The sequence below is a fragment of the Thalassophryne amazonica genome, chromosome 7 (assembly GCF_902500255.1).
Source record: "Thalassophryne amazonica chromosome 7, fThaAma1.1, whole genome shotgun sequence".
Lineage (NCBI taxonomy): Eukaryota > Metazoa > Chordata > Actinopteri > Batrachoidiformes > Batrachoididae > Thalassophryne > Thalassophryne amazonica.
The window spans coordinates 52,473,907-52,618,085 of record NC_047109.1 but is presented as its reverse complement, the minus strand read 5'-3'; the positions used below and the strand labels follow the sequence as shown (position 1 = coordinate 52,618,085).

General features: G+C 41.9%; 2 protein-coding genes across 3 annotated transcripts; one reads left to right on the top strand and one right to left on the bottom strand.

Moving 5' to 3' along the window:
• Nucleotides 1-9,604: 9,604 nt before the first annotated feature.
• On the bottom strand, nt 9,605-26,962 carry zmp:0000000881 (serine/threonine-protein kinase Nek8). The gene is made up of 5 exons (XM_034174163.1): nt 26,928-26,962; nt 24,993-25,164; nt 14,693-14,831; nt 14,199-14,306; nt 9,605-10,981 (listed from the first exon to the last, which is right to left on the bottom strand). The coding sequence occupies exons 2-5, from the start codon at nt 25,136-25,138 to the stop codon at nt 9,890-9,892; spliced, it is 1,485 nt and encodes a 494-aa protein (XP_034030054.1). The 5' UTR covers nt 25,139-25,164; nt 26,928-26,962; the 3' UTR covers nt 9,605-9,889.
• A 37,014-nt stretch (nt 26,963-63,976) lies between these two features.
• On the top strand, nt 63,977-136,422 carry lsr (lipolysis stimulated lipoprotein receptor). 2 transcript variants are annotated; one of them, XM_034174161.1, is made up of 11 exons: nt 63,977-64,201; nt 79,252-79,581; nt 89,603-89,722; nt 90,049-90,105; nt 110,442-110,588; nt 110,721-110,921; nt 111,197-111,253; nt 124,435-124,551; nt 127,178-127,460; nt 132,582-133,044; nt 135,550-136,422. In XM_034174161.1, the coding sequence occupies exons 1-11, from the start codon at nt 64,153-64,155 to the stop codon at nt 135,583-135,585; spliced, it is 1,860 nt and encodes a 619-aa protein (XP_034030052.1). In that variant the 5' UTR covers nt 63,977-64,152; the 3' UTR covers nt 135,586-136,422. The 2 variants fall into 2 exon arrangements, with proteins under 2 accessions (XP_034030052.1, XP_034030053.1); XM_034174162.1 differs by lacking the exon at nt 90,049-90,105 and having other exon boundaries at nt 63,978-64,201.
• Nucleotides 136,423-144,179: the final 7,757 nt, after the last annotated feature.

Here is a 144,179-nt window from a genome sequence, read left to right as displayed (position 1 = left end):
CCTGCAGACTTCTTATTCATCCTAGGGACACAAGGTAGTCCTGCACCCCGAGAACGCAAAGCCCAGGCTGGTACATAAGGTTTAATTAGGTCAGCTAGGTAGGGAGGTGCCAGTCCATGAACAATTTTATAGACTAGTAGCAGAACCTTAAAATCTGATCTCCCTGGGACACAAAGCCAGTGAAGGGACGCCAAAATAGGTCTAATGTGGAGGACTTTCTGCTTCGTGTCAAAAGTCTCGCTTCAGCATTTTGAACCAATTGGAGAGCCCTAATGCTGGACTGCAGTAAACTAGAAAATAGAACCTTGCAGTAGTCCAATCTAGAAGAGATAAACGCATGGATCAGGGTCTCAGCATCAGCCATACACAGGATGGGATGAATCTTCACTATATTTTGCAGGTGGAAGAAAGCAGTCCACATAATATTTCTAATGTGGAGGTCAAAGGACAATGTAGGATCAAAAATTACCCCAAGGTTCCTTACTTTGTCAGTGTGATGTATGACACATGAGCCTAGGCTAAGTGTTAACTGGTCAAATTGATGCCGATATCTCACTGGACCAAGAACCATCATTTCAGTCTTATCAGAGTTTAAAAGTAGGAAGTTTCTAGACATCCAACTTCTCACTGATGCAAGGCAATCTTCTAAGGATTTTATGTGAACGAGATTTCCAGCAGTTATCGGCATGTATAACTGAGTATCATCAGCATAGCAGTGAAAGGTAATCCCAAAATGCCACAATATGTGCCCAAGGGGTGCTATATAAAGGGAGAAAAGCAGGGGACCTAAGATGGACCCCTGTGGAACCCCAAATTTCATGTCACTAAGGTTAGAGGTAGTGTTACTGTACAAAACACAGAACGACTGGTCAAGTATGACGTCAGCCATGCAAGGGCACTCCCAGTAATCCCAAAATGATTTTCCAACCTATCAAGTAGAATATGATGATCCACTGTATCAAATGCAGCACTGAGATCTAACAGCACCAGAACTGTAGTGGTGTCCGAATCCATTGTAAGCAGAAGATCATTCATCACTTTAGTGAGTGCCGTCTCTGTGGAATGATATTTTCTAAAAGCATACTGCAGTGGCTCAAACAGATTATTTTCAGTAAAATAGTCCATGAGCTGCCATGACACCACTTTTTCCAGAATTTGAAGAAAATGATAGAGTTGACATTGGCCGATAGTTTTTCAATACACTAGGTTCAAGATTAGGTTTCTTAAGTAATGCTTAATCACTGCAGATTTGAAACATTTAGGAACAGATCCAGAAGTTAAAGAAAGATTAATAATTTCCAGCACAGTCGGCCCAAGAGTGGGCCACAGGTCCTTAAACAGTTTTGTTGGTATAGGATCAAATAAACAGGTTGTGCTTTTTGTTGACGTTACGAGTTTTGTCAGCATCCCTAATGAGATACTATCAAATTCTGTAAATCTAGGTAATACCTCAGTAGTGGTGCCCGCCTCGATAGTAGGGTGTAGTGGCTGGATTAAGGCATGCTGGGATATGTTTAACCTAATGTCTTCAATTTTCTTCTCAAAGTAATCCAGGAAATCTTGTGCTGTAAAAGGAGAGTGAACTACAGGTGGTTGTCCATGAATAATTGTTGCCACTGTGTCAAACAAGAACTTTGAGTTATGCTTGTTTTTGTTGATCAAATCAGAGTAATAAGTCCGCTTTGTAGCCAGTAATTCATGCTTATAGTCTAAGATAGCATCATGCCACGCCAGGTGGAATACTTCTAATTTTGAACAACGCCATTTCCATTCTAGACCTCCAGCCTTATGCTTGAGGTCACGCAGGTAATCACTGAACCAAGGTGACTGTTTTGGGGAGCGCAGTTTTAACACAGGTGGCACAATCATGTCGAGTGTAGTTATGAGCACTGAGTTTAAACTATCCACAAGTCTCTCTACTGTTTGGGTATTTGTCAAATGTGAAGCTAAGACATCAGGCAGTCTAGCTTCAAACAAATTCAATCTTGGTTGAGGAGTTGATGCATCGCCATAGTGATATATAAGGTTGTTGTTCCACTAAACATAGCAGTGAAACTGTAAACTTAATAAGTGAGTGATCAGAGACCACTGATGTAAGAGGCATGATGTCAGTATTTGTGACAGCAATACCATGTGTGAGAACCAAATCCAGGGTATTTCCACTAATGTGCGTCAAGTCCCGAATGCATTGCCGAAATCCTAATGCATCCACAATTTCCATAAATAATTTTCAGAGGGGGTCAGAAGGCTTATTTATATGAACATTAAAGTCACCAATGATCAGAATGTTATCTGCACTAGTTGACAAGTTAGAGATGAACGCACCAAATTCATCTAAGAATTCAGAATATGGGCCAGGAGGCCTATATACAGTGACAAAGTAATACAGCTGATTTTTATTCTTCTGACCTTGGCAATGCGTAATATCCTGAGCAGAGTGGAGAATCAGATGCTCAAACGCGTTATATTTGTGACCCCCAACAGCTAATAAGCTAAACCTAGATTTATAAATAAGATCAACACCCTGCCTTGCTTCACATCATGAGGGACGTGACTAAATGTATATGCTGGTGGTCAGGCCTCATTTAAGGGGAGGACAGCTGTAAGTTTAAGCCAGGTTTCACATAACCCAACCATATCTAAGTGATGATCAATAATTAGATCATTAATCAACAATGATTTTGAGGATAATGATCTTATGTTAATGAGACCCAGACTAAGGACCTCAGTGGGGTTGACAGTTGAACTGTTTGGTTTTAGGGGTGGTTCCAGAGTAGTATATATAAGATGCCTAGAAGTAGGTTTAGGTTTGAGACATTCCACGCATGTTGTCAGTAGCAGACACAAAGTCTTTGCTATTGCTGGAACAACCACTGGGCCATCCTCAATTTCAACATCATCCATCATGTAGTAATGGGTATTAAGTTTGCAAAGCATATCCATCTGTGATTTTTATGGATACGTCTACGGAAGCAGGCCACAGTCTCAACTTGCTGAATTTCTCTCCCTGACAGATAAACTGCACTATCACCATAGTGGATTTTCTGCACTAATTTCCCTGCTAAGCTAATGGATTCCACACCCACATTTGTCATAAGCCTTACAGGGTCTCTAATCACCTGCTCTGTGGCCTGCTGTAAATTCCTAATGTTACCCTCCCTGTAGAGCTCTATCTATATTCGCAGACAAGATGGTAGTGCCTTCCCCAGTAGGGTGGAGGTTGTCCGGCATCAGCAAGCCACGGCAGCCCCAGAACGAAGGCCAGTTATCAATAAAGCTAAAGCCTTACTGTCTACAAAATTGCGCCAGCCACCTATTTAACGATGTCAGCCTGCTAAACGCCTCATCAGTACCCCGGGAGAGGAGGGGACCAGAGACTATTAATCAATGCCGACACATCTTTCTGGCAAGGTCACAAGTCCTCTCTATGTCCATTTTTGTGACCTCTGAGTGCTTCATCCTGACATCATTGATGCCGACGTGAATAACTATGTGACTATATCTCATGTCAAGATCCTTAGTCTGTCTTCCCTTCTGCAGCGTCAGCACCCTAAGATGGGATGCAATATCGGGAGCTCTGGCCCCAGGAATACATTTAACGTCAGCCGGTGTCTGTAACCTGACTTTGTGGGTGATAGAATCCCCTATCACTAAAGTCCGGCGTTTCGGCCTGGAGACAGGAGTGGAAGTCACTTCTGGGCTCAGAGAATTCACATCAGGCAAATCCAAGGGGGAGAACCAATTCGCAGTTCGCAGTGGCGAGTGTGATTGGGGTACCACAACTGAGCACCAAGCCCTAAGGGGCTCCCTCTGCCTAGCCACAGTCCGAAAGCCGTCCTCCACAGCTGGCATTTCTAGGCTAATGCTAATGGGCTTGCTAGCTGGCCCAACACTAAACTTATCTGGGGTGCCCGTAATATCTAACTTCACTGAGCTAAGAAGCTGCTCTAACTTATGGACATGGCTCTCTAAGAGAGCCACCCTATCTTCCAACATCACGCAGGATTTACGGAGGGTGTAAAGTAGGTAGTGTACTTTGTACACTAAGAAATTCAAGCGTATAGCCAAGCAAGCACAAGCTAACCAATAATGGATAAGCTAACCACTCCTATACAGGATTCACACAGATGTAAATAAATGAATTAAAATTCACAGCAGTTACACTGAAAAAGTTACACCTGTTTATCGACCAAATCTCACAGACAAAGTGACAAGAATAACCAAAACCACTTACTTATGGAAGGAAATGTCTCCTTTGTTCCTCCGTTTGTGGCTTTGCCAACATGGGCAGCGTTCGGGCATATTGCACCTGTTTCTTGATGAGACTAATTGAGCTTCTATGCATGCAAATCACTAACCTGCCTGGAATTAAAATGGCGACCAAGCCTCCTTGCCAGGACACGACTCAGTGCATGTGCGACCTCTAGTCCTCATATATAAGATCTTTGACCTTGCCCATGTCTTAAATAGCTGAGTGTGATGTGAAACTGCCTGTCTGGACACAGATCCAGCACAAAGACGGCTCCTGTTGCCTCATGAAATTTAATTGTTGAGCTGAATATTTTTCATATGGATTTTTTTTTTAAAAGAGGTTTAAAAATGTAGCTTCTTAATATGACATGTAGTAAATTGCACTGATGTCAATGAAACATGTCAGTCATACATCTTCCTGAAAATTTTCTGGTCCCAGCATAACATTTGACTAGGATGTGGCATTCTTCACCTTACTTGTACTTCCAATTCCTTATGTCAGTTTGACATGAAAGCTAAGCAGTGAGCTAAGGTGATGACTAGATGTTTTGGGTACTAGGTCTTTTTGCACGATCTGTGGGTACAGATGGAAGTGTACTGTGTATCAAATGAATGGTAAGTTGATTATGTTGAGGAGTGTCATTGCATTGCGAGCGAACATCAACTATGACATTTAGGACATGTGGGGTGTTTCTTGGGGAATGATCCAGTACACAGGTGCTTCAGTGCTGAGGACCCCAGTGGCTGGAGACAGCTAAGGGAATGCCCATGTTTCACATGGGATGGACCAATTGTCTCCCTGGGTGGTTGCCATCTGAGAACCAAGGTGGTTCTGTAGTGTGGTGAATGCAGCAAGGGTTTGGTGCAAGACCATACCGGACCATGTGGCAATTTGAAAGGGGATTAAAACCATAAGTATAGTTTAGTGCAGCAGTTCACTTTCACAAAAACCTGACATCACGACTCCTGCCATGTGTATGTGTCCAGTTAATATAAGACAAGAATCACAACTTAAGGGTTAACCAAATGTGATAAACTCTTTTACTGAACTTGAGATTTGTCAACAAGCACCAAACCAAACCAAAACCATTAACTTCCTTCTTTGCAGCATGACATATTATGAATAAAGAACATTCATCTGCATATATGACAAATATGATCTTACATCCTTCAGAGTAGCAATAAGCATTTCAGAAATTATGAATATATACATCACACACACATATATATAGTATATGCGCACATTATTCACACAATACAGTTCTGAGTGATTTTAAAATGTGTGGGTCCCCTCCTCAGTGTGTCATACCTAGATTAAGGGCCACTTCACACATAGTGCGAATTTGGTCGAAGTGCACACAAAGTGCGCATGAAGCAGGAATTGCATTCAAAACATATAAATTCATAGCTTCCTTGAATGCCTCATACCCCTGTTGCTACAACTATTTGCGCACACCACCGGCTGAAAGACAGAGTGTGCACTGTGCGAACCCATCAAACCCTCTTGCGGCAGGTGTTAGCCAAATTCCACCTGACATGCACGAACATCTAACACTGATTGTGTGGCACTTAGAAAATGTGTCACCATTCGCACTATCATCACAACAACAGCAGACAATCACTGTCGAGCTGGATGTGAAATTTGTCAAAGTGCCGGTGTCGGCTCCCCCCGCACACACATGGCATGCATGTGAATCACGTGTGTGGTGCGCTCCCCCATCTGTAAACATGTGGTGATGGGGGTTGGGGGGAGCGCACTTACATGAGCTAATGATACTGTATATGGATGTACAGATGGTGTGTTGGTGTGTGCGCTGAACTGACAGGGGGTGTGTCCACCCACAGCGCGCACATTGACAGACAGCCCCAGGTGACAATGGACCGTCAGATCATAACACGCAGTGGGTGATCTGACTGTCACGTCACCCACGTGAGCTCTGTTCCACATGTACACACGTGCAGGGTGGCTGGACACACCGGTCCAGTAGATGTGGACATGATAACAGCGCGCTGCTTCATTAATGTCATTTCATGACTGTACGTCTGTGACCGTGGGTCATCTACAGAAGAACAGACAGTTCATACTTGATAACAGGGTGTTTTTTTTATGGTGTGTGGTTTTATTTTTTTAAAATACGTCCATCTCTTTGTTGATTTCAGGTATTTTCCTGCACTGTTTACAGGCCAGTGATGTAGACTGACTAGTCATAATACTGTAGCGGGGGTTTTACAGGGTGACTGCTCTGCCTAGCCCCCAACACAGATCTACATGGCATCCACAGCATCCGCCAGTTCCCTCACTCAGGCCGTGTGCCCCACCAAAGTCCTCACCACACTGGGAGGCAGTCATATGCCACACCACAGTGGTTGCTGCACCAGGACACCAGTTTGTCAATGTATGCTGCAGCAAACCCTGCCACCCCAGATGTGGCAGCCCCATAACTCAGGGAGGACTCGTAACCCAGAGAGGCAAAACAGGTACTGTCCCTTGCCCAAGGGGAGCCCGGAGGCAACTGTGGTTAGGGGCAGCCTCAAGTTTCCCACACTCCGAAGAGCACCACAGCTAGATGCAGTTTTCAGTCATGCCCAGGACCAATCGACAGCCGCCCATTCACTGAAGTCGATGTGGACAGCACCATGCTGGACGCAGAGCCAAGCTTCTGCTACCTCTGCGACATGATATGCACAGGAGGAGCCAGTGAATTGGCCATCATTACCAGATGCAGATGTGCTTGGGGCAAGTTTAAGAAACTGCTCCCATCCTCACCTCCAAGCATGTCACACCCAAGACGCAAGGGAGGTTGTACACCGCCTGTGTGTGCTCAGCGCTGTTGTACACAAGCAAGACCTGGGCGCCAAATGCTGAGGAACTGCAGTGACTGCTGTGCAACGACTGAGTGATGGTGAGGTGGATGTGTGGGGTAAAGGCTTCAGATGATGTCCCCATCAACTCGCTCCTCTCCAGGCTGGGGCTAGCAGACATGACCACAGTACTACGCCTCCGCTGGTACGGTCATGTCATGCGTGCTGATTCGACCATCAACATCATGACGAGTATGGCTATGCCTGGTCAAAGAGGACGAGGTAGACCTAAGAAGACCTGGTCTGACTGTGTCAAGGCTGACATGAAAGTTGGCAACCTGGCCAGCACTGACCCACTGGATCGAGTTGCTTGGAGGGCCTCTGTACAAGGAGCTACTCACCTGCTGCCTACCCTGACCCCAGGGACTCGCTCTCCTCCAACAACCAGAAGTCGTGGGCGGGCATCCGCAGCAGTAAATAATCCCAGGATATGATGATGATGACGATGATGATGAGTGATGGTAGCTCAGGTGTAAAGTCCCAGGCTGGTAATCAGTAAAGTGTAGGTACGAATCCTGAGGGTGACATGTATTTTTTGTTTGTCTGTTTGTTTGTTTGTTTTCCACAGCAGCGACGTGTTGTGGTTCCACAGCTACCAGCTGGTTTTTATTTTTTATTTATTCCACAGCAGCGGTGGCTCCACATGCTCCACTTGCTTGCACTGTGCTTGTGCACGAGCGTGCACGACACCTTTGCAGCAGGATTGTACATGCCTGCCCGTTGGCGCAATGTTTTCGTGGTTTGCTAATTTGAACTGTTTCGTGCTGTTTCGTCGTAATTCAACCAAATTCGCACTATGTGTGAAGGGGCCCTGAGGGAAAAAAAAAATTCACAGTTAATCATTCTTACCTCCACCTATACAGGCTGGTAAATGAGCAGCTTAAAATTCATAACATGGCTGAATGAGTATAACATGCTACATGGCCAAAGACATTTTGAAATGTGTAACTCATTTGACTTTAAACTGCGATATATATATATATATATATATATATATATATATATATATATATACAGTGAGGAAAATAAGTATTTGAACACCCTGTGATTTCTCCCACTTAGAAATCACGGAGGGGTCTGAAATTTTCATCTTAGGTGCATGTCCATTGTGAGAGACATAATCTAAAAAAAAAAAAAATCCGGAAGTTACAATGTATAATTTTTTAATAATTTATTTGTATGTTACTGCTGCAAATAAGTATTTCAACATCAATGAAAATCAATGTTAATATTTGGTACAGTAGCCTTTGTTTGCAATTACAGAGGTCAAACGTTTCCTGTAGTTTTTCATGAGGTTTGCACACACTGCAGCAGGGATTTTGGTCCATTCCTCCACACAGATCTTCTCTAGATCTTTCAGGTTTGGAGTTTCAGCTCCCTCCAAAGATTTTCTATTGAGTTCAGGTCTGGAGACTGACCAGGCCACTCCAGGACCTTGAAATGCTTCTTACGGAGCCCCTCCTTAGTTGCCATGGCTGTGTGTTTGGGATCATTGTCATGCTGGAAGACCCATCCACGACCCATCTTCAATGCTCTTACTGAGGGAAGGAGGTTGTTTGCCAAAATCTCGCAATACATGACCCCATCCATCCTCCCTTCAATACGGTGCAGTCGTCCTGTCCCCTTTGCAGAAGAGCACCCCCGGAGTATGATGTTTCCACCCCCATGCTTCACGGTTGGGATGGTTTTCTTGGGGTTGTTCTCATCCTCTAAACATGGAAAGTGGAGATGATTCCAAAAAGCTCTATTCTGCTCTCATCTGACCACATGACCTTCTCCCATGCCTCCTCTGGATCATCCAGATGGTCACTGATGAACTTCAAACAGGCCTGAACATGTGCTGGCTTGAGCAGGGGGGCCTTGCTGCCCTGCAGGATTTTAAACCATGACAGCATCATGTGTTACTAATGTAATCTTTGTGACTGTGATCCCAGCTCTCTTCAGGTCATTGACCAGGTCCTCCTGTGTAGTTCTGAGCTTTCTCAGAATCATCCTTACCCCACAAAGTGAAATCTTGCATGGAATCCCAGACCGAGGGAGATTGACAGTCATCTTGTGTTTCTTCCACTTTCTAATAAATAATCATAACAGTCGTTGTCTTCTACCAAGCTGCTTGCCTGTTGTCCTGTAGTCCATCCCAGCCTTGTGCAGGTCTACAGTTTTGTCCCTGGTGTCCTCAGACAGCTCTTTGGGCTTGGCTATGGTGGACGAGTTGGAGTGTGATTGATTGAGTGTGTGAACAGGTGTCTTTTATACAGGTAACAAGTTCAAACAGGTGCAATTAATACAGATAAAGAGTACAGAATAAGAAGGTTTTTTAAAGAAAAATTAACAGGTCTGTAAGAGCCAGACTTCTTGCTGGTTGGTAGGGGTTCAAATACTTATTTGCAGCAGTAACATACAAATAAATTATAAAAAAAATCATACATTGTGATTTCTGGATTTTTTTTGTTTAGATTATGTCTCTCACAGTGGACATGCACCTAAGATGAAAAATTTGCAGACCCCTCCATGATTTGTAAGTGGGAGAACTTGCAAAATCACAGGGTGTTCAAATGCTTATTTTCCTCACTGTGTGTGAGGAATATATATATATAAAATTTTATATCACCCGGATGTCGAAACTTGGCAAGAATCATATGCATAGTCTCACGTAGTCAGCTTATTCTTTGGCAAACTGAAAATATAATTTAACACCTAAAAAGATAACAAAGCCTTCTAGTGAACCCTGAACAAAAGCAAATTTTTGTCTCTTCCATAATGATTTCTCTGTGTCTTATTTTGTGTCAAATCTCACATTGTCAAACTTGACAATTTTTCCATCTTGTGTCACCACTTCTTTTTGTTCCCATGCCCCAATCTCCCCATTTTTCTCCTCAAAGCGCTGCACCACCACCCTCCCTGTTGTGGGCAGGTTACAAAGAAGATCCTCAGTAGTTTCCTGATACAGCCTCATCTTTGCAAAGTCATGTGTGGGGTCTGATCCACCACACGGGATAGCTAACTGGTGTTTCTTCTTGGCCTGTGTCCTCTCAGAAGAAAGAGAGTGGAAAGGTGCAACTTCAGGACACAAAGTTGTGGAATATGATTTGGGCTTGGGCTCCCAATTCAGAGGTGATGGACACCTGTTCATTGGTGATGGATCTCTTTGAAGTAATGGAGATCTCATTGGGGATTGATCTCTCTGAAGTAATGAAGATCTCATTGGGGATTGATCTCTCTGAAGTAATGGAGATCTCATTAGGGATTGATCTATCTGAAGTAATGGAGATCTCATTGGGGATTGATCTCTCTGAAGTAATGGAGATCTCAATGGGGATGGATCTCTCTGAAATAATGGAGATCTCATTGGGGATGGATCTCTTTGAACTGGTGAAGCTCTCATTGGTGAAGCATCTCTGTTCTGTGACTTTAAACTTCTATTCACTGGTGAGGAAGATCGGTTTCTGGTGTTAAGGTTGGGAGAGGGTAGATGAAGTTGTCCGATTTGAAGGAATGTATTGATGACGATGCCTGCACCCCCGGCTCTTCGTATGTCACTCATGACAGCAGCCATGGACACTCTCAGAGAAGGGTCAGTCTGCACCATCCTACACACAATGTTGCAGTAAGGCTGACCCTGCAGGGTTTCCTTGATCTTCTCGGGACAGACGCTTGGCGTGTACAGCCGAATTCTGGCACAGAGCTCAGCAATGATTTTACCCATGGCCCACACATCTGAGCGCTGGTCACGCTGGCAGCCCATCATCAGAACCTCTGGTGGTGCATAGGCTGGGTTTCCCATGTCTATAGCAGAGTTAAGACCATGCCGAAAGAACTTAGCCAGTCCCAAGTCTATGATCACGGCTCTGTTTGTTTCATGCTCCACCTAAAAGACAAATGTTGATTACTCTTCACATGCTACATCAAGTTAGCAGAAAGTAGTTCCCAAAAACAGAAAACACTTACAATATATTAAAATAGGAAACACGTATGATAAATAATATGAAAAATTATGAAAAATATTATGCAGCCACCCATGTTCAAAACTGTTGAATCTCAGTGATCCAGCCATTAGGCAGGTTGTTTGTGATGGAAAAAACCCACCATTGCATCCCCACTCCACTACTTTCTGAGAGACAGTAGACATAACAAGAACGATCAGAGATTTCTGATGTCTGTCAATCTGGATCCAGATCACCTTCAAAATTCAGTGGAGTCTTCCATGACCTAGTATTTGTGTAGTGCAAATTTGGGGAGAATTGGTGAAGTAGTTTTGAAGTAATCCTTCAAACCCTATATAAAGTGAAATCTTAATCCAGAATCTGGATGTGGATCAGGATCGCTTCCAAAATTTAATGGAGTCTTCCATGGCCTAATATGTATTGGTGGTGAAAATTTGGTGAGAACTGTGAAGTAGTTTTGATGTAATCCTTCAAAGCGTGTATAAAGTGAAATTTGGTCCAGAATCCAGATCCGGATCACTTCCAAAATGTAATGAATTTTTCAATGGTCTAATATGCATTTGTGTTGAAGATTTTGTCAAAATCCGTGCAGCAGTTTTGATGTAATCCTGCTGACAGACAGACAGACAAATAAATAAATAACTAAACACTGATGATTTTATTACATCCTTGGCGGACGTAAAGTCCCTTCAGCTGCTCCCTTGTTTGCACAGCAAATCCAAGGTGGATCTGCATGTTGAATTGGCACAGGTTTTACGCCAGATGCCCTTCCTGACGCAACTCCACATTACATGGAGAAATGTGGCAGGGGTGGGATTTGAACCCGGAACCTTCTGCACTGAAACCAATTGCATTAACCACTTGGCCACCACCCGGCCATAAAATATACAATGAGAGTGAATTGAAAATAACCATTAAACAGCATAAGAGTAAACACTTGTGGAAAAAACAAAGCCTCACCTTGCTCTTTCACCTTGGGGAGCTTTGATGGCCACTGCCTGCTGTGTGCTCTGACAGGCTGGCACTAATCCATTAATGCACCAAAAATCCTGTCACTTGCACCTGCTTCCTCAATGCCACAGCGTTGTGCACTGGGCACACTCCAATTTAACGGAACAGAACGGGTGACACTCTGACTGGTTGATATTATGGTTGGTCTGCAGTGGTGGGCACAGCTAACCAAAAAGTTAGCTTTGATAACCATTAATCCGATCAGAAACACATAAAAACGCATGAAAAATGAATGAATAAAAAAAACCCCCAAACACTGTCATCATCTTTCAAAAGCAGTAAAACACAGTATTAGAAGTCACAGTTTATCTTGGTATTATAAAAACAAAACTACTGTTTTTTTTTCACTCGTTTTGAACCCTGCGGCTTTAACAACCAAAATACGTCCATTAATGCATTGATCTTACCTTGTGTGTGCTTTTTATATGTGTTCATGTACCAGGCCGGCTTATGTGTGTTGTTTGTGTGTGTCGTTTGTCGTCATGAGGCCGGTCATGGTTTGCTCAGCCCTGCTGTTGACCTAAGGCCGGACATACATCTGGAGCTGGTCCCCGGACACCTAAAGGCGACTTCTGCTCCTAACTGGCAATTAGGATGGGTTAAATGCAGTAAACACATTTCATTGTGCAGGGAACATGTTCCTTTGTGCATATGACAATAAAATTCTTTTGAATCCTTTGAATCCTTTGAATCCTTTGATTGGCAGAGTAAAAGACACGTTAGTAAACATAAATTCTTACCTTTTAGTTTCAGTGGGATTCATCTGAAGAAATAAAGCGTCCTTTTTTAAAATCCAAAACAATGTCTAAACAGTGAAGAAAAGTCCCTCTGTATACACAGCTGTGCCATGAGAGCTCCTTTCCCCCACTGAGACTTGGCGATTCAATTATTCCATCAGCCACAAAAACATAAGATAAAATAATGTTAATATTAGTCCGTTTTGTTTTTGTCAAGCGGACGGTAACAGTATAACGTCCAAAGTGAACCTGAACTACACTACCCATAATGCTCCCTGCATCGACCGGCCAATCATGTCTTGCACTTAACGATGACGTCATCAGCAAGCGACAGGCAGCCAGTCTGCCATAAATATACAACTGACAGACAAAAATGTTTGATTTTATGGTATACAAATGTTTTTGACCATTAAACTTTGCTCACTTTACCAGCAAAAAAAAAAAACATTACTGGATTGAAAGTTATCAGAACTAAATTTATCGAAAGATAATTGGTCCGATGATAGTTTTAAAACTTATCTAAAAAGCTAAAACATTAGCTTCGATAATTATCTGTTATCAGATTAGCTGAACTGTGCCCACCACTGTTGGTCTGTAATATGCCTGTGAATAATAAACATGGAAAACCCCAACTGTTTTGCACAGAGCACCCAGCTTTGCATTTGTGTTTCTGACTGCTCAAAAAGCAAACACACACCCCCAAAACATACCTCACAAGGGACAATTTTTAATATTTGAAACTGCAACTTCTTGAAGACCAGGTATCTCACTGGTATAAGGAGTTACCATGATGTATTCCTGGTTTGATTCCCAGTCATGCTATCTGTGACCTAAGAGACTCTATCTGCATTGTCTCAGTTAACCCAGCTATAAATGGGTACTGGTCTTGGCTGGGGAGTAACCTACAACACTGTCATCCTGTTCGTGGTGGAAGGGGTGGTGGGTGTCGAAGTGCCTCAACCTCTTCACCCTAAGGGGATATGCGCCGGCACCAATGTGCCTCAGGGCCAACATAGGACTTACCTCTTTCTTCATTACACTGTAACAGTTCACCAGATAACATGAGCAAGGTGTCAAAAACTCCATACTGTCAAAAGTGTTAAAATAATGCTACTGAATGTGGATATGTACACACTTTCTTAGTGTTAAAATTAACACTGTGGCTGTTAATTGCAAACTGCAAGTCCCAGAATCTAACTAATCCTGACTGGTTTCCTCTTTCATCATGTTGGCTTTATTCACCACTGGTGTCCTCCAGCAGATGTTTATGTTGCTGGCAGTACATGCATTGATGAAGTTGTCATATTTAGCATTTTGTAATGCTTTAATTCAGTCAAATTAATTCACAGCTATGATGCTTTTGAACATGGCCTCTTAAAAGGCATCTTCTCACCATGATGTTTTCGGGTTTAAGGTCCTGATGGACAATATCTTTAGAGTGAAGGTGAAGCAGCCCCTCACACATCCCGATGATGATGGTGGCTTTTGTACATGGAGTCAACTACAGAGACATGAAGAAAGAAGAGCTCAATATTCCACACTCATAACAATGAAATGAAGTTATCGTATTTTTCAGAGAATAAGTTGCGGGGTTTTTTTTTTGTTTTTTTTTGTTTTTTTACTAGTTTGGGACATCCTGCGACTTATTTCCCCGTGCAAATTATATACTGAAAAATCATGCATCCTTTTGTTAATAACAATAATAATTACAACTATTTATATAGGTTTTCCCCAGGAATCAAAGCATGTGCAACTTACACATCAGTGCAACTTATTCTCCAGAAAATACAATGCTTACGTATTTGCCCACAGGCTTAAATTTCAACAGGATGTTGCTGTGACATACTGAACACATCTGACATGCTGCCTTTTAAGGTGGTTCTCTACCTTTATCTTAGACTTTGATGTTTTGAAGATGGTGGTTTCTAAATTCTCTCCAAAGATAAACTCCAGAGGAATGATCCATTTTCGATCTTTCAGAGTTATATCCCCCAGAAGCTTTACAATGTTGGGGCTATTCACCTCACTGTAGGTCAAGAAAAGTCATGGAAACCATGAGAAAATGACAAATTAGCAGCACACACACACACACACACACACACACACACACACACACACACACACACACACACACACACACACACACACACACACACACACACACACACACACACACACACACACACACACACATATATGTTAGACGTAGCTGAACAGTATACTTATCTACAGTACATCACTCAACCAAGTGGCTCCTGTGGTCTAAAGTACGGTGCATCTGGAAAGTTTTCACAGCGCTATACTTTTCCTACATTTTGTTATGTTACAGCCTTATTCCAAAATGGAGTAAATTCATTTTTTACCTCAAAATTCTACTCACAACATCCCATAATGACAACATGAAAAAGTTTTATTTTATTATTCAAATTTGTTAAAAATCTAAAGCTAAAAAAAAAAACAAATCACATGGACATAATTATTCACACCCTTTACTCAATACTTTGTTGATGCACCTTTGGCAACAATTGCAGCCTTAGTCTTCTTAAATATGATGCCACAAACTTGGCACACCTATCTTTGGGCAGTTTTGTCCATTCCTCTTTGCAGCTCCTCTTAAGTGCCATCAGGTTGGATGGGGAGAGTTGTGTACAGCAATTTTCAAATCTCTCCAGAGATGTTCAAACATATTCAGGTCTTGGCTCTGGCTGGGCCACTCAAGGACATTCACAGAATTGTCCTGAAGCCACTCCTTTGATATCTTGGCTGTGTGTTTAGGGTCACTGTCCTGCGGAAAGATGAACCATTGCCCCAGTCTGAGTTCAAGAGCGCTCTGGAGCAGGTTTTCATCTCTGTACATTGCTGCATTCATCTTTCCCTCAATCCTGACTAGTCTCCCAGTTCCTGCTACTGAAAAACATCCCCACAGCATGATGCTGCCGCCAACATGCTTCACTGTAGGGATGCTGCCTGGTTTCCTCCAAACACGATGCCTGACATTCACACCAAAGAGTTCAATTTTGTCTCATCAAACCAAAAAATTTTGTTTCTCATGTTCTCAGAGTCCTTCCAGTGCCTTTTGGAAAACACCAGGCGGACTGCCATGTGCTTCTTACTTACTGGCCACTCTACCATACAGGCCTGATTGGTGGATTACTGCAGAGATGGTTGTTCTTCTGGAAGGTTCTCCTCTCTCCAGAGATGAATGCTGGAGCTCTGACAAAGTCACCATCCAGTTCTTGACCACCTCCCTGATTCAGGCTCTTCTCCCTCAATCTTGCAGTTTAGACAACCGGCCACCTCTAGGAAGAGTGCTGATGGATCCGAACTTCATCCATTTACAGATGATGGAGGCCACTGTGCTCATTGGGACCTTCAAAGCAGCAGAAATGTTTCTGTATCCTTCCCCAGATTTGTGCCTCGAGACAATCCTGTCTCAGCAGGTTTACAGGCAATTTCTTTGACTTCATGCTTGGTTTGTGCTCTGACGTGCTCTGTCAACTGTGGGACCTTATATGTAGACAGGTGTGTGAGTTTCCAAATCATGTCCAATCAACTGAATTTACCCCAGGTGGACTCCAATTAAGCTGTAAAAACATCTCAAAGATAATCAGTGGAAACAGGATGCACGTGAGCTCAATTTGAGCTTCATGGCAAAGACTGTGAATACATACAGTTGTATGCAAAAGTCTGGGCACCCTGATAATTTTCATGATTTTCCTTTATAAATCATTGGTTGTCTGAATCAGAAATTTCAGTTAAATATATCATATAGCAGATGAACACACTGATATTTGAGAAGTGAAATGAAGTTTCTAGTATTTACAGAAAGTGTGCAATAATTATTTAAACAAAATTAGGCAGGTGCATAAATTTGGGCACCCTTGTCATTTTATTGATTTGAATACATTTAGCACTAATCATTGGAACACAAAATTGGTTTGGTAAGCCCACTGATCCTTGACCTCCTTACACAGGTGAATCCAATCATGAGAAAGGGTATTTAAGGTGGCCATTTGCAAATGTTTCCCCTCATCTCTTCTAATGAGTGGCAACATTGGAGCCTCTTGTTTAAGTTCAACTATACGGCGCACTTTGAACAAAGAGATGCTGTATGACACTGTAATGCAGAGGAAGTCACCACAAACAGAGTCGCTTGAGGTATGCTAAAGCACATTTGGACAAGCCAACTTCATTTTGGAATAAGGTGCTGTGGACTGATAAAACTAAAATTGAGTTATTTGGACATAACAAGGGGCGGTATGCATGGCTGAAAAAGAACACAGCATTCCATGAAAAACACTTGCTACCTACAGTAAAATTTGGAGGTGGTTCCATCATGCTGTGTGGCTGTGTGGCCAGTGTAGGTACTGGGAATCTTGTTAAAGTTGAGGGTCACATGGATTCCAGTCAATATCGGCAGATTCTCTGGAACAATGTTCATGAATCAGTGACAAAGTTGAAGTCATCGACAAGACAATGACCCTAAACACTGCTCAAAATCTACTAAGGCATTCATGCAGAGGAACAAGTACAGCATTCTGGAATGGCCATCTCAGTCCCCAGACCTGAATATTATTGAAAATCTGTGGTGTGATTTTAAGTGGGCTGTCCATGCTCAGAAACCAACAAACCTGACTGAACTGGAGATGTTTTGTAAAGATGAATGGTCTAAAATACCTTCAACTAGAATCCAGACTCTCATTGGAAGCTATAGGAAGCGTTTAGAGGCTGTTATTTCTGCAAAAGGAGGATTTACTAAATATTGATGTATTTTTTTCTGTTTGGGTGCCCAAATTTATGCACCTGCCTAATTTTGTTTAAAGAATTATTGCACTTTCTGTAAATCCTATAAACTTCATTTCACTTCTCAAATATCAGTGTGTTTGTCTGCTATATGATATATTTAACTGAAGTTGCTGATCCCAACAACCAATGATTTATAAAAGAAAATCATGGAAATCATCAGGGGCACCCAAACTCTTACATACAACTGTATGTACATGTGATTTCTTAGTTTTTTAATTTTTAAGAAATTTGCTAATTTTTCACATTGTCATTATGGGGTATTATGTGTAGAATTTTGAGTAAAATACATTTCAGCCATTTTGGAATAAGGCTGTAACATAACCAAATGTGGAAAAAGTGAAGTGCTGTGAATACTTTCCTGCTGTGCTGTATAAAGATGCACGAACCCCAGTGGCACCCTTAGAATCTTGAGTCCAGAGTGTGAGTGGCTGGGAACAGACTTGTTCGTGTCAACAATGGAGATGATGTCAGTGTTATCCTAGAGAGTATGTAAGGTCACCATTGTCTCAAGAACATAGATTTTCAATGATTTCCTGGACTGGGCCATCAGAACTGTATCAGTATGCAGTGAAATATTTGAATGTATTAGAGACATTGATTTATGTCAGCAGTGACATTAAGATTGAGACACGCCTGGGAAAAGCTTTGGGAACACTGCATTTTTTTCTTTTTAATCTCACTGTTGTGACCACACACAAGCACCTCAATCTCCGTTTCATAAAACATTATTTTCTTTGCTTGTTTTTCCATTATTCCAGTGAAGGAACACAAACAACACATGGGTTTTATATGGTTGTTTTTTTTAAACAGTATATTTTTAACTGAGGTCATTTCTGAATGCAAAAGACCATAAATGTGCACCAGCATGGTGGTTTAGAACAAGGGAGATTTATCAAGAGTTGATGCTTCAATTAAATTCAGTCAGCTTTATTAGCATTACATCGGCATGTATTGCCAAAGCACAGTAACAATATTAAAAACATTTAATGAATGAAAGCAAAAATAACAATGTATGTATTATGTAATATACAATTATAGACTTTTGATGAGGTGCACCTGTGATTATGCGGACCTGGTCAGGATGGGGTTCACCGAGGCCTGAATGTTTTTTTATTTTCACTTCGAGCAATAATCTCTTTTTATGGAAGTCTCTAGATTTAGATGAGGTATAGCTTATTATATGACCACTCAAAAAAACCCTTAAAAGCTGTTGTTTGAGTCGTATTTTCTTGAAAATAGTTGTCTATTTCTTTCCCGATATATTCAACAAATTTATCATCTACAAGCCATTTTTGATTTAAACTCCATCTATATGGATCTCTCACCAGAGTCTCATCTGTATAAGTAAAGCCACAAGGGTCATGATCAGACAACAATATACTGTCATAGAAGCAATTCTTTATTTTGTATATTAATGAAGCTGAAATAAAAAAATAATCAATTCGAGAGACTGTCCTGTATGTACTAGAGTAGCAAGTGTATGCAATATCATTAGGTTTTAGATGTCTCCAGATATCTATTAAATTCAGCTCTTTAATGAAATGTTTGTAGTGGTTCTACTTTTATTGTGGGTTTGATCTGCACATGTAGATTGATCCTTAACTGTGTCTAATGTACAGTTCCAGTCACCTGCAATTATATACCCCCCAGGAAGAGAAGACAGAGTGAGGAAGAGGTCTGTGAAAAAATTAGGATCATCAACGTTTGGGCCATAAATATTTACTAGATTCAAGTGGGCTGTTAATAATGACCCCTGAATAATTAAATATCTCCCAAGTTTATCCTCAGTTACTTTAAATATTTGAAAAGGAATTGAATTGTGAATGAGAGTCATAACACCCCTTGCCTGTGAGTTAAATGATGCTGCATGGACAGTTCCTTGCCATCTCCTACGTATCCTTTTACATGGTCTTCTTTAACAGTATGTGTCTCCTGCAAAAATATAATTTGTGCATCCAAATCCTTTATCTTATTTATGACTTGCTTTATCTTTTTTAATTTTCTGCAAACCTCTACAATTCCAAGAGATAAATTTAAGTTCTACCCTTTGTGACATTCAATAAAATATATCATAGTTTTACTATTAAAAGTGATGTGTCTGAGGAGGTTAACGAATGAACTACAGAACAGAACACCATACACACTTAACATAAAAAAAACAACCCCATTCCCCACACTAAGTGGTCCCTCCTGAGTCTGTCGCTTCCCTTAACCTTCAGGGACAGATCTTCGATCAGTTCCCAGAGGCTTCTGATATGATTATTAAAAAATAAAGATGTAAAAAAAAGTCCAAAAAAACATAATACCCTTTCCCCCTGCTCTTTGTAAATATAAAACACCTGCTTTTGAAAATTATTAAGCACAGACCTGAAAATGATGGCGTGACATGAAAATACATATTATAGCAGGGAAGATGTGAAAAGCAAAAAGAAACATCTGGCCTGTGTTTAGCTCAAACCTCCCCAAAGAAACATCTGGTGCTTTCTTACAAAATAAAATATAAGTCAACTCTGACCACCTATAATACCCAACTATTTACTTATTTGTATACCAAAAGAGCCATAAGTAAACCAAACACCAGTAGCCCCTGGCAAAAATTATGGAATCCCTGGCCTCGGAGGATGTTCATTCAGTTGTTTAATTTTGTAGAAAAAAGCAGATCACAGACATGACACAAAACTAAAGTCATATCAAATGGCAACTTTCTGGCTTTAAGAAACACTATAAGAAATCAGGAAAAAAAAATTGTGGCAGTCAGTAACGGTTACTTTTTTAGACCAAGCAGAGGGAAAAAAATATGGAATCACTCAATTCTGAGGAAAAAACAATTATGGAATCATGAAAAACAAAAAAAACGCTCCAACACATCACTAGTATTTTGTTGCACCACCTCTGGCTTTTATAACAGCTTGCAGTCTCCGAGGCATGGACTTAATGAGTGACAAACAGTACTCTTCATCAATCTGGCTCCAACTTTCTCTGATTGCTGTTGCCAGATCAGCTTTGCAGGTTGGAGCCTTGTCATGGACCATTTTCTTCAACTTCCACCAAAGATTTTCAACTGGATTGAGATCTGGACTATTTGCAGGCCATGACATTGACCCTATGTGTCTTTTTGCAAGGAATGTTTTCACAGTTTTTGCTCTATGGCAAGATTCATTATCATCTTGAAAAATGATTTCATCATCCCCAAACATCCTTTCAATTGATGGGATAAGAAAAGTGTCCAAAATATCAACGTAAACTTGTGCATTTATTGATGATGTAATGACAGCCATCTCCCCAGTGCATTTACCTGACATGCAGCCCCATATCATCAATGACTGTGGAGATTTACATGTTCTCTTCAGGCAGTCATCTTAATAAATCTCATTGGAACGGCACCAAACAAAAGTTCCAGTATCATCACCTTGCCCAATGCAGATTCGAGATTCATCACTGAATATGACTTTCATCCAGTCATCCACAGTCCACGATTGCTTTTCCTTAGCCCACTGTAACCTTGTTTTTTCTGTTTAGGTGTTAATGATGGCTTTCGTTTAGCTTTTCTGTATGTAAATCCCATTTCCTTTAGGCGGTTTCTTACAGTTCGGTCACAGACATTGACTCCAGTTTCCTCCCATTCGTTCCTCATTTGTTTTGTTGTGCATTTTCGATTTTTGAGACATATTGAGAGTTTAGACACAGCTCACTGTGAACAACCAACATCTTTTGCAACATTGCGTGATGATTTACCCTCTTTTAAGAGTTTGATAATCCTCTCCTTTGTTTCAATTGACATCTCTCGTGTTGGAGCCATGATTCATGTCAGTCCACTTGGTGCAACAGCTCTCCAAGTGTGATCACTCCTTTTTAGATGCGGACTAACGAGCAGATCTGATTTGATGCAGGTGTTAGTTTTGGGGATGAAAGCTTACAGGGTGATTCCATAATTTATTCCTCAGAATTGAGTGAGTCCATTTTTTTTCCCTCTGCTTGGTCTAAAAAAGTAACCGTTACTGACTGCCACAATTTTTTTTCTTGATTTCTTATAGTGTTTCTTAAAGCCAGAAAGTTGCCATTTGAAATGACTTTAGTTTTGTGTCATGTCTGTGATCTGCTTTTTTTCTACAAAATTAAACAACTGAATGAACATCCTCCAAGGCTGGTGATTCCATAATTTTTGCCAGGGGTTGTATTAAACCGAGGTTGATTTAATGCAGTATTTATTGATTAGACCTTGATTGTAATAAAACATGTGATAGTCATAACCTAATGTTAATCACCCTCATTGGATGCTGCACCACCGTCTTCTTTGATCTTTATTTTTGAACTCCTGCACTTCTGATGACTTATCAAATATGTACATTTGTTCATTGAATGTTACTAGCAGTTTAGCCGGCGGTCTTATCCCGTGTCTTAGTCCCATGCCCCGAAGCTGCTGACGCACTGAATCCAACTGCCTCCTCTGTTTGTGAACTTCTGTGGCCAAGTCATTGTAAAGCCTCACGTGTAAATTCTTGTACAAAATGTCCCCCTTCATTCTTGCAGCGTTCATCACGGCCACCTTCTGCCTATAGTTCTGGAACCTCATTATTAGGGCTCTTGGCAGCTCCTCTGTGCTCCTCTTCAGCCCGATGTGGTGCACTCTCTCCAGGATTAATGGCGTCCTCACTGGAGCCATGTTTAGCACGTACGGCAGCCAGCTCTCCAGAAAGGAGCAGGGGTCCATGCTCTCCGCTCCCTCGGGCAGATTCACATTGTTTAAGGGGGATCTCGTTTCCATGTCAATAACCATCTTCTCCAGGGATTTATTTATTTTTTCCAACTTCAACCGTATCTGCGAGTGTGATGTAATCGTCCTCTACAGTAGAAAGACGTGTCTCCGCTGGTACGATTCTTTCAGCACAATCCTTTATCTGAGTTTTTGTTTCTTTCACCGCTTTCAAAATCCCATCACATCTGTCCGAGAACTCACCCTTTAGCTCGCCTTTTAAATCTTGTATTGCCATTATGATTTCCTTCTTGACTCGACTAAGTTCACTCTCATGTTGCGCGGATGGGTCCACAGACGCAGCGCCATCTTGTTGGCTAATGTTAGCTTCTTTGGCTGGATTAGCTTCTTTGCTAATTTTTTGCTCCAAATGCTTTCCGAAGTCCGATAACTTTGACTGTGTTGTCGTTTTCCCTTTTTCTTTGCTCATCTTCATATTTGGCATTTCCCCTCCACAAAAATGTCTGTCTGTGCTGTTAAAACACAAGTTTGCAAATTGCAACAGGATTTTGTAGTAAAAATATATCAGAGCAGGGTTAAGCGTGACTGTCTAGATGACAGCCATTACCGGAAGTCCGCCATGTGCCTTTTACTAAGGAGTGGCTTCTGTCTGGTCACTCTACCATACAGGACTGATTGGTGGATTGCTGCAGAGATGGGTGTCCATCTGGAAGGTTCTTCTCTCTGTGACTATCGGGTTCTTGGTCTGGTCACCTCCCTGACTAAGGCCCTTCTCTCCCGATCACTCAGGTGTGGTCAGTTCTAGGTAAAGTCCTAATAGATCTGAACTTCTTTCATTTACAGATGATGGAGGTCACTGTGCTCATTGGGACCTTCAAAGCAGCAGAAATGTTTCTGTACCCTTCCCCAGATTTGTGCTTCGAGACAATCCTGTCTCGTGCGTGCGTGCCACTGGACTCCTTTGCTGAACCTTCACACCATGCATCAGACGCAGCTTTTCCAGCAAACTTTAATTTCTTTTTTGATCACTTCAGGAGCACAACACAGCTCTGTACACCGTGATGTCGGTTGGATTATCACATGGGATTTATTTTTGCCGTGGTAATTTGGAGCACACAGCAGCTGGCTGAGAGGTTTTTCACCACAGGCTGTGATTTGGTTCCTGTGCACTCTACATGAAACGATCGTGGTTCCGTTTCTGGAGGTGAGTTTCGTGTTTAATAATGTTGTCACGGCCTGGTGATACAGTTCCACGTCACACCTCCTACAGAGTTTAGATGGTGATCAAGTAATAATATGTATATTACAGCGGTGAGATCCATTCAGCTCTCACATGAGACCATGGAAAGGCGCAGCGGCACATCATACTTTCGGTTTGGTTGGGCGCTGTTCACACCCCCTGTACATGATGAATGCGTGCTACATACATGTTATTACATATCAACATTTCCTTTGCCCTCCCTGGCCGGGGTCCAGTAGAGGTGGACATCCGTGGCACAATATGCTGGCAAGCTTTGCTGTGATCGATCGATCTCAGAGCTCAATCAACCACGATCAGATCATTTCAGATGCTGTTTTGATGCCATCAGAATATGTAGAGTGCAATCAGATGACGCAAAAACTGCATATAAACCACCGTCAGATGTGCGCTGCATCTCAATGGCTCCAAGAGTGTTTTGAACATGTGCAACACACTTGGAACAGCCGAGTGAATGGGACCAAATTTGTCAACTGCTCAGAGACTGCTGACTGTCGATCTTCGGAACGCACCTCAATACTTCCTGATTGTGGCCAGATGTGTCATTCTGACGCCATTCGGCCTCAATCAGCGTATGTGTGATGGGGGTATGACGGCATTTTTAGGGTCAAATTTCAAAGGCCTCTATTACACTATGTAACAAATTTTTAGTTTTGTTTTGTTCCTGGGTACACAGTGTGTTTTCCTAACCTGTTATGCCTTAAATAAATAGAAAATAGCTATTATTCCACAGAAACTTTGCTTCTGTGATCAGGACAATGATATTTTGAAATTTGTCTGTTTTCAAGAATCTTCTCGATTCGCCTTCACTACTACTGAGTAGTCTTCTAGAATATTCTTTAACTGCTAGAACTGTCCAGAATTTTCTAGAAGTTTCCAGAATTATCTAGAAGTTTCAAGAAACTTTTAGAACTTTCTAGAACATTAAAAAAAAAATAAAATCAAAGTTTGTGCTGAATGTAGTCATTTTTCTTTAGACTTTAGACGTAAGCAGTTGAAATATAACACTTAGAAGCCAGGAACAAAAATTGTGTTACATAGTGTTATCTAAACTAACAGGAATTGAAAGCTATTTTTTTTTTGCATGGTAAGTAATATCATACAGACCGGAGAAGGTGCAGGCTTTCTTTGCAACCACCCACTCTACCAGATGATTTCACTGATTAACATTACTTTGAACAGGTGGAATCAGTTAATCAGTGAAAGAAAGCCTCCACCCTCTCGGCCCTTTCTGGAATGAGTTTGAGACATCTGATGTAGCCATACATGCAATAATTTTCTCAGCAAAATCTGAGTTAGGTGAGTTGGCATGGAATGACCCTTTTGTAAATAAGATTTTCTCTTAGTGTAACTTTTAATTACCCACTTATTATAATAAGTCCAAATGCCAGCAGAACTTCACCACTTACTTGTACACTTCACACTCCCTCTCCAGGTCCTTCTGACTGATGAGGTGCTGGGAACCCTCTTTACCCGCTGCCCATTTATCATTGTACATCTCTTTGTACACCTTCCCAAAACAGCCCTCTGCAACCGTGCTGGTGGAGTACGCCATCGAGGACACGCTGTCAGAGCTGAAGACTGAGGGTGAGGTAGCACAGTTACTTGATGTTTAATCACATTGTGGCTTGGATCAAATAGTGTCAATATAGATGGTGGTTGGAATACCTGAAAAACAAGGTCGCTCCTTGATTCCACCCAGTTTGGAGAAGCTCCTAACGTTTGCTTAGTATCTCAAATGTTGATTCAACTCACTGTTCACTTTTTATAGTTTGTTTTGCATTGTTAAGTAAATATCTTCTGTGTATATCAGTTGATAATTAGAATGATCTCCTTCAGTAGCATGTTTAACATTTGAACTATCGTCCTTGCATAATTAGAAAATTCTGATGTGTTTGTGATTATGATCCACCAACATGTCAGCATGTAACATGCAGGTGTAGTTTTCAATATTCAAAACATATGTTGTTATCAAGGAAATGCAAACATGATGCACTTCTTTTCATTTTCTCTTGTTTTTTGGTGAAAATGCACCCAGCCATTAGAATATCAGGGCAGGAAAGCAACCATTGCATGGGTGGGTGGGGGCGCACAGGTGCTTAATCAGTTTCTCCAAAATCCCCTTCTTTTATTCAGCCTTCCTGAAATATAATACCACTGATTCTCATAGTGATATACAACATATATGACACACTTCTGAGAAAAAGAGTAAGTCCCACATGGGTTTGATGATAAAGGCTTAAAGGAAAGTAAATGTAGAGGCAGCTTCTAGGGTTATCTGCAAGAAGACCAACAAGACACACTGCAAAAACTGTCCCTTTCAAAATAAGCCAAATAATTCAAAATCTAGCCAAATTGTCTTGTATTAAGCAAAAACAACCTGCCAATGGGGTAAGAAAAATTTACTTGGTGGGAATTCTCAAAACTTGCAAACTGTCTAGGCACTGAGTAATCAAAATGTGCCTTAAATCTAGATAGAATTCCTATTTTAAGATTAGCCTCTGTCTTAAAATAAAGAAAAAAAATCTTGTTCCTTTGCTTGGATGATTTGAAATCCATTGCCTTGTTACTGGTTAAATACAGCTTGATATTAGCTGGAAAGACTTAAGAAAAAGTGAGATACGTTTTCCCAAAATAAGACATTTTTTCTTATTTAAAAAAAAAAAATGCTTGACAAGATTATTTTTCTATTTTGACAAAAATTAAGTCAAGTCTTTTCGTCTTTTTTTTTTTTTAACTTTCTTAGTTATCAGTTTGTGCAGTGCACATGAATTGATAGTTTAAACGGACTCTGTTCCCTGGTGACTATATCAACCCTAACTAAGGCATGTTGTGTAAATAACGGCTTTAGGTCGCATATCCAGCAGCCCTTTTCTCACCCTTTGCCCGGCTTTGAGCTGTGTATTGTACAACAGACAGTTTTGAAAGCTGACAAACTGGTAAGTTGACAAAAGAAGGGAGAAACATCTCTCTGCACTGAGAGACGTTGGCAACTCGACTTGTCATGGAGGCACAAAAACAACAGCCATACTGAACTCGGAGTGGCTTGCAGCATGATCGTTTAAGGTATTTCAAATTGCAAAGACATGCCGGTTTTAGCAGTTAACTTTCAAATTCAAGTAACTGGAAACTTTAAAGAAAACAACTCGTGAAGGACATATTAATGCACTCAGTATAGGTGAGGTCTTATTATTTTTGTAATTGCAAGAATAAAAAATGCACACTTGAATGTTATGACTGAGTGTTATAATCGAGTGGAACAAAGCAAATGTATTTGTAACAAGACACAAGCTAAGAAAAGGTTCAGTTGCTATATATCGATTCACAGAAATGGAGTTACCTACCTCTGTGTCGTTGAATGAAGGCTGCTGCATCAGATCTGAAAGTAGTTAAAACACTTGTATTATACAGGGTTAACTCTGTCCCGCCTTCTTCACACAGGGGGTGGATTCCAGAGATGGAATTTGCAGCCACGTTTCTGACACTTGCATCTTTTCCTTGCATTTTAGTCTCTCCTACTTGAGACACAAGGAGAATATGCAAGGACACACTGTGAGGAGAGAGGAATCGAGGAAACGTGTATAAAGGCTAATGAGATATCCTGTCCTCACCGGTGTCCTATGAAGTGATGATCATGGGTGGTTTTAGTTACAAAAACCCCAGACATTATTGGTTGAGCTAATAGTATTAATAAATGGAATAGTTTTGACCGTGTGGAATGTTTGGTGTCCACAGTAAAGGTCAAACAATGTCCAATGGATTCAATGGCATATACCCTGTAATTTGATAACTAAGAATGACAGATGTGCAAACTATTCCTTTTTACAACTCTATTTGCTCAACCAATAATTTGCATCACTTTTACCAAAACTGGAACAACTTTTTTGACCCCTGTACAAACTGAAATTGATCTTTTTCACCATTTCTTGCCATTTTTACCCCATAACTCCATAGAATTCAGTCACAGATGGTCCAAACTATACCTTTTTGAAATCTTTGTGATCAGACAAATAATATGGAATCTGTTTCAGTATGATTGGAGCATTTTAAAATTTTTACCCTGTGTAATTCTTCAATTAATCCCTACCTGCCTGCCTATTGAACATTAAAGTGGACACTCAAAATAATAATATCTAAGGAGTTTTGTGCCAAATTTGGTGTTTGCATCACCATTTGAAGGATTTGTCTGTAAATATTCTCTTATCTGCTGTGCTAGAATGCGTTCCACTGGGTATGAATCAGGGCAGGAAATGAATTTATGACCGACTGCCTTTGAGAGGGCATTTTGAATACCTGGTAAGGCCTTTTGCCCTGTCCAGTGCCACTACACACTCCAGTGTTTGGCAAGCAATGTTCTTTGTGACCTTTTAAATGTCTTTGTACTTATTTATTTGGATGACATTCTCTTCGCTACACCAGGTTCACCACTGTCCCCGTACTGACCATGCCGGATCCATCCTTCCAGTTCATTGTTGAGGTTGACGCCTCTGAAGTGAGAGAGAAAGCAGTTTTGTTAAAGCACTCTGCTGAGGACCACACGGTGCAACTTTGTGCATTCTTTTCCAAGAAGTTGTCCCCGGCAGAATGCAACTACGATGTGCGTAATCAGGAACTCCTAGCAGTCAAGCTACCATTGAAAGAGTGGAGAGACTGGCTGGAGGGTGCCAGCCAACCCTTCCTAGCCTGGAATGACCACAAAAATGAACAATAACTCATCAGCCCAAATGCATTACTCTCGCTAGGTAAGGTGAGCATTATTTTTTTCACCCAATTTAACTTTTCACTCTTATGTCTTCCAGGTGGCCACAACAACATAGCCAAAGCATCTCCCGCCAGTTTGCCCAAAGACGATTTGACCTCAGAGAATTCAACTATTCTGCCATCCACCTGCATCCTGGGAGCGGGTGGTGTGAGAGAAGGAGCAGCAGGTAAGAAGGGCCCTTCATGATGCTCAAGCGCCAGTGGAGTGTTCACCTCACCAGATGTTTGTTTCTGATGCGTAGCGTTCACAGGTCCTGCAGTGGGGGCAATCACCCAAGTTAATATGTCACTGTGGCAGCTCAAGGACTGAGAATTTTATTCAGCAGAGATTCAGGTGGCCCACCTTTGGCGGCAAAGCACATTTGAAGGTTTTCACCTTAAACTCACAGTTGACTGCACAGATACTAGGTCCAACATTTTGGCAGGGGAAGTGGCCAAGTGTTTAGTGCACTTGGTGCAGAAGGTTCCTGGTTCAAACCCTACCCTTGCCATATTTCTCCATGTAATGTGGCGTTTGTATCAGGAAGGGCATCCAGTGTAAAACTTGTGCAAAATAAACATGCAGATCCACCTTGGCATACATGTCAACCTATAGGGATTGTCCGTAAATTATATGGATTTTTCTGAGTTTCAGAGTTATACGGACGTACAAATAAAGTCTTATGTATATTCAGGGTTTGGTCTGCAGAGGCTCTGTAATCAACTGTTTCTGCAGCACGACTCCACTTTGATGTGTGAGTCAATGAAGCAATGCTTCGATCCACTAGTTCATGGTTCTTGATTCGATGCTCTTCAGAAACAGCAAGTCAGCTTCTTAACTCCTCTCAAAGCCATTAAAATATCGTGAGTCACTTTTGTGTGGATTAACCGTCACTAACTGGGACTTGTTGTGAAAGTGTCGTGACACGGACCCAACAGGGGGCGTTAATGAACGGACAATGGATAAGCCAAAAGTAACAATTTAACTGTTGTGAATCGCACCAACGACGTCAGACAATAACAATTATGGTGGGACTGTCAATCATACACCAGGTGACGTGTGGCAGGCTCGATGATAGAAGACGCCTGGCGAGAGAAGAGCCGGATCCCCACACAGCTTCCACCACCAACGGAGCTGAAGAACACCGGAGCGCCAAGCCCTGCGCCCCAGGTGGCCGGCTGTCTTCAGCAGTCAGACCCGGTACTGCTGGCAGAGACAGAGAACAGTCCTGATGAGTGTGAGTTCGCACACTCAGTAATCCCACAGTCAGTGTTTAGTTAGGAGGGAGCACCTCCACCTCCAATCACACACTCGTGCAGCTCCTGTTTCACCACTTATCTGGTTTGGGGTGTGAGGCGACAGCCGTCGCTGATCACACCAAATGCCAATCCACAGATAAGGACACACCAGGAAAACTGCTCTGCCAAAGAAGTTCGATTAATACTCAATGTTTTTGAGTCAGCAGAGAAAATTACCGAATGGTAGCTGATTTCTGGCGAGGAGGTGGAGTGCAGTCGGCCTTTAAGGGGTGGTGATGATGTGGATGAGTGACAGCTGATGCTGATGACGAGTAACAGCTGTCACTCCCGGTTGCTATGCGCGCCCTCTGTGCCTTGATTGCCGCACTTCAAAGCAGGGTGCCATCTGGTGGTGGTGGGCCAGCAGTAACCCTCCTCTTCAGCGGCCCACACAACAGGACCCCCTCGACCAGGATTGTCTGGGTGCCGCCGGGTAGAAGTCGGCCAGGAGGGCGGGTCCAGGATGAAGCTCCTCTTCACCCAGGAGTGTCTTCGGTCCATACCCCTCCAGTCCACCAAATACGGAACCCACCGGCCCTTCCGAAGGACGTCAGGAGCCGGCGCACGGTCCAAGCCGGCTCCACGTCGTTGATCCGGGCAGGAGGCGGAGCCGGTCCGGGGGTACAGAGGGGGTGAAACGGGGTTGATGCGTGACACATGGAAAACCGGGTGGATCCGCAGTGAAGCTGGCAGCTTCAGCTTCACTGCAGCTGGACTGAGATTCTTGAGCATGGGGAAAGGTCCAATGTATCTGTCCTTCAACTTCTGGGATCCACTTGCAGGGGAATGTCCTTGTGGAAGCCAAACCTCCTGCCCAGGTGATACGCAGGGGCCGGGGCACGCCGGCGGTCTGCATGGTTCTTGGCCCTCGTCCGGGCTTTGAGCAGGCAGAGCGGGCGGTACGCCCCACCGACGGCACCTTCTCAGATGGGCTGGACCAAGGGCACCCACGACCTCTCCTCCACTAGCGGGAACAATGGGGGCTGGTACCCCCAAACACACTTCAAACAGGGATGAGGCGGGTGGCAGGACGAGACTTGGCTGTTATGAGCGTACTCGATCCAGGCCAGATGGTCACTCCAGGCCGTCAGGTGCGCGGAGGTCACGCAGCGGAGGGCTGCTCCAGTTCCTGGTTAGTCCGCTCTGCATGCCTGTTCGTATGGGGGTGGTACCCGAGACGAGAGACTGACGGTGGCCCCAGTTTCCCTGCAGAAACTCCTCAGACCTGGAGGAGAACTGAGGACCACGATCTGAGACAATGTCTGCTGGAATCCAATGCAGATGCACGACGTGGTGGACCAGGAGGTCTGCGTCCCTGGGCCGTCGGGAGAGCTTCAGGAGGGCCACGAAGTGGGCCGCCTTGGGACAGCACGGCTCCTATCCCTGAGTCAGAGGCATCCACTTCAACAACAAACTGACGCTTGGGATCGGGCTGCACCAGAACCGGTGTAGTCGAGAACCGGCGTTTCAACTCCCTAAACGCGGCCTTCGCACGATCCGACAGGTGAAGGGGACTTTTGTGGAGGTCAGGGCTGTCAGGGGGCCAACTACCTAACTGTAGCCTGATGAACCTGCGGTAGAAAATTTGCAAAACCGAGGAACTGTTGTAGTTTCCTACGGTTCGTTGGTTGGGGCAATCTCTCACCGCCGCAACCTTGGCCGGATCAGGGGCGACGGAGTTGGAGGAGATTATGAACCCCAGGAAAGACAAGAAGTGCGGTGGAACTCACACTTCTCGCCCTTCACAGGACAGCGGTTCTCCAACAACCGCTGTAGGACCTGACGTACATGCTTGACCATGGGTATCAGGATCCGGAGAAAAGATGAGTATATTGTCTAGATATACAAAGACAAACCAATGCAGGAAGTCCCGCAAGACGTCATTAACCAATGCTTGGAACGTCGCGGGCGCATTGGTGAGGCCGAACGCATGACAGGTACTCAAAGTGACCTAACGGGGTTGTTAAATGCCGTCTTCCACTTGTCTCCCTCCCGGATCCAAACCAGGTGATAAGCATTCCTAAGATCCAAGTTCGTGAAAATTTGGGCTCCATGCAGGGGCTGTGAACACTGAATCCAACAGAGGTAACGGGTATCGGTTGTGAACCGTGATCTCGTTTCAGCCTCTGTAATCAATGCATGGACGGAGTCCGCCGTCCTTCTTGCCCACAAAAAGAAACCAGCACCCATCGGTGAGGTGGAGTTCCGGATCAACCCGGCAGCTAACGAGTCCCGGATGTAGGTCTCCATTGATTTGCGTTCCGGATGTGAGAGGTTGTATAGCCTGCTGGACGGGTTACTCAGCGCCTGGTATCAAATCAAGGCACAATCGTAAGGACGGTGCGGGGGCAGCGTGAGTGCCAGATCCTTGCTGAAGATGTCAGCAAGGTCATGGTACTCGGCTGGCACCGCCGCCAGATTGGGGGGGACTAAAACCTCCTCCTTAGCTTGTCACACCGGGTGGAACAGAGGATCCTAAACACTCCGGTGGCAGGTTTTCGCTCCACTGAACCACAACCCCAGACGGCCAATCAATCGGGGATTGTGTTTTAACACCCATGGAAAACCCAAAATCACTCGGGAGGTAGAAGGTGTTACATAAAACACAATCTCCTCCCTGTGATCCAGACACCACAGATGTCACTGGCTGTGTTTGTGTGTGATTAGTGGAAGAAGTGGTGCCATCTAGCGCCCCGCACCGACAATGGTGACGGTAAGGCCACTAGAGGGAGCCCAACCTCCTTTGCCCATCTGCTATCCAGCAGATTCCCCTCCGACCCGTGTCCACCAGTGCTGGGCGTGAAGGGTTAGATCCCACTCAGGATCGTGACTGGGATTCGTGCAGATCGTCGGGGTTTCCCCACGTGGGTGTTGTGACCCACCCTTAGCCCTGTCTCTAAGGACGAGTGCTGCTGTTTTGACCGTTTGGGGCATTCTCTCTGTGTGTCCTCGGTTAGAGCTGCAGAGAAAACATCTCCACGGATCAGCTCCTTTGTCTCTGATCTGATCGTTTTTTGGCCCTGCTCGTTTCCATAGCAACGTCAGCAGGGGGAGCTGTTGTCACGTGGAGAGCCCTGGCAGTGGAGCGTGGGGAAGTTGGCTTCCTTTCGGACCCGGGAGGAAGAGGGACGGCTTGTGCCTGACCACGCCCCTCGGCTCGCTCCCGTCGGTGTTCCGTTAATCGGTTGTCTAACCGTATAACCAGGTCGATAAGCCCGTCTAAATCCCGCGGCTCGTCCTTCGCCACCAGGTGCTCCTTAAGGACCAGAGACAGTCCGTTTACAAAGGCAGCACGGGAGCGCAACCAGCATTCCAGCCGGCTTGCTCTGCCGCGATGCGGAAGTCGACTGCATACTTCGCTGCGCTACGACGCCCCTGCCGTATCGACAGCAGCACACTTGAAGCGGTCTCACCTCTATGAGGGTGGTCGAACACCTGTCGGAACTCCCTCACAAACTCAGTATAAACCGTTAGGAGCCGTGAATTCTGCTCCCAGAGCGCCGTAGCCCAGGCGCGTGCCTCTCCTCGAAGCAGATTTATAACGTAAGCCACCCGGCTAGCGTCTGACGCGTACATGACGGGACTCTGTGAAAAGACGAGCGAGCACTGCATCAAGAAGTCCACGCACGTCTCCACACAGCCACCGTACGGCTCCGGAGGGCTTATGTATGCTTCAGGGGAAGGTGGGGGGGTTCGTTGAACGACCAGCGGAATGTCTGTTTCTGGCACACGGTCAGCAGGAGGAGGTGCTGCAGCAGCGCCCTGAGCACGCTTCCACCTGGGCGGTGAGAGCCTCCATCCTACGATTGAGAACACTGCTCTGCTCGGTAACTAAGTTCAACCGAGCGGTTAATGGCAGTTAAGATGTGCTGCAGCTCACCCAACACGCCTCCTGCTGGCGCCTGTGCACCTCACTCTTCCATTGGCTGTTCAAGCGATGGTTGACGCCCCTCGGGATCCATGACGCTGGCCGAGAAATCCTGTTGTGAAAGTGTCGTGACACGGACCCACAACAGCGGGCGTTAATGAACGGACAATGGATAAGCCAAAAGTAACAATTTAATGTTGTGAATCGCACAACGACGTACAGACAAAAACAATATGGTGGACTGTCAATCATACATCAGGTGACGTGTGGGCACTCTCGATGATAGAAGACGCCTGGCGAGAGAAGAGCCGGATCCCCACACAGCTTCCACCACCAACGGAGTGAAGAACACCGGAGCAGCCAAGCCCTGCGCCCCAGGTGGCCGCTGTCTTCAGCAGTCAGACCCGGGTACTGCTGGCAGAGAACAGAGACAGTCCTGATGAGTGTGAGTTCGCACACTCAGTAATCCCACAGTCAGTGTTTAGTTAGGAGGGAGCACCTCCACCTCCAATCACACACTCGTGCAGCTCCTGTTTCACCACTTATCTGGTTTGGGGTGTGAGGCGAAGCCGTCGCTGATCACACCAACGCCAATCCCACAGATAAGGACACACCAGGAAAACGGCTGCAAAGAAGTTCAGATTAATACTCAATGTTTTGAGTCAGCAGAGAAAATTACCTGAATGGTAGCTGATTTCTCGGCAAGGAGGTGGAGTTGCAGTCCGTCCTTTAAGGTGGTGGTGATGATGTGGATGAGTGACAGCTGATGCTGATGACGAGTAACAGCTGTCACTCCTGGTCGCTCCGACACCCTCTCGTGCTTGAAGCCCGCACTTCAAGCAGGGCGCCATCTGGTGGTGGTGGGCCAGCAGTACCTCCTCTTCAGCGGCCCACACAACAGGACTCTTGTCTTGTTGCAGTTAAGAAACAAGAATCGTCCTCCATTCCGTTCGCACAGCTCCAAACGCTGCGCGGCTCTCTGCTGAGACAGAGTCCGGTCGGAATTAATAACTTCAAAACGAATTGCCGCTTTAAATAAAATGACACTGCTTACAATTGTTGTAATACAGACAAGAAATTACAATCGACTAAAACGTTTTTTCCTCCCAAAATTAGGAATTCTTGAGGTATTCTTTATAAATTACATTCTGAAGTGCAGCACAGCCAGCTGAGCTCAGCTCAGATGTATGGAGTGACATTCATACCAATGTCTGAAAAGAAATGCTTTTGACAAAAACTACAGATTTTATTTATTTTATTTATATTTTTATAAATATATATATATATATATATATATATATATATATATATATATATATATATATATATAAATTTTATATTTTTTATATATTTATTTATATTTATATTTTATTTTTATTATGTCCAGAGATCAAGGATCCACCAGTAGAGTTTATTATGTCCAAGTTTAAGGATCCAGTGACCAATGTTATATTTATTTACTTTAAGACTCAATGAAATGCTGTTCAATTTCAATTTAATCAGCTTATAAAGCGCCAAATCACAACAAAAGCTGTCTCAAGGCGCCTCACATAGAACAGTTCAACATAAAAAATTAAAATAAATAAATAAAAATTAAAAATTTCAAATACATAATTAAAAACAGAAGTAAAAGACTAAAACAGATGTCGTCCATTTGGCTGCTCGCGTTTTGTGTTCGGGGTCGCCACAGCGGATACAACCAGATCCGCACTGATATTTACGCCGGATGCCCTTCCTGACGCAACTCCAGTGTTACCTGGAGAAACACACACAGCTGCTGGTGTTCCAAAGAGGTCTACCATCCAAGTACTAACCAGGTCCCGCACTGCTTAGCTTCTGACATCTGATGGGATCAGGCTGACACAGAGCAGATCGGCTGCAAAAGACTAAAACAGATAAAAATAAAAAAAACTATTCATAATAAAGAGAATAAAAATAGGCTTTAAGTCTTGACTTAAAAATGTCCATGGACTCCAGCTGTTATGTGTCGACGCGGGTTGAGGAGCGGACCTGCGTCTGACGGAACCCAGCGCTAAAATAACCAGAAAGCGGTTCCAATAACAAAACAATTTATTTCTTCCACCCTTTGGTGCATAACAACGTGTACAAACTAAAACAGCATCAGTCTGGTGGAGTGAAGGCTGGCACGCTCTCCAGCGCCTAAAAGGATCGAGGCCCGGCGCTTCTGGACTCACTTTTACCGCCAAACACCCCCCAGGTGGACACGACAAACCGACTCTCTGCGAAGGATAGAAGAGGTGAGGTAAGTCAGCAGTTACAAGCAATATCCTTCAAAAGGCACACACTATCAGCAACACATTCAGGTCTGTATTTAAGCTTTATGTAAATGAGCAGCTTATCACAACAGGTGGAGGATCAGTTGTCCGCACGCCACGGCAGTGAGAAGCGAGCTGCACAATTCTCATCACAATTCAAATATACTGCGTAACAAAATACCAAGTTACTATCAACAATTAGTCAAACAATTATTCACCTCTGATGTGTGCTGACAGCATGTGTCCCTCACCCTTCTTCCTTCACAGGCACGATGTCAAACCCAGGCGCGGTCCTCAGCGTCTCACAAACGAACACCACAAGGTCGAGTTCCCGGCAATTCTGCTTGAATCACACATGGCTTAAATGCAGAACGCCATCTAATTATCTGCTTCAGCTGAAAGTCTTTAAGGTTGCATGTGAGCACCATCCACAGGTGCTGCACATAACGTTGATGAGGGTGAAGGACTCTTCAGCCAGCACCTTCTCCACAGACAAATCAGTTTTCATACCACCTGGAGAGCAAAGAAAAGAAAAGAACACCAAAATGTCCAGCCACACCCCCCCCCCAACACACAACAGTACCCCCCCTTTAACGGGAAGCCTCCCGGCGACCGAACAGACCAGGTCCGAGAATAGCACCTCCCTCCGGGGTCCTCGTCAGGAAGCAGACAGCATAACGCTCCCAAGGTCCACCACAGACAGCAGGACAGGGCACCGCAGCTGGAAGGCGGCTGGCATCAACAAAAACCCCAAAACAGTCCCTAATACAATCCAACATACAAGAAAAAACATAAAACCCACCCAAAACCTCCCCAGGGGACCGTCCCATCCAACCCCGGGAAGAAAAGAAAAACTCCCAAATGCAAAAACCCAACACAGCCCCACAAACACAATACAACATAAATGCATAAAAGAAAAATAACAAACAACCCTCCCAGAACGACTTGCAGAGCCCAACACCCCCAGAAGGCCTTTACCGCCGGTTCCAGGAGGAATAGCCAGAACCGGAATCCCACAAAGGTCCCCAGGTACACATGGAGCAAACGGCGCCCCCCAGAGGAGCGTACCATCAAACCCCAGGAGGCACCCTCCCCACAACCCGGAACCCCAGACCCGGCCACACCTGGCTAGTCGGCCCCACAAACCAATTCCCCCCCAGAGGACCGTCCCATCAACCCTGGAGGTGGAACCCGGAAGGAAACCAAACAAAATCAAAGTCCAACCCCCGGAGGACTACCCTAAACAACCCCGGGGGCAAATAAAACAACCGTTAAACCCTGTTACCTTCCCCGGCACCCCGAAAGACCCCAGGTCCCTCCCAGAGCCCCTCGGCGGCTCAATTTTGGCGAACGGCACAAAACATCAAGCTGGGGAAGGGAACAGGAAAAACTAACCCAGCCCCAACCCCTAGGCGCAGCGGAAAACCGGAAATACGTCCGGTGCCCCAACTCGACCATACCCCAGCCTCTCGGGAGGGGTGGAACTACCGAAATGGCGAACGGCAACAGATCGGCCCACCCCTCCGACTGAGGTATGTCCCCGCTGCACCACACCCCGGCAACACCAATGACGAACGGTACAAAGGCCCACCGAGGCTGGAGTGGAACCGGGCCCTAACCAAACCAAGAAAAACGCCCCTAACAACCCCCCCCAGGTGCAGAGGTCTTCTGAGAACGCTCAGCGTGACCAACCTGCACCACCCCACAACCCACAAGACGAACGGTCTTGGGGCAAGTGAGGTTGGGGTTAGGGAATTAGGGAAATAAAAAACAACAAAACAAAACGACCCCAGACCCAAACAGAAAATACCTAAATACACATAAAAAAACAACGATCAAGTGAGTCCAGACGGGCTTCTAACCGCCTATCGTTCACTCCACCAGACACGCCTCTGACTCCCCAAACAAATTATAACCCCTATTCACAGAAACAAAACATTAACCCATACAAGTTTTTTTTTTGTGTGTGTGTGTATTATTTCGCCTGTCCCAGAACACCTGGAGATACGTCACCAGAGAACATTGCATCAAAAACGAAGCACAGGCTTCAACGTCTCCCGCATAAGGCTCCGGATGACAAATAATCAGTTCGGACGCCGAATCTCTGCGAGACGGAGTTATCTGCACCGGTATCGATGGTGCCGCAGCTGGAGCAGCAGGAAGCGGAACGGCTTGCGCTGCAAGCTCCGTAACACGGGCGTCTGTTGGTTTAATTTGGTTTGCGAGATGCAGTAATTGCTCCCATATTTTCTCCAAGTGTTCTTGAACTCTTTCGGTGAAAGGAACCGCCTCTGCCGCTGGGTCCATTATGGAATGGCCGGGAACTACTGTTATGTGTCGACACGGGTTGAGGAGCGGACCTGCGTCTGACGGAACCCAGCGCTAAAATAACCAGAAAGCGGTTCCAATAATAAAACAATTTATTTCTTCCACCCTTTGGTGCATAACAATGTGTACAAACTAAAACAGCGTCAGTCTGGTGGAGTGAAGGCTGGCACGCTCTCCAGCGCCCAAAAGGGTCGAGGCCCGGCGCTTCTGGACTCACTTTTACTGCCAAACACCCCCCAGGTGGACACGACAAACCGACTCTCTGCGAAGGATAGAAGAGGTGAGGTAAGTCAGCAGTTACAAGCAATATCCTTCAAAAGGCACACACTATCAGCAACACATTCAGGTCTGTATTTAAGCTTTATGTAAATGAGCAGCTTCTCACAACAGGTGGAGGATCAGTTGTCCGCACGCCACGGCAGTGAGAAGCGAGCTGCACAATTCTCATCACAATTCAAATATACTGCGTAACAAAATACCAAGTTACTATCAACAATTAGTCAAACAATTATTCACCTCTGATGTGTGCTGACAGCATGTGTCCCTCACCCTTCTTCCTTCACAGGCACGATGTCAAACCCAGGCGCGGTCCTCAGCGTCTCACAAACGAACACCACAAGGTCGAGTTCCCGGCAATTCTGCTTGAATCACACATGGCTTAAATGCAGAACGCCATCTAATTATCTGCTTCAGCTGAAAGTCTTTAAGGTTGCATGTGAGCACCATCCACAGGTGCTGCACATAACGTTGATGAGGGTGAAGGACTCTTCAGCCAGCACCTTCTCCACAAACAAATCAGTTTTCATACCACCTGGAGAGCAAAGAAAGAAAAGAACACCAAAATGTCCAGCCACACCCCCCAACACACAACACCAGCAGTCTCATGGTCGTAGGAAGACCGTTCCACAGAGCGGGTGCACGATAAGAAAAAGCTCTTTGACCCGCTGACATAGAAAACCTGTAAAACCTACTTTTAGTACACAAAAAATTCACAAGCGGTATCGATAAGGGAATTGATAAGGAATCGATCGATAAGTGGAATCGATAATGGTATCGATATCGATAAAGTCTTATCCCATCCCTAATAAACACAGGGGCGAAGTCAAGGATCATCGACATGCCCGCCTGTAACATCGGCACTGGCGAGACAATTTTCGATACACTTGATGAAGTTCTGAGGTATGTTTTATTTTGTTTATTATATTCAATTTATTTTTCATGATTTTATTAACGTACTTGTATTTCCATTAGTGACACACAGTTCTTGTTTCTGTAAAAAATAACTAAATTTGACACATTCAGTTCTATAAAATTCAGCTTGACACATGAATACTAGATCTCTATTGTTTGAAATTCAACTGTGGAGGAAATACTAATGATCCTGACTTTAATATCATTGTGGTAACTCATAATATGAGGACAAAAACCCAGTTATGTGATACCGCTATGCGGTTGTGTGTACTGTAATAAAACTGATTTTGGTGTGATTTGGAGGTTATAAGGATTTTGTGTTGATTTTATGGATTTTCTCACTTGGTTATACAGGTGGACCCTCAAAGGGGTTGACATGTATGCCTTGGATCTGCTGTGGTGACCCCGAGTGCAAACAAGGGAGCAGCCGAAGGGACTTACTTTTGCTGTATTTGTACAAAGTATGTTACTATGAGTATTCTGGAAAAATCATGTCAGTTTAGAACCGAGTAGGCTATATATCAATGAGAAACAAGTGGTTGTATGCTTGCTTTCCAAGTATAATATCCCTGGTTCAAGGCATTTTGCAAATTAAAAAATGTTTTGTGCCTTAAAATGTACAGTATTTTCTGTAAGGGGATTCACGTAGTTACACATAATTACTGTGGCAAGCACAACTGCTAGATTTTACTGTGAAAATCAACTGATTTATTATTTTTTTAATCAGTGTAGATGCTGATGATAAAGGTTATTATTACCATTGCAACCCTGCAGAATGTCATACCTCAAAAACTCATATAATTCACAACTTTTGTGAACCATTTCTTGCATCTACCTGAAATTCTGCCAACTCATACATATATAAAAATAGAAAATGAAAAAACTGAGTAAAGATGAGGTGTGTTCCATTACCCATATGTATTACAAAAAGTTATGTCGCCCTCTTGTGGACAAGGTGAAGCTCCTCAGTATATATCTGACCTGCTGAAACCTTCTTCATCCCGAGTTCTGAGATCGTCAGGTCAAAGGTTGCTGTTGGTTCCACGTACGAGGTTTAAAACTTGTGGGGATCGGGCCTTTCAGGTAGTGGCACCAAGGCTGTGGAATTCTCTTCCCCTGTCCCTACGCTGTATAGACTCCTTTGATTCTTTTAAAAAGCAGCTGAAGACATTTTTATTCAGACAAGCATTTAATTAATTTGTTGTTTTATGCTGCATTCTATTGTATTATAGTTGTGATATGTTATATTTTCATTGTGATGCACTTTATGTTTTTTATCTGTGAAAAGTGCTATATAAATAAAATTTATTTACTTAATGGGAACATGCATATGGTTGGGGTGCTGCTGAATCATGGATTTACCGTGTGTGAAGGAAGTAGTTATGGCATCAGATAAGTGACAAAACCCCACTCGCGTAAAAAATGCGTTCACACGTAGACATTTAACTGCGCGCGCAGTTAAATATGGCAAGCTGCAATGGAGCCCTTAATAACCTAAACAGCCACAGAAATTTTGGAAAGTTATTAAATCTCTGTCTGTGAGGAAAAGCTCTCAATGACATGTTATGTTTTCGTGTACTTCGTGTCTTCACAGAAGCAGGAAAAAATGCCTTAAATTTTTCAGTTTCCTCTGACTGGAATGTTCTCCAGTCTGAACTGAAACTGTCCAGAGTGACTTCCTTGAACTCCTTTCAGTTTATTTAATGAGAGCGCAAATGGGATTCTTTTGCGCAGTGCCTATGTTTCTGAAACTAAATCTGCCTGATACTTTACACCATGTGCAATGTTATTATGACCAAGTCGATAGTATTTATCACCATCGTTCTCCTGTTGATGTTAAACTGTACATGATGATGTGTGCTGCTGCCTTTCTTGGCCAGGTCTTCCTTGCAAAAGAGGCTTCAATCTCAGTGGAATTCTACCTGGTTAAATAAAGGTAATTATTATTTTTAAATCTGATGGTCTGTGTTCTGAATTTGTTACTGTCCACAAGGGGGTGCTGCAGGGTTCTGTTTTGGGTCCCCTTTTATTAATTAATCATATCAACTTTTTGGGTTCTAATGTGTCAGATGTTAATTTGCATTTTTATGCTGATGGCACAGTTATTTATTGCTGTGGTTCAACTCTGTTCCATGTGCCCGGACAGATGGCGGCTTTTGTCCACTCCGCAGCTTTTGCCTGGAATAAATTACAAGAGGAGTGGAAATTAAAAGTATTAATTGCACTGAGCGCTTTTAAATCCACATTGAGAGCACTTGAGACCAACTCCATAATATGCACTTGTTTTTTATAGTATGCTTGTAATTTAAATTTTTAATCATCTTTTTAATTGCCTTTTGTTTGTGTTTGTGTAAATGTGTAACTGTGCTTTGTATTTGCTGCTGTTTATCTTGGCCAGGATTCCCTTGGAAAAGATGTTTTTAATTTCAATGGTAGTTTTTCTGGTTAAATTTAAAAAACAAACAAACACGTCACTCGCGGGATTCGAACCTGAAAAGAACTAAATGGCAGATGGAAGTCTTACACTGCACTATAGCCACAGTTAGATAACAGAAGCATAAAAGTCCTAAAATAAATAACGAGGGAAATGCATTTGATTAAATAAATAAATGAAATGAAACGATGTATGAAAGAGGATGTTAATTCATGAGATATTTTCCTGCCTAACCCTCAAAATTTTAGCCGATGTTAAATGACACAACAGGTAAGTTGGAGCAAACTTTGCCGCAAACAGATCTGTGCTGGACTGATTCTGTCTGCTCGTCTTGATCAGCGATTGGGCACAAACACTTCAAGCTCAGTGGCTGAGAGAAAAGGAGGCTGGAGATAATTATCATACCGCACAAACGCTGTTTTTTACGCGCGTCGTGACGTGCACAGACGCGTGTATTTTACGCGCGTTGTGGGCATCTAAATGACGTATTTTACGGCGTTTTTTTTTTTTAAGGGCTCCATTGCGGAGCCCATGACACATGACGGCACATTTAACACGTCATCTTCAATTACGGTGTAAAAAGCGCCGTAATAAGTGACAAAACTGCGTTTTTTACGGCGCATTTTTGGCGATACGTGTCTGAAGGTGGTGTAATTGTGGCACTCTTGGCTTGCCATATTTAACTGCACGCGCACTTAAATGTCTACGTATGAACGCATTTTTTTTTTTTACGAGTGGGGTTTTGTCACTTATCTGATGCCATAACTACAGTTTACTTTCCTTCATACACGGTAAATCCATGATTCAGCAGCACCCCAACCATATGCATGTTCCCATTCTTGTAAGTAGGCAAGTAAGTAAATTTTATTTATATAGCACTTTTCACAGATAAAAAACATAAAGTGCATCACAATGAAAATATAACATAGCACAACTATATAAAACAATAGAATGCAGCATAAAACAACAAATTAATTAAATGCTTGTCTGAATAAAAATGTCTTCAGCTGCTTTTTAAAAGAATCAAAGGAGTCTATACAGCGTAGGGACAGGGGAAGAGAATTCCACAGCCTTGGTGCCACTACCTGAAAGGCCCGATCCCCACGAGTTTTAAACCTCGTACGTGGAACCAACAGCAACCTTTGACCTGATGATCTCAGAACTCGGGATGAAGAAGAAGGTTTCAGCAGGTCAGAGGGGTGGTTAGTGGGTTTCCTCCGGGTGCTCCGGTTTCCTCCCGCATCCGGAGACATGCGGGCTAGGTGGATTGGGGTCTTTGAATTGTCCGTGGATGTGTGTGTGGGTGTGTCTGTGCTTGTTTGTCTGTTTGTGGCCCTGCAACAGACCAGCGTCCTGCCCTGTGTGTACCCCGCCTCGCGCTCTATGACTGATAGGATAGTCTCCAGCCCCTCGCGACCCTTAATTGGACTAAGCGGTAGAAGATGAATGAAGGAATGAATGTTTTTAAATAGGACGATATTAAACAGCTGAAATTTTAAAATAGTTTGGTCAGTCTCTCATTGGAGTAAATGGTTTTAAACATTTTACTTATGAACTGGCATGTAGAATTTAATGCAGACATTTTTCTCTAGTTGTAATTTAGTTTTTCAGTTGTAGTGTTTTGTCAGTTTTAGTGCAAACGCACATGAACGTTGGGTCCCTCCTGTTTTTCAGGGAATGATTCTGAGGAAATAATATTAATAAAAAAAATAAAATCTGGGAGAATATTTGAAACTGAACTTTTGAATATGTGTGAGGAGGAATGAGAGACATTATTGTTAAGCGCTTTGAGCATCTGATGCAGATGGAAAAGCGTTATACTGTATAAATGCAGTCCATTTATGCAGAGATATACTGAGGAGCTTCACCTTGTCCACAAGAGGGCGACATAACTTTTTCTAATACATAATGGAACACACTTCTCATCTTTACTCAGTTTTTTTCATTTTCTATTTTTATATATGTATGAGTTGGCAGAATTTCAGGTAGATGCAAGAAATGGTTCACAAAAGTTGTGAATTATATGAGTTTTTGAGGTATGACATTCTGCAGGGTTGCAATGGTAATAATAATCTTTATCATCAGCATCTACACTGTTTAAAAAAAATAATAAATCTGTTGAATTTCACGGTAAAATCTAGTAGTTGTGCTTGCCACAGTAATTATGTGTAACTTCGTGAATACATTTACAGAAAATACTGTACATTTTAAGGCATAAAACATTTTTTAATTTGCAAAATGCCTTGAACCAGGGATATTATACTTGGAAAGCAAGCATACAACCACTTGTTTCTCATTGATATATAGCCTACTCGGTTCTAAACTGACATGATTTTTCCAGAATACTCATATTAGCATACTTTGTACAAATACAGCAAAAGTAAGTCCCTTCGGCTGCTCCCTTGTTTGCACTCGGGGTCACCACAGCAGATCCAAGGTGGATCTGCATGTTGATTTGGCACAAGTTTTACACCCGATGCCCTTCATGACGCAACTCCACATTATATGGAGAAATGTGGCAGGGGTGGGGTTTGAACCAGGAACCTTCCACACCGAACCCAACCCTAACCCACTTGGCCACCACCCTGCTTTGTACAAATACAGTGAAATATGATACACAATTCAGTTCAGTTTGCAGTGGCATAAACTGTGCTTGTCTCCTGTGCAAAAATATCCAAGGTTCAAGGTTGCCTGAGCCCCAGCTGGAGTTATGTCAGAGAAACATACAGATCCCACATCAACCCTTTGTGGTGGACTAGAGCAAATAAGATTCATTTGTTTGTGAGAACATTCATAAATTGAAGGAATAATGTGTGTGTGTGTGTGTGTGTGTGTATATATATATATATATATATATATATATATATATATATATATATATATATATATATATATATATATTATATATATATACACACACACACACAAGCAACTTCGTGTTGAAGTCTTACAGGACATACTGTGACATGCCCACCTCTTCCACAATTTCTCTGATAGTCACACGACTGAAAAGCCACCGAAAGCCGTCTCAATCTTCCAAATGGTTTCCACCTGGCTGTCGCCCAATTTCTGGCAAAATTTGATGCAGTAGCGCTGCTCCAGTCCATCCGCCATTTTCCTTGCAATGAAAATCCGACGAGAGCACTACACATGACCTCACACAAAGGCTGCTTGCCAGCAACTGACGCAATCGACAGGCATGAAAAAAATTCACGCATGAGCATGAAGGTTCAAGGTTCTTCTTCTTCTTCTTCTTCTTCTAATGGGTTTCCGGCAGGCTATACGCTGGTGTGTGCAATGCTGCCCTCCTCTGTTATAATGCCGATGTTACACTATATTCTTGAGTAAGCGCCAGTCAGGCGTCATCAGCCATGGTTAACCGATTATCACCTCTTTTCTGCTTCAAACTGCACACCAGTCATCATCTATCTCAGTGACAGATATCTGAAGCTTTTGTACAACAATCATTTCCACATAACTTCAGCATTATTTCATCATAAAAGACGGAGGAAGCGATCAGAGCGCGACGGCCACGCGAGCTGCTAGCTGTTGTGTTCAGTGTGCATCGGTCATTTCAAAGCGTCAAAGGTTATTCCCTCGTTTCTGCTTAAAACTGACTTTAGTGTTGTGGCTGGCGTGCCTGGCTGGCTTTTGTGTGTCTTCTGTTTCTGTCTTTTGGTTTTCCTCCCAGGTGGTGCGCATTTGGGACTGAGTGGCTGTGTAGCTGAGTTTATCAGGACCTCACCCTGATCACCTGAGGCTGATCACGTGCAGCTCGTCAGGACTCACAGCTGTGGTGCATCTACACGGATTGGAACATGGTGGCATTTAAGTCTGGAGTGCACAGTGTGTGTTTGCCAGAGACTCGACCTTGTGACCAGACGGGTGAGATCGTCGTCTCAAGAGCCATCTCATCATCAGTGGATGCAGAGAACGTCCAGGTTTGATGCATGGTCTGTGAAAGAGGGGGGGGGGTGAGGTCTCACGCTCGTCAGCACACTTCCTGAGACTCGGTTTGTCGCGGCCACCTGGGGGGTGTCGGCGGGGTCCTTGGGTCCGAACAGTTTTCTGGCTCCGGACCGTTAGCGCTGCTGGGAGCGCACCGCAATCCACCACGCCAGACCGCGCACTTTTATATTTTTCACATCACTGTTATGTTTATTAAACTCTGTTATCCTTTGTACCGTGCTCTGCTTATTTCATACTGGGTCCTTCAAACGCTGGTCGGTTCTCCGGGCTGCGTCCGACACATAACAGTAGTCTCTGGCCAAACATCACGGACCCAGCGGTAGCAGAGACGGTACCGCAAGCTTAAGCTTAAGTTTGGGTTTTTCTTTTCTCCCCTTCCCGGGGTTTGATGGAACGGTCCTCTGGGGAGGGGGGGGGGGGGGGGGTGTTAGCGTTTTTATTTGCAAGCTTAACGTTCCTGAGGTACGTTAGATTTTGTGACTAACATTTATACACTCAGTAAATGTGGTGTCCCTCACACCTTATTATATTGAGCTGTTATGTTAGTCATTTTAATTAGCTTCCACTGCAGTGAGTTTGTGAACAGGATGTTCCATGCCTGCAGGGTGGGAAGCTGATTAGTAATTAAGCCAGGAAGTGTTTGCTGTTTGTACACCTTTGAGCGTTCTCTCTGTGTGTTGAGTGTGGACTCACAAGATGATTTCTTCATTCACAGACTCGGTTTGTCGCGGCCATCTGGGGGGTGTCGACGGGGTCCTTGGGTCCGAACTGGTTCTGGCTCCGGACCGTTAGCGCTGCTGGGAGCGCACCGCAATCCACCACGCCAGACCGCGCACTTTTATATTTTTCACATCACTGTTATGTTTATTAAACTCTTCATACTGGGTCCTTCAAACGCTGGTCGGTTCTCCGGGCTGCGTCCGACACATAACATTTAGAATGATTTAAGAGGTTTTACTTTGTCATCTGAAGGTTAATAATCACATTAATCTCTTTGATCGCTTTGGGTGAAGGGAGTCCATCTCACAGAAACTGCTGTGGTCATAAATGATGCATGCGCAGCGGAAGCAGGGTGGGCCAATTTTAAGGGGGGGGACTGTTTGGTCTGCAACACCGGTAGAGCTGATTTCACTCTACAATAGAGTGTATTTTACTCTATTTAGACTGGAACCAAATGTTATCTCGGCAGAGTATACGAGTTTTAAAATACTCGTATTTTACTCAGCAAAATTTACTGTGTATGTGATGTGAGTTTTAATTTTTGCTAATGTAAGAAGACAGCCAACTCTGGCAAAGCATCAAGAAGTAAACATAAATCTTTATTTTAATAATTTTAAGTGCTTTTAAATGTTGACTCAAATGACCAAGGTGTCCCATGGGTGAAGATCATTTTTGGCTTAAGATTCTTTTGAGATACTGGAGTGCTGTTTTACTTCTGAAGACAATGATGCCTCTCTTTAACTAGTCTGTGTTTAACCGTTTCTTAATTTCAGTTACCTGTTTTGCTGCACCGAGAACTGCTCCAACCTCTTGAAGATATAGACCTCTGATGACCATCTTCTATGAGAGAGAATTCCATTCCATTCTATTTCCAGTCTGCAGTGACACCTGTCTACTGGAGCTCAAAGGATGCACTGTCTGCAGTGTTGAGCATCATTGTCATCATCTGGTCAGAGGATCTTTAGGAAGTTGAGGTGGAAGATGATGATGGATCACAAACATTTCTGCAATCACTAAGTAATAAACATTAGCCATCTTCTGTGTGTTTACACAAACAGATTAAATACATGTATCAAACCATCACATTACACAGTATTGAACATGGGCACTATCACCACTTAATTCCAGTTCTTTTTCATTTAGTATTCTCTATCTCATCAATTTCTGAGCTTTTCAAAGTAAAACCGGTTAATTGAAAATGTCAATCGCGAGTCAATTGTGTGTGGATTAAAGTCACTAACTGGAACTCTTGTCTTGCTGCAAGAAAGAAACGAGAATCGTCCTCCGTTCCGTTCACACAGCTCAAAACACTGCGCCACTCTCTGCTAAGTCAAGTTAGAGTCTGGCCGGAATAATAACTTCAAAGCGAATCACCATTTTAAATCAAATGACACCTCTTTCCAAACGCTGGAACACAGACAGCAAACTACAACAGACTAAAATGTTTTTTTTTCCTCCCAAAATGAGACGTCCTTCGTTCTTTATGAATTACAGCTATTCATTTGTTCTCTGAGGGGGGCTCACTCTCCCACACTTTGAAAACCCCTGATCTATGGTATCTTATTTCAAGGTCATTGGATTGGTTTCTTTATTCACAGACCGTTAAAGGCATCTAAAACTAAATATTGTCATCTTAAACACACACACGTATAAAAGTTAACTTTGCACCAAGTAGCCATGTATGTTTATGTCTGATTATAATTGAATTTAGCCCAATTTGTTCCACTCTTTAGTTTTTTTTTAAAGAATAACCAGGATTTTTGTTATGTGTCGGACGCAGCTCGGAGAACCGACCAGCGTTTGAAGGACCCAGTATGAAATAAGCAGAGCACGGTTCAAAGGCTAACTGAATTTAATACATAACAGTGATAATATAACAAAAGGGTGCGGCCTGGCGTGGTGCGCTCCCAGCAGCGCTAACGGTCCGGAGCCAGAAGCTGTTTCGGACCCAAGGACCCCGCCGACACCCCCCAGGTGGCCGCAACAACCGAGTCTGTGAAAGAAGGAACCATTATGTGAGTCCACACTCTACACACAGAACACTTAAAGGTGTACAAACAGCAAACACTTCCTGGCTTGATTACTGATCAGCTTCCCAACCTGCAGGCATGGAACATCCAGTTCACAAAACTCCACTGCAGTGGAAGCTGATACATGACTAACAAACAGCTCAATACAATAAGGTGTGAGGGACACCACATTTACTGACTGTATAACTATTAGTCACAAAATCTAACGTACCTCAGGAAGTGTGCTGACGAGCGTGAGACCTCACCCCCTCCTCTTTCACAGACTGTGCATCAAACCTGGACGTTCTCAGCATCCGCTGTTGATGAGATGGCTCCCGAGACGACGATCTCACCCGTCTGGTCACAAGGTCGAGTCTCTGGCAAATACACACTGTGCACTCCAGTCTCAAATGCCAACATGTTCCAATCCATCCAGATGCACCACAGCTGTGAGTCCTGACGAGTCGCAGGTGATCAGGGTGAGGTCCTGACAGCCTCAGCAACACAGCCACTCAGTCCCAAACGCAAGCCACCTGGGAGGAAAACCAAAAAACAGAAACAAACCGGCAGCCAGGCCCCCCCAGCCATATAACAGTACCCCACCCTCACGGGAAGCCTCCCGGCGACCACACACACCTGGCCCAGGAGAAACACCCCCCTCCAGGGACCATGGCTGGAAACCGCGTCTGCGTTCATCCTCCAACAGACTGGTTGAACTGGCTGCATCTTTGCCCTTGTTTCTGACAGTCTCTTAGCACAGGTGTGGCCAGGAGTTCTTACACCTGTGCGGTCAGCCTTTATCCAAACATGTGTGATTAGTCATAAAACAAAACAACCAAAACACCCCCCCCTCCCCAGGGGACCGTCCCATCAAACCCCAGGGAAGGGGAGAAAGGAAAAACAACCCAAACCCAAGCCTACAAACAAAAATACTAAAACACCCCCCCCCCCCAGAGGACCGTTCCATCAAACCCTAGGGAAGGGGAGAAAAGAAAAACAACCCAAACTTGAGCTCACAAACAAAAATGCCAAAATACCCCCCTCCCCCCCCAGAGGACCGTTCCATCAAACCCCAGGGAAGGGGAGAAAAGAAAAACCCAAACTTGAGCTCACAAACAAAAATGCCAAAATACCCCCCCTCCTCCCCCCAAACGACACGTAGGGACCAACACCCCCCAGAGGGCCACCCGCCAGCTCCAGGAGTAATAACCACGGCCGAGGTCCCTCTGGGATCCAACGTCACCCACGGGGACTACCAGCGCCTCCCAGAGGACCACTCGTCAACCCCAGGAGACGCCTCCCCTCATGACCAATGGACCCAGCCCCGGCCGTCCACGGCTAGATGGACCCAACGCTCTTTCCCCCCCAGAGGACACCACAGTCAAACCCTGAGGGCGGAAACTGGGGGGGGAAAACAAAAAGACACCCCAAACCCCCCCCCTCCCCTCCCGGGTGCAGAGGCTACCTGGGAAACGCCCAGCACAACCTAACTGCACCCCTCCAGCAATGCCGACACTACAGCACACCCGGCTGGAGTCAGAGGAGAAGAGAGGGCATAACAAAAAACAAAGAGAAAAAACAACCCAAGTACCACCCCATCACCCCCCAGGGGACCGTTCCATCTAACCCTGGGGATGTGAAACAAAAAGAAATAAAAGAAAAAACAAACAGACCAACACACAGTTGTTTGGGTCCCTTTTTTTTTTTTTTTTTTTTTTTTTCAAAGGCTACAGGGTCACAACCCCAGACAAATAGTGGACAACAAAAAATAAAATCCCACACAAAAACCAACTCAAAAGACACCCACACAAAATGAACACAAAACAAATCAGTGAGTTATACCGTCAAGCTCAACCAAATGGAACACACCTGTTCCTACTCAAGAGCTTGACGGTAATGTGATTCAGTCACCACAAGGGGGAACCAGAGTGCAAAAAATGAAAAAACCCCTTTGGCGACAGAAAAAACAAACGAGCTGCTCTTATGTGCGCAGCTGAGTGCAACACACAACCAAAATGTGCTCAACTAAATAACGCCGGAGCTGATACAACAGACGCAGTAGTTACCTTTGTCCGGGGAAACGGGGCTACGACTGTAACACAGGAAGCCCAGCGACCCGTGCTAACAGAGCTCCGCCGTGCGCGTGAACCCATTACAAACGCACTCTTGCAGCTCCCGTTTAAACCTCTTATCCGGTCGGAGTGTGACGCGAAGCCGTCGCCAGTCACACTCCACCACGACCCACGGATAAGGCACAACACAGGAACACGGCTGCAAGAGAGCACAAATCAGTATCCAGTAATGGGTCTCAAACACGCACCTTCCGGGCGGAGAGCCCCGCAACTGATCCGGATAACCACTGAACGTCTGCTGCCGCCTTCCCGGCGCGTTACCGTCTCTGCTACCGCTGGGTCCGTGATGTTTGGCCAGAGACTACTGTTATGTGTCGGACGCAGCTCGGAGAACCGACCAGCGTTTGAAGGACCCAGTATGAAATAAGCAGAGCACGGTTCAAAGGCTAACTGAATTTAATACATAACAGTGATAATATAACAAAAGGGTGCGGCCTGGCGTGGTGCGCTCCCAGCAGCGCTAACGGTCCGGAGCCAGAAGCTGTTTCGGACCCAAGGACCCCGCCGACACCCCCCAGGTGGCCGCAACAACCGAGTCTGTGAAAGAAGGAACCATTATGTGAGTCCACACTCTACACACAGAACACTTAAAGGTGTACAAACAGCAAACACTTCCTGGCTTGATTACTGATCAGCTTCCCAACCTGCAGGCATGGAACATCCAGTTCACAAAACTCCACTGCAGTGGAAGCTGATACATGACTAACAAACAGCTCAATACAATAAGGTGTGAGGGACACCACATTTACTGACTGTATAACTGTTAGTCACAAAATCTAACGTACCTCAGGAAGTGTGCTGACGAGCGTGAGACCTCACCCCCTCCTCTTTCACAGACTGTGCATCAAACCTGGACGTTCTCAGCATCCGCTGTTGATGAGATGGCTCCCGAGACGACGATCTCACCCGTCTGGTCACAAGGTCGAGTCTCTGGCAAATACACACTGTGCACTCCAGTCTCAAATGCCAACATGTTCCAATCCATCCAGATGCACCACAGCTGTGAGTCCTGACGAGTCGCAGGTGATCAGGGTGAGGTCCTGACAGCCTCAGCAACACAGCCACTCAGTCCCAAACGCAAGCCACCTGGGAGGAAAACCAAAAAACAGAAACAAACCGGCAGCCAGGCCCCCCCAGCCATATAACAATTTTCTTTTAACAGTATCTGGGTTAGGATGGGGCCTTTCAAAGGCAATTTAAATTTTCAATTTCAATTTATTTTCATTTGTATAGCGCCATATCACAACAGAGTTGCCTCAAGGCACTTAATAACCTTAATAATCCCCAGAGCAACAATGGTAAGGAAAAACTCCCTCTGAGGAAGAAACCTCAAGTAGACCAGACTCAAAGGGGTGACCCTCTGCTTGGGCCATGCTACAGACATAAATTACAGAATAATTCACAGAAACAATTCAGGTGGAAAAAAGCAGTCTTTGTAATATTTCTAATGTGGAGGTCAAAGGACAATGTAGGATCAAAAATCACCCCAAGGTTCCTCACTTTGTCAGTGTGATGGATGACACACGAGCCTAGGTTAAGCGTTAGCTGGTCAAATTGATGCCCATGTCTCACTGGACTAAGAACCATCATTTCAGTTTTATCAGAGTTTAAAAGTAGGAGGTTTCTCAGGCAGGGGTGGTGGCCAAGTGGTTAATGTGCTTGGTTTCAGTGCAGAAGGTTCCAGGTTCAAATCCCACCCCTGCCACATTTCTCCATGTAATGTGGAGTTGCGTCAGGAAGGGCATCCGGCATAAAACCTGTGCCAATTCAACATGCAGATCCACCTTGGATTTGCTGTGGTGACCGCGAGTGCAAACAAGGGAGCAGCCAAAGGGACTTACTAAAAGTAGAACGTTTCTAGACATCCAACTTCTCACTGATGCAAGGCAGTCTTCTAAGGAGTTCATGTGAACGAGATTATCGGCATGTTAACTGAGTATCATCAGCATAGCAGTGAAAGGTAATCCCAAAATTATGCAATATGTGCCCAAGGGGCGCTATATAAAGGGAGAAAAGCAGGGGGCCTAAGACGGACCCCTGTGGAACCCCAAATTTCATGTCACTAAGGTTAGAGGTAGTGTTATTGTACAAAACACAGTGAGAATGACTGGTCAAGTAGTGGTCATGCAAGGACACTCCCAGTAATCCCAAAATGATTTTCCAGCCTATCAAGTACAATATGATGATCCACGGTATCAAATGCAGCACTGAGATCTAACAGCACCAGAACGTAGTGGCGTCTGAATCCATCGTAAGCAGAAGATCATTCACCACTTTAGTGAGAGCCGTCTCTGTGGAATGATATTTTGTAAAAGCAGACTGCAGTGACGCTGTCTTAGACTATAAGCAACTTTAAGGCATCCAATATATCATTATATTCTTTGTGTGTGTGTTTTAACATTATATAGCTGTTTAGTCCTGTGACAGACTGGAATCCTATCCAGGGTGTATCCTGCCTCCTGCCCTATGACTGCTGGGATAGGCTCCAGCCTCCACGGTGACCCTTGACTGGAGTAAAGGTATAGAAAATGAGTGAATGTATGTAGCTGTTTAGCCTGTGATGGTGTTTGTGTTCTAAATCAACCCTGCACCAGTTAATATTGGGTTTTTTTTTTATCACAAGTGAAAAGATAACTCCAAAAACACCTATGGTCAACAATGCCAGAGTTACCCTTTAATCTGGATAGGAGAAAGCAACTTCAACTACAACACGATGTGTTTTTCTGAGGATGGTCTAGCCTCGGTACTGAGGACCACAACAACTGGAAATGGTTAAGGGTATACCCACATATCACCTGGCTGCATCAGAGTGATGGCTACCTTTGAGAGTTGGGAATAGTCTGGGTGCCTCCCTGGATGGTTGCCAACCAGAGCATAGGGCAGTGTTGTACTGTGGTGGATTTGGCGATGCGTGGCACCAGCACATGCTCCCAGACCTGACTTGGTCTGATAGGTATTTGTGTAAAGCAGCCACACCATTTGAAAATTGTTTCTCAGATAGTAGATCAAATTGTTCTTAAACAAAATGGGTCAATGCCTAATTAATTCTGCATGTCACTGTGTCCTCGGACAAAAGACTAAATCCCAAAATGGGCAGCGTTAGCATAAGAAACAGCATCTGGCTCGATAGACCTTGGTCAAAACTGTAGTAAGAACAAAGACCTTCCATAAAAGTTTATATATATAAAAAAGAGATTATGCAGTTAGGTTCTTTCATTTTTATCACATTAAATATTTCACATTCATTGAAGGGATGCTCATGAATGACTGTGAAATATTTCGTACTGTTACATTTTAAACTATGACATATTGAACGTAATTAACTCCACACTTAAGTAAACCAAGTTTACGAGGGTAGGCTGAAAAGTTCTAAGGCTCACTATAATGCAGTTAATGCATTACTCCTTCATGGGGAGCCTTAGAACTTTTCAGCCTACCCATTAGCTTATTAAAATAACTGTCTGTGCTTGAATTATATGAGTGATCGTAACTGAAATTAAGGCACTTAGTTTCCTTAGTTTCAGCTGAAATATCTAAAGTTTTACAGAGAAGAAAACTCAATTCTAATGCTGTTCAATAAGCCAAGTCAGTATCTCAGTCCACATGGTCCTGAGCCAGGTTAAAGTTCACAACTATGCAAAACACACAATAAGCACTGACAGCAATGCAAATATTGAATATGTTGAGTGCTGGAAAGTCGACGTTTTGAAATAATTTAGCAAAAAAAACGGGGCTACAAAGTAGGTGGGAAGCGGAAGAAAGAAGTTGTGGCCCCGTTTTATGAAGTCACAGCACATGCCCCCATACTACAAACTACAGAAGACTAATGGGAGGCTGTTAAGAAAACATTATGTCTTTACTGATGTTTGAAGTTGACGGGTGTCATTTGGCAAATCCCGGTGTGTTACAACTGTCAGATGTTTGGGAAAATGAGACATCAGCAACAAGCAATTTTTTCCCAGTATCTTAAACGGAAAGATGAGCAAAACTTGCATGGGCATATTTACCATGCATTGTACTTCACGCTATGACACGCTATGAATAATCAGATCTATGCGGTACTACCGTAATATAGACATTAGCAAATAATTATCTGGGTTTATTTGGATATATAACAGACAAAAGTAAATATAGTTATTATAACTTCCTAATTTAGTTCACTCAGCACATCCTTTGGGATCTTAGAATTCCATGGAAAAGCTGTAGCGATGATGTGATGTGCGGTTTCCACTCCTGTGCTGAGGAAATTTGCCATTTCCACTTTTGCAGTCCACGCGTATCATCCACGGAACAATGTGGACATGGCATGCTGCTTTAACACTGCTTAAAGCTGCTAATTTAACTAAGGGCCAAAGATAAATAGATCACACATTCCGGTGTATGCACCGGAATGCAGTATGCAGCTTCTTTGTTTAGTATAGTGGGTATGCATGACCTTTGACAGGACGTCACAGCGCATGTGTGTTGATAATGCTGGTTTGCCTTATTCTTTATCCAGTGCCTTTAGTAGATATGCCATTCATTTTATATACCTTCAATAAGTACTGTTTTTTTTGTGTGTGTGTTTTTTCATCTACAGCTTGCCCTGCCATATTGACTGCAGTGTATGTGTCCTCAGTTCCTAAATGCTTATTGAGTGTTGTTAGAAGGAAAGGTGATGTAACACAGTGGTAAACATACCACTGTCCCAGTCTTTTTGAAACGTGCTGCAGGCATCCATTTCAAAATGAGCAAATATTTGCAGGGAAAAAAAACAACAAAGTCTATCAGTTTGAACATTAAATATCTTGTCTTTGTGGTGTATCCAAATGAATATAGGTTGAAGAGGATTTGCAAATCATTGTATTCTGTTTTTATTGACATTTTACACAATGTCCCAACTTCATTGGAATTGGGGTTGTACAAGTGATGTCACATTTAAATGCCTGTTTCATGAATGAAAATAATAAGTTAATGTAGCCATAACAAATGTACGTGTAAATATATGATAATATTATACAGTAAAGCCTTGCGGTTCATTTAAGAGTTTTGCTTTCTTTTTATAGCCAAAAAACACCAGAACTGCAATCCTGATCATCTTGCCATTGGTAGATGTAATAAAATCATCGGTGTTTATTTATTTATTTATTTGTCTGTCTGTTAGCAGGATTACGTCAAAACTACTACATGGATTCTCACCAAATTTGCACCACAGATGGATATTAGGGCATAGAAGACTCCACTGAATTTTGGAGGTGATCTGGATCTGGATTGGCAGATGTCAGACATCTCGGTTTGCTCTTGACCTTTTTTTCTTTTGTTTAGTATTTTAAACCAAGCACTAAATAACAGTTTATCACTGATTAACCAGTAATGGTGGTTAGATTTTGGTCTCATTACTTGAATAACAGCAGTGTGCTTTATTTTACTGTTATTCGTGTAATTCTGGTGGCAGTGCTGGTGAGCTGTTATGTAAGTACAATCAACACCATGGTCAACCACCACATAAGAAGAATAAACTCATACTAAATATAGTCTGCTTTATGTGAATGATTGCTGTTACTGTATATTGTGAGGGCCGCATCTGCAGCCCGACATACAGCAGAACATTGTACCACCAAAGTAGTCAGCATGGTTTAATCACATGCTACAGACTCATTTAAATGACAGATAAACCTTGAGAATGTTTTATGAAATAACTAATAGTTGTTGGAAGCTACATTACTGCTATTTGGAGTGTGCACATTTAGCAAAGTATTGTAGACCCAACACAATGCTTGAATTTTATCTTGAGTGAATTTTATCTCAAGTGACTCACCTGTCTTTTCTATCATGCCTGTACCTTTTGGTTCCAAGAGTCAGCTGGTGAGGAGGGGACCGTGTGTGTGTGTTTGCGCACATATGCTTTCAGCCTCCCCCTTGGTGCCTCCAGTCACCATACCAAGTTTGGTATTGATTGCTTAACTGCTGTGGCTATGCATAGCAAACACACACACACACACACACACACACACACACACACATACAATCAGCCTTACATATTAGACTAGCTCAGTTACCCATTCTACGCACAGGTAATAGAGAAGAATTTAGCCATGTCATTGTATATTTCATGTCACTTTTGTTAAGGTGTAGTAAGTTGCATTGCATTGCGTGTATGTTGTCATTATTAATTTTCATTAAGCAATTGGTGACATTCGTGAGACTCAAGTGAATGATGATATAAAGGTGATAGCATGTCATATCACGGCAATGCTGTGGGATAAGTAATGTTCTTAGTGTCTCTGCAGATGTTTCCTCAGCTCTATTACATTTCATCTGTTTAGCACTTGGGGTTTTACGACCTAATGCCCCTCGCTTCTTGAGAGGCATATCGACAGTCTGCATGCTGTACTTAGCAGGTACAGTTTAAATAAAAAAACGCACACCTTAAATTGCATGCGGTGCACACTGGCCTATTCGGATTCTAAATAAAGTCCACCCTCACCAGCTACTACTATGTAGTAAGTGAAGTGTGATACTTGCTACCTGACCTGAGTACCATATGAACTGTGAAAATAAGGGCTCCAGTGTACGGGACGTGATCTAATATAAAAGGCTGACTGTGTGTGTGTGTGTGTGTGTGTGTGTGTGTGTATGTGTATGTGTATGTATGTTCGTGCACGTGCGCTTTCAATCTAAAGGCCCCAGTGACCTCCCCCTTGGTGCCCCCAGCCACCATACCAAGTTTGGTGTTGATTGCTTAATTACTGTGGCTGTGCATAGTGAACACACACCGTGCCACATACATACATAGATTGCCTTATATATATATATATATATATATATATATATATATATATATATATATATATATATATATATATATATATATATATATATATATATATATATTTTCACACAGAGGGGAAAATAAGTATTTGACCCCCTGTCAGTTTTGCAGGTTTTCCCACCTACAAAGAATGGAGAGGTCTGTAATTTCTATCGTAGGTACACTTCAACTGTGAGAGACAGAATCTAAAAAAATCACATTGTATGATTTTTAAATAATTAATTTGCATTTTAGTGCATAAAATAAGTATTTGACCCCCTACCAACCAGCAAGAATTCTGGCTCTCACAGACCTGTTAATTTTTCTGTAAGAAGCCTTCTTATTCTGCACTCTTTACCTGTATTAATTGCACCTGTTTGAACTTGTTACCTGTATAAAAGACACCTGTTCACACACTCAATCAATCACACTCCTCAGTAAGAGCATTGAAGATGGGTCATGGCTGGGTCTTCCAGCATGACAATGACCCCAAACACACAGCCAGAGCAACTAAGGAGGGGCTCCGTAAGAAGCATTTCAAGGTCCTGGAGTTGCCTGGCCAGTCTCCAGACCTGAACTCAATAGAAAATCTTTGGAGGGAGCTGAAACTCCAAACCTGAAAGATTTGGAGAAGATCTGTATGGAGGAGTGGACCAAAATCCCTGTTGCAGTGTGTGCAAACTTGGTCAAGAACTACAGGAAACGTCTGACCTCTGTAATGGCAGACAAATGTTTCTGTACCAGTAGTTAAGCTCTGTTTTTCTAGGGGGTCAAATACTTATTTTATGCAATAATTTACAAATTAATTATTTAAAAATCATACAATGTAATTTACTGGATTTTTTTTTTTTTTTTAGATTCTATCTCTCACAGTTGAAGTGTACCTACAATAAAAAGTACAGACCTCTCCATTCTTTGTAGGTGGGAAAACCTGTAAAACTGACAGGGGGTCAAATACTTATTTTCCCTACTGTAGATCACAACCGGCTCTGCTATGTTTATCTGCATGTTGCCTTATGCTGAAGAGGAAATGTCCTGGAAATGGGTGTTTCAACAAGACAATGACCCCAAAGCACACCAGCAAGCGACCAGTATCTTGGTTCCAGACCAACAAGATTAACGTTATGGAGACGCCAGCCCAATCCTAGGAAATTAATCCAATAGTGACATCAAGAATGTTGTTTCTGAGGCAAAACCAAGAAATGCAGAGGAACTGTGGAATGCTGTCCAGTCATTCTGGACTGGAATACCTGTTCACAGATGCCAGAAGTTGGTCGACTCCATGCAACACAGATGTGATGTAGTTCTCAGAAACAGTGATTATACAACTAAATATTAGTTCAGTGATTAATAGGAAAGATAAATCTTCAAGCATTTTTCATACAGTAAATATTTAATTTGTAGAGAAAAGCGCAGACACTGCTAACAACCTGTTTCTTTTTCCTCACTTTCTGTAAAGTGACAACAAATTTGACACATTTTTCTTTATGATTTGATTTTAAATAGAATGTGCAGTGTTCCAAATGTATTTGTGTGTATGGAAATAAAAACTGTTATAAGTATTTTGAGTTTTACTCACTTTTTAAACACACTGCTATTATTTTGAACACAATGGCAAATGTCCCCTTTTGTGTTGTTTGGGTAGGTGGTCAGGTTTTTTTTTTTTTTTTAGCATAGCAGTATGTTAAGTTTAGCTTATATTATTCTAGATTGAGTTCTGTTTATGGGCAGCAATAGTAGCTTAGCACTGTTGCCTCACAGCAAGAAGGTCATGGGATGGATTCCCACCTGGGGCCTTTCTGTGTGGAATTTGCATGTTCTCCCCATGTTTGCGTGGGTTCCCTCTGAGTGCTCCGGCTTCCTCCCACATCCAAAGACATGCAGGTTAGGTGGATTGGAGACTTTTAATTGAAGGTGTGCTTTCAGGTGTGAATGTGTTTGTTTGTCTATATTTGCCCATGTGACAGAGTGGCATCGTGTCCAGGGTGTACCCCACCTCATGCGCTATGACTGCTGGAATAGGCTCCAGTCTCCCGTGACCCTTAACTGGAGTAAGCGGTTGAAGATGAGTGACTACGTTCTGTTTATTTGACCTCTTTTTGTGCCCAGAAATCTATGGTTATTTTACGTCAATACTTTTTTGTATTATTACGTAAATTAAAACTGTTATTAATATATATATTTTTTGGTCTCTCCTCATGCTTGCCAGCTCGGCCCATGACATATATATTCAGTACTTATGAATTTAGTTATTGGAACTACAGTATTTCATACAGTCACATTTTACAATTAAATGTAATTTTCCTTCTTTCTTTTGGTGTTACTGTGTCAGCAGGTAGGTCCAATCTTTTTGTATTCATGGTTACATCATGGGCTTTTTCCACTGTATCTGTTGTGTGGGCCGCTGAAGAGGAGGTACTGCTGGCCCACCACCACCAGAGGGCGCCCTGCCTGGAGTGCGGGCTCCAGGCACCAGAGGGCGCTGCCGCCGACGAAGGCTGCCAGGGTGACAGCTGTCACCCATTACTGGACACAGCTGACTGCACTCAGGACGGAGGTATATCAGCAGGACAGCGTCTCCACCTCAGTGCCGAGATATCGCCTTGAGATTAAGGTAACCTTCTCTGCAAGCTCATATTGAAGACTCTGATAAACCTTGGTAAACCTTTTCAGGACAGCTGACTACAGAAAGCTACTTGCTTGGATAAGTACTCACCTTTCCTGCTTCATTGTAACAAGAGGTGGAGGCGGCTTCTCCCCTCTCTGTCTACTGGGTGCTGTCGCACCCATACCTGTGTGTTTGTGCTCTTTCCCGCCAGCAGTACCGGATCCGACGAGCGGAGGCAGTGGCCACCTGGGAATTCGGGACTTGGCGGTTCCAGTACTTCTGGGGTTCGGTGGCAGAGGAATCTGGGTGGTTCCGGTTCGACTAGGACGGACGCCTCCTACCTTCGAGCCTGCCCACACGACACCAGCAGATTTCGGCTTCAAACTCCAAATTATTAATTGTTGTATTGGTTGTGCTCTTTTCACAACAGTAAAACTTGTTATTCACCTTTCTCCATTGTCCGTTCATTGCGCCCCCTGTTGTGGGTCCGTGTACCTACACTTTCACAACAGGATATCTCGGCACTGAGGTGGAGACGCTGTCCTGCTGATATACCTCCGTCCTGAGTGCAGTCAGCTGTGTCCAGTAATGGGTGACAGCTGTCACCCTGGCAGCCTTCGTCGGCGGCAGCGCCCTCTGGTGCCTGGAGCCCGCACTCCAGGCAGGGCGCCCTCTGGTGGTGGTGGGCCAGCAGTACCTCCTCTTCAGCGGCCCACACAACAGTATCACTTCTATGAGGTCTATTAGAAAAGTATCCGACCTTATTATTTTTTTCAAAAACTATATGGATTTGAATCACGTGTGATTGCGTCAGACAAGCTTGAACCCTCGTGCGCATGCATGAGTTTTTTCACGCCTGTCGGTTATGTCATTCGCCTGTGGGCAGGCTTTGAGTGAGCACTGGTCCACCCCTCCCGTCGGAATTCCTTTGTCTGAGAACTTCCTGAGAGACTGGCGCTTTGCTTGATCAAAATTTTTTCAGAAACTGTGAGGCACATCCAAGTGGACACCATTCGAGAAATTCAGACGGTTGTCGGTGAAACTTTTAACGGCTGATGAGAGATTAAGGAGTGTTACTATCGCTTTAAGGACAGCCCACGGCACCGGATGGCACACCGCGCCCCCGAGTCGCCGTTGTCAGCCTGTTTCGAGCTGAAAACTTCCAAATTTAAGCTTCTGTTGACCCAGGACGTCGTGAGAGAGCAGAGAAGTTTCAGAAGAGGTCGGGATCAGCAGTTTATCTGGACATTCCACTGTTAAAGGAGATTTTGTAATGAAAGACGTGCGGACGGATTCGCGCGTCGGCACGCAGCCGCTCGGCCTCCGTGTTGATAACCATTCATAAGATTCAGGCGGTTTTCGATGGCTTTCAGTCGAGTGAGTATCCGAGAAATTGTTTAACAGCTGGGCATGTTCAAACTTGTCCTGTGAGACTTCCAACGGAGGTGTTTTGCTGTGGCACCGCGCCATGAGCGGCTGGGTGCCGACGCGCGAATCTGTCCGCACGTCTTTCATTACAAAATCTCCTTTAACAGTGGAATGTCCGGATAAACTGCTGATTCCGACCTCTTCTGAAACTTCTCTGCTCTCTCACGACATCCTGGGTCACCAGAGGCTTAAATTTGGAAGTTTTCAGCTCGAAACAGGCTGACGACGGCGGCTTGGGGCGCGGCGTGCCGTCCGGCGCCGTGGGCTGTCCTTAAAGCGATAGTAACACTCCTTAATCTCTCATCAGCCGTTAAAATTTTCACCGAAAACCGTCTGAATTTCTCGAATGGTGTTCACTTGGATGTGCCTCACAGTTTCTGAAAAAATTTTGATCAAGCAAAGCGCCAGTCTCTCAGGAAGTTCTCAGACAAAGGAATTCCGATGGGAGGGGTGGACCAGTGCTCACTCAAAGCCTGCCCACAGGCGAATGACACAACCGACAGGCGTGAAAAAACTCACGCATGCGCACGAGGGTTCAAGCTTGTCTGATGTAATCGCACGTGATTCAAATCCATATAGTTTTTGAAAAAAATAAAAAGGTCGGTTTCTTTTCTAATAGACCTCGTATTTATGTAAATGTCAGGAAAAACAGTAAAATGCTCTAAGATGAACTATAAATGCCTACTGCAAAATTACAAATACAGGGTGGTCCAAAAAATGCCCTATTTTCTTTTTGATCTCATTTTTTACTCAGATGAGATATTTTGAAAATTCTTTCACCAAACATTACCAGAATGATGGGAGATTATGTCCTTCAAATCTGATAGAAATTGAAACGTTTTTGGTGGTCTGTCCTTAATAGTTGATAATATGTTCTATCCAGGCTCCTCTTTGATGAATAACTGCAGCAACACGAACGTTGAAATTTTTGATGACTCGTCCAATCATGTCAGCTGGTATGTTGACCGCTGTGACCTTTATTGGCATTTGCTACACTTCCAGTCTCCCAAAATTTGGCCACCAAACGTTCACTTGTCCTTCTATCAGGTACTTTGTTCCTGCCAAAATCTCTCCTGCATTGTCTTTGTATCAGAAGCACCGATTTTGTGGCAAAGTAGGCATCAATGATTTTTATCCGCTGCTGCTTAGTATACTGTCCAGCTTGATCCATATTGGTGTCAAAAGAATCTCCCAGGCCCGCTGTCTACACCACCTGAAAAATACGGCAAAATGTTGTAAAACACAAATTTGGGAGGAAATACAAAATAGGGTGCTTTTTTTGGACCACCCCGTATATAAAAAATGTATAGCACAACAGAAAGCAGTGCAGTTCTTTTTAATTAAAACAAAGTTATATTCCACTGATGGCATGTCTTGTTTCGTTGCTTTAATAGGACTACAACTCCCAATGTGCTCTAATATAGTGTAGTACTAGATGCAAAGAGGGTTGGTATCAAATAAGTGAAAATGTCTTCAAGGTCCTTTTTGAACAGGTAATATTTAAATTGTTAACTTTGCTATTATAACTTTTATGTCTTCTGTTAAATTTTTTCATAAAATACTTTTTTTTTCCTTTTCCATTTTTGTGTTCAAAATAAATAAATTAATTTATTCATTTAATTTCAGTACCTCAAACAAGGACGTTTTGCGATTTATCCGTTTGTTTGCCTGGTTGACCAATTTAGTGTCTGAGGCAAGATTTTTATCTGGTGCCCTCATTTGGACATTTATACCTTAAAGACACGCACAAAATCACAGAGAGCAACGTTGAATATGTTTTTGTGTGTGTGTGTGTGTGTGTGTGTGTGTGTGTGTGTTAGTCACAACTGACAGCTTCTGTGATAATACAAGAAGCCTTATTCATCTGTATTTGCAGGTCATTTTTCGTAATAAAGAATACCATTTACATACGAATGAACAATAAAATCAAAGAGAACACCCTTGAAAAAAAAAAAAAAAAAAAAAAAAAAAAATATATATATATATATATATATATATATATATATATATATATATATATATATATATATATATATATATATCAAAGCATATATCAAATATATATAGTCAATGCTTTGACTCATAAATTATCAAAAGAAATAAGAGCTTAAAGACAATTTAATCGCAATCGCAAATTAATTTAACCGTTTGTCAGCCTGTTTGGGACTGCTGGGTGGTGGCAGGTACAGCCCCTCTCTCCCTTTTAATCTTTGTTTATTAGATGCAGATTTATCCTGTTTTGATTCAACTGCGGGCACTAGTCAGTTTAAAAAACAAAACAGTACAAAGCCCCAACTCCTACTCAGTCAGATAGTTCCCACATACAGGTTGAACTTTAACAAACAGCCCTTATCAGTAGATCATTCCAACTAGCTAGCAGGGGAAATGTGATGACATATTCGCCGAATGTGTATCTAAAAGAACGAAATATTCCAAACGACGAGGACACATCGTGTTAATATTATATTTTTGTTTCGCTACAATTCGCTGGTGTTCAAAAATATCCACAGAAAGCCAAACTATAATCTTAAACAAACATGAACACCCCTGTATTTCGCAATAGATCCGTGAGAGCGGCGCACCTGTTGGTCGCAGCACAGCCGTAGGGCGTTTCTTCAGGTATTCCTCCGACAACAACACACCGAGACACAAAATGGAGTTAACGTGACCTGGCTGAAGAACAGAAGTTTTTGGCTCAATATTATGCGTGTTCAGATGATTTCTCCTCGTCTCTGATAAAGTCCTACTATACAAGTCAAATAAGACTCGGACTAAAGATGATTAAAATGTTTTGGACTATAATCGCCACCGTGTTATTGGTGTCAGGTAAGTCAGGCCCTTCTGTTTTTTTGGCAAAGACTGAGGGGCGTTTTCCGCGAATAAGTGCGTCTTTTAAAAGTAGGGTTTCAAAAAGTACTGGGGCGTCTACCTTTGATTTGAGATCAGGAGTTTGTTTTTGTTTAATCTAGAACAATAGAAGCATAATGGAAAAGCCTGGTCACAACGAAAGCAGTCAACAAACTTGCAGTTTGATTTAAAAAATAAAATCATAGTCCTGTAGTCAGTTTTTTAATGTATTTTGTTGTTACTACTATGAATGATTTGAGTTGATTTGAGTTTTGGAAGTGCCAAATACAGTGTAAATGACATTTCCAGAAACCGAGTTTCACACTTAAAAGTACCCCCCCCCCCCCCCACACACACACACACACACACACACACACACACATACATACACATACATCTACTCTAAACCCAAACGTGATGAGGAATATGACATAACCTGCAAATCTTTTTATCTCTTTATTTATGTATTTATATTTCTTTTTTAGTTGGGGGGGTGGTGGTGGTGGAGGGCTTTGGCTTAATAAACGTAATTACAGATCAGAAACCAAAGGCTGAACCCTACAGTGACGTCACTAAGTGGTTTTGTGAAGCGTTTGAAGCTTAAATTGACTCCGGTGTCTCCATCTTGGCAGTGGTTGACTTGGAAAAGTATAACGCACGGGTGGACTGTGGGAGTTCCAACGGAAACCATTTTAAGCAAGTTCTGTCGAAGTGTCACCAATGTGGTTAGGATTAGGTAACCCGATTTTCCATGACGCTTAACCCCCCGCTGGAACACCCATACACACCCGCTTGACTTCCCCTAACTTGGGCCAAACCATTAAGGGGTGGAGCCATGAGCAAGACAGACATGATCTTGGCGAGATGAGTAAAGCCCCAAAACCTCCGTGTATCTCAAAATTTCCAAGCTAGTTAAGGTTAACAAGCCAGGTAACCTGTGTTTGGCTAATGTATATTTTGCACACTGGGTGGTGGCTTGGATCCAGGTATTTAAAAGCTACAAATTGGTTTTTGATGGCTCCATATTCTGCCACTTCATATGGGATTCAATAGCAAATGGCATGATTATCATGAGGTAAAGAGACCTCATGGTGTTAAAGCTGTACAGGAAACAGTTGAGAAATTTCAAGCTCAAAACTAGAGCCCGACCAATATATCGGCTGGCCGATATAAGCCCTTTTCAAAGTACTCACTATTGGCCGAAATTTTGCCGATAGAATGCCGATAATTTTTCATAAACAGAACAGTTACTGAAATAATGTTTGTGTCGGCAATGTAAAATGTCCTTGCACTGTTTGTCCAGTAGATGGAGCTCTGACTCCATTCAACTGAGAGCTGCTTACACCCCTGCTTAAATGTGTTCATCACCGGCCCCCGTAGTTCGCCGTCACACTGCAATGATCGGTTGACAAAAGCATACAAGTAAGTTTTTATAAGGATCAATATCCTTATCCTGAACCTGTATCTAAGTTGCAACAACAATAGGTACAAGATCAGATGTATTTCACAACTCTTTTTAAGGATATGTATTTGCTAATTTCACAAAGGTTTAATTCTTTATTGCATTTTTTGAACTTTAAAATTCTTCTTTGTTATAAAGTTAATCAATAAGAGGACAAAGCTTCAGCTTTTAGCTCATACCTTTTTTGTTAAGGGTCCATAAAAGAACATTTTATTCATTTAAAAAAATAATAATAATGATATCGGCTGATTTATCAGCTATCGGCAAATCAGCGGATTTATCGATTATCTGCATTTTTTTTCATACAGATATCGTTATCAGCATCGGGCTCTACTCAAAACACTGTTAGGGTTCTGCATTAATCGTGACCGTGGATACTTTAAATAACAATGAGTGCTGTATTAATGAAATTTGCGGATTGCATATGATATGATATCAATACCAATGGCCTAAAAACTACAACAGACATATAGCAGTAAATGTGGCACATAAAAAAGAACAAAACAACAACAACAAACATTGTTCATCCTTCACTGTCACTGTTTCGGTACTCTGGAAAAGTAATTTACTTCAGGATAAATAAAGTTGATCTTATTCTATCAGGGTAGCTAACATTACCTAGTTATCAGTGGCTGCCAGTTAGTGCTAACTTACAAATACTAAAATTTCACTTACCAAAAATATTGGAGCAGAGGCTTTGTAGATGCTCATTTCATGTCGTTAACTACACAGAAAACATCTCATATTTGTTTTAAAATGCCAATACAGTGTATCTGGAAAATATTCACAGTGCCTCAACTTTTCCACATTTTGTTATGTTACAGCCTTATTCCTTCACACAATACCCCATTATGACATGAATTTTTTCTTTTTGCAAATTTATTAAAAAAAAAAAAAACAACTAAGAAATCACATGTACACAAGTATTCACAGTCTTGTGCAATACTTTGTTGACACACCTTTGGTACCAATTAAAGCATCAGGTAGGGCTGCAGCGATCGATTATTTTAGTAATCGAGTATTCTATCGATTATTCTGGCGATTAATCAAGTAATCGGATAAAAAGTACTTTTGCGTTTTAAAACATTAACAGTCCAGGGCTCTCCCTAAGTAATGGCACAATGTCACTGCGTCATCATGGAGATTGTCAAATTTAGTGTATCCCTTTCTGTTTTCCTGGGTAATTATTTATTTTTCACATCTTTACAAGTTTTGGATCTTTCCTGGTGTTAGGAGCTCAGCCAAAGTCTTGCTGAAAGCTGAAATGGCGTTGGGTTGTGGCTTTCTGTTTGTAAAATTTAACCATTTTTATTTAATTATTAAGGTGGTGGACTGGGTCCCTGCATGAATTTCTTTTTAACACTCTCTCTGCGATTCAGCCAATGCATTTCATTTTCAGCTGGGGGCTTAACATGCAAGCCTCGCTGTCACTGTTTTTTTTATTATTATTGTTTTATTTGAGTTCCCGTGTTTGTGAAGCATTGTGTGTTGCCCAAAAAAGCGAAAATTAAAACCCATTGCGAGTCTAAGCAAAACACAGAAAAAAGAGTGGACTTCTTCCAGAGACTGTCTGTGGCCAGGACGGAGCTATGTGAGGGCAGTGCTGAGCCGCTCACACCGGGCAGTGAGAGGCAGCAGCCGGCTGCGGCACATAGAGCGGTCAGCGGACGAAACTGTGTTAAAAAAACAAACAAACAAACAAACAAACAAACACACTGTTTTGCTTTAAATGCACAGTAAGCTATTTCAGATGATCAGTGTGGACCGTCTTTTTCCTAAAAGGCTTTATTTCACTCTGTTTGTCGTGTTAGAAAGCTGTAGCTTTTGTGCTAAATTGATTAGCGCTTGCTCTGCTTCTTCTTCTGTTTGTTTTTCTGGGGACATTACAGCGCCACACGCAGGCCTGGCATATGTACTACAAAGCTTCGAGGCACAGAATTTGCCTTGAACATTTTTTGTAATCGAATTATTCAAATTACTCAACTAATCGTTTCAGCCCTATCCTCAAGTCTTCTTGAATTTGATGCCACAAGCTTGGTGCACATATCTTTGGGCAGTTTTGCCCATTCCTCTTTGCAGCAACTCTCAAGCTCCATCAGGTTGGATGGGTCGATGCACAGCCATTTTCAGATCTCTCCAGATATGTTCATTTGGATTCAGGTCTGGGTTCTGGCTGGGCCACTCAAGGACATTCACAGAGTTGTCCTGAAACTACTCCTTTGATATCTTGGCTGTGTGTTTAAGGTCATTGTCCTGCTGAAAGATGAACCGTCACCCCAGTCTGAGGTCAACAGCGCTCTGGAGCAGGTTTTCATCCAGGATGTACATTGCTGCATTCATCTTTTTCTCAATCCTGACTAGTCTCCCAGTTCCTGCCACTGAAAAACATCCCCACAGCATGATGCTGCCACCACTATGCTTCACTGTAGGGATGGTGCCTGGTTTCCTCCAAACACGATGGCTGGCATTCATGCCAAAGAGTTCAATCTTTGTCTCATGAGACCAGAGAATTTTGTTTCTCATGGTCTGAGAGTTCTTCAGGTGCCTTTTGGCAAACTCCAGGTGGGCTGCTATGTGCCTTTTACTAAGGACTGGCTTCCCTGTAGCCACTCTACGATACAGGCCTGATTGGTGGATTGCTGCAGAGATGGTTGTCCGTTTGTTATGCTTATGCATTTTTGGTCAAGAATGAATGCTGCGAAAACGGAAAGTTGACAGGACAAATGTTTTGGAAAATTGGCCTGGATCAGCACCTCCAAATCCGAGGCCATTGTTCTCGACCGGAAAAAGGTGCTTTGCCGTCTTCAGGTTGGTGGGGTGTCTTTGCCTCAAGTGGAGGAGTTTAAGTATCTCGGGGTCTTGTTCATGAGTGAGGGACGAATGGAGCGTGAGATTGACAGACAGATCCATGCAGCGTCTGAAGTGATGCGGTCGCCGTATCGGACCGTTGTGGTGAAGAGAGAGCTGAGCAGGGCGGCAAAGCTCTCGATTTACCGATCGATCTACGTTCCGACCCTCACCTGTTGTCATGAGATTTGGCTCATGACCGTAAGAACAAGATCGCGAGTACAACTGGCCGAGATGAGTTTCTTCCGCAGGGTGGCTGGGCGCTCCCTTAGAGATAGGGTGAGGAGCTCAGTCACTCGGGAGGGGCTTGGAGTCGAGTCGCTGCTTCTCCGCGTCAAAAGGAGCCAGCTGAAGTGGCTCAGACATCTTTTCCGGATGCCCCCTGGACGCCTCGCTGGAGACGTGTTCCGGGCATATCCCATTGGGAGGAGGCTCCGGGGAAGACCCAGGACACACTGTAGGGACTACGTCTCTCAGCTGGTTTGGGATCGCCTCAGGGTTCCCCCAGAGGAGCTGCGGGAGGTGTGTGCGGAGGGAGGTCTGGGCAGCTTTAGTTGAGCTGCTGCCCCTGCGACCCGACCTTGGATAAGCCGAAGAAAATGGATGGATGGATGGATGGATAGTTGTCCTTTTGGAGGGTTCTCCTCTCTCCACAAAGGAATGCTGGAGCTCTAACAGAGTGACCATCGGGTTCTTGGTCACCTACCCGACTAAGGCCCTTCTCTCCCGATCGCTCAATTTAGACGGTGTGGCCGGCTCTAGGAAGAGTCCTGGTGGATCTGAACTTCTTCCATTTACAGATGATGGAGGCCTCTGTGCTCATTGGGACACTCAAAGCAGCAGGAATGTGTCTGTACCCTTCCCCAGATTTGTGTCTTGAGAAAATCCCGTCTCAAAAGTCTACAGTCAATTCCTTGGTTTGTGCTCTGACATGGACTGTCAACTGTATAGACAGGTGTGCGTCTTTCCAAATCATGTCCAATCAACTCAATTTACCCCAGGTGGAATCCAGTTAAGCTGTAGAAACATCTCAAGGATGATCAGTGGAAACAGGACGCACCTGAGATCAATTTTGAGCTTCATGGCAAAGGCTGCGTATACTTAGGTATGTGTGATTGCTTAGGTTTTTTTTTTTTTTTTTGATAAATCTGCACAAATCTCAACTTTTTTCACATTGTCATTATGGGGTAGGTGATTGTGTGTTGAATTCTGAGGGGGGGTGGGATTTCATCCATTTTGGAATAAAGCTGTAACATAAAATGTGGCAAAAGTGAAGCACTGAATACTTTCTGGTTGCACTGTACACTTAACAGTACACATGCACTTCAATTTCAGCAGTGATTTGTACTCTTCACTGAAATTGCCTCTGTCTGGCATCTCATTCTATGGAAACAGGTGTTTTCAATGACCACAATTATTTGTTTACAGCTGCATGTACTCATCACATGTACATATCAACATAATAGGTGGGGACCTCAGCCGAGTATTGGCTTGTTGCTTTTGAAAACTGTAGCGTGGTAACTGTTTCCAGAAAAACAAAATGCTCTAAGAATGCCACTTGTGAAATATTTCATTGTCCATTGTCCACAACTGTGCGAGAGGAATTTTGGGTTGACTTGGAACAAAAAATTAACACAAGCCCTGAGACTCTCAGAGGATGAGAGCAAAGACCTCAGACCTCAAGTAAACATTCCTGGCATTATTTAGCAATTCCTAACGGTGAGAATCTCAGCTGAAAACACTGTGACTCATTACGCCCACTTGGTGATACTGGCAGTCTTGTCTCACAGCCACACCCTCCAGGTGTTCCAGACTCTAAGGAAAGGAGTTTGGGGTTTTAAGGTTTTAAATGTTATTGTGGTTCATGTTAGTTTAACAGTGTTGTTAGTGTTATTGATTTATTGTGTTTTTGTAGTTCAGTTGATTTAGTCAGTTTAGATAAGTGTATTGTTGCTGTTACCATGGAGTCATTCCAGCTGGAATCATCAAATGCTCCCCACCTGACCCTCTCATATTTACATGGAAAAAAGTATATGACAGGTAATATACCTATTGGACCATATCCAAAATTTCAGATCTCTACTCTGCATACTTTTCTCACAAAAAAATTCCTAATTGGAGTAAAGTCAGCCCATTTTTTACTGCATTTTTTGGCGTCATCTAACTGGCCATTTTCAACTTAAAATATGTCAAGATATATTTGTGTCATGTCCATAAAATCTTGTAGGCCAACAGTTCTAGTCCTGGAGGCACTGTATGCCAACTTGCTGGGTTGTTGTTTAATTCATGACCTAATGCTGGCTCTCTGGATTTTTTAGAAAATTTGACCTTGCGAATTCTGGAATGACATTTTCATGTTCACAGAATCCAGAATTTTTAATGCATGACCTTCAAACTTTGCTTGTGGTTTGTCATGAACTATGTCTCTAACATTCTGTAATGGGAGATGGATAAGTCCAATAAATTTTTAGGTCTGAAAATTGAAAAAACCCTTTTTGGTCAATGTTGGAGGCCATATATCAAAAAATGATACCAGATACCAATGTCAAACTTAATTTTTTAAAAAGATCACATTCTTCACAACAAAATATAAAAAAATTGGGATGGGTTTTGACTCATTTTTCTGCAATGAATTTTTAAATTACCCTTGTTTTGGAACATTCACGCTTAGGCAAATTGTTATCTAAATGACTTGCAAATTGAAATACACATATCCAGCTGAATATCAGTGACTGATATCCAGTGTATTTTCAGTACCGAAAATACACTGATTCTGACTGATATTCAGGTGGATATGTGTATTTCAACTTTCAAGTCATTTAGATAACAATTAAAAGCTTTGCAAAGTCAAATATGAACCAAGAAATACTTTATTTTACAAAGCTATGGTTACCTTACCAAGTTCTACAATAACATACAACATCCTATTGGAAGTTGCCAGTGAAAGTGTTTGATTTTCCTGTGACATTTTCTGTAATAACATATCTTCGACCAGTAGATGTAATTGGTGCTTCAGTTTTCATGATGATATGCTGAAGAGGCACCCAGCAAAGATCTTCACTTCTGGGCCAGAAGTAACTCCTTGCAGGGCCATGTGGGTGCATAAATGTCACTTGCACATGTTGATTTGCTTCAGATTTGCTTAAGCGTGAATGTTCCAAAACAAGGGTAATTTAAAAATTCATTGCAGAAAAATGAGGCAAAACCCCATCCCAATTTTTTTTTATATTTTGTTCTGAAGAATGTGATCTTTTTAAAAATTTAAGTTTGACATTGGTATCTGGTATCATTTTTTTTGATACATGGCCTCCAACATTGACCAAAATGAGTTGTTTTTTTGTTTTTTTTTTTCAATTTTCAGACCTAAAAATCTAAAAAAAATTATTGGACTTATTCATCTCCCATTACAGAATGTTAGAGACATAGTTCATGACAAACCACATGCAAAGTTTGAAGGTCATGCATTAAAAATTCTGGATTCTGTGAACATGAAAAGGTTGTTCCAGAATTCGCAAGGTCAAATTTTCTAAGAAATCCAGAGAACCAGCATTAGGTCATGAATTAGACAACAACAACCCTGCAAGTTGGTATACAGTTTCTCCAGGACTAGAATTGTTGGCCTACAAGATTTTATGGACATGACACAAATACATCTTGACATATTTTAAGTTGAAAATGGTCAGTTAGACAATGATGCCAAAAAATGGGCTGACTTTACTCCAATTAGGAATTTTTTGTGAGAAAAGTATGCAGAGTAGAGATCTGAAATTTTGGATATTGTCTAATAGTTATCCATCACACATTTTTTTATTCAGGCAAAACTCAGGGGGTCAGGTGGGGAACTTTTCCAAAATTTGATGATTCCAGCTGGAGTGACTCCATGAGTGAGTTAAGTGTCATGTTGGCACTATGAGTGAAATGTGTAGTGTGTTTAATGTCTTCTGCCACTGCCTCTGTTTGTTAAATTAAAAGCACCTGTGTACAGCAGAATGCAGAAAAGACAAACAGCTGTGTGTGCATGCATATAATTTTTATCATGGACAAATTGGGGAGAGCTGACATTTTCTGTTTGGGTCAACAGCGTCAAAATTGAACGTTCATGAGTTTGTGAGTTCATGATTTTATTTAGTAAGTTCAATGTAAGTACATACACTCAACAAAAATATAAACGCAACACTTTTGGTTTTGCTCCCATTTTGTATGAGATGAACTCAAAGATCTAAAACTTTTTCCACATGCACAATATCACCATTTCCCTCAAATATTGTTCACAAACCAGTCTAAATCTGTGATAGTGTGCACTTCTCCTTTGCTGAGATAATCCATCCCACCTCACAGGTGTGCCATATCAAGATGCTGATTAGACACCATGATTAGTGCACAGGTGTGCCTTAGACTGCCCACAATAAAAGGCCACTCTGAAAGGTGCAGTTTTATCACACAGCACAATGCCACAGATGTCGCAAGATTTGAGGGAGCGTGCAATTGGCATGCTGACAGCAGGAATGTCAACCAGAGCTGTTGCTCGTGTATTGAATGTTCATTTCTCTACCATAAGCTGTCTCCAAAGGCGTTTCAGAGAATTTGGCAGTACATCCAACCAGCCTCACAACCGCAGACCACGTGTAACCACACCAGCCCAGGACCTCCACATCCAGCATGTTCACCTCCAAGATCGTCTGAGACCAGCCACTCGGACAGCTGCTGAAACAATCGGTTTGCATAACCAAAGAATTTCTGCACAAACTGTCAGAAACCATCTCAGGGAAGCTCATCTGCATGCTCGTCGTCCTCATCGGGGTCTCGACCTGACTCCAGTTCATCGTCGTAACCGACTTGAGTGGGCAAATGCTCACATTTGCTGGCGTTTGGCACGTTGGAGAGGTGTTCTCTTCACGGATGAATCCCGGTTCACACTGTTCAGGGCAGATGGCAGACAGTGTGTGTGGCGTCGTGTGGGTGAGCGGTTTTCTGATGTCAGTGTTGTGGATCGAGTGGCCCATGGTGGCGGTGGGGTTATGGTATGGGCAGGCAACTTTCTGGCTTTAAGAAACACTGTAAGAAATCAGGAAAAAAAATTGTGGCAGTCAGTAACGGTTACTTTTTTAGACCAAGCAGAGGGAAAAAAATATGGAATCACTCAATTCTGAGGAAAAAATTATGGAATCATGAAAAACAAAAGAACGCTCCAACACATCACTAGTATTTTTGTTGCACTACCTCTGGCTTTTATAACAGCTTGCAGTCTCTGAGGCATGGACTTAATGAGTGACAAACAGTACTCTTCATCAATCTGGCTCCAACTTTCTCTGATTGCTGTTGCCAGATCAGCTTTGCAGGTTGGAGCCTTGTCATGGACCATTTTCTTCAACTTACACCAAAGATTTTCAATTAAGATCCGGACTATTTGCAGGCCATGTCATTGACCCTATGTGTCTTTTTGCAAGGAATGTTTTCACAGTTTTTGCTCTATGGCAAGATGCATTATCATCTTGAAAAATGATTTCATCATCCCCAAACATCCTTTCAATTGATAGGATAAGAAAAGTGTCCAAAATATCAACGTAAACTTGTGCATTTATTGATGATGTAATGACAGCCATCTCCCCAGTGCCTTTACCTGACATGCAGTCCCATATCATCAGTGACTGTGGAAATTTACATGTTTTCTTCAGGCAGTCATCTTTATAAATTTCATTGGAACGGCACCAAACAAAAGTTCCAGCATCATCACCTTACTCAATGCAGATTCGAGATTCATCACTGAATATGACTTTCATCCAGTCATCCACAGTCCACGATTGCTTTTCCTTAGCTCATTGTAACCTTGTTTTTTTCTGTTTAGGTGTTAATGATGGCTTTCATTTAGTTTTTCTGTATGTAAATCCCATTTCCTTTAGGCGGTTTCTTACAGTTCGGTCACAGACGTTGACTTCAGTTTCCTTCCATTCGTTCCTCATTTGTTTTGTTGTGCATTTTCGATTTTTGAGACAGGCTTTAAGTTTTCTGTCTTGAAGCTTTGATGTCTTCCTTGGTCTACCAGTATGTTTGCCTTTAACAACCTTCCCATGTTGTTTGTATTTGGTCCAGAGTTTAGACACAGCTGACTGTGAACAACCAACATCTTTTGCAACATTGCATGATGATTTACCCTCTTTTAAGAGTTTGATAATCCTTTCCTTTGTTTCAATTGACATCTCTCGTGTTTGAGCCATGATTCATGTCAGTCCACTTGGTGCAACAGCTCTTCAAGGTTTGATCACTCCTTTTTAGATGCAGACTAATGAGCAGATCTGATCTGATGCAGGTGTTAGTTTTGGGGATGAAAATTTACAGGGTGATTCCATAATTTATTCCTCAGAATTGAGTGATTCCATATTTTTTTCCCTCTGCTTGGTCTAAAAAAGTAACCGTTACTGACTGCCACAATTTTTTTTCCTGATTTCTTATAATGTTTCTTAAAGCCAGAAAGTTGTCATTTGAAATGACTTTTTTTGTGTCATGTCTGTGATCTGCTTTTTTTCTACAAAATTAAACAACTGAATGAACATCCTCCGAGGCGGGTCATTCCATAATTATTGCCAGGGGTTGTATTTGTAGCAATCACTTCATCAAAGGTATGTTTTCTATCAGAAATCTTGCCTTTTCACATAATTAATTTGTAAACGCGAGTAGCAGCCATCCAGTTCAGCCTTTTCAGAAGGATTCAAAACGATGTTAGTGAATAACGCCTATCTTGATTTTTATCTATTTTTTTTCCCCACACCTACATAACTAATCCTTTTAAGTATAACTCTGTTAAAAACACAATTTGTAACGTGTCACTTGACAATAAGGCATGTGATGCTCATTAACATGTCCATGTTTTTAGCATGTAGCCAAAAGCATGCTTGACTTAGTAAAAATGAATACATACCTGTCGGCCTCCGAGCTTTTGTAGTTTCTCATTGCCATTAGGTTGAATAAAGCTGATCTCAAACCCTTCTATGTGTACATTTGTCTGAATTCCAAACTTGGCCAGCTTTCTGTTTACAGTTGCAACTCCCTTGGAATTTTGTGAGGATCAGAAAATCTATTCACTCCCTTATCAAACCTCAGCATGGTGAAGTGTCTTTGCAGACCTTCTGCTTCAAACATCAGACATAATTTTGTCTGTTGTTATAACAATTATTGATGGTGTTGTACTTCAAGTGCTTACAACAGTAGCATGCCTTGCTGTTTTTGGGGACGGCCATGGTTGTGTGCATGATGTCACTTTCGGGATCCCTGAGATCTCCCATAGCTCAGCTGTATCCTTGGCTTGATCGACAAATGGATTACACAGGGATGAGATTTTTCCGAGGATCCACGGATTTCCACGGATTTGACAGTCCCGGGGGTCGATTTTGTGAAACGTCCAAATCCGTTGAGAAAATTTTGGTGGGGGGGGGGGGGGTGAGAATGCAAAAAAAAAAATTTAATGCTAGGAGTACCTTTAGGGGCTTTCACAGTGGCGTATTCGTAGAGCTGCTCATTGCAGCGTTGTTTCATTTAAATACGGCCGAAATACGCGCATACTCAGCCCTTAACAGTGTTCGTTCATACTTGCAGCTGCGTGTGTTCACGTTTTAATGTGTGCACAGTCGTGTGTGCCATGCTGCACCAGTTTCAGTGCTATTTTCTGCCTCTGTGGAAGTGCGCTCTGCTGCATGGTGTGGTGCAGCTCAAAAACAGAGTCATTTAACATTATTATTATTTTTTTTATGCGGCGAGTGCGCGTTTATTTTAGAGTCACACCTCTTTTCAGCTTTGATTAGACTGATCGATCAGGACGTTTGATGAGCGCACCGACATGCAGCGAGTGCGCGTTTATTATAAAGATTCACAGCACTTTTCAGCTTTGATCAGACTGATCGATCAGGGTGTTTGATGAGCGCACCGACATGTAGCGAGTGCGCGTTTATTTTAAAGAGTCGCAGCTCTGATTAGACACACAGAGAGACAGAGAGAGAGAGTGAGAGCGCGCGCGCGAGAGAGGGGTTTTATTTTATTTTAAGGAGTCTGATAGAATACACCACTGTGACAGGCCCTTTTGTTTAATAAAATTGTCGTCTATTCAGAACACTGAGTGGTCTTTGTTTGTTATTGCCGATGCAGCAAGTTCGATCAGTCTCAGTCAGCCGAACGCGGAAGTAATGCTGTGCTGATCAGTGACCAGTATGAAGTAGGTGCACAATGAGCATGTAGTGTAAGGGAGGTAACTGTGCAGTCTCTCAACTTCCAATATTCGGTAGTTTTCCCTCCAACAAATCATAAAAACCGAGACGGTATCGAAGCGCAGTCGAAGCTATTACGCACGTTTTCATTGGTTATTACAAAGCTTATGACAATCAGCGCAAAGGATATACACATTATATGCATTTCTTCCACCCTTTCTTCGGTGTTGCGCACACACACACACACACACACACACACACACACACACACACACACACACACACACACACACACACAGTCAGTGGATTATGTAAACAGACATTTTGACATTATTGTAGTGTGCTAGAACATTGTAATTATATATACATGTATGTGTGTGTATATTATATACATGTATACACGTGATGACAGTGTTATAGGTGGAGATCACATCGACTAAATATAAACCTTATATGGTCTGACAGTTCAATGGACATAGAACATTGGATTATACATGTACATGTATTTGAGGATATACATGTACATGTATGTTTGTTGACAAGTGTGTCATGCTGAAAGTGTAGAAAGTCTAGTTATGAAAAAATATTTTGGTCACAAAAATACACATTTACATTAGATGGTCTTAGTAAGGGTTTACAGTTTGAATTATAGATATGAACACCTGGCATTTATAGTAGTTTTTAATATCATTTTAGTGCAATTTACATGTTTTAAAACAGCAAAAATGCTTTGGCTTCAGACCCCCTGGCCAGGGCTCCGTCCTGGACCCGCCGGGGCCTGCGGCCCCTGGACCCTGGCTTATTTTCCTCTGAAAATCGAATTTGCCAATCTCATCCCTGATTACATCACAGGCATGTTTATTGGTGGGGAGAAAATAAAGGCTAAACCCTTCATTTGGAGAGCTTGCAGGACAGAATACATCGAGGAAGTCCAGCATCATTACGAGAGATCTTCTTCTGAGTATTAAGTGTAATGGACTGACATTCCATGTTAATCAACGTGCTTACGAGGTCTGTTAGAAAAGTATTCGATCTTTTTATTTTTTGCAAAAACCGGATGGATTTGAATCGTGTGCTTGCGTGAGCCAACCTTGAACCTTTGTGTGCATGCGTGAATTTTTTCACGCCTGTCGATTGTGTCATTTGCTTGTAAGCAGCCTATGTTTGAGGACGGGTGTAGTCTCTCGGCAGATTTTCATTGCAAGGAAAAAGACGGAATGACTGGAGCAGCGCTACTGCATCAAATTTTGCCAGAAACTGGGCAACAGCCAGGTGGAAACCATTCAGAAGATTCAGACGGCTTTTGGTGATGATCCTATGGGCATCACACAGATTAACGAGCGGTACAACCGGTTTAAATACGTCCGCACAATGGTGGAGAGCGAGCCACGCTCCGGTCGGCCATCAACATGCTGAAATGACCAGATCATTTTCAAAGTGAATGCTGTGGTGATGCGGGACCGCCGTGTGACTATCCGAGAAATTGCGGACGAGGTGGACATCAGCACTTTTTCGGCACATTCCACTGTGACACAACATTTGGCCATGAAAAGAGTGACGGTGAAATTCAGCCAAAGGCTTTGGCACAAACCTGCTGATGGTGGAGCAAAAGCACCTCCGTGTTGAAGTCTCACAGGACATGCTGTGACATGCCCACCTCTTCCACCATTCGGAAGATTCAGATGGCTTTCGGTGGCTTTTCAGTCGTGTGACTATCCGAGAAATTGTGGAAGAGGTGGGCATCATTTTTCGGAGTCCAGCATGTCCTGTGAGACTTCAACACGGAGGTGCTTCTGCTCCGCCATCAACAGCTTCGTGCTGAAGCCTTCGGCTGAATTTCACTGCCACTCTTTTCATGGCCAAATCTTCTGTCACAGTGGAATGTGGCGAAAAAGTGCTGATGTTCACCTCTTCCGCAATTTCTCGGATAGTCACACGACGGTCCCGCATCACCACAGCGTTCACTTTGGAAATGATCTGGTCATTTCAGCATGTTGATGGCTGACCGGAGCATGGCTCGCTCTCCACCATTGTGCGGACATCTTTAAACCGGTTGTACCGCTCCTTAATCTGTATGATGCCCATAGGATCGTCACCGAAAGCCGTCTGAATCTTCCGAATGGTTTCCACCTGGCTGTCGCCCAGTTTCTGGCAAAATTTGACGCAGTCGCACTGCTCCAGTCGTTCTGCCATTTTCCTTGCAATGAAAATCTGACGAGAGACTACACCAATCCTCACACAAAGTCTGCTTACAAGCAAATGATGCAATCGACAGGCGTGAAAAAATTCACGCATGCGCACGAAGGTTCAAGGTTGGCTCATGCAAGCACACGTGATTCAAATCCATCAGGTTTTTGCAAAAAATAAAAAGGTCGAATACTTTTCTGACAGACCTCGTACATAATCAACAACATTGATGGTTTCTTGCGTAACTGACTGAGACAAAAATTATTTTAACAGTAGTTATTATGCTAGGCAATCTAATGTGTGTCCTTCTCAGAAACCTTTTTTATTCCTTTCTTCAGAGTCCACCTGGGCTGTTTCAGTACAATGCCCTACCAAGAGGTACATTGTCATTCTCTTCCAGCCTGTCACCCTCAAATGCACCTACCAGACAACCTCCACTCAGCCTCCTATTGTTACATGGACGTACAAATCGTACTGCCGAGATCCCATCCAGGCTGCACTCAACCCCAGTAGTGCAGAGAACATCCTGTCTCAGAACAACCCCAACTATGACCCCAACATTGAGTGTGCTGACAGCCAGAGGACTGTACGAATTGTGGCATCGAAGCAAGGAGATGCTGTCACCCTTGGAAAGGACTACCAGGGTCGTAAAGTTAGCTTTCTGAACAGTAAGTTATCAAAACCACACAACACTAAAATCCAGTTCAGATGGACAAAGTATTTTAATAAGTGCAGACCAAGACAGCTGTTGTTGTTGTTGTTCAGTCGGCTGCTCTTGGTTTTGTTTGGGGTTAGCACGGCGGATACAGCCAGATCCGCATTGGTAATCGGCACAAGTTATGGGTTAAAAACAAAACAAAGCAAAAGATAATTTGTGCCAGTTAAGACTCAAGACAGGTGAATTTATATACTTTAAAAGTATTTGTTTCTTCTGTTTTAAATGTATTCAATGAATGAACATTTTTCAGTTGCCATTGTGGAAGTTTATACATAATTTTTCTTTCCATTCCTGAAGTTTTAGTTTGTGGGGTGCAAGTACACCATTTTTAAAGCAAAGCCATTTTGCAAGGTATGGCCCATATCCTCCCTATTTAATCTGTAAAGATTCTATATTGTAATGTTGATTTTTGTGTGTGTGTATGTGTGTGTATATGTGTGTGTATATATATATATATATATATATATATATATATACACAAGGTCTATTAGACAATAAACCGACCCTTTTATTTTTTTTTTTAACTATATGGATTTGAATGACGTGCGATTCCACCAATCATGCTTGAACCCTCGTGCGCATGCGTGAGTTTTTTCACACGTGTCGGTGATGTCGTTTCCCTGTAGGCAGGCCTTGAGTGAGATGTGGTCCCGCCCTCTCGGCTGAATTCCTTTGTTTCACACGCTGCTCCAGACGGCGCGCGTTGCTTTATCAAAATTTTTTCTGGACCTGTGAGGAATATCCGAGTGGATACTATTCGAGAAATTAAGCTGGTTTTTGGTGAAAAGTTTAACGGCTGATGAGAGATTATGGGGTGCTTCTGTCGGTGTAAGGACTTCCCACAGAGCGGGACGTCCTGCAGCGCTTCCAGGCGCCGTCGTCGACCTGTTTCGAGCTGAAAACATCCTAATTTAAGGCTTAATTCACCCAGGACGTCGTGAGAGAACAGAGAAGATTCAGAAGAGGCCGGCATGAGGACTTTATGCGGACATTCCACTGTTTAAGGACATTTTTTAATGAAAGACGTGCGCGCAAATTCGCCGAGTCATTTCCGTGACAACTCGGCAAATCTGTGTGCGCCGCGACAGGAAAAACACCTCCGTGTTGAAAACCATTTGTAAAATTCAGACGGCTTTTGATGGCTTTCAACAAGTGAGTAACTGAGAAATTGTTTAACGGCTTGGGCATGTTCCAACTTGCCCGTTAAGGTTTCCAACGGAGGTGTTTTTCCTGTCACGACCCCCCGCGGTCGGGTCCGGCCTGACATGCGACTCTGCCCCGCACGTTCTTTCATTACAAAATGTCCGTTAACAATGGACTGTCCGAATAAACTCCTCATGCCGACTTCTTCTGAAAGTTCTCTGTTCTCTGACGACTTCCTGGGTTAACAGAGCCTGAAATGTGGAAGTTTTCAACTTGAAACGGCGAGACGCTGCCGCCTCGAAGCGCAGATCGCCGTCAGGCGCCGTGGGCCGTCCTTACGGCGACACTACCAGACCAAAATCTCTCATTAGCCGTTAAAATTTTTACCGAAAACCAGCTGAATTTATCGAATGGTGTCCACTCAGTTGTGCCTTACAGTTTTGAAAAAATTTTGATCAAACAAAGCAGCAGTCTCTGAGCCATTCCTAAACAATGAAAAAAATGACGAGAGGGTGGGCGACTCCTCACTCAAAGACTGCCCACAGGCGAATGACGTAACCGACAGGCGTGAAAAAACTCTTGCATGCCCACGAGGGTTCAAGCATGTCTGATGTAATCACACGTGATTCAAATCCATATGGTTTTTGAAAAAAAAAAATAAGGTCGGATACTTTTCTAATAGACCTCGTGTGTGTGTGTATGTGTGTATATATATATATATATATATATATATATGCGCGCATATATATGTATTGGCATGATTGCTCTTCTGGCCTCTACTGGTGGTTGGCTCTCACTGCGGTATTGTATCACTTCCTGTTCCGGAGCACAGCGGTGTTTTTCTGTATCTGTTAGCTGTTTAATCTGCGCAGTTAGATTGATCTAGTTATCTAGATTACGATTTGTTTCCCAGTGTAATCTTTACGTGCCTTAACTAAAGCACTCCTTCTGCTGAATCACCTCTAAATTATTTACACATTATTCACTTTGCGTGTTTTTAGGAATCCGCTAGCTTAGCGCAGCTACTAGCTCTTAGCCGATTTAGCATGGCGGCTTCTCCTGTCTCTCCCGCACTTTTCTGCTCTGGGTGTGAAATGTTTAGTTATTCCTCGGCCTCCTTTAGCAGTAATGGTACTTGTAATAAGTGTAGCTTATTCGTAGCTTTGGAGGCCAGGCTGGGCGAATTGGAGACTCGGCTCCGCACCGTGGAAAATTCTACAGCTAGCCAGGCCCCTGTAGTCGGTGCGGACCAAGGTAGCTTAGCCGCCGTTAGTTACCCTCTGGCAGATCCCGAGCAGCCGGGAAAGCAAGCCGACTGGGTGACTGTGAGGAGGAAGCATAGTTCTAAACAGAAGCCCCGTGTACACCGCCAACCCGTTCACATTTCTAACCGTTTTTCCCCACTCGGCGACACACCCGCCGAGGATCAAACTCTGGTTATTGGCGACTCTGTTTTGAGAAATGTGAAGTTAGCGACACCAGCAACCATAGTCAATTGTCTTCCATGGGCCAAAGCAGGCGACATTGAAGGAAATTTGAAACTGCTGGCTAAGGCTAAGCATAAATTTGGTAAGATTGTAATTCACGTCGGCAGTAATGACACCCGGTTACGCCAATCGGAGGTCACTAAAATTAACATTAAATCGGTGTGTAACTTTGCAAAAACAATGTCGGACTCTGTAGTTTTCTCTGGGCCCCTCCCCAATCGGACCGGGAGTGACATGTTTAGCCGCATGTTCTCCCTGAATTGCTGGCTGTCTGAGTGGTGTCCAAAAAATGAGGTGGGCTTCATAGATAATTGGCAAAGCTTCTGGGGAAAACCTGGTCTTGTTAGGAGAGACGGCACCCATCCCACTTTGGATGGAGCAGCTCTCATTTCTAGAAATCTGGCCAATTTTCTTAAGTCCTCCAAACTGTGACTATCCAGGGTTGGGACCAGGAAGCAGAGTTGTAGTCTTACACACCTCTCTGCAGCTTCTCTCCCCCTGCCATCCCCTCATTACCCCATCCCCGTAGAGACGGTGCCTGCTCCCAGACTACCAATAACCAGCAAAAATCTATTTAAGCATAAAAATTCAAAAAGAAAAAATAATATAGCACCTTCAACTGCACCACAGACTAAAACAGTTAAATGTGGTCTATTAAACATTAGGTCTCTCTCTTCTAAGTCCCTGTTGGTAAATGATATAATAATTGATCAACATATTGATTTATTCTGCCTTACAGAAACCTGGTTACAGCAGGACGAATATGTTAGTTTAAATGAGTCAACACCCCCGAGTCACACTAACTGTCAGAATGCTCGTAGCATGGGCCGGGGCGGAGGATTAGCAGCAATCTTCCATTCCAGCTTATTAATTAATCAAAAACCCAGACAGAGCTTTAATTCATTTGAAAGCTTGACTCTTAGCCTTGTCCATCCAAATTGGAAGTCCCAAAAACCAGTTTTATTTGTTATTATCTATCGTCCACCTGGTCGTTACTGTGAGTTTCTCTGTGAATTTTCAGACCTTTTGTCTGACTTAGTGCTTAGCTCAGATAAGATAATTATAGTGGGCGATTTTAACATCCACACAGATGCTGAGAATGACAGCCTCAACACTGCATTTAATCTATTATTAGACTCTATTGGCTTTGCTCAAAAAGTAAATGAGTCCACCCACCACTTTAATCATATCTTAGATCTTGTTCTGACTTATGGTATGGAAATAGAAGACTTAACAGTATTCCCCGAAAACTCCCTGCTGTCTGATCATTTCTTAATAACATTTACATTTACTCTGATGGACTACCCAGCAGTGGGGAATAAGTTTCATTACACTAGAAGTCTTTCAGAAAGCGCTGTAACTAGGTTTAAGGATATGATTCCTTCTTTATGTTCTCTAATGCCATATACCAACACAGTGCAGAGTAGCTACCTAAACTCTGTAAGTGAGATAGAGTATCTCGTCAATAGTTTTATATCCTCATTGAAGACAACTTTGGATGCTGTAGCTCCTCTGAAAAAGAGAGCTTTAAATCAGAAGTGCCTGACTCCGTGGTATAACTCACAAACTCGTAGCTTAAAGCAGATAACCCGTAAGTTGGAGAGGAAATGGCGTCTCACTAATTTAGAGGATCTTCACTTAGCCTGGAAAAAGAGTCTGTTGCTCTATAAAAAAAGCCCTCCGTAAAGCTAGGACATCTTTCTGCTCATCACTAATTGAAGAAAATAAGAACAACCCCAGGTTTCTTTTCAGCACTGTAGCCAGACTGACAAAGAGTCAGAGCTCTATTGAGCTGAGTATTCCATTAACTTTAACTAGTAATGACTTCATGACTTTCTTTGCTAACAAAATTTTAACTATTAGAGAAAAAATTACTCACAACCATCCCAAAGACGTATCGTTATCTTTGGCTGCTTTCAGTGATGCCGGTATTTGGTTAGACTCATTCTCTCCGATTGTTCTGTCTGAGTTATTTTCATTAGTTACTTCATCCAAACCATCAACATGTTTATTAGACCCCATTCCTACCAGGCTGCTCAAGGAAGCCCTACCATTATTTAATGCTTCGATCTTAAATATGATCAATCTATCTTTGTTAGTTGGCTATGTACCACAGGCTTTTAAGGTGGCAGTAATTAAACCATTACTTAAAAAGCCATCACTTGACCCAGCTATCTTAGCTAATTATAGGCCAATCTCCAACCTTCCTTTCAAAAATTCTTGAAAGGGTAGTTGTAAAACAGCTAACTGATCATCTGCAGAGGAATGGTCTATTTGAAGAGTTTCAGTCAGGTTTTAGAATTCATCATAGTACAGAAACAGCATTAGTGAAGGTTACAAATGATCTTCTTATGGCCTGGGACAGTGGACTCATCTCTGTGCTTGTTCTGTTAGACCTCAGTGCTGCTTTTGATACTGTTGACCATAAAATTTTATTACAGAGATTAGAGCATGCCATAGGTATTAAAGGCACTGCGCTGCGGTGGTTTGAATCATATTTGTCTAATAGATTACAATTTGTTCATGTACATGGGGAATCTTCTTCACAGACTAGGGTTAATTATGGAGTTCCACAAGGTTCTGTGCTAGGACCAATTTTATTCACTTTATACATGCTTCCCTTAGGTAGTATTATTAGACGGTATTGCTTAAATTTTCAATGTTACGCAGATGATACCCAGCTTTATCTATCCATGAAGCCAGAGGACACACACCAATTAGCTAAACTGCAGGATTGTCTTACAGACATAAAGACATGGATGACCTCTAATTTCCTGCTTTTAAACTCAGATAAAACTGAAGTTATTGTACTTGGCCCCACAAATCTTAGAAACATGGTGTCTAACCAGATCCTTACTCTGGATGGCATTGCCCTGGCATCTAGTAATACTGTGAGAAATCTTGGAGTCATTTTTGATCAGGATATGTCATTCAAAGCGCATATTAAACAAATATGTAGGACTGCTTTCTTGCATTTACGCAATATCTCTAAAATCAGAAAGGTCTCAGAGTGATGCTGAAAACTAATTCATGCATTTATTTCCTCTAGGCTGGACTATTGTAATTCATTATTATCAGGTTGTCCTAAAAGTTCCCTAAAAAGCCTTCAGTTAATTCAAAATGCTGCAGCTAGAGTACTGACGGGGACTAGAAGGAGAGAGCATATCTCACCCATATTGGCCTCTCTTCATTGGCTTCCTGTTAATTCTAGAATAGAATTTAAAATTCTTCTTCTTACTTATAAGGTTTTGAATAATCAGGTCCCATCTTATCTTAGGGACCTCGTAGTACCATATCACCCCAATAGAGCGCTTCGCTCTCAGACTGCAGGCTTACTTGTAGTTCCTAGGGTTTGTAAGAGTAGAATGGGAGGCAGAGCCTTCAGCTTTCAGGCTCCTCTCCTGTGGAACCAGCTCCCAATTCAGATCAGGGAGACAGACACCCTCTCTACTTTTAAGATTAGGCTTAAAACTTTCCTTTTTGCTAAAGCTTATAGTTAGGGCTGGATCGGGTGACCCTGAACCATCCCTTAGTTATGCTGCTATAGACGTAGACTGCTGGGGGGTTCCCATGATGCACTGTTTCTTTCTCTTTTTGCTCTGTATGCACCACTCTGCATTTAATCATTAGTGATCGATCTCTGCTCCCCTCCACAGCATGTCTTTTTCCTGGTTCTCTCCCTCAGCCCCAACCAGTCCCAGCAGAAGACTGCCCCTCCTTGAGCCTGGTTCTGCTGGAGGTTTCTTCCTGTTAAAAGGGAGTTTTTCCTTCCCACTGTAGCCAAGTGCTTGCTCACAGGGGGTCGTTTTGACCGTTGGGGTTTTACATAATTATTGTATGGCCTTGCCTTACAATATAAAGCGCCTTGGGGCAACTGTTTGTTGTGATTTGGCGCTATATAAAAAAAATTGATTGATTGATTGATTGATATATATGTATATGTATATATGTATATGTATATGTATATATGTATATAAAACATCCACCAAGGATGTAATAAAATCACCTGTGTTTGTCTGTCTCTCTCTTAGCAGGATTATGTCAACACATGGATTTTGACTAAATTTTCACCACAGATACATATTAGGCCAAGGAAGAACCCATTCAATTTTGGAGTTGATCCGGATTCTGGATCAAGTTACACTTTATGTCCGCTTTGAAGGATTATTGTTAGCAGAATTATGTCAAAACTACTGCACGGATTTTGACGAAATTTTTAGAAGATACGTATTAGGCCAAGAAGACTCCATTAAATTTTGGAGGTGACCTGGATCCGAACCCAAATTCTGGATCAAGTTTCACTTTATATACTCTTTGAAGGATTGCGTCAAAACTACTTTACGAATTCTCACCAAATTTGCACCACAGATAGATATTAGGACATGGAAGACCACTGAATTTTGGAGATGAACCAGATTCGGATCCACATTCTGGATCAAGATTTATTTTATATAGGCTTTGAAGGATTATGTCAAAAGTACTTCACGGATTCTCACCAAATTTTCACCACAGATAGACATTAGGGTATGAAAGACTCCATTAAATTTTGGAGGTGAGCCGGATCCGGATTGGCTCATCTCTGATTACTCTTTAGTAGAGAAGCTTGAATCTTCGACTGGACTGGGTTGCTTGACGTGAGGACATTTCGCTTCAAATCACAGAAGCTTCCTCAGCTAAAATTCTTTCTCTGGTAGTGTGACTTGTAGAGAAGAATAAACCAGAAGCCAACAAAAGCTGGAGTTTTTCAACCTAACCAGACCCCACCTACCGAGAGGCTGACTGCTGTAGGCTAGTGACTAAACAATAGCTCTAATTAGCACCTATTGTGCTCTAGTTAGCACTCTCCTAATGACAGGACGATGGCTCCCTTGACGACTCTTTCCTGATGACGTGAATGACTCATTACCATGAACAAAAGACTGAAACTGCTTTGACCTGAGTACCACATTGTAAACAGGGGACAAAGCGTGTCTGAGACCTGCTTCGCGGTTAAGGCTGGGTTTCAACTGTTTTACAAAGAATGCTTCCTTGACACCTCTCTCAAACCATTTCTTCTCTCTGGCTAAGATTTTAACTTCCTTGTCCTCGAACGTGTGGCTAGTGTCTTTCAGGTGGAGATGAAACCCAGCCTTAACCGCGGAGCGGGTCTCAGACACGCTTTGTCCCCTGTTTACAATGTGGTACTCAGGTCAAAGCAGTTTCAGTCTTTTGTTCATGGTAATGAGTCATTCACGTCATCATGAGAGAGTGGTCAAGGAAGCCATCAGGAGAGGCTTCCGTCCTGTCATTAGGAGAGTGCTAACTAGAGCACAATAGGTGCTAATTAGAGCTATTGTTTAGTCACTAGCCTATAGCAGTCAGCCTCTCGGTAGGTGGGGTCTGGTTAGGTTAAAAAACTCCAGCTTTTGTTGGCTTCTGGTTTATTCTTCTCTACAAGAGTCAAGACAGAAGTCAGACTACCAGAGCAAGAATTTTAGCTGAGGAAGCTTCTGTGATTTGAAGCAAAACGTCCTCACGTCAAGCAACCCAGTCCAGTTGAAGATTCAAGCTTCTCTATGGAAACCACCTGGACAACTGAGAGCCTACACAGAAACATCCGATTACTCTTGTTTATTTTTTTCCTTTTATGTTGACCCTTTAACAAACTCATTGAGATTTCATGCAGTTTCCAGCCTGGAAACCAAGAAACTGAGTCTATATTAACTGTGTTCTACAGATTGCTCTGGCCCATCTCCCACAGAAAGTGTTTTCATTGGACCAGTCACAACCATTTATCTGATGTAGAGCGGGATTTACATAGTGATTTGGGGTCCTTAACAGCAGCCAGGTTCGGCTAGCCCCACTGGCCAGTCTCAAATAGATCAGGGAAGCAGCCAAATTGGGAATCCCTGCCACACATCTTTGGGCCTACACTGTGCACAAATCCAGAGCGGACATTGCCAGATTTTTTTTTGTACTGTGGTTGGAGGTGAGCAGTGCTGTAACGCCTCTCCTTGATTGTGCTTTTACTGTGCATCTTTACAAGGCCAGACGTTCAAAGTGCAAACTTGAATGTGTCCACAGCACAGTCCCGGAGCACCACAGGGACCCTGAAGAGTTAATTATGTAAAAAAAAAAAAAAAAAAAAAAAAAAAAGTTGTGCTTGATGTACTTTTTTGATATGCACCTTGATATGCTTCCAGCGATGTAATATATGACGATGCGATGCAATACGATTCACCCCTATTCACAATTCGATGTGATTTGATATGTATTTGATGTTGATTCAAGTCCTCACTATGCAATATGTTGCGATTTGGTGCGATACAATTAATGATGGGTATTGAAAAGATTTTATCGATCAATGCCATGATCGATTCCGCTTATCGATCCGATTGCTTATCAATTCCCTTATCAATACCGCTTTGAATTTTTTGTGTACTAAAATTAGGCTTTACAGGTTTTCTATGTCACCAACATTTTATTGAGTCTTAAAGTAAATAAATATGAAATTGAACATAAATATAAATCAATAAAATCTGTACAAGGTCATTGGATCCTTGATCTCTGGAGATAAATAAAAATCAATAAAATCTGTACCTGGTTACTGGATCCTTAATGGACATGATGATGGATCCTTGATCTCTGGGCACAAATAGAAATAAACCAAAGCTGTAGTTTTTGTCCAAAGTACTTCCTTTCAGATATTAACGACATAAATGTAACTCCATTGACTCTGAGCCGAGTTCTTACAGCAGGCTGCACTGCACGTCAGGATGTAATTCATAAGAAATGGAGGACGTCTCATTTTGTGAGGGGGAAAAAAAATGGTTTTGGTCGGTTGTAGTTTATTGTTTGCATTATAACATTTGGAAAAAGGTGTCATTTGATTTAAAATGGTGATTTGCTCTGAAGTTATTAATTCTGACTGAAATCTGTGCAGCTCTTTGGAGCTGTGCACTTAGTCCCACAAAACAGATATTATTATTATTATTATTATTATTTCTATTACCTGATGGACAACTTCAGTTTACGCACCGGTTGGTGCTCATGCCAGAGAACCGTAAAACTCCAGTATGGAACAGAGGACGATTCTCGTTTCTTACCTGCAACAAGACAAGAGTCCCAGTTTGTGACTTTAATCCACACAAACGTGACTCACGATTGACATCTTTAAATGGCTTTGAGAGGGGTTCATGAAGAAATTGCGGACCTGCCGCTGAAAGCGAAGCAGAGAAGAAGTAGATACTAGGTGTACAATAGACCAAGTGGAAGAGACATGAAATGAATGTATAAATGAATAAATGTTAATATAAAATGTTTCATAAAGTAATTACCATTATATTTTTATGTTTCACACAGATGCAGAATTAAATATTGCCCAGACAGCATGGGGTGATAGCGGTGTGTACTACTGTTCTGTGATGTCCTCTCAGGACCTTTCTGGAAACAGCCAAGACTACACTGAGCTCATTGTTCTTGGTAAGATGACTTCAGAGGCATGTGTGGTTACGTTCCTAAAGATCATGCAGCGCTACTTCTTTTCTTTGTGTCCTTTCGCATTGGCTATTTTCCCCCACAAATTTTGAAGGTAGACGCAATGTTATAAAACATTTTAGTACATGTTGCACTCAAAATTGACTGGCTATACTAGTTGCTAATGAACTGGTCAACAAGCACAGTACTTTCCTGTTAGGCCGGGCTCTCAATCAGCAGTCATTGGAAGCAAAAGTAACGTTGCAGTGAGCAAAGTTAGATGGATACGAAGGGGGTTTGAAAGTAATTGTGGCTTTATCTTTCTTTCACAGAGAGAAAGTCAAATACTACTGACCTCCTGCCTGGCATTGACTTACTGATTATGGAAGGTAGTACAAACCCTGTAAAGTAGCTCAGTGATGTGTGAGGGCAGCAACATGACTAAGATTAAGGGTTAGCTGTCTAAAAGATGAAATTGCTAAATATCTCTTCCAGAAAAGTTTGACAATTTTGCTTATATTCACTTTGACTTGGGAGAGAAATGACCATCTAAACTGCATCCTAAGATTCATATCAGATATACTCTGAGTGCAGTGTTGACCACAAAATGGAAACTGTGACTTGAAAATAGACCAGTTGCTCTTCTTTCTGAGACTACAAACACCTCGTTGAATAACATGTCAGGAAAAAGTCTGATGTCGTTTTTTATTTATTTGTTTCCTGTGAAGTGACTGCTTGCCTTATAATTTACTTTCTGTGCTTGCACTCTTTTTCTTGCTGGTTGTGTTTTAATTTGGCTCAGATTCATGTGTGACTTTCAGTTGTGGGTCCCTGATATTAATTGTAATACCAAATGATATTTTCCTCTCTGCTTTGATATGTCAGTTACAGTAGTATGTGATCACAGCTTCCTGCTCTGTGCTCTTTTTATGGCATGTGCTGCCTGAACAGACATGCAGAATGAAATCTTGCTTTGGTTACTAAGACAAACTGGCTTTTCTGGTTTGACTTTCAGAGAGGAAAAGAGAAAAACAAAACTACAGTACATGTTTTGTTGTGACTTCAGTAATAAAAAACAAAATGCCAGTTATCCATTAATTCATCATATCATGTAGAACATATTGCACATGCAAGCTGTAGTCTTTGTGTAGGTAGCTGTTCTTTCAGAAAGCACTTGCATGCAGTGGTGGGTACAGTTCCGCTAATCCGCTAATTATCGAAGATAATGTTTTCATTATCGGATTAGCTTTTCAGATAACTTTGAAAACCATCATCTGACCAATTATCTTCTGATAAGTTTTGGTCCGATAATTCTTAGACCGCTAACATTTTTGCAGATGTAGTTTTTTGTAGTAGATGCGCAGTTCTATCCTCTACAAACAGAGAAGAGCTGGTTTCAGAATAAACTGCTCTATCCTCTGCAGGCAAAGGAGAACGTCATACAAAAGAAAAAACTAATTTCTTGTGACCCCATACTAATACGCTGGCAATAGCATCCAAGTCATCCAGAGGCATAGAGATTTAACTTATGGTTAGAATTTTAACCAAACTAATTTCGGACAAGTTATTTAAATTAACGTCACGTCTTAAGTTTTATTAAGTGAAAATATTAGATATCTGTTTTAGTTTTAAAGTAATGCACTACTTTTGAAGGTTTTAGTGTGGACATGGTGTGTGCACAGTGCATTATGGGTAAAGGTTCACGACAGGAGAAATGCATTTGAGATGCTCTGATCAGGCTCCACAGGGACAACAGCATTAAACTCTAATTTGTGCCTAAAACTCTCGTGAATATATTCTTTGGGTTTATAGATAATTGGATAATTGGCAAAGCTTCTGGGGAAAACCTGGTCTTGTTAGGAGAGACGGCATCCATCCCACTTTGGATGGAGCAGCTCTCATTTCTAGAAATCTGGCCAATTTTCTTAAATCCTCCAAACCGTGACTATCCAGGATTGGGACCAGGAAACAGCGTTGTAGTATTACACACCTCTCTGCAGCTTCTCTCCCCCTGCCATCCCCTCATTACCCCATCCCCGTAGAGACGGTGTCTGCTCCCAGACCACCAATAACCAGCAAAAATCTATTTAAGCATAAAAATTCAAAAAGAAAAAATAATATAGCACCTTCAACTGCACTACAGACTAAAACAGTTAAATGTGGTCTATTAAACATTAGGTCTCTCTCTTCTAAGTCCCTGTTGGTAAATGATGTAATAATTGATCAACATATTGATTTATTCTGCCTTACAGAAACCTGGTTACAGCAGGATGAATATGTTAGTTTAAATGAGTCAACACCCCCGAGTCACACTAACTGTCAGAATGCTCGTAGCACGGGCCGGGGCGGAGGATTGGCAGCGATCTTCCATTCCAGCTTATTAATTAATCAAAAACCCAGACAGAGCTTTAATTCATTTGAAAGCTTGACTCTTAGTCTTGTCCATCCAAATTGGAAGTCCCAAAAACCAGTTTTATTTGTTATTGTCTATCGTCCACCTGGTCGTTACTGTGAGTTTCTCTGTGAATTTTCAGACCTTTTGTCTGACTTAGTGCTTAGCTCAGATAAGATAATTATAGTGGGCGATTTTAACATCCACACAGATGCTGAGAATGACAGCCTCAACACTGCATTTAATCTATTATTAGACTCTATTGGCTTTGCTCAAAAAGTAAATGAGTCCACCCACCACTTTAATCATATCTTAGATCTTGTTCTGACTTATGGTATGGAAATAGAAGACTTAACAGTATTCCCTGAAAACTCCCTTCTGTCTGATCATTTCTTAATAACATTTACATTTACTCTGATGGACTACCCAGCAGTGGGGAATAAGTTTCATTACACTAGAAGTCTTTCAGAAAGCGCTGTAACTAGGTTTAAGGATATGATTCCTTCTTTATGTTCTCTAATGCCATATACCAACACAGTGCAGAGTAGCTACCTAAACTCTGTAAGTGAGATAGAGTATCTCGTCAATAGTTTTACATCCTCATTGAAGACAACTTTGGATGCTGTAGCTCCTCTGAAAAAGAGAGCTTTAAATCAGAAGTGCCTGACTCCGTGGTATAACTCACAAACTCGTAGCTTAAAGCAGATAACCCGTAAGTTGGAGAGGAAATGGCGTCTCACTAATTTAGAAGATCTTCACTTAGCCTGGAAAAAGAGTCTGTTGCTCTATAAAAAAGCCCTCCATAAAGCTAGGACATCTTTCTACTCATCACTAATTGAAGAAAATAAGAACAACCCCAGGTTTCTTTTCAGCACTGTAGCCAGGCTGACAAAGAGTCAGAGCTCTATTGAGCTGAGTATTCCATTAACTTTAACTAGTAATGATTTCATGACTTTCTTTGCTAACAAAATTTTAACTATTAGAGAAAAAATTACTCATAACCATCCCAAAGACGTATCGTTATCTTTGGCTGCTTTCAGTGATGCCGGTATTTGGTTAGACTCTTTCTCTCCGATTGTTCTGTCTGAGTTATTTTCATTAGTTACTTCATCCAAACCATCAACATGTTTATTAGACCCCATTCCTACCAGGCTGCTCAAGGAAGCCCTACCATTATTTAATGCTTCGATCTTAAATATGATCAATCTATCTTTGTTAGTTGGCTATGTACCACAGGCTTTTAAGGTGGCAGTAATTAAACCATTACTTAAAAAGCCATCACTTGACCCAGCTATCTTAGCTAATTATAGGCCAATCTCCAACCTTCCTTTTCTCTCAAAAATTCTTGAAAGGATAGTTGTAAAACAGCTAACTGATCATCTGCAGAGGAATGGTCTATTTGAAGAGTTTCAGTCAGGTTTTAGAATTCATCATAGTACAGAAACAGCATTAGTGAAGGTTACAAATGATCTTCTTATGGCCTCGGACAGTGGACTCATCTCTGTGCTTGTTCTGTTAGACCTCAGTGCTGCTTTTGATACTGTTGACCATAAAATTTTATTACAGAGATTAGAGCATGCCATAGGTATTAAAGGCACTGCGCTGCGGTGGTTTGAATCATATTTGTCTAATAGATTACAATTTGTTCATGTAAATGGGGAATCTTCTTCACAGACTAAAGTTAATTATGGAGTTCCACAAGGTTCTGTGCTAGGACCAATTTTATTCACTTTATACATGCTTCCCTTAGGCAGTATTATTAGACGGTATTGCTTAAATTTTCATTGTTACGCAGATGATACCCAGCTTTATCTATCCATGAAGCCAGAGGACACACACCAATTAGCTAAACTGCAGGATTGTCTTACAGACATAAAGACATGGATGACCTCTAATTTCCTGCTTTTAAACTCAGATAAAACTGAAGTTATTGTACTTGGCCCCACAAATCTTAGAAACATGGTGTCTAACCAGATCCTTACTGTAGCATTACCCTGACCTCTAGTAATACTGTGAGAAATCTTGGAGTCATTTTTGATCAGGATATGTCATTCAAAGCGCATATTAAACAAATATGTAGGACTGCTTTTTTGCATTTACGCAATATCTCTAAAATCAGAAAGGTCTTGTCTCAGAGTGATGCTGAAAAACTAATTCATGCATTTATTTCCTCTAGGCTGGACTATTGTAATTCATTATTATCAGGTTGTCCTAAAAGTTCCCTAAAAAGCCTTCAGTTAATTCAAAATGCTGCAGCTAGAGTACTAACGGGGACTAGAAGGAGAGAGAGCATATCTCACCCATACTGGCCTCTCTTCATTGGCTTCCTGTTAATTCTAGAATAGAATTTAAAATTCTTCTTCTTACTTATAAGGTTTTGAATAATCAGGTCCCATCTTATCTTAGGGACCTCGTAGTACCATATCACCCCAATAGAGCGCTTCGCTCTCAGACTGCAGGCTTACTTGTAGTTCCTAGGGTTTGTAAGAGTAGAATGGGAGGCAGAGCCTTCAGCTTTCAGGCTCCTCTCCTGTGGAACCAGCTCCCAATTCAGATCAGGGAGACAGACACCCTCTCTACTTTTAAGATTAGGCTTAAAACTTTCCTTTTTGCTAAAGCTTATAGTTAGGGCTGGATCAGGTGACCCTGAACCATCCCTTAGTTATGCTGCTATAGACGTAGACTGCTGGGGGGTTCCCATGATGCACTGTTTCTTTCTCTTTTTGCTCTGTATGCACCACTCTGCATTTAATCATTAGTGATCGATCTCTGCTCCCCTCCACAGCATGTCTTTTTCCTGGTTCTCTCCCTCAGCCCCAACCAGTCCCAGCAGAAGACTGCCCCTCCCTGAGCCTGGTTCTGCTGGAGGTTTCTTCCTGTTAAAAGGGAGTTTTTCCTTCCCACTGTAGCCAAGTGCTTGCGCACAGGGGGTCGTTTTGACCGTTGGGGTTTTACATAATTATTGTATGGCCTTGCCTTACAATATAAAGCGCCTTGGGGCAACTGTTTGTTGTGATTTGGCGCTATATAAAAAATTGATTGATTGATTGATTGATAGATGTTGTTATTGATTGTTTTATGTAAAAATGCCAGAAGAAGCCCAGGTTGCTTTTCCAAAAGCCGAAATTGTGATTCAGGCCATGCGATATAACCGGCGTCAAAATGCATAGAATACTGCCATCTACTGGCGACTGGTTATATCACAGTGTTGTCGACCGCAGGCTTTTAAAAATTATCTGTAGGTTTCCAAAACCTGAGAGACCCCACACGTGGAGATAAAAACAAATCATAGATCTGACAGGTTTAGTTGTACAGTGTGTGGTGTCAGCTAGGGCTGCAACAAACGATTATTTGGATCATCGATTAATCTGATGGGGTTTCGACACGATTAGTCGGATTAGCTGGGAATTTTTTAAAAAATGTGCCAGGGAAACAGTTTTTCTCTTCTTCCATCACTTTATTTAACAACAGAACATTATTTGAAAACTTAAAATACTTGAAAATCAACAAATTGTCATATGTCCCTTGGCTGTTGAAATATAAAATAATAAAGAATAAAAGTTTATAATAAAGAACAAAATAATTATTTCAAATGGCATTGCTTTATCAAAGGGCTGAGTTGCCATAAAACAACATTGAAACATATAAATGTTACAAAATATATGGTGAAAAAAGATTTTAAAATTATTTTTATTGCTGCAAATGAGTAATTAGCATAACCAGTTAACCATAAAACCTAAATCAAAAACTGTAGCCTGACTCATTATATGTTCAACATTCTCTGTATAACTTGTAAACTATGTGGTCATTTCACAGTGACATATGTGACTCATCGCACATATTTCTCTCTCTCTCTCTCTGTGTCTCTCTCTGGGAGGGAATGAGAGACTCTTCACTCTCGCACCGTATTAGAGCAAACTTTGGAAACATGAAGACTTTCAACTGTAAAATAAAGCCTATAAATGAATTTCTGGAGCTATACAAGCTGAAGGAGCGGGTTTTATGTGAAGTCTTTGACGGAGTTTTTTTTTTTTTTTTTTTTTCGCTGCAGCGCTGCTCGGCTCTCTGTCTGCAGGGCGGCCAGTGCAGCACAAACAGCCTGGCTGGATTTTACGACTGCTTAAACAAAAACAAACATTTGTTAACTTGCCCAGACACTGAGCTCTCCCCTTCCTCGTTGATGACTCCGATATGCTTTCGTTTGAGATGCTGCATCATTACCGTCGTACTCCCGTGCCATGCGAGGTCCGACTTGCAAATGTTGGAGTTAACAAACGTCTTTGCGTTGTTTAACGTAAAGTGCTCCCACACTTTTGAAGTCTTGATTTTCTTCTGTCTACTTGTTTCTGCCATATTCTAAGTGTGTAGTTCTTCTACGAAACAGTGTCTGGTTTGCTCTGTGCACTGGTTGCTACTGGCGTCAGAAGCGGCCAGCAGCTTCTGGCGCCGTAATCGCTCGACACAACGCATCGATGACGCAGTGTGTTGCCAACACCTGTTGTAATCGAATTTTATCCATTTTATCGATTCGTTGTTGCAGCCCTAGTGTCAGCCACATGTTAAAAACAACACACACAAACAGATTTCCCACATGAACATTCCCAGGTCAGACACCTCGCTTTCTGATTGGCTGCATGTCACATTTAGCTCCTCACATCCTTCTTAACACACCACACACGGCAGGAATATCTGATAAGATTATATTTAGCATCATCACGATTGTCAGGGCGTCCTTAAGATTGTCGGAAGGGGAAGATCGGGTCCGATATCGGCCTAATTATCTTGCCATGTGAACCAGGCTTGATGTTGTGACTCCTCACGGAGCGACTGATTGATGTGTTATGACACCGCACCAAACATGTTTTCACTGTTATTTGATTTCTTTGTGCGACTGACATCGTTATTCAAGCATTCAAAAGGCGATTCCTATTGCCACACAACTCCAGCAACCACACACGAGAACGTTTTTGACAGTTCTTGTTATTGAAAGAAACCTTGTCTCTCTAACCGGATAGAGTTGTGATGCCATCACGCATGCGCTTAAGCGCTGTCTAGCAGGATCTTGAAAATTTTTTTTTTTTTTATACAAATGAAAAAGACATTTTATAAAAGCACATTTATTTGTAAACACCAACATGTTACATTGATTCACTTGTGCTGGTTTTTACATAGAATGAATGAATCAACCAATCAGTATGAGCGGAGGCTTAGTTACCCATAATCCCCTTTGGGGATCTGTGTGTTAATGTTCAAATCTTCAGAATTAGTGCATTATTTTAAAATGAACAGGTATGTGTTATATATCACTTTGTTCATTTTAAGACATTACATTAATGTAGTTATTCTATCCAGAATCACTTTGTTTTTAAAGCAAAACCATAATTCAAACCTACTTTCCATTTCAAGACCTCTACCTCATCGCGGGACCACTGCTTGTCAGGGTAAATGACGCTTTCCTACAGCAGGGGGCAGAGTGCACAAAGACAAGCACTGGCTCAATGGCTGTTTGGGTTTGTGATCGCCATTGGTTCTGTCAGAAGCTTTGGCTGTGTTTAAACTCAAATTCAGCTTCTTAGTAGCTGAGAGTGTATGGGAGGAAAAATTTAAAGTTATTGGTTATCTGTAGCTTCCGATAAGTTTTTATGCAGTTTATCGGTTTAGCGTTAAAAAAGACAACTTTTCAGTTAGCTGATTACCAATTATCAAAGCTGACATTTTGGTTAGCAGTGCCCACCACTGCTTGCATGTAACGTCCTTGTTGTGGTCTTGTACTTGAGAGGAAAAGCCAAATATACAGTGCATCCGGAAAGTGTTCACAGCACTTCACTTTTTCCACATTTAGTTATGTTACAGCCTTACTCCAACATGGGTGAAATTATTTTTTATTATTTTTTCCTCAAAATTTTACATACAGTACCCCATAATGACAAGGTGAAAAACGTTTTTTTTGGAGATTTTTGCAAATTTATTAAAAAGAAAAACTAAGAAATCACATGTACATAGGTATTCACAGCCTTTGCCATGAAGTTCAAAATCGAGCTCAGGTGCATCCTGTTTCCACTGATCATCCTTGAGGTGTTTCTACAGCTTAATTGGAGTCTAGCTGGGGTAAATTCAATTGATTAGACATGATTTGGAAAGGCACAGACCTGTCTACATATAAGGTTCCACAGTTGACAGTGCCTGTCAGAGGACAAACCAAGCATGAAGTCAAAGGAATTGTCTTAGACCTCCAAGACAGGATTGTCTCAAGGTACAAATCTGCGGAAGGCAACTGAAACATTTCTGCTGCTTTGAAGGTCCCAGTGAGCATAGTGATCATCTGTAGATGGAAAAAGTGTGGATGCACCAGGATTCTTCCTGGAGCTGGTCGCCTGTTTAAACTGAGTGATCAGGGCAGAAGGGCCTTAGTCAGGGAGGTGAGGAAGAACCCGATAGTTGCTCTCAGACCTCCAGCATTCCTCTATGGATGGAGGAGAACCTTCCAGAAGGACAACCATCTCTGCCACATTCCACCAATCAGGCCTGTATGGTGGAGTGACCAGATGGAAGCCACTCTTTCGTAAAAGGCACATGGCAGCCGCCTGGAGTTTGCCAAAAGGCACCTGAAGGACCCTCAGACCACTCTAACAAATTCTGTTTGAAAGACATGGCATGGTGGCCAAGTGTTTATGCCGCTTATTTTCAGAGCAAAAGATTCCTGGTTCAAGACCACCCGTGTCCATTCGCCATATAATGTAGCACGGGCCGGGGTGGAGGATTAGCAGCAATCTTCCATTCCAGCTTATTAATTAATCCAAAACCCAGACAGAGCTTTAATTCATTTGAAGGCTTGTCTCTTAGTCTTGTCCATCCAAATTGGAAGTCCCATAAACCAGTTTTATTTGTTATTATCTATCGTCCACCTGGTCGTTACTGTGAGTTTCTCTGTGAATTTTCAGACCTTTTGTCTGACTTAGTGCTTAGCTCAGATAAGATAATTATAGTGGGCGATTTTAACATCCACACAGATGCTGAGAATGACAGCCTCAACACTGCAGTTAATCTATTATTAGACTCTATTGGCTTTGCTCAAAAAGTAAATGAGTCCACCCACCACTTTAATCATATCTTAGATCTTGTTCTGACTTATGGTATGGAAATAGAAGACTTAACAGTATTCCCTGAAAACTCCCTTCTGTCTGATCATTTCTTAATAACATTTACATTTACTCTGATGGACTACCCAGCAGTGGGGAATAAGTTTCATTACACTAGAAGTCTTTCAGAAAGCGCTGTAACTAGGTTTAAGGATATGATTCCTTCTTTATGTTCTCTAATGCCATATACCAACACAGTGCAGAGTAGCTACCTAAACTCTGTAAGTGAGATAGAGTATCTCGTCAATAGTTTTACATCCTCATTGAAGACAACTTTGGATGCTGTAGCTCCTCTGAAAAAGAGAGCTTTAAATCAGAAGTGTCTGACTCCGTGGTATAACTCACAAACTCGTAGCTTAAAGCAGATAACCCGTAAGTTGGAGAGGAAATGGCGTCTCACTAATTTAGAAGATCTTCACTTAGCCTGGAAAAAGAGTCTGTTGCTCTATAAAAAAGCCCTCCGTAAAGCTAGGACATCTTTCTACTCATCACTAATTGAAGAAAATAAGAACAACCCCAGGTTTCTTTTCAGCACTGTAGCCAGGCTGACAAAGAGTCAGAGCTCTATTGAGCTGAGTATTCCATTAACTTTAACTAGTAATGATTTCATGACTTTCTTTGCTAACAAAATTTTAACTATTAGAGAAAAAATTACTCATAACCATCCCAAAGACGTATCGTTATCTTTGGCTGCTTTCAGTGATGCCGGTATTTGGTTAGACTCTTTCTCTCCGATTGTTCTGTCTGAGTTATTTTCATTAGTTACTTCATCCAAACCATCAACATGTTTATTAGACCCCATTCCTACCAGGCTGCTCAAGGAAGCCCTACCATTATTTAATGCTTCGATCTTAAATATGATCAATCTATCTTTGTTAGTTGGCTATGTACCACAGGCTTTTAAGGTGGCAGTAATTAAACCATTACTTAAAAAGCCATCACTTGACCCAGCTATCTTAGCTAATTATAGGCCAATCTCCAACCTTCCTTTTCTCTCAAAAATTCTTGAAAGGATAGTTGTAAAACAGCTAACTGATCATCTGCAGAGGAATGGTCTATTTGAAGAGTTTCAGTCAGGTTTTAGAATTCATCATAGTACAGAAACAGCATTAGTGAAGGTTACAAATGATCTTCTTATGGCCTCGGACAGTGGACTCATCTCTGTGCTTGTTCTGTTAGACCTCAGTGCTGCTTTTGATACTGTTGACCATAAAATTTTATTACAGAGATTAGAGCATGCCATAGGTATTAAAGGCACTGCGCTGCGGTGGTTTGAATCATATTTGTCTAATAGATTACAATTTGTTCATGTAAATGGGGAATCTTCTTCACAGACTAAAGTTAATTATGGAGTTCCACAAGGTTCTGTGCTAGGACCAATTTTATTCACTTTATACATGCTTCCCTTAGGCAGTATTATTAGACGGTATTGCTTAAATTTTCATTGTTACGCAGATGATACCCAGCTTTATCTATCCATGAAGCCAGAGGACACACACCAATTAGCTAAACTGCAGGATTGTCTTACAGACATAAAGACATGGATGACCTCTAATTTCCTGCTTTTAAACTCAGATAAAACTGAAGTTATTGTACTTGGCCCCACAAATCTTAGAAACATGGTGTCTAACCAGATCCTTACTGTAGCATTACCCTGACCTCTAGTAATACTGTGAGAAATCTTGGAGTCATTTTTGATCAGGATATGTCATTCAAAGCGCATATTAAACAAATATGTAGGACTGCTTTTTTGCATTTACGCAATATCTCTAAAATCAGAAAGGTCTTGTCTCAGAGTGATGCTGAAAAACTAATTCATGCATTTATTTCCTCTAGGCTGGACTATTGTAATTCATTATTATCAGGTTGTCCTAAAAGTTCCCTAAAAAGCCTTCAGTTAATTCAAAATGCTGCAGCTAGAGTACTAACGGGGACTAGAAGGAGAGAGAGCATATCTCACCCATACTGGCCTCTCTTCATTGGCTTCCTGTTAATTCTAGAATAGAATTTAAAATTCTTCTTCTTACTTATAAGGTTTTGAATAATCAGGTCCCATCTTATCTTAGGGACCTCGTAGTACCATATCACCCCAATAGAGCGCTTCGCTCTCAGACTGCAGGCTTACTTGTAGTTCCTAGGGTTTGTAAGAGTAGAATGGGAGGCAGAGCCTTCAGCTTTCAGGCTCCTCTCCTGTGGAACCAGCTCCCAATTCAGATCAGGGAGACAGACACCCTCTCTACTTTTAAGATTAGGCTTAAAACTTTCCTTTTTGCTAAAGCTTATAGTTAGGGCTGGATCAGGTGACCCTGAACCATCCCTTAGTTATGCTGCTATAGACGTAGACTGCTGGGGGGTTCCCATGATGCACTGTTTCTTTCTCTTTTTGCTCTGTATGCACCACTCTGCATTTAATCATTAGTGATCGATCTCTGCTCCCCTCCACAGCATGTCTTTTTCCTGGTTCTCTCCCTCAGCCCCAACCAGTCCCAGCAGAAGACTGCCCCTCCCTGAGCCTGGTTCTGCTGGAGGTTTCTTCCTGTTAAAAGGGAGTTTTTCCTTCCCACTGTAGCCAAGTGCTTGCGCACAGGGGGTCGTTTTGACCGTTGGGGTTTTACATAATTATTGTATGGCCTTGCCTTACAATATAAAGCGCCTTGGGGCAACTGTTTGTTGTGATTTGGCGCTATATAAAAAATTGATTGATTGATTGATTGATAGATGTTGTTATTGATTGTTTTATGTAAAAATGCCAGAAGAAGCCCAGGTTGCTTTTCCAAAAGCCGAAATTGTGATTCAGGCCATGCGATATAACCGGCGTCAAAATGCATAGAATACTGCCATCTACTGGCGACTGGTTATATCACAGTGTTGTCGACCGCAGGCTTTTAAAAATTATCTGTAGGTTTCCAAAACCTGAGAGACCCCACACGTGGAGATAAAAACAAATCATAGATCTGACAGGTTTAGTTGTACAGTGTGTGGTGTCAGCTAGGGCTGCAACAAACGATTATTTGGATCATCGATTAATCTGATGGGGTTTCGACACGATTAGTCGGATTAGCTGGGAATTTTTTAAAAATGTGCCAGGGAAACAGTTTTTCTCTTCTTCCATCACTTTATTTAACAACAGAACATTATTTGAAAACTTAAAATACTTGAAAATCAACAAATTGTCATATGTCCCTTGGCTGTTGAAATATAAAATAATAAAGAATAAAAGTTTATAATAAAGAACAAAATAATTATTTCAAATGGCATTGCTTTATCAAAGGGCTGAGTTGCCATAAAACAACATTGAAACATATAAATGTTACAAAATATATGGTGAAAAAAGATTTTAAAAATTATTTTTATTGCTGCAAATGAGTAATTAGCATAACCAGTTAACCATAAAACCTAAATCAAAAACTGTAGCCTGACTCATTATATGTTCAACATTCTCTGTATAACTTGTAAACTATGTGGTCATTTCACAGTGACATATGTGACTCATCGCACATATTTCTCTCTCTCTCTCTCTGTGTCTCTCTCTGGGAGGGAATGAGAGACTCTTCACTCTCGCACCGTATTAGAGCAAACTTTGGAAACATGAAGACTTTCAACTGTAAAATAAAGCCTATAAATGAATTTCTGGAGCTATACAAGCTGAAGGAGCGGGTTTTATGTGAAGTCTTTGACGGAGTTTTTTTTTTTTTTTTTTTTTTCGCTGCAGCGCTGCTCGGCTCTCTGTCTGCAGGGCGGCCAGTGCAGCACAAACAGCCTGGCTGGATTTTACGACTGCTTAAACAAAAACAAACATTTGTTAACTTGCCCAGACACTGAGCTCTCCCCTTCCTCGTTGATGACTCCGATATGCTTTCGTTTGAGATGCTGCATCATTACCGTCGTACTCCCGTGCCATGCGAGGTCCGACTTGCAAATGTTGGAGTTAACAAACGTCTTTGCGTTGTTTAACGTAAAGTGCTCCCACACTTTTGAAGTCTTGATTTTCTTCTGTCTACTTGTTTCTGCCATATTCTAAGTGTGTAGTTCTTCTACGAAACAGTGTCTGGTTTGCTCTGTGCACTGGTTGCTACTGGCGTCAGAAGCGGCCAGCAGCTTCTGGCGCCGTAATCGCTCGACACAACGCATCGATGACGCAGTGTGTTGCCAACACCTGTTGTAATCGAATTTTATCCATTTTATCGATTCGTTGTTGCAGCCCTAGTGTCAGCCACATGTTAAAAACAACACACACAAACAGATTTCCCACATGAACATTCCCAGGTCAGACACCTCGCTTTCTGATTGGCTGCATGTCACATTTAGCTCCTCACATCCTTCTTAACACACCACACACGGCAGGAATATCTGATAAGATTATATTTAGCATCATCACGATTGTCAGGGCGTCCTTAAGATTGTCGGAAGGGGAAGATCGGGTCCGATATCGGCCTAATTATCTTGCCATGTGAACCAGGCTTGATGTTGTGACTCCTCACGGAGCGACTGATTGATGTGTTATGACACCGCACCAAACATGTTTTCACTGTTATTTGATTTCTTTGTGCGACTGACATCGTTATTCAAGCATTCAAAAGGCGATTCCTATTGCCACACAACTCCAGCAACCACACACGAGAACGTTTTTGACAGTTCTTGTTATTGAAAGAAACCTTGTCTCTCTAACCGGATAGAGTTGTGATGCCATCACGCATGCGCTTAAGCGCTGTCTAGCAGGATCTTGAAAATTTTTTTTTTTTTTATACAAATGAAAAAGACATTTTATAAAAGCACATTTATTTGTAAACACCAACATGTTACATTGATTCACTTGTGCTGGTTTTTACATAGAATGAATGAATCAACCAATCAGTATGAGCGGAGGCTTAGTTACCCATAATCCCCTTTGGGGATCTGTGTGTTAATGTTCAAATCTTCAGAATTAGTGCATTATTTTAAAATGAACAGGTATGTGTTATATATCACTTTGTTCATTTTAAGACATTACATTAATGTAGTTATTCTATCCAGAATCACTTTGTTTTTAAAGCAAAACCATAATTCAAACCTACTTTCCATTTCAAGACCTCTACCTCATCGCGGGACCACTGCTTGTCAGGGTAAATGACGCTTTCCTACAGCAGGGGGCAGAGTGCACAAAGACAAGCACTGGCTCAATGGCTGTTTGGGTTTGTGATCGCCATTGGTTCTGTCAGAAGCTTTGGCTGTGTTTAAACTCAAATTCAGCTTCTTAGTAGCTGAGAGTGTATGGGAGGAAAAATTTAAAGTTATTGGTTATCTGTAGCTTCCGATAAGTTTTTATGCAGTTTATCGGTTTAGCGTTAAAAAAGACAACTTTTCAGTTAGCTGATTACCAATTATCAAAGCTGACATTTTGGTTAGCAGTGCCCACCACTGCTTGCATGTAACGTCCTTGTTGTGGTCTTGTACTTGAGAGGAAAAGCCAAAATATACAGTGCATCCGGAAAGTGTTCACAGCACTTCACTTTTTCCACATTTAGTTATGTTACAGCCTTACTCCAACATGGGTGAAATTATTTTTTATTATTTTTTCCTCAAAATTTTACATACAGTACCCCATAATGACAAGGTGAAAAACGTTTTTTTTGGAGATTTTTGCAAATTTATTAAAAAGAAAAACTAAGAAATCACATGTACATAGGTATTCACAGCCTTTGCCATGAAGTTCAAAATCGAGCTCAGGTGCATCCTGTTTCCACTGATCATCCTTGAGGTGTTTCTACAGCTTAATTGGAGTCTAGCTGGGGTAAATTCAATTGATTAGACATGATTTGGAAAGGCACAGACCTGTCTACATATAAGGTTCCACAGTTGACAGTGCCTGTCAGAGGACAAACCAAGCATGAAGTCAAAGGAATTGTCTTAGACCTCCAAGACAGGATTGTCTCAAGGTACAAATCTGCGGAAGGCAACTGAAACATTTCTGCTGCTTTGAAGGTCCCAGTGAGCATAGTGATCATCTGTAGATGGAAAAAGTGTGGATGCACCAGGATTCTTCCTGGAGCTGGTCGCCTGTTTAAACTGAGTGATCAGGGCAGAAGGGCCTTAGTCAGGGAGGTGAGGAAGAACCCGATAGTTGCTCTCAGACCTCCAGCATTCCTCTATGGATGGAGGAGAACCTTCCAGAAGGACAACCATCTCTGCCACATTCCACCAATCAGGCCTGTATGGTGGAGTGACCAGATGGAAGCCACTCTTTCGTAAAAGGCACATGGCAGCCGCCTGGAGTTTGCCAAAAGGCACCTGAAGGACCCTCAGACCACTCTAACAAATTCTGTTTGAAAGACATGGCATGGTGGCCAAGTGTTTATGCCGCTTATTTTCAGAGCAAAAGATTCCTGGTTCAAGACCACCCGTGTCCATTCGCCATATAATGTAGCACGGGCCGGGGTGGAGGATTAGCAGCAATCTTCCATTCCAGCTTATTAATTAATCCAAAACCCAGACAGAGCTTTAATTCATTTGAAGGCTTGTCTCTTAGTCTTGTCCATCCAAATTGGAAGTCCCATAAACCAGTTTTATTTGTTATTATCTATCGTCCACCTGGTCGTTACTGTGAGTTTCTCTGTGAATTTTCAGACCTTTTGTCTGACTTAGTGCTTAGCTCAGATAAGATAATTATAGTGGGCGATTTTAACATCCACACAGATGCTGAGAATGACAGCCTCAACACTGCAGTTAATCTATTATTAGACTCTATTGGCTTTGCTCAAAAAGTAAATGAGTCCACCCACCACTTTAATCATATCTTAGATCTTGTTCTGACTTATGGTATGGAAATAGAAGACTTAACAGTATTCCCTGAAAACTCCCTTCTGTCTGATCATTTCTTAATAACATTTACATTTACTCTGATGGACTACCCAGCAGTGGGGAATAAGTTTCATTACACTAGAAGTCTTTCAGAAAGCGCTGTAACTAGGTTTAAGGATATGATTCCTTCTTTATGTTCTCTAATGCCATATACCAACACAGTGCAGAGTAGCTACCTAAACTCTGTAAGTGAGATAGAGTATCTCGTCAATAGTTTTACATCCTCATTGAAGACAACTTTGGATGCTGTAGCTCCTCTGAAAAAGAGAGCTTTAAATCAGAAGTGTCTGACTCCGTGGTATAACTCACAAACTCGTAGCTTAAAGCAGATAACCCGTAAGTTGGAGAGGAAATGGCGTCTCACTAATTTAGAAGATCTTCACTTAGCCTGGAAAAAGAGTCTGTTGCTCTATAAAAAAGCCCTCCGTAAAGCTAGGACATCTTTCTACTCATCACTAATTGAAGAAAATAAGAACAACCCCAGGTTTCTTTTCAGCACTGTAGCCAGGCTGACAAAGAGTCAGAGCTCTATTGAGCTGAGTATTCCATTAACTTTAACTAGTAATGACTTCATGACTTTCTTTGCTAACAAAATTTTAACTATTAGAGAAAAAATTACTCATAACCATCCCAAAGACGTATCGTTATCTTTGGCTGCTTTCAGTGATGCCGGTATTTGGTTAGACTCTTTCTCTCCGATTGTTCTGTCTGAGTTATTCTCATTAGTTACTTCATCCAAACCATCAACATGTTTATTAGACCCCATTCCTACCAGGCTGCTCAAGGAAGCCCTACCATTATTTAATGCTTCGATCTTAAATATGATCAATCTATCTTTGTTAGTTGGCTATGTACCACAGGCTTTTAAGGTGGCAGTAATTAAACCATTACTTAAAAAGCCATCACTTGACCCAGCTATCTTAGCTAATTATAGGCCAATCTCCAACCTTCCTTTTCTCTCAAAAATTCTTGAAAGGGTAGTTGTAAAACAGCTAACTGATCATCTGCAGAGGAATGGTCTATTTGAAGAGTTTCAGTCAGGTTTTAGAATTCATCATAGTACAGAAACAGCATTAGTGAAGGTTACAAATGATCTTCTTATGGCCTCGGACAGTGGACTCATCTCTGTGCTTGTTCTGTTAGACCTCAGTGCTGCTTTTGATACTGTTGACCATAAAATTTTATTACAGAGATTAGAGCATGCCATAGGTATTAAAGGCACTGCGCTGCGGTGGTTTGAATCATATTTGTCTAATAGATTACAATTTGTTCATGTAAATGGGGAATCTTCTTCACAGACTAAAGTTAATTATGGAGTTCCACAAGGTTCTGTGCTAGGACCAATTTTATTTACTTTATACATGCTTCCCTTAGGCAGTATTATTAGACGGTATTGCTTAAATTTTCATTGTTACGCAGATGATACCCAGCTTTATCTATCCATGAAGCCAGAGGACACACACCAATTAGCTAAACTGCAGGATTGTCTTACAGACATAAAGACATGGATGACCTCTAATTTCCTGCTTTTAAACTCAGATAAAACTGAAGTTATTGTACTTGGCCCCACAAATCTTAGAAACATGGTGTCTAACCAGATCCTTACTCTGGATGGCATTACCCTGACCTCTAGTAATACTGTGAGAAATCTTGGAGTCATTTTTGATCAGGATATGTCATTCAAAGCGCATATTAAACAAATATGTAGGACTGCTTTTTTGCATTTACGCAATATCTCTAAAATCAGAAAGGTCTTGTCTCAGAGTGATGCTGAAAAACTAATTCATGCATTTATTTCCTCTAGGCTGGACTATTGTAATTCATTATTATCAGGTTGTCCTAAAAGTTCCCTAAAAAGCCTTCAGTTAATTCAAAATGCTGCAGCTAGAGTACTGACGGGGACTAGAAGGAGAGAGCATATCTCACCCATATTGGCCTCTCTTCATTGGCTTCCTGTTAATTCTAGAATAGAATTTAAAATTCTTCTTCTTACTTATAAGGTTTGAATAATCAGGTCCCATCTTATCTTAGGGACCTCGTAGTACCATATCACCCCAATAGAGTGCTTCGCTCTCAGACTGCAGGCTTACTTGTAGTTCCTAGGGTTTGTAAGAGTAGAATGGGAGGCAGAGCCTTCAGCTTTCAGGCTCCTCTCCTGTGGAACCAGCTCCCAATTCAGATCAGGGAGACAGACACCCTCTCTACTTTTAAGATTAGGCTTAAAACTTTCCTTTTTGCTAAAGCTTATAGTTAGGGCTGGATCAGGTGACCCTGAACCATCCCTTAGTTATGCTGCTATAGACGTAGACTGCTGGGGGGTTCCCATGATGCACTGTTTCTTTCTCTTTTGCTCTGTATGCACCACTCTGCATTTAATCATTAGTGATCGATCTCTGCTCCCCTCCACAGCATGTCTTTTTCTTGGTTCTCTCCCTCAGCCCCAACCAGTCCCAGCAGAAGACTGCCCCTCCCTGAGCCTGGTTCTGCTGGAGGTTTCTTCCTGTTAAAAGGGAGTTTTTCCTTCCCACTGTAGCCAAGTGGTTGCTCACAGGGGGTCGTTTTGACCGTTGGGGTTTTACATAATTATTGTATGGCCTTGCCTTACAATATAAAGCGCCTTGGGGCAACTGTTTGTTGTGATTTGGCGCTATATAAAAAAATTGATTGATTGATTGATTGATATAATGTGGAGTTATGTCAGGAAAGGCATCTGGTGTAAAATGTGTGTTGAATCAACTCTCTGATCTGCTGTGGTGACAGAGTGGAAACAAGGGAGAAGCTGACAGAATGTACTTGAAAGACATCAAGTAGTAGAGGACCCCCCACGCACACAAAACCTTTGCCATCTGAAATGCACATTTTCTTAAGAGCTGCAGTGAAGGTTCTTTTCAGCATTTTGATGCCAAGGTTGTCAATTGGGCACCATAGTCTCGTTTGAGGGCGGGCGCTAAAGGAGTAAAATATGATGTAATTTGTCTACTTCCACGGGACCATGGCATTTTCAATGGGTTTTTGGGCAAATTACACGTAAACAAAGTGAAAATGCAAAGAAAAAGTGTCAAGGCGGTTTTGCCGGTGAGAGAACAGAGCTACTCTGGTTAGCTGTATAGGCTAACACTTACCGACACTACGTCTCCCACTCGCTTCATCTTCTTTTCTCCACTGGGAACCACCTTCCCCCAAAAAAACTTATCGCGTTTGCTTGGGTCTTTGCTGCCGAAAACAAAACAGTACGCTGTTTTTCTGTGTGAACTTATGCTGTGTATAATTGCGCAGTGGAGCACAGGAGTCTTCAAAGTCTTCAAATCCCGCGATATCACGCAGGGTTCAAACAAGACTGCGGTACCCTATTATTTTTGATTAAAAGTCACAACAAAGCTTGCAGTCAGCTTTTACTTTTGTTGTCCTTCTTTGTTTAAAATCTCAAGCTTCTTTTCCTCCACCACGATGTCAAGCTCCATGAGGGTAATTGCTATAAATGGCTACAAGTACAATTACAGAACAGTATATGATCCCATGTTTCCCCTTGAATTATTTTCAAACCTGGTGGTACTCACCAGGAGTGGTAGGGGACCTCTCAAGCTCGAATTGTGAAGTGCATTATGTGGGGGGAAAAATGTGTGGCAGTCAAAAATGCACAAGTTAAGTGAATGTGCAGAGTTACCAGGTCTGTGTGACAAAATCAGCCAAATAGCATTTCAAAACCAACCCAACTCTCTGGTTGGCTCAAAGGGCAGATTTCACGCCCATTTGGGCATCTGAGGGAAAGCAGAAGTCAGAGAGCTGCAGATCCACCAAAATGATTGATATCCAAGTGAATTATACCCCTTTTTTTGTTTGTCTGTTTGTGAACAGCCTGTCGCCCACAATTTTTCACATATCGTTATGAGATTTTTACAAAGAATTCAAATCCTGATAGGCAAGAACTGGTTCAATTTATGGTCAAAGGTCAAAGCCAGGAAAAATCTTGGAAAATCCCTATCCTTTAGCATTGAATGAATTTTCAAAAATTCAAAACTCTGTCAAAAAAGATCAAATTTCTTTCATATTTGAGAGTGTTATGTAGGATGTATCTTTTATCGACTGACAAAGGTTGATCCAGATCTGATCTGGATTACAAATTTTGTGACCATCTAAATTTAATACTGAAAACCCCATTTAATGTATATTTTACATTACATATTAATCAACCATACCCCAATCACTCTCATATTTTAAAGTGAGGTTCAGAATAATAATGGATTTGATTAATCATTGCAGCCCTCTTTCATGTGTCTTGTTACTGGTGTAACCTACATTTGGAGTCACGAGAAACTGTCGTTGAATTAAATCTCATACCTCCTGTGGCTCTGCTCAGATTGGCTCCTGGTTGTCCTGGTGGTGCTGGGCTTCTTGCTGTTGCTGCTTTTGATTGGAATCTGTTGGTGTCAGTGCTGTCCACATACCTGCTGTTGCTACATCAGCTGCCCTTGCTGCCCTGATCGCTGCTGCTGCCCCCGGGCATGTAAGTACTAAATGTGAAAGATCTATTTTTGTTACTATTTTCTGCTGTATGTTGAAGATCTGTTTTTGCACTGAGAACATGGGGTTATTTGTTTTCTGTCTGCTATGATAAACTGTCTGTCTTTATTTTAAGTGTATGAGGCGGGAAAAGCAGTGAAGAAGGGTGTACACAGTGAGTATGCTCCTACCCTCTATGCGCCCAGTATGTATGCACAACCAGCATATGGTGGGGCCATGATCAAGCCTGGTATCCCGCTGCTTCCACTGCCCAATGGAGCTGGTCAGCCACCGCCCCCAAATGGTTATGGTCATGAGTATGATGGCGCAAGCTCGGGTATGTGTGCATGCAGAGTTTGACGATGCCTTAAAATGATATTAAAATCTCAAAACCAGGAATGCTGACTTGAATAACAAAGCATCATTATTTTCTTTTGTGGTTGAGTCTGACTCCTGTTACAAGCTCTGTGATTGACTTTAGCTGTTGCTGTAGTACTAAAAACATGTTTTATATCTTTTGATACCAATTATTTTGAAATTCATTTAAGACGGGGTTGGTAATATACACCCACCCCCCTTTTTTTGTGAAAATTCTTGTCTTTCTTTTTGTAGTGGGACAGGGCTCCCAGGTGCCTCTGCTTCATGACCAAGATGGTAGAGGTGAGCATGGTGAGTAAAAAAAATTAAATGCTGCATACCAAAGAACAAACTTTAGATTTTAATACTGCTCTCAGTATTTGTTTGCTTGCCACATTTGTCTTACAGTAAATGGGCAGTGCAGTCTCGTTTGAGAGGGGGTGCTAAAGGGGTAAAATATAACACATGACATAATTTCTCTACTTTGGGGGATAGAAACATGGCACTTTCGGAGTTTTTGGACAAATTACATGCAAACAAAGTGTAAATACAAAGAAAAAGTGACGATGTGATGGAAAGTGGACATGTGTTGTGGATTGTTTATGACCCGGAGCTCTAATCTGTCGAGGCGGGTGTGCAGACGAGAGAATAAAGCTACTCTGGTTAGCTGTGTAGGCTAACACTTACCAACATGACCTCTCACATTTGACTCATCTTCCCTTCTACACTGGGAAGCCAAAAAAAACTACACTTTTCACAAATGCTTCGGTGATTGCAGCTGAAAACAAACCAGTACACTGTTTTCCCATGTAAAGTTATGCTGTGTATGTATTGCGCAACGGGAGCAGCTGTCCCCATAAGTGGTCAAATCCTGCGATATCACACAGGGTTCAAATGAGACTGATAAAGAGAGTTACACTGTTAAGATTATGAGCAGTTTCAGTTTGACATCTTAAGTGGTTAGTAATGCAGACAGCTGTAAAAATAACTCCATAGATTCCCCCGCTCACTCCCTATAATGCTTGTAAATCATGGAATTCTTCACAGAATAACATCTGTATTTTGTGTGTGTGTGTGTGTGTGTGTGTGTGTGTGTGTGTGTGTGTGTGTGTGTGTGTGTGTGTGTGTGTGTTGGGAAGAAGAGTCACAAAACTTTCATTGACATGACATTTCTGCTTAATTTAGCTTATTCATGATGTTACTCCAGATGGAGATTAAAGTGTTTTTGTCCCCATCAAGTTGCTTTCAAATATTTGGGCTTTTACTTATTGCAGTGTTTTATTGTATACTTAGAGTAATGAAACTGTGATAAATGGTTATGGTCAGCTGACTGCCTGCTGGTGATCACTAGGGTCAGATCACAGGGTAAGCCACCAAGTCAACCTGATAGACCTAAATGAGTTGTGGGTGGGAGTTTTTGGGGAACATTTGGTGGAAGAACTTGTCCAGCTGGCCTCACCTCCAGAATGAATTTCTCCTGCTTCATGGACCATAGAATCTGAGGCCCATTCCACACTGAAACAGATTTTGGCATAACCGCATACATTTTATATTCTATTGCCATTTTGTCCACGTGGAAACTGTGTTTTCAGTGGTTCAAAACAATATTTTTGAAAAAACAGGTCCCAAAGTGGATAAATTTGAAAACGCCACCATCATGTCTTCATGTGGACAAGCAATAGAGCTTTTCTGAAACTATGATGTCATAACCCTGCCTCTCTAACCTCAGCTGTTCTTAATGAATGACGTTGTTGTTAACAGTGTAATTTAACATACTTTTTTCTCTTTGTGGATCCTTAAATGCCTTTATTTTTGTCTCAAGCAGAATGCTGTAGAGACGAGGGATGACTGTAGTGAACGCTGACCAAAAATAAATGGAGCACTGTGATGCTAATAAAATGATTGCAGAAAGGACTTTCAGTTTTTAAAAAGTTATGTTGTCTTCTTTTTGGTGAGAAAAAGCTCTCAGGTCCTCTGGTTCAGGCTGTGAAATGCATCCAGAGTAGACAAATACCAAGGGACGTCTTTAAAAATGCTTTACAAGTAATTTCCATGATACAGAATTAAAGTATTATGAGACATTGTCTTCCAAAACAAGGGCATCTTATGTCGATTATGTCTTATGTTGATTTTGGCTCTTGCTTGCCTCTACTGGTGGTTGACTCTCACTGCGGTATTGTATCACTTCCTGTTCCGGAGCACAGCGATGTTTTGCTGTATCTGTTAGCTGTTTAATCTGCGCAGTTAGATTGATCTAGTTAACTAGATAACGATTTGCTTCACAGTGTAATCTTCACGTGCCTTAACTAAAGCACTCCCTTTGCTGAATCACCTCTAAATTATTTACACATTATTCACTTTGTGTGTTTTTAGGAATCCGCTTGTTTAGCGCAGCTACTAGCTCTTAGCCAGTTTAGCATGGCGGCTTCTCCTGTCTCTCCCGCACTTTTCTGCTCTGGGTGTGAAATGTTTAGTTATTCCTCGGCCTCCTTTAGCAGTAATGGTACTTGTAATAAGTGTAGCTTATTCGTAGCTTTGGAGGCCAAGCTGGGCGAATTGGAGACTCGGCTCCACACCGTGGAAAATTCTACAGCTAGCCAGGCCCCTGTAGTCGGTGCGGACCAAGGTAGCTTAGCCGCCGTTAGTTTCCCTCTGGCAGAGCCCGAGCAGCCGGGAAAGCAGGCCGACTGGGTGACTGTGAGGAAGAAGCGTAGTTCTAAACAAAAGCCCCGTGTACACCGCCAACCCGTTCACATTTCTAACCGTTTTTCCCCACTCGGCGATACACCCGCCGAGGATCAATCTCTGGTTATTAGCGACTCTGTTTTGAGAAATGTGAAGTTAGCGACACCAGCAACCATAGTCAGATGTCTTCCGGGGACCAGAGCAGGTGACATTGAAGGAAATTTGAAACTGCTGGCTAAGGCTAAGCGTAAATTTGGTAAGATTGTAATTCACGTCGGCAGTAATGACACCCGGTTACGCCAATCGGAGGTCACTAAAATTAACATTGAATCAGTGTGTAACTTTGCAAAAACAATGTCGGACTCTGTAGTTTTCTCTGGGCCCCTCCCCAATCGGACCGGGAGTGACATGTTTAGCCACATGTTCTCCTTGAATTGCTGGCTGTCTGAGTGGTGTCCAAAAAATGAGGTGGGCTTCATAGATAATTGGCAAAGCTTCTGGGGAAAACCTGGTCTTGTTAGGAGAGACGGCATCCATCCCACTGTGGATGGAGCAGCTCTCATTTCTAGAAATCTGGCCAATTTTCTTAAATCCTCCAAACCGTGACTATCCAGGGTTGGGACCAGGAAGCAGAGTTGTAGTCTTACACACCTCTCTGCAGCTTCTCTCCCCCTGCCATCCCCTCATTACCCCATCCCCGTAGAGACGGTGCCTGCTCCCAGACCACCAATAACCAGCAAAAATCTATTTAAGCATAAAAATTCAAAAAGAAAAAATAATATAGCACCTTCAACTGCACCACAGACTAAAACAGTTAAATGTGGTCTATTAAACATTAGGTCTCTCTCTTCTAAGTCCCTGTTAGTAAATGATATAATAATTGATCAACATATTGATTTATTCTGCCTTACAGAAACCTGGTTACAGCAGGATGAATATGTTAGTTTAAATGAGTCAACACCCCCGAGTCACACTAACTGCCAGAATGCTCGTAGCACGGGCCGAGGCGGACGATTAGCAGCAATCTTCCATTCCAGCTTATTAATTAATCAAAAACCCAGACAGAGCTTTAATTCATTTGAAAGCCAAAAAACAGTTTTATTTGTTATTATCTATCGTCCACCTGGTCGTTACTGTGAGTTTCTCTGTGAATTGTCTGACTTAGTGCTTAGCTCAGATAAGATAATTATAGTGGGCAATTTTAACATCCACACAGATGCTGAGAATGACAGCCTCAACACTGCATTTAATCTATTATTAGACTCAATTGGCTTTGCTCAAAATGTAAATGAGTCCACCCACCACTTTAATCATATCTTAGATCTTGTTCTGACTTATGGTATGGAAATTGAAGACTTAACAGTATTCCCTGAAAACTCCCTTCTGTCTGATCATTTCTTAATAACATTTACATTTACTCTGATGGACTACCCAGCAGTGGGGAATAAGTTTCAATATACTAGAAGTCTTTCAGAAAGCGCTGTAACTAGGTTTAAGGATATGATTCCTTCTTTATGTTCTCTAATGCCATATACCAACACAGTGCAGAGTAGCTACCTAAACTCTGTGAGATAGAGTATCTCGTCAATAGTTTTACATCCTCATTGAAGACAACTTTGGATGCTGTAGCTCCTCTGAAAAAGAGAGCTTTAAATCAGAAGTGCTTGACTCCGTGGTATAACTCACAAACTCGCAGCTTAAAGCAGATAACCCATAAGTTGGAGAGGAAATGGCGTCTCACTAATTTAGAAGATCTTCACTTAGCCTGGAAAAAGAGTCTGTTGCTCTATAAAAAAGCCCTCCGTAAAGCTAGGACATCTTACTACTCATCACTAATTGAAGAAAATAAGAACAACCCCAGGTTTCTTTTCAGCAGTGTAGCCAGGCTGACAAAGAGTCAGAGCTCTATTGAGCCGAGTATTCCTTTAACTTTAACTAGTAATGACTTCATGACTTTCTTTGCTAATAAAATTTTAACTATTAGAGAAAAAATTACTCATAACCATCCCAAAGACGTATCGTTATCTTTGGCTGCTTTCAGTGGTGCCGGTATTTGGTTAGACTCTTTCTCTCAGATTGTTCTGTCTGAGTTATTTTCATTAGTTACTTCATCCAAACCATCAACATGTCTATTAGACCCCATTCCTACCAGGCTGCTCAAGGAAGCCCTACCATTATTTAATGCTTCGATCTTAAATATGATCAGTCTATCTTTATTAGTTGGCTATGTACCACAGGCTTTTAAGGTGGCAGTAATTAAACCATTACTTAAAAAGCCATCACTTGACCCAGCTATCTTAGCTAATTATAGACCAATCTCCAACCTTCCTTTTCTCTCAAAAATTCTTGAAAGGGTAGTTGTAAAACAGCTAACTGATCATCTGCAGAGGAATGGTCTATCTGAAGAGTTTCAGTCAGGTTTTAGAATTCATCATAGTACAGAAACAGCATTAGTGAAGGTTACAAATGATCTTCTTATGGCCTCAGACAGTGGACTCATCTCTGTGCTTGTTCTGTTAGACCTCAGTGCTGCTTTTGATACTGTTGACCATAAAATTTTATTACAGAGATTAGAGCATGCCATAGGTATTAAAGGCACTGCGCTGGTTTGAATCATATTTATCTAATAGATTACAATTTGTTCATGTAAATGGGGAATCTTCTTCAGACTAAGGTTAATTATGGAGTTCCACAAGGTTCTGTGCTAGGACCAATTTTATTCACTTTATACATGCTTCCCTTAGGCAGTATTATTAGACGGCATTGCTTAAATTTTCATTGTTACGCAGATGATACCCAGCTTTATCTATCCATGAAGCCAGAGGACACACACCAATTAGCTAAACTGCAGGATTGTCTTACAGACATAAAGACATGGATGACCTCTAATTTCCTGCTTTTAAACTCAGATAAAACTGAAGTTATTGTACTTGGCCCCACAAATCTTAGAAACATGGTGTCTAACCAGATCTTTACTCTGGATGGCATTACCCTGACCTCTAGTAATACTGTGAGAAATCTTGGAGTCATTTTTGATCAGGATATGTCATTCAAAGCGCATATTAAACAAATATGTAGGACTGCTTTTTTGCATTTACGCAATATCTCTAAAATTAGAAAGGTCTTGTCTCAGAGTGATGCTGAAAAACTAATTCATGCATTTATTTCCTCTAGGCTGGACTATTGTAATTCATTATTATCAGGTTGTCCTAAAAGTTCCCTGAAAAGCCTTCAGTTAATTCAAAATGATGCAGCTAGAGTACTAACGGGGACTAGAAGGAGAGAGCATATCTCACCCATATTGGCCTCTCTTCATTGGCTTCCTGTTAATTCTAGAATAGAATTTAAAATTCTTCTTCTTACTTATAAGGTTTTGAATAATCAGGTCCCATCTTATCTTAGGGACCTCATAGTACCATATCACCCCAATAGAGCGCTTCGTTCTCAGACTGCAGGCTTACTTGTAGTTCCTAGGGTTTGTAAGAGTAGAATGGGAGGCAGAGCCTTCAGCTTTCAGGCTCCTCTCCTGTGGAACCAGCTCCCAATTCAGATCAGGGAGACAGACATCCTCTCTACTTTTAAGATTAGGCTTAAAACTTTCCTTTTTGCTAAAGCTTATTAGTTAGGGCTGGATCAGGTGACCCTGAACCATCCCTTAGTTATGCTGCTATAGACTTAGACTGCTGGGGGGTTCCCATGATGCACTGAGTGTTTCTTTCTCTTTTTGCTCTGTATGCACCACTCTGCATTTAATCATTAGTGATTGATCTCTGCTCCCCTCCACAGCATGTCTTTTTCCTGGTTCTCTCCCTCAGCCCCAACCAGTCCCAGCAGAAGACTGCCCCTCCCTGAGCCTGGTTCTGCTGGAGGTTTCTTCCTGTTAAAAGGGAGTTTTTCCTTCCCACTGTCGCCAAGTGCTTGTTTACAGGGGGCCGTTTTGACCATTGGGGTTTTTACGTAATTATTGTATGGCCTTGCCTTACAATATAAAGCGCCTTGGGGCAACTGTTTGTTGTGATTTGGCGCTATATAAATAAAATTGATTGATTGATTATGTGGATAACAGTTTTCATCAGGCTGTGCAGATAAATCCAGTTGAAATGGTGCAACAGAGGAGAATAAAACTTTTTATTTACGCAGTTTGTGAATGGTTTTAATATTTGAAATGGTATAAGTTGGAACTGTATGAATGGTTGTGTGGGGACTTTACTGAAAAACATATAGGATCTATAGATGTTATACTGCACCTCTGTATTTATGTGAAACATCATGAATTAAGATGTATTTTTTATTATTAATGTGGCACTTTGTAGTGTAGCTTTAGCTTCTGTTGCTACAATGATTAGCTCTTACACATTTTCTTTTCTGTTTTCTGTTGAAGCATTATATCGTCACATACAGACCTGGCATGTGCACAACAGCGTTTTTGTGTGGAAGCAGGTAGTCCTTGAAACGGTTCTGTGTTTACGGAACACTGTTTGATAATGGCACGGAAAAAGATTGTATTGGTTGCTGGTTGTGAAGATTGTGTGGACAAGGCTGAGACTTGCACTAAGCCAAGAACCTGGTGGTGGACACTGTGGTGAGGGAAGCAGTCAGGCTGAAGAAAGTCGTTCACCTCTGGTTGACACAGAAATCACTGGAATCAGCAAACAGGTCCCAGCAGGCCAGAAGAACTGCAGCCTCAGTGGTTGGTGGAAAAAAAACTCAGGTGTGGGAGGAGTTTGGCGAGGTCATGGAAAATAACTTTAGGTCAGCCTCAAAGCGGTTCTGGTGGAGAGCTGCTAATTCCTGGTTCACACGGCAAGATAATTATGCCAATTTGGGACCCGATCTTCCCCTTCCGTCAATCTTAAAGATGCCCTGACTATTGCGATGGCTCTAAAGATAATCTTATCATATATTCCTGCTGTGTGTGGGACGTTAAGAGTGCACTAGTCTGCTCAGAAGGACGTCAGGACCGCTCAGACCGCAAATCGTGGATATTCAACATGTTGGATTGTCTTGGCACAATATCCCAGCGTGGGTGGTGTCCCCCGAGCACTGGTCGCACTGTCTCCACATTTTTAAACGACACCTTTTCTTTTTGTGTCGTTTTTTTTTTCTCTGTTAGAAATAGTCCACAAACTATCTCTGTTGCTTCTTCCTTGTCCACCATGTTTGTGTACTCTTAAGTCACATTTAATCTCGAGAGGTTTTGGGAGAGTTCCTGTCTGACCTGGGAATGTTCTTGTGTGAAATCTGTTTATGTATGGTGAGTTGTCTTTAATGTGTGCCTGCACCCCACACGGTGTACGACCAAAAGTGTTAGATCTATGATTTTTTTTTTTCATCTTTTTATCTCTCAGGTATTGGAAAACTACAGACAATTTTAAAATCTTGCAGTGTGAATCAGGCATAACCTAGACTGGGCATATAGTTGTGTAGTGGAAGGAGCGCTTTGAGGATGTTCTCAATTCTACTGCCATGCCCTCCTTAAAGGAAGTATGGATGAAGGCTCAGGTGTTATGCGCGAGCTCTGCCATGTAACTATGTTTGCACACATGAAATTAAAATAAATTTGCTACAGGGCTTTAAAAAATTTTATAAGTAGGCTGGGGGCAGGCTAAAGTCATAGACACCTTTAAAATCAACCACAGGACATTTCCACAGTCCTGATGAAGACCACGCTTCCTTTTCATTTTGGTTAGTCACTGTTGTATTCTCAGTGTATGTACCAACTGAATGTTTATCATTGTTAATAAAGTGCTTAAAAACATGCTCACAATTGACTCAAATCAAAACTATTACATTTGGCTTTTTAATAAGTGTTTGATTTTTAAGTGATTAATAATCTACAAGCTTGTAGCACGAAAACAAAACCAACATAAAAAAGGTACTTTAACCGATAAAAATATCTGCAGTGCCCTCTATCACAGCTGTAATAAGTCAGGCAGGTTGAGCTGAATACTCGTTTCAGACGAGTATCCGGTACGGATAAAGCATTTTGAGAGCATGATACAAGTAAAAAGCTGCTGCTCGTGCTGAAGGAGAGTCCTGATTGGCTAACTGACTGTCTTCACACTCTGTGATTGGCTAGTCACTGACAGCACCCACCCCTCCCTACACAGACACATCTCTTTGCAACCTCTGACACACACAGGAACTGATCTCTCTCTCTCTCTCTCTCTCTCTCTCTCTCTCTCTCTCTCTCTGTCTCTGTCTCTGTGTGCTTGGCTTGATTCTACCTCACGTTGTTCTCTCAGTACTCCTTAGGTTTTCTTCAATTCATCTCTGTTTTGGTTTGTATGGTATTTAAGATTACTTGGTGAACTTGTTTTGTAATTTACGCGGTGCATTTGACAAGACAGCTGAAAACTGCTCGTGTTGTGTCAGTCACTGCCTCCACTCTGGTCTGGGTTTTTTTTTTTTTTTTTAAACATTTGTTTGCTCTTTAGCTGGTGATATAAAGTTAGTTGAAAAACTGTGCTCATACTGAATGTGGTGCTTTTGAGAAGAATATTTCCGTTTGCCATCACTGGGTGTTTGCATGAATCACCAAGTTCACACAGATCATTAAAAAATAAAGTCTTAGAATAACCTCTCTCACTTAGTCACACACACATGCACAGACACCTTAAACAACATTGTTTATCTTTGTGTGGAAAAAAAAATGCCAAGAATGTTAGGTAGTAAAAATGAATAAATAATTAAAAAACAAATCACAGTTTGATCATAAAATAAAACATAATAATAATAATAACAAAATTGTGTTGAGTATGATGACTCTTGTTCATGCATACTTAGTTAATAATTTCCTACTGCATTGAATGTCAATTCTGAGGCTGTTCTGTTATTCATTCATACACTTAAGAATATTCATGTTCTGAGTTTATAAAAAAACTTGTTCTATAAATAGTTCCTTTACTATTGTGATCAAAAACATTGAATCTCAATTCTGAGGCTGCTCTGTAAATATTCATTCATACACGCAAGAATATTCATGTTCTGAGTTCATAAAAACTTGTTCTGTAAATAGATCTCTTACTTTTGTGATCAAAATCATTGATTTGAATCTGACATTTGAGGCTGTTCTGTAAATACTTTTCAAATAAACAAATATAACAACTCCTGATCAATCCATATCAATTTCAGGCATAAAATAATGTACCGATTTAAGCCCTGTCCATTTCTGGCTAAACCACGCCTACTTCCAGTTTAGGACCCACCCACTCGGGGTAGAAATACAGCTGGGTGATTCTTTAACTACGGGCACTATTGGCCTTGTAAATGTAATTTCCACCACACCATTGCCTTACAATATGAAGTGCCTTGGGGCAACTGTTTGTTGTGATTTGGCGCTATATACATGTGCTCTGATGTTACTGTTTATCTCCATAGAAACTACCCACACAATCTTTCATACAAACTTTTTAAAGGGACATTATTGTTGTGGTGGAAATTACGGCAGTAGTGTGGGACAACTACATTTTGTTTAAAAAAATCACAACAGTTGTATGACATTGAATACCCCAGTTATGTTTTGATTATTTTACTGATATTTTATTCAGAGATATTTTAAAACATTAGAAAAAATGTTTGTTTACTATTCATTTTTATCATTGAAGATCATAAGTCTGGGTGTGGGACAAGCACAAAACGGCAATATTTGCATATAATGATGCTGAAAAAAGGTGAAAAAGTCATCATAGACTACTAGAACAAATTTCTTCAAACACTTTCATTGTAAAGATAACTATAAAAGTGTGAAATTTCCCCTTTTTTCTTTTTTTCATAAAATTTGATCAAGGGACATAAAAGTGCCCGTAGTCTAAGAATCACCCAGCTACAGATAATTTAGATGGTTGAACAGATACAGATAGTGGTGTACTCGCTCATCCCTAATAAGCACCATGGCAGCCAACCCATGTGACAACAAGCTACTACTGTATGCAGTATAGCAATCATTCACTGAATTATGCAACTGCATTCTGCTGATGGAAGTGCACAGATTGCTGGCTTTTTATGCCCAGATCAGCTGTGGTCAGCACACACATCAGATTCAGATATGCGTGTGTGTCTTTTTCTGTTTTTTGTTTTTATTGACAAAATGTGATACAGGGTGAGTACAGACTTGTCATATTTTCCGGAGTATAAGTTGCATTTTTTTTAAATATTATTATTAGTTTGAGAGCTTCCTGCGACTTATTGTATCGTGTGACTTATATACAGAAAACAATCACGATTCACGACTATGAATTTTCTTTACTTCAAATAAGAGACACACCAATAAACTGCCTATTTGTTTTAAAAAATGAGAGAGGTGGAAACTTTCTAACAGGGCTTGATTACTTTCGGTGCACGTTTAAAACAGAGTTGGGTCCCGCTTAAATCATTCTTTGAGCTATCGTCATGGAATTAATAATTTGAGCTTTTTCTCATGTCTGCTCCACTTAAAATATAATTAGCAGTCATGCTCACTTCAAGCAAATATACATGAATAAATGTCTTTATTAAATAGCAAAGCGTATCTAATGACACAAAGAACTGTGCTGTAAAATACACAGGAACAAACATTCGTGTGTGTGTGCATGGTGCGCTGTTACAGCGCAAATGAACAGATGTTCGTGTCTTTGTGGGTACGTGTATTTGTTGTTACGGTGCAAATGAAAAGACACTAATTTCTACAGCAACGTGAACGTAAATGGATAAATGTTGCTGTGAGCTGATTCAAAACTGAACTTACTATAAGTTTGCATTGGGCTGCTCTGTCACTTTGGGAAATGTTCCACATAGAAAGTAATTAAGAGGTCAGTGCTGTGCTCAAAAAGTCCATGTGATAATCCACAGTTCAGCGAGGAACTAACTGAGGTCTGAAAAGAGACTCAAACAAAACAGTCTGTCCTCTGACCACAAGGTATGGACTGGCCTGCCAGTCCATACCTTAGCCAGTGGGAGAGGGGGAGGGAAAGGTGATTGGGCAGTTGCTCCCCCCGCCACAGTGTGGGCTTATTAGCCTCCTTCTCACCCAAAGTTACAGTATAGTGTGGTGTAAATCTGTCCCAAGATGCTTTGCTTCAAGAACGAGACCCCAGAACCACCAGAGTATCATAAAAGAAAGAAAGGAGGAAAAAAAACATTTTCAATGGGCAACAGGTCTGGACTGCAGGCAGGCAAGTCTAATACCCACACTCTTACTACGAAGCCACACCGTTGTAACACGTGCAGAATGTGGCTTGGCATTGTCTTGCTGAAATAAGCAGGGACGTCCCTGAAAAAGATGTTGCTTGGATGGCAGCATGTGTTGCTCCAAAACCTGGATGTACCTTTCAGCATTGATGGTGCCATCAAAGATGTGTAAGTTGCCCATGTCTTGGGCACTAACACACCCCCCATACCATCACAGATGCTGGCTTTTGAACTTTGCGCTGGTAACAATCTGGATGGTCTTTTTCCTCTTTTGTCCGGAGGAAAACGACGTCCATGAAAAAACAATTTGAAATGTGGACTTATCAGACCACAGCACACTTCTTCACTTTGCGTCTTTCATTTCAAATGAGCTTGGGCCCAGAGAAGGAGGTGGCGTTTCTGGATGTTGTTGATGTATGGCTTTCGCTTTGCATAGTAGAGTTTTAACTTGCAGTTGTAGTTGTAGCGACTAATTGTGTTAACTGACAGTGGTTTTCTGAAGTGTTCCTGAACCCACGCGGTAAGATCCTTTACACAATGATGTCGATTTTTAATGTAGTTCCGCCTGAGGGATCGAACGTGACGGGCATTCAGTGTTGGTTTTTGGCCTTGCTGCTTACGTGTAGAAGGTTCTCAAACTTCTGATTGTATTATGGACTGCAGATGATGGAATCCCTAAATTCTTTGCAGTTGAACATTGAAAAACATTGTTTTAACTGTTGGACTTTTTTTCACATAGTTGTTCATAAAGTGGTGATTCTTGCCTCATCTTTGCTTGTGAACGGCTGAGCCTTTTGGGGATGCACCTTTTATATCCAATCATGACACTCACCTGTTTCAATTAACCTGTCCACCTGTGGAATGTTCCAAACAGCTGTTCTTTGAGCATTCACCAACTTTCCCAGTCTTTTGTTGCCCCTGTCCCAGCTTTTTTTGAAATGTGTTGCAGGCATCCATTTCAAAATGAGCAAATATTTGCACAAAACCAAAAAGTCTCAGTTTGAACATTAAATATCTTGTCTTTGTGGTGTATTCAATTGAATATAGGTTGAAGAGGATTTGCAAATCATTGTATTGTGTTTTTATTTACATTTCACACAACGTCCCAACTTCATTGGAATTGGGGTTGTACATGTGATTTCTCATCTTTTTTTATTTCTGATAAATTTGCAAAAGTCTTAGATGGTTTTTCATGTTGGCATTATGGGATATTGTGTGTAGAATTTTGAAGAAAAAAAATTATTTAATCTTTTTTGGAATAAGGCTGTAACATAACAAAATGCGGAAAAAGTGCAGCACTGTGAATACTGTCCAGATGCTCTCTGTGTGTGTGTGAGAGAGAGAGAGAGAGACACTTTTTAACCCTTTACAAGGTATATCCCAAAATAAAATGTAATAGTTTCTATCCATCAATTAAATCTTTAGTTGACTAAAACAGTTCAAATGACTAAATTATGACTCAAACTAAATGAGATTTTAGCCAAGACTGACTGAAATATTCTGTTTAAATGAACACTGGTACCAAAATAAGTCAGATCTTTGCCTGTGTTGTATATTAATATGTATTAATACCATATTGTAAGTTTTTCTTTGTAAGTGTACAAGTTTGCAGAAGCTGAAATGTGGCTCCTTCTCATCAGCTCGCAGTGGATACCGTATCCAGGTGGACCCTGAAGGGAATGCCACACGTGCCATCTACTATGTGGAGAGAGAGCTGGCCAACCTAGACCCATCTAGACCTGCCAACTACAACCGCTGTGAGTGATTGAACAGTTGCTGCCATTCTCATTGTGTATTTTCTCCAGAATGTTGTGAGAAAATGCGCTTGGTTGCATGGCTGGACTGGGACAAAAATTTGACCCTGAACTTTTTGGTCCAGACCGGCACACCACTACAATTCATGTGCAGATACTGTGCCAACTTGCCCCCCGTTGAAGTACATATAAACACACACTTATAACACTACTGTACTGAACAATATCCCTTTATTTCCTGGTGCCTTGAATAAAATAAATGACTACACATTATGTTGCTTGCTTGGTCTTAAGAACAATGCTGGAGAAAGGATTTAAGATTCAAGAGTGTTTATTTATCATCATTCACTTATAGGCGGTGAAACTGTCATGGCATTGGCAGGCTGGCAGCAAGGTACTGTAGGTCACATCACACAAATAGAGATCCCTGTGAAAGACAACAAAAGATGTATGCATTAGTTAAGTGATTGCTGAACAATATCCTTGCAAGTTGTCAAGTCTTCAGTAAAATAAATGTATAATAGATAGCCGAGGAAAGTAAGTGTATTGCTCTTACAAAGAGGATATTGGCCAAAACACATCAGGACACTGGCAGCAAGGAAGACAGGTCCCCCACAAAGCACACACTGGATGGAACAAATATATAGCTCTCCTCAGACACCATTATTTAAGTGATTACAAATTGTAAGTTAACAACCCAGCTTGAGCAAGATTACATGCAAAAAAATGAGTCTGGATGCAATCATTATCATCATTCACTTGAGTCTCATGAATGTCACAAATTGCCCTATTAAAATGAATGATGACAGCATACAGTGCAGTGCAACTTACTATACCTTAACTAAAGTGATATGAAATATACAGTGACATGGTTAAAATTCTTCTCTATTGCCTGTGCGTAGAATGGGTAATTCAGATAGTACTTTAGATAAATCGACTGTTGTAACACTCCACACTATGCAGTTTGCTATGAGGTGAGTACATTGCTTTTACGTTTATGCAGATGCAGTTGCGCCTTGGGGCAACTGTTTGTTGTGATTTGGCGCTATATAAAAAAATTGATTGATTGATTGATTGATGTAAATCTCTTAGATCCATAGGTGCAACCGAAAAAGGGGGGTGAGGGGATTTTTTTCATTTACATGAAAGGCTAAACATCTATATGAATGACGGACGCACACCAGCAAAAGGGGCAGACGGATCGAACCTAATCTCTCTAAGCAAGTTCTTGGTGGTGCACATCGTGTAGGGCTTCAGTGGGTCTTCGTCTCTATGCCCCATGTCTACATTGCTGCTGCAACAGTCTTTGGAGTACTGCACTTGGTAGCAAGTTAGCTACTCTGAGACAGCTAAGCTAGCACAGCAAAACAGTAAATTAACAACTCGGTACATAGACGGAAACTTGTGACAACCTGCTCGAGCAATCTCACCGCTGCTACCAGTGTAACGGAGCCGTTAGTTGCTCATTGCAGGCATGTTGAGCATTAAAATACGGGCCAACTGAAGACCGTTTGGGCTCAACAAAATGGCTGGCTCCTTTATTCCATGCCCCCGTGCTAACCACACATGCACAGGTAGGCATGTTGCCTCGCACTTCCTGTCCTATGGCAACACAAACATGCCAAAATTAAACTACATACAACATAATGATAAATACAAGCAAACCATCAAAAGTCTTTTAACGTTACCATGGAGAAAAAAAAATGGCAGCCATAGGCCCATTTATTGATAGGCCCACTGAGAAAAATCCTGTTACTCTCAATGGCCAGTCCACTCCTGCTTGGATGGTTAAAGAATGCCATCACTGCTAATTATGACTAGTGTTGGAGATCGGACTTGCTTGACTGTTTTGGCTGAACCAAAGCTGTGCACATTTGGCATTTTGATGCAGCTACACTTTAATCTTAAATTCTAATCCAGGGCATATTGTTTTGGTATTTGAAAATTGGTGGTTATAATCGCAAAATAGGTCTGATCTTTGCGCTATTTGGCAAATGACCATCAAAAGAAGAAAGTTGGTTGGCATCCAATTCCTCACAGCAACTAAGTGTGACAAAGCGGACGAGTTTTATCAATTGCAGTACTCAAAAAATCTCTGACACCACCCTGGGAATTTCACCCAAGGAACTCTTCACTCAAATCAACTTGAATCAAAACACACAGGTCCGTTGTAGAAAGAGGTAGTAGAAGTGGTTATCATTACAAATGTTTTTTTGAAATGTGTTGCAGGCGTCCATTTCAAAATGAGCAAGTATTTGCACAAAAACAAAGTTTATCAATTGGAACGTTAAATATCTTGTCTTTGTGGTGTATTCAATTGAATATAGGTTGAAGAGGATTTGCAAATCGTATTCTGTTTTTATTTACATTTCACACAATGTCCCAACTTCACTGGAATTGGGGTTGTAGTGTGTCTTCCAAGTGTCATAATACAACTTTTTGTCCAGTTTTGCTAGTAGATGTAATAAATGGGCGGCGGATTTTACATCTAGTATTCTGTCATGTGCTTTTATTAGGGGTCTTTTTGGTGGCCTCAGATCCTCAGGAGCTACTTCACATTTATTTGACAGACACCATTTTAGTTCTGTTGCCAATATTCTGCTGTTTGTCTTTTGCTCTCTTTGACCAGTGGATAACATGAGTGAAGTCAGTTCTTTACATGATGCCCTTGACCCTAGAGGCCGCGGTGGTCGCTCCCAGCCGCCGCCTCCTATGCCTACACTATATGACCAGGACGAAGCTATGAGCACCATTAGCAGTGTGTCCCAGCATGTCAATCGTCGAGGTGGAGGATACGTGGATAATCGCATGCGTGCCCGCTCCATGGACAACCTTGATGACATTGGACACCGCTATGCCCGAGATGATTACCCACCACATCGTCGCCCGGGTGAACCCAGAGACAGGCGAGGGTGAGTGTCCTCCTTTTTTTTTTAAGAGCAGATGTCTTACTCATTGCTGTTTGTGTCAGTATCTGTGAGCAAGTCACTGAAGCTTCCTGTCTCCAACTTGAAAATCTGAATCCAGGTTGGCAGGTTTTTTGTTGTGGTTGGATACAGATTTAATGTTCCACTGCCAGCCACAGTGGTGGTGACTTGAGGAGTGAAGGAAGAAATGATGTATGCAACTTGCTGCTACTTGAGCTGACTGAGGAGGCAACTTAACAGTGGGTGTTTCTCAGATATTTCATTTCTACAGAGATGAGTTTTCTGGGTTTTCTCAGGTTTTCCTTTTTTGTTGTTGTTTTGGTGACTTAATTTATTTCCCAGTAAATAGAAACCAGTCCTCTGTTTCAGATAGTGGTGTAACTGATCACAGCTGACCTGTAATCCATACAGCCCGGCGTTCATGGTTCACACACAGGAGAGCCATTACAAAGCTGACATAAGTGTAATTTTGTGTCAGTGTCTTGTTTTTAAAGTGATAACTGCATTCATTTTGATGCTGTCACTGTAAATTCACAGAGTGCAGTTAAAGCAGCTGCGCGTGCACGTCATTCAGTCGTGAACGCAGCCCCACTTTAGTAATGGTCCTAGGGCTGCTGTGAAAGCCACACTGATAAATCCGCTGTGTGTCCTGTTGATGAATACATTAAAAACTCTGATTGCTCCTACAGCAGAACCTCCCTGTGGTGGAGGAATTGCTTTTTGTTCAACCAAAACTAAATTGCACCAAAAGCGGTCAGTGTGATTTATATGATGTACTGACTTTACCTGGCATAAAGTCAAACAATTACATTATAAATAAACATGATTAAGCACATTATCTATCAGTCTATTTATAAATCAGAAGGATAGATGACATGCATCACCTAGAAAAAACTATTTTTCTGTCATGATTAAAGATAATATGTAAGGTTAATAAGTGTACTTAAATGAAGACATCCTGTAAATTGATGTAAAAGAGTAACTGACCCACAGATAATCTCATTCTGTTTTTCATATTACAACTCTCATAAAAAAGACTTTGTATTCAATGTCTGTTACAGATGAAACATTCTGTTGTATAAAAGATTGATGTGAATAGAAAGCTTTCAGTAAAATTTTTGCCTTTTTTTTCTCGAGTTGAATATACATGAGCTACAGAATTACAATATCCACATACATGATCAGTCTGTTGTAAGTGGATCTGTGCGAGGTATGAATACTAAGATTTTATCAAACATATGGCCATATTTCTCTGAGTTTCATTCTTTCATTTCATTTCAAATTGTTTTGAAGTAGGTTGGGGTCAGGCTAAAGTCACAGAGCACCTTTAAAACCAACCACAGGAAATTTGCTGAGGTCATTCCACAGCCCTGGTGACAACCACACTTCTGTTTCATTTTGCTTAGTCCCTCTTATATTCTGAGTGTATGCACCAACTGGTGCCATCACCCTACTGGAAGTTACCAAGGTAGTCAAAAACTCCTCGGTGGCAAGTCAGCAGGGGCGGGAGAGATTCGTTCTGAAATGATGAAATTTCACAAACTGTACATGGATTTCAAAACTGGGGTGGTGGTCCTCATCTTTGAAAGGGAGGCAGGAGAGTGTGTTCTAATTGGAGATTTAGGAGGAGCAATGCTGGTTTTGTGCTGATTGTGGAACGGTGGATCAGCTTGTTTACCCTCGCAAGGAAATTAGAAAGGTCTTGGGACCAACCAGTCTGTATGTGTTTTGTGGAATTGGAAAAGGCATATGACCTGGTCCCTCGAGGTGACTTCTGCTAGAGTATGTGGCACCGGTGTTGCCGACCGAACGGCCCCCCTAAAAATTTGCCTGCCTTGCCTTCGCTGCTCAGGCGTCATTTTGGTGCATCAGCAGCGTCATTTCTGAGCGTCGGCAGCGATTCACTGATTATCACCTTGTTTCTGCTTAAAACTGCACTCCAGTCATCGTCTGTCTCAGCGACAGATATCTGAAGCTTTTGTACAACGAGTTCCACATAAATTCAGCATTATTTCATAATAAAAGACGGCGGATCGATAAGAGCACAGCAGCAGCACGTCTGAATCAGTGGCCCAGTCACACGGCACACGATTCCTGAGCAAAGGGAAAAAGTAAAAAACGTCACAATTCGTTGAGAAAAGGTGGACGAAAGAGCTTTATCACCGAACAGTCTGCGAAGCAAGAGCACAAAAGGGAAGAAAGAGGAAATTAACAAAACCGAAGCTCACAATCTCGACGAAATGCACCTGGAGCCACAGCTGGAGCAGTGTGTGTCTGCGTCTCTGCGTTCCAGGACTCGGCGCTGGGACGGAGCTCATAGCGCCTGGAGAAACTGCAAACAGAATGCACGTCGGTGGACCACCTGCTCTGGTTCCTCGTCCAGAACAAAAGAGGGATCATGTCCATCATTATCAGAATCCACACTGTCTGTTGACACGCTGCGCGCTCCGTCTTCCTCCAATTAAAAAAAAAAAAAGAAAAAAAAAAGTGCGCCGTGGTCACTGCTGTATCACAGTATTATGTTCTAAGCCATATATATTTATTTATAACAGAAAACTGTCAAAAGGGAGAATAAATATAAGTGTAAAGATGATTGAATATATCAGAGCAGTAAATTAATCAGTGCGTGTGACAGCGCGCATTGACTCACGTGCGGTTATTCCACCAGCTGATCACTGATTCACAATGTGAATTCTTCCTTCCAGAACAGCTCTTGATATCATCATTTTGATTCATCTACCTGTTGCCACATGTACAGAAGGACTGGATTGTCATTCTTACACTCAGATTGTTACATTTAATAAAAATAATAAGCGCATGCAGGAGCTCCTGCTGCCGCTGATGCTGCATTCAAGTACCGTTGGAAATTACACAACTTTTTTGTTGTTTCAAATTCAACAGTTGCTTGTGGCAAAATAATTAGATCCACACAAAAGATTAATTTTGGCCTATGTAAGGTGCCTGAGCCCATTGAAGCTGCCCCCCCACACAGATCAAAAAAATCCAAGCAAGCAGGCTGAATTTGCCCTGTAGTTTACGATGTACATGAACGCAGCAGCAGCCTCAGTGCTCACAAACCGGCTTTTGCGCTGTGTGAAAACTTTCAGCTGCTCCAACAAAGTCAAATTAAACAATAATGTTACAAAAACTACACAAACGCTTAAAAAACGTCAAGAACGACAGCAAAACGAGACACAGACGAATTGAGGTTTTCGTTGCCCTTCATTCAAAATTCAAAATTTTCAACAGTTTAAAAATCCTGACAAGCGCCCACTGCAGGAGGCTGCGCGAAGGTTAAACGATGCCGACGACAGTCAACGAAGCTCCAGATTTCTTGTTTCGTCAGGTCTTCGTCACCCTTCGTTAAGTGCCGTGTGACTGGGCCATTAGATGTGCTGCTGTGGCACTGGAGGAGTTTAAGTATCTCGGGGTCTTGTTCATGAGTAGGGTCAATTGGAGCAGGAGATCAATAGATGGGTTGGGACAGCATCTGATGTTTTTACAGAGCCTGTACTGGACCATCGTGGTGAAGGAGGAGCTGAGCCAGACAGCAAGGCTCTCAATTTAGCAGTCGATTTACCCTCCTATCCTCATCTGTAGTCATGAACTTTGGGTAATGATGGAATAAGGTCAATGTTAGAAGCACCAGAAATGAGATTCTGCTGACAGATATCTGTGCTTACACTTCTGGACAGGGTGAGAAGCTTATCCGGGAGTGATTCTGAGTAGAGCCGCTGCTTCTTCACATCAAAACGAGCCTGTTGAGGTGGTTTGAGCATCTGGTAAAGATGACCCCCTGGTCATCTTCCTAGCAAAGTCTTCCAGTCACATCCAACTAGGAGGAGGCCCCGTGAAAGACCCAGGACATGCTGGAGAGATAATATTTCCCACCTGGCATGGGAATGCCTGGAGATCCCACGAGAAGACTTACAGGACTTGGCTGAGGAGATAAGGAAGTGTGGCCTGACCTGCTTAGTCTGCTGCCACCGCAACCCGGATAAACGGAAAACGATGAATGAATAAAATAATGAATTAATTTTGAACTGAACATGTTCACAGAATTTTGTTCCCAAAGTATGCCAGAATGCCTCTTGGGGCATGTAGATTTTCAAAAAAAATTATGTGGCTCAGGTTCGCTGCAGGAAAATGTCCAGCAAAACCTTGCATGAAATTTCCGATTTTATCTGCACTTCTTCCCCTTGTCTTTCTATTTCCATATTACCTTGTTTGTTTTGCCACTTTGACACATTTGAAGGTCTACCATTTTTCTTCAGATCCATGCTGCTCACACTAGGAGGGGTCAAGCTTTCCATTGTGAAGCATCTTGGGGTGACTAATGTGATTCAGTAAATAAATTCAATGAATTGAACGGCATGCTGTGAAACTAAGGATAACAAGAGAACTTGGCCATCAGGAGAACTTGTCCCGGGTTAAAACTCTATTGGGATACGGTTAGGGATAGGATATGGTTAGGCCCAGTTTACACCTAGGGCAGAGTTTGCATCGGGGTATCCAATCTAAGTTCCTCATTGTGTTGTGGCATTTTATTGCTATATTTTAACCCACACAGGACAAAATATAAATTGCTTCCAAAAGGGAAAGTTTTGATTATATTGGCGATGTGAGATTGTGAATCCTTTATTGAATACTAAAGAACAAAGTTACAGAGGTGCAGAAGAAAATACTTATTACTTAGTAAGTCCCTTCGGCTGCCCCCCCCCCCCCCCCCCCCCCCCCCCCCCACACACACACACACACACACGCACAGCAGATCCAAGGTGGAACTACATGTTGATTTGGCATGGTTTATGCCTTCCTGACTCCACATTAGATGGAGAAATGTGACAGGGATGGGGTTTGAACCGGCAACCTTCTACACTGAAACCAAGGGCAATAATCACTTGGTCACCACCCCTGATTAAAAAATCTTTAATAAAAATTTAAAGAGACTACAACTGAAACTTAACTTTAAAGCTGTCAAGTGCAGTTGTCTTAATGACAGAGAATCACCCATAGTACAGTGAAGATATCTACAACTTATTCTGTAACCTGCTGTTTTCCAGTCCAGTACCTCAGTATATTACCATTTTGTCTTTGTCCGTTTAGCTCAGATGATGAGTGGAGCACAAGTGCTCGCAGTGGCTACGACCGTGACTTTGACAACCGCCGGCGTCATGACTACTCCCCTGATGATCGTTGCAGAGGAGGAGGAGGTGCCCCCTATGGTGGGCTCCAAGGCAGACGGAGCCACAGCCGTGATGATCTGATGGACCTGGAGAGAGCTCGCCGACGTGGTGGTGGTGGCAGAGATGATTATGATGACAGCTTCTTGCGAGGGGCCCTGGAGAGAAAGAAGCTCAGTGAGCAGCAGAGGGCCCTCAGCCGGGAGCGCCTGGACAGCGAGAGTGACCGCTCAGATCGGGGAAGGGGAGCACATGGTCCTCCTCCTTTGCCTGTGAATCCACCCTCTGGATTCCCGGGTCGCCATGATGACTACACACCCCCTCTACCACCACCCTACAGTGAAGATGGGAGTGTGTCATCCTCAAAGAAGACCAACCTCCGCAAGGTGAGTCAGAATGATATAGGGCACATTTACAATACAGTTCTCACTTACGGTGACTCCATTTGCATCATGGGTTCTGTGACAGCAGTTTTTTAGGACTCTACATTGTTTTTTCTTAGAAATATTTACCACTTAAACTTGAGGGAGCACTGAGGGTAAATGCAACGTTTCTTATCCTGCTTCCTGTGGTGGTCTCTGTATTGAAACATCATTGTCTCATCTGTTCTTGGAGTTTATTCCACCTTCTTATAAGTCTCTGGGGAAAGTTTGTTCATCAATCATTAAATATAATGGTTTCATTTTGTATTTGCTGTAAGATCCAGAATAAGTGCTTCACCCTCTGAACCTTGAGGAGTTGAGATTCCTCTGTATTGGAAAGGGCGATTCCCAACTACAACAGGGATATTAAACTGTTCTCTGTACCAGGAAAAGTAAAGAGATTGAAGGTCCAAGTCCTAGTGCTTCATGTCTTGCAGTGTGGTTGAGACTTGGACGTGATGTCTTTGGTGCTAGGTTTCTTCAAAGGATCCTTGGGTACTGTTGGACTGACTTTTGCCAAATGACTGATTATGTAGGGAGAGTTGGATAAGGATTACAACTTGCATTTTGAGGGAAATTGAACTATGACATTAGGCACATATGACCATTTCTCTGACAGCCCTGTCACATCTTGATGATTTAGCCTGCGTAAGACGACCATATTAAAAACACTGGCATACGTGGGCGTACATCTAATAAATTAATGGAGCTGTCACACCTTGACGATTAGCCAGCGTATGCAGACAGCCCCGTTTCCACCGAGTGGTTCAGGTCATTATTGCACAGTGTGGTGCAGGTCAGAAACAGTAATTTAACTTTATTTTATTTTTATCTTGGTAGATCATTTTCATCACAAGCAGAATGCTGATGAGTCAACTGATGGCTGTGGTAAACGCTGCCATGAATGAATGAAGTGCTGTGACTCTAAACTTTTCAAGTGCCGGCCGCGGCGCTCTGATCGATTCCTCACACGGGGGAACCGATCAGACTGCAACCAGCATCCTCTGAGAAATGCACCTGGAGCAGAAAAAACACAGAGGGACTTGCTTTAAAATGCTACATTTCCAGCCATGACAAGGAATGAAATTATTGTCAGACATCATTTTCCAAAATCAGGATGCTTTATGTGGCTACATGTTCATCAGACTGTGATGATGAATCAGACTGAACCGAACAGTTAGGACTTTATATTTACTGTGTGTGTGAAAGAAACAGTTTGTTCGCATGAGGACTGCAGCTGGCACCCAATCAGTGGACAGCATTAATGGATGTCTTTTGACTTATGAGTAAATTACAAGAAACGTTTCAGCAATCGCATAACTTACCTACAACTTATGTCCAGCATGTACAGGACATATGAGTCACTCGCTGGCATACATTGAAAATTTTCAGTATGCCCAAAATTTTTCGAGGTGTTCGGCGTATTAGGACATATTTCAGTGCACTGCAATGTGTTCTTAACTTACACAAAACTTTCCCATAACTTATTAGACGTACGCCAGCGTTTTTTAATACAGTTGACATACGCTGGGTAAATCGTCAAGGTGTGACAGGGCCTTGAGGATGGCTCAGCATGCAGAAGCCTCAGTGTTGAGGAGCCCAGCAAGTGGAAAAATCCAAGGGGACACCCACCCTTCACATCTCTATGGCAGACAAAATGGCTACATTTGAGAGGTTGGGATGGACCAGTTGGCTGCCTGGGTAGTTGCCATCCACTTAAGGCACTTTTGTAGGGTGGTGGTTGTCACAGCTGGTGGCTCTTAACTGCCGTACAGTTCATGATATAAGGTGCTTGACAGGTCTTCTTCATCCCAAATCGCTTTGCTCTATAGCTCACAATCACTGCAGACATGACTTGCTGGCAGATATCAGCATCCCCCTTCTGCATGTTTGATATTGTTCGGGCAGCATCCTCCCAAATTAGTGCCACTGTTTGTGCTTGCTGGCTGGGGGCCATTTCACCTGCGCCTTTTGGACTACTTTACCCGGTATTGGAGCTACTGATCCTTGGAGATACTGGGCTTTGTGGGGTGATTCTGCTTTTCTCCTGCATGTCACCAGGGTCAGAACTTGTGCACTTCAGTGTAGGCTCCTGCACCAAGCATGTCCTCTTTATAGTGGGTTCTTCTTCTAGAAAGACGCAGTTCGGTCTACCAGCCCTCCTTGCCCTTGTCCTCTTACTGAGCTATCGGCTGTCTTTTCAGTAGTCCTCAAACTATTTCTGGTTGTCAACCAGACTGTTCCTGTAAGTCACTAGTATAACCAGATTAAATAGGGTTAAACAGAGAAGATACAGTGTGCAGTTTTATTTTAAGCCCATTTCAAATGTAGTGTAGTGTTACACACTGTTAGTTGTGCACCTGTAGTTTTCATGACTACATAATTTGTGAAGTAATTTTGGGAGTGGCAGCTGTATATTTGTGCTGTGTTCACTGTATTCAACTTCATCTGTCCTTTCTCATTTTGCAGAATGGAGCTGTGAGTCGGGAGAGTCTGGTTGTGTAAATACAATCCTGCTCAATGATACAACTGGGATTGTTGTATGAGAAGAAAAATCAGATTGTAAATATTATTCACACTAACTTGCTGTGCTGATTTTGTTTTGTTTTTTTCTTTTTTTTTTATTGATTTTTTTAACTGATTTTTATGACATTGTTGCTGACTATGTATATATAGATACCTAATAGAGAAGAGGTGCACACATGAAACATTCTGTGGCCTTTGATCTATAAAACGTTGTGGCTGCCGCTAGTGCCTTAGAGTGTACAGAATTTTACTTTGTTGACATGATGGTAAGATGATAAATGATTCTCTGCAAATCTTCCAGCTGTTTTCAAAGTGTTTCATACATTTACAAAATTGATACAGCTGTTTGTGTAGAGCATTATATTTTTTATTTTTATTTTATTTGTGAAAACATTTTTCACAAAAGATTATGTGCATTTACATACATTTATTTTCTTTGCTTCTTGCCTTTTGTTTTAGTTAAGTGTGCTCAACCAAATAGATGTTTTTTTTTTTTTATGTTCTGCAGCTTATTTTTAAAAAACACAAACTTTTAACAGATTTTTAACATTGTAGAATTGCTGTATTGAGAATGAAAATGTTTATGGTGGGATGATCATATTATGTTTTAGTACTATAAATTTTGTATTGTTCTGAAAATCAACAAAGAAGGCAAAATTATCTTCAGTGCCTTTATTTTGGCATAATGTGTTTTACATTACAATGATTATGACACATTACAGCACACAGGGCTTCATTGATATTTACAGTTATGCTCTTTTAAAATGCCATATTTTATGAGTTGAACACTGAAATAAAAGTTCAGATTTTATTTTATTATTGTGGGTGTTTGTGTGTTTTTCTTGAATGTGAATGTTATCATTGAAGTGATAAACTCAGAAATAGTATCATTAAAATACCATCCAACAAAAGATATGTGCAATGTGAAACTAAACTTAAATGGCAATATTGCAGTTAATTTCCATTTTTGTTCAGATGTCAGCCCAAGTTACTGCTTAAACAATTGAGTATTTGATCACCACATTTCTGACACCTAATTTATATGTTTCTTAAGGTATCACATCCTGCAATGTTCCTGTTTGTTTCTCCTCCATGCACATGAATATAAATATGTGCCTGATTGTGAGCATGCAATTTTTTACTTTTACAGCCATAATTGTGAAGTGCATGGTTTGAGAAATGACTGCAGGGATGGGGACCAAATGTCATAACATCTAAATATCCCTCAGGATTAATGCCTGTTGTATAACTCAATATTTTAGATAGGACATAAACAAGTTTTAGTGCAGGCACCTCCATTTGAACTATGTGACATTTAAACCATAGTTGTGAAAATGGGATTCACACAAAAAACATGTCATTTGTACAAGATAATTTTTCATGAATATGATTTACTTGTTTGACTCTGGATAACAAGGCAGACACAAATTGAAACATAAAACTGAAACTGTTGACCAAGAAATGCATGCTCTTAAATTTTCTGAGATAGATTTCAGCCTTGGCTGTGTTTGTGCATGCACTACTCGGATACTGTGTTGTAGACACCCACAAGCACAAAAATTGTATAATTCTTAAAAAAAAATGTTGATACTGCATCAGCAGAAGTAAGAACTTGATGAAGCGGCACATTGACTAAATATGCAATCTTTTAATCTGACCTGTTGTATCCTTTCATCACAGCTTGCCAAAAACTGTTAAACACGTAAGATGCCCTTGTTTTCGAAGATGACATCTGGAAATACTTTTAATTCCTTGTGAAAATTGCTTGTGAATAAACGCAGGGTGGAGATGTTTATAAAGTCCCTCTGTGTTTATTTTGACTCTTGATTTTTACCGTCAATACTGTCGGATGAGCTTGGAGTGTTCCCCCCACCAGGACATGACTGCAGCCCAACAGACGAACAGTCTGTTCCACCAACAAGAAGACAAAAATAACTTATTTTAAAAGCTGAAAGTCTTCTCTGCAGTTACTTTAATAGTTTCACAATGGCCCTTTAGTCACGCCACCTTTTAACTACAGCTGTTCTTTGTGTCATCAGCATTCTGCTTGTGAAAAAAAAAGAATCCACCAGGACAAAAAATGTATGTTAAATTACTCGATTAAGAACAACAACATCCATTAGGAGGGTAGAACTGGTACGCTTGGTGAGAAAATTCATTAAAACTTATTTTTTTTATGTGACGTGTAGCAGCCAACAGGTTAGAGAGCTAGGGTTATGACATCGTTTCTGAAATGTTGCATATTGGTTGTACACATGAAAATGCAAAGGTGCCATTTTGAGATGAGATCGATACACTCTGGGACCCGGTTTCAAAAAGTAGCATTTTGTGTCTTTGAAGGCACTGGTTCCACGTGGACAAAACATTGATATGATAGAAAACTTTTTGTTTTTAGACTCAGATGCTACATTCTGTTGTGTAGCGGTGAGTACATTGGTGTAGAATGTAGATGATAAAAAAAAAAGCTGGAGCCACCTTATTTCTAGCTCCACTTTCAGTAGTGGTGCGGTACTGACTGCACCATCATGTTCACACCATGTGTGTTTGTCAGTGCCGATTATGCTGAATTTATGAGACGACGCCAATCACAGACTACAGAAATTGTTAAAATTCCTCAAACAATTAGAATATAATGCACTGAATAAAAATCACTCATTCGATGCATCTGGAAAGTATTCACAGCACTTAACTTTTTCCACATTTTGTTGGGTTACAGCCTTACAACTGGCAAAAATTATGGAATCACCGGCCTCGGAGGATGTTCATTCAGTTGTTTAATTTTGTAGAAAAAAAGCAGATCACAGACATGACACAAAACTAAAGTCATTTCAAATGGCAACTTTCTGGCTTTAAGAAACACTATAAGAAATCAGGAAAACAAATTGTGGCAGTCAGTAACCGTTACTTTTTTAGACCAAGCAGAGGAAAAAAAAATATGGAATCAATTCTGAGGAAAAAATTATGGAATCATGAAAAACAAAAGAACGCTCCAACACATCACTAGTATTTTGTTGCACCACCTCTGGCTTTTATAACAGCTTGCAGTCTCTGAGGCATGGACTTAATGAGTGACAAACAGTACTCTTCATCAATCTGGCTCCAACTTTCTCTGATTGCTGTTGCCAGATCAGCTTTGCAGGTTGGATCCTTGTCATGGACCATTTTCTTCAACTTCCACCAAAGATTTTCAATTGGATTAAGATCCGGACTATTTGCAGGCCATGACATTGACCCTATGTGTCTTTTTGCAAGGAATGTTTTCCCAGTTTTTGCTCTATGGCAAGATGCATTATCGTCTTGAAAAATGATTTCATCATCCCAAACATCCTTTCAATTGAAGGGATAAGAAAAGTGTCCAAAATATCAACGTAAACTTGTGCATTTATTGATGATGTAATGACAGCCATCTCCCCAGTGCCTTTACCTGACATGCAGCCCCATATCATCAATGACTGTGGAAATTTACATTCTCTTCAGGCAGTCATCTTTAGAAATCTCATTGGAATGGCACCAAACAAAAGTTCCAGCATCATCACCTTGCCCAATGCAGATTCGAGATTCATCACTGAATATGACTTTCATCCAGTCATCCACAGTCCACGATTGCTTTTCCTTAGCCCATTGTAACCTTGTTTTTTTCTGTTTAGGTGTTAATGATGGCTTTCGTTTAGCTTTTCTGTATGTAAATCCCATTTCCTTTAGGCGGTTTCTTACAGTTCGGTCACAGACGTTGACTCCAGTTTCCTCCCATTCGTTCCTCATTTTTGTTGTGCATTTTCGATTTTTGAGACATATTGCTTTAAGTTTTCTGTCTTGACGCTTTGATGTCTTCCTTGGTCTACCAGTATGTTTGCCTTTAACAACCTTCCCATGTTGTTTGTATTTGGTCCAGACTTTAGACACAGCTGACTGTGAACAACCAACATCTTTTGCAACATTGCGTGATGATTTACCCTCTTTTAAGAGTTTGATAATCCTCTCCTTTGTTTCAATTGACATCTCTCGTGTTGGAGCCATGATTCATGTCAGTCCACTTGGTGCAACAGCTCTCCAAGGTGTGATCACTCCTTTTTAGATGCAGACTAATGAGCAGATCTGATTTGATGCAGGTGTTCGTTTTGGGGATGAAAATTTACAGGGTGATTCCATAATTTTTTCCTCAGAATTGAGAGAGTCCATATTTTTTTCCCTCTGCTTGGTCTAAAAAAGTAACCCTTACTGACTGCCACAATTATTTTTCCTGATTTCTTATAGTGTTTCTTAAAGCCAGAAAGTTGCCATTTGAAATGACTTTAGTTTTGTGTCATGTCTGTGATCTGCTTTTTTTCTACAAAATTAAACAACTGAATGAACATCCTCCGAGGCCCATGATTCCATAATTTTTGCCAGGGGTTGTATTATAAAATGGAATAAATTCATTTTTTTCCCTTAAAATTCTACTCACAACACCCCATAATGACCACAAAGTTTTTATTTTTATTTATTTATTTTTGCAAATTGATTAAAAATAGGAAATTTTTCAGATCTCTCCAGAGATGTTCAATCAGATTCAAGTCTGGGTTCTGGCTGGATCACTCAAGGACATTCATAGAGTTGTCCTGAAGCCACTCCATTGATATCTTGGCTGTGTTTAGGGTCATTGTCCTGCTGAAAGACGAACTGTCGCCCCAGTCTGAGGTCAAGAGCGCTCTGGAGCAGGTTTTCATCCAGGATATCTCTGTACATTGCTGCATTCATCTTTCCCTCAATCCTAACTAGTCTCCCAGTTTCTGCTGCTGAAAAACATCCACACAGCATGATTCTGCCACCACCATGCTTCACTGTAGGGTTGGTGCCTGGTATCCTCCAATTCATGCCAAAGAGTTCAATCTTTGTCTCATCAGACCAGAGAAATTTGTTTTCATGGTCTGAGAATCCTTCAGGTGGCTTTTTGCAAACGCCAGGTGGGCTGCCATGTGCGTTTTACTCAGGAGTGGCTTCTGTCTGGCCACTACCATACAGGCCTGATTGGTGGATTGCTGTAGAGAAGGTTGTCCTTCTGCAAGGTTCTCCTCCCTCCACAGAGGAATGTTGGAGCTCTGACAGAGTGACCATTGGGTTCTTGGTCACCTCACTGAATAAGGCCCTTCTCCCCCAATCATTCAGTTTAGATTGGTGGCCAGCTCTAAGAAGAGTCCTGTTGAACCTCAACTTCTTCCATTTACAGATGATTTAGGGCACTGTGCTCATTGGGACCTTCAAAGCAGCAGAAATGTCTCTGTACCCTTCCCCAGATTTGTGCCTTGAGTTAATCCTGTCTCAGAGGACTACAAACAATTCCTTTAACTTCATGCTTGCTTTGTGCTCTGACATGCACTGTCAACTGTGGGACCTTATATGTAATAGGTGTGTGTCTTTCCAAATTATGTCCAATCAGCTGAATTTACCCCACGTGCACTCCAATTAAGCTGTAGAAAGATCTCAAGTATGATCAGTAGAAACAGGATGGACCTGAACTAAATTTTGAGCATCATGGTGACACTGTAATCAGTAGAGCTGGCTATACTCTGACTATGCTCGAGTCCCAGATGAAAGTCAACAAAATGATTACTAATGTGTTGTGTCAACACAACTCACTTCCTTATAGATGCCTTTACGGTGTGAAATCTTGCATGTAATCACGTTCTCACTGGGGAGGCAGAGATTTTGTTGTAAATGGTAAATGGACTGCATTTATATAGCACTTTTCCATCTGCATCAGACGCTCAAAGCGCTTTACAATTATGCCTCACATTCACCCCAATGTCAGGGTGCTGCCATACAAGGCGCTCAATACACACCGGGAGCAATAGGGGATTAAAGACCTTGCCCAAGGGCCCTTAGTGATTTTCCAGTCAGGCGGGGATTTGAACCAAGGATCTTCTGGTCTGAAGCCCAACACCTTAACCACTAGACCATCACCTCCCCAGTTGTCAGTGTAAACAAGCATTTGCGGGTGGTGGAGTGGACAAGCAACAAGCAACTTGTTTGCAACATTGCATCATTATGGAGGTGAGTTCAGCCAAAATATGTATTTAGGTGTTTAACTAAAGGCCCGGTCCCACTGAAGAGAAGATTAATTGCGCATGAATTGAGTACACAAATTTCGGGCGTTCGCCGTCGTCTGCAGCAAAATTGGCCAACAATGACAAATTCCTCAGTATGAATTATGGATATACACTCAACAAAAATATAAACGCAACACTTTTTGTGCCACATCAAGATGCTGATTAGACACCATGATTAGTGCACAGGTGTGCCTTAGACTGTCCACAATAAAAGGCCACTCCAAAAGGTGCAGTTTTGTTTTATTGGGGGGGGGGGCATACCAGTCAGTATCTGGTGTGACCACCATTTGCCTCATGCAGTGCAACACATCTCCTTCGCATAGAGTTGATCAGGTTGTCAATTGTGGCCTGTGGAATGTTGGTCCACTCCTCTTCAATGGCTGTGCGAAGTTGCTGGATATTGGCAGGAACTGGTACATGCTGTCGTATACGCTGGTCCAGAGCATCCCAAACATGCTCAATGGGAGACATGTCCGGTGAGTATGCCGGCCATGCAAGAACTGGGACATTTTTCAGCTTCCAAGAATTGGGTACAGATCCTTGCAACATGGGGCCGTGCATTATCCTGCTGCAACATGAGGTGATGTTCTTGGATTGGCACAACAATGGGCCTCAGGATCTTGTCACGGTATCTCTGTGCATTCAAAATGCCATCAATAAAATGCACCTGTGTTCTTCGTCCATAACAGACGCCTGCCCATACCATAACCCCACCGCCACCATGGGCCATTCGATCCACAACATTGACATCAGAAAACGGCTCACCCACACGACGCCACACACGCTGTCTGCCATCTGCCCTGAACAGTGTGAACCGGGATTCATCCGTGAAGAGAACACCTCTCCAACGTGCCAAACGCCAGCGAATGTGAGCATTTGCCCACTCAAGTCGGTTACGACGACGAACTGGAGTCAGGTCGAGACCCCGATGAGGACGACGAGCATGCAAATGACCTTCCCTGAGACGGTTTCTGACAGTTTGTGCAGAAATTCTTTGGTTATGCAAACCGATTGCTTCAGCAGCTGTCCGTGTGGCTGGTCTCAGATGATCTTGGAGGTGAACATGCTGGATGTGGAGGTCCTGGGCTGGTGTGGTTACACGTGGTCTGCGGTTGTGAAGCTGGTTGGATGTACTGCCAAATTCTCTGAAACGCCTTTAGAGACGGCTTATGGTAGAGAAATGAACATTCAATACACGAGCAACAGCTCTGGTTGACATTCCTGCTGTCAGCATGCCAATTGCACGCTCCCTCAAATCTTGCGACATCTGTGGCATTGTGCTGTGTGATAAAACTGCACCTTTCAGAGTGGCCTTTTATTGTGGGCAGTCTAAGGCACACCTGTGCACTAATCATGGTGTCTAATCAGCATCTTGATATGGTACACCTGTGAGGTGGGATGGATTATCTCAGCAAAGGAGAAGTGCTCACTATCACAGATTTAGACTGGTTTGTGAACAATATTTGAGGGAAATGGTGATATTGTGTATGTGGAAAAAGTTTTAGATCTTTGAGTTCATCTCATACAAAATGGGAGCAAAACCAAAAGTGTTGCATTTATATTTTTGTTGTGTATATATATATATATATATATATATATATATATATATATATATATATATATATATATATATATACACAACCCCTGGCAAAAATTATGGAATCACTGGCCTCGGAGGATGTTCATTCAGTTGTTTAATTTTGTAGAAAAAAAGCAGATCACAGACATGACACAAAACTAAAGTCATTTCAAATGGTAACTTTCTGGCTTTAAGAAACACTATAAGAAATCAAGAAAAAAATATTATGGCAGTCAGTAACGGTTACTTTTTTAGATCTTTGAGTTCATCTTATACAAAATGGGAGCAAAACCAAAAGTGTTGCGTTTATGTTTTTGTTGAGTGTATTAATAATGTATAGTGAATATATGACGAACAATCACGGATGTATGACGCATGTATTGAGGAAACGTGTCGGACGCATTGCAGTTATCACGGACGTATTATAGATGTATTGAGAATGCATTGCACAAGTGTTACAGAAACAGCGGTTGTATTGCGCATGCTCAGCATCTGCATTGCGGTCATAAAAGAAGTGCACTCAGGCCTGTCGGCACTAAGGTATCTGTAGATTCAGTAGATTCTCACAAATCCAACAAGCCCAAGCATTCATGATATGCACACTCTTAAAGCTATGAAATTGGGCTATTAGTAAAAAAAGTAGAAAAGGCGGTGTTCACAATAATAGTAGCATCTGCTGTTGACGCTACAAACTCAAAACTATTATGTTCAAACTGCTTTTGTAGCAATCCTGTGAATCACTAAACTAGTATTTAGTTGTATAACCACAGTTTTTCATGATTTCTTCACATCTGCGAGGCATTAATTTTGTTGGTTTGGAACCAAGATTTTGCTCGGTTACTAGTGTGCTTGGGGTCATTGTCTTGTTGAAACACCCATTTCAAGGGCATGTCCTCTTCAGCATAAGG

Bases quoted from the DNA above. Each gene is read 5' to 3' on its own strand.
- lsr (XM_034174161.1), top strand. From the start codon at position 64,153: ATGATTAAAATGTTTTGGACTATAATCGCCACCGTGTTATTGGTGTCA. The intron at 64,202-79,251 runs GTAAGTCAGGCC...TCCTTTCTTCAG, and splicing joins CACCGTGTTATTGGTGTCAG to AGTCCACCTGGGCTGTTTCA. The intron at 90,106-110,441 runs GTAGTACAAACC...GGCTCTGCTCAG, and splicing joins TGACTTACTGATTATGGAAG to ATTGGCTCCTGGTTGTCCTG.
- zmp:0000000881 (XM_034174163.1), bottom strand. From the start codon at position 25,138: ATGGCGTACTCCACCAGCACGGTTGCAGAGGGCTGTTTTGGGAAGGTG. The intron at 14,307-14,692 runs GTAGAGAACCAC...ATGTCTCTGTAG, and splicing joins CATCAAAGTCTAAGATAAAG to TTGACTCCATGTACAAAAGC. The intron at 10,982-14,198 runs GTGAGAAGATGC...TTTGTCTTTTAG, and splicing joins TTAAACCCGAAAACATCATG to GTGGAGCATGAAACAAACAG.